The following is a 115,197-nucleotide window of genomic DNA, read 5'->3' on the forward strand; positions in this document are numbered from 1 at the left end:
AAAAGATCGGTCTCCAGTCGGACCGAGAGAGAGTGTTATTAGCAAATGAGAGTTGGCTCTAAGTAAAGAGAGTGGGATGTGTTAATTTGTGCTCCAGTGCTGGAAAATTCAGAAAATTTGCTTGGGCATTATTGCTAATTGGATCAATATAATCTGTATGCGTTCCACTAAAGCAGTAGTGGATTGAAATCGGGTTAATTAATTGTAAGAGGGCAACAAGTTTGTGTTAGTGAGTCAGGCGGGAGTTCTGATTGTGAGGCAGAGACAGAAATGAGTTCCTTCGGCAGGATGACGGGCAGATCATGCATGGAGATGTTGAGACTGTTGATGCGGAGGCTTTGAGTGACTGGAAAGTTTGTGCCTCACGTCTTGAACAAGGCGGTCGTTGTCTATCATGAACCATAAGAAGCAGAGATGAGATGCTGGTGGAAAGTTCTAGGAAGCCGACATGACACCTGTCATCTGGACCCTCATGCTGTCCTTATACTGAACAAGGTGCCTGAGAACTAGCAAGACACTTCCCTTCCTTTATACTGTCCCAAATCTTCATTTTACAGCTACTGAATTCCTTGCTTTTTATTATTTTTATTTTACTGATTTATTATTATCTTTATTGTTACTATTTGTTTTTACACAATACTGTTCGAAAGTCTTTGCCTGTCAAAGAAAATGTTAAAGGTATTTATCTGTGCAGTAAGTTTGTATTTGCTCAGAAAATAAAAACACAATCTAACGATAGAACAGTGGAGATCGGTGTATAACGAAACGGGTGAGTAGGGATTGTGAGAGAGGGACACGTTTATTGATTGTAAACGCGAGATGAGTGTGGATTATGAGAGGTGAGCCCCGATTGTAAGGGAGATTGATGAACTCAGACTGTGCTTGGACGCCGAGGGAGGACGAGATGCAAGGGGCAATCATGACTGAGCCCGGCTGTGACAATGGATGAAATGAGGTGGCCCAGGGTGCTGCCCAGCCCGGGGAGAGTGGATGATGAGTGTGTGTCTGCAGGGGAAGCGACAGCCCCTCTATACTACTCGGCCTGCCAGCAGGGGGCGCTGCTCGCCCTCACGTCTCTCCCCCGGGGCGGAGTGGGCTCATCGGGGCTCTCCTGCTTTTAGGTCAGGGCTGATTCTAGGGTTTTTCTTTAAGGTGAGGAGCCATAATTCATTCAGACGGGCAAATATTATCATTAGCCAATGATATGTTTTGAGTCAGATCGACAGGGTAGTAGACCAATCAACATTCAGCTGGGGGCGGTGCCCCTGCAGCCCCACCCCTGGATGCCACTGGTTTTCTGTCATTTGCTTTCCCTAGATGATGACCTCAAACCCTGTGTGGCCACGTCTTCAAGGAATCAGCTAACTAACTTGCTGCCTAGGGCCCAACAGCCACAAGGGGCCCATGTCTGGTCATCTAGGTTAATCCAGTTTTGCTTAGGGCCATGAAGAGGGCGGGGGGCCAGCCCTGGTATAGGCTGTTTGTGTGTTTGCCTGTTTCATCACCATTGTCCCTTTCTTCCCGTTAGACCCCCCCTTGTACCGATTCGTGACCCTGTCTATAAGGCCTGAGTCATCACTTCCGTGTGTTTTATTTATTGATTTTGCATGCTGGAATCCCCCCCAGGCGGTGGACTACGAAAGCCGGCGGTCATACTCCTTCTCAATAGAGGTGCTGAACCCCCTTGTGGACCCCCGCTTCCTGCGGCGTGGCCCCTTTAAGGATCGGGCCGCTGTGAGGGTGCAGGTGCTGGATGCCGACGAGCCACCCCGCTTTGCGCGGCCCACGTACCTGCTGGATGTGTATGAGAACTGCCCCCCACCGTGCCCCGTGGGCCGTGTGGATGCCGTGGACCCCGACACCGGCCTCAGCAGTAGCATCAGGTGACTGAGCTGAATTCAGCTAGTACTCACTGAAGCCTTTTTCGCTGCCTTCATCAGTTTTGACCCTATTCTTTGTCATAATAAAAGTGCGATTGACCGCATTTTCCGTCATAATAAGAGTCCTAGCATTCACTGCATTCCGCTGGTGGATATCTAACACTCCTTAATATCCGTCTTCCTCAGATACTCCATAGACCCCCAGACTGACCCGGAGACGCTGTTCCGCATTGCCCCTGACAGCGGCCTCATCACCACGGCGACAGAGTTGGACCGCGAGTTTGATCAGTGGCACAACATCACTGTCATCGCTACACAGAGAGGTCAGGGGTTGTGATGTCATGGTGCTGATGATTGTGCCCGCAACACTAAGCCACACACCTAATTATTAATATTAATGGCTGCCTTTTGGATAAAATGTAGATTGCAGATCAAATGCCCTTTAATGGAAAATGTGTATGGTTCTGGTGAAGGTTGAAATGATGTTCTTGTGTGGCTGCGTTGATGTTGCAGCCACTTCTTGGTGCACTGTGCGGTCAGAATGGGTTTAGGTGTAGTCACGATGACCTTGTGGTGTGTTCCGGACCGTTTCCAGACAATCCCAGTCAGGTGACCAGGGTGGTGGTTGCCATAGAGACCCTGGACGTGAATGATAATGCTCCCGAGTTGGACAGACAGTACAGCACTGTGCTGTGTGACTCCACTGCCGTTGGCGAGGTCAGCACTCTCCCCTGTCTGTCAGCACCTCCTCTGTCTGTCAGCACTCTCCCCTGTCTGTCAGCACCTCCTCTGTCTGTCAGCACTCTCCCCTGTCTGTCAGCACCTCCTCTGTCTGTCAGCACTCTCTCCTGTCTGTCAGCACTCTCTCCAGTCTGTCAGCACTCTCTCCAGTCTGTCAGCACTCTCCCCTGTCTGTCAGCACTCTCCCCTGTCTGTCAGCACTCTCCCCAGTCTGTCAGCACTCTCTCCAGTCTGTCAGCACTCACCCCTGTCTGTCAGCACTCTCTCCAGTCTGTCAGCACTCTCTCCAGTCTGTCAGCACCTCTCCAGTCTGTCAGCACTCTCCCCTGTCTGTCAGCACTCTCCCCTGTCTGTCAGCACTCTCTCCAGTCTGTCAGCACCTCTCCAGTCTGTCAGCACTCTCCCCTGTCTGTCAGCACTCACCCCTGTCTGTCAGCACTCTCTCCAGTCTGTCAGCACACTCTCCAGTCTGTCAGCACTCTCTCCAGTCTGTCAGCACTCTCCCCTGTCTGTCAGCACTCTCCCCTGTCTGTCAGCACCTCCTCTGTCTGTCAGCACTCTCCCCAGTCTGTCAGCACTCTCCCCTGTCTGTCAGCATCTCCCCTGTCTGTCAGCACTCTCCCCTGTCTGTCAGCACTCTCCCCTGTCTGTCAGCACCTCCTCTGTCTGTCAGCACTCTCTCCAGTCTGTCAGTCCATCCCCTGTCTGTCAGCACTCTCCCCAGTCTGTCCGTCTATCGCTTCTTCACTACTGACCGCCAATGTCCACATATTTGTGTCTCTATATTTAAGTTACTCCTCCTGTCTCTCTGTCCGTCTGACTGTCAGTTATTCTCCATTTCTGTCAGTCTCTGTATGACAGTCTCTGTTTCTTACGGTCTCTGTTAGTCTCATTCAGTTTAGGTCTGTGTCTCTTTACCTTTCTTAGATTCTCATCCTATGTGTGTGTTCGGTATGTTATCATAACTGCATAGCTGACTGACACATGGTTATTTAGTAACTTACAGTGGCTTAAATTTCCATGCTAGGGGATCATAATTCCTTCCTCTGAGGATGCGAAATCGCAGTCAGGTTTGGTTTCTACAATCAAGCTTGATTACTATTCAGTGTTGCTTAAGGGCATACTTACACTTGGTCCAGTTGCCTTGTACCGTGTCCGAGCACTATTGCCCCCCCCCCCTCCATTGTCTGCACTCACATTGCACTTAACGAGCCTGGCCTGAGCACGCCTTGGTCATCACTGTACGACTTTTTTTGCATGGAAGAAAACAGGAATGAAAGCACTATCGCACAGCAGAATGGAATTCATGATTAATGTCCTTATTTTGTGCCTTATTTGGAGTCATTTTGGCCATGATGACACACATAGATTTATCAAGTATACAGCGCAGTGATTTTTCTTTATTTCTGCTGCATGTATACGAAGATCCCACATTTTACCAAATATTTCAGTTTACGCAGACTAGTGTTGCATAGGATACCAGTACTGAAATATTTGAAAGCTGTTCCTTATTACATTTCTTTAGTACTAATTACACTACTACAGATAGCAGTAACGCTAATTTCGCTAATGCTAAACATTGAATGAGAACCATGGCAATATGTCTGAACCTCAGTTATACCCTGTTAGAACTGCATGCATGCTGTATAGAATACTGAAATGTCAGCTAGCTAAATACGATCTCCCTTGCTTCGTTTATTTGAGGGGGGCAATCTGTGCAGCCGATCTGTGCAGTCCTTTCCTTTAGGGTTCGGTTCATATATAGTGTACATGTGCACACGCGTGGGCCAGTCGCATCATTGACATCAAATCTGTGTTCTGTGCCTGGGTTAGATCCGTACCGGGCCCTAATCCTACTAACCGTGTTTGAGCCCACCTCATCAATCGGGCCAGGGCATGGTTAAGCATGCCACGTCTGGGCATGGTACGGAGTGATCACATTTATTAAGTCACTCAAATGAGCTTGGGCACGGTACAGTTTGGCTAGTGTGAGTACACCCTAACACTCCCCTGATTGTGCATTCAGCTCCCGCACTCACAATTAAGTTCTCTAGTAAGGGCATTGCTGCCATGATGCCGCCAATGGTGGCTCCCCCCATAGGTGGTCCAGGAGCTGCGCGCCGTCGATATGGACCAAGGAGGGAACGACTCTACGGTGCACTTCAGCATTGCGCCTGAGTCAAGGGCAGCGCAGAACTTCTGCATCACAGAGACAGGAGGTGGGAATCTCTGCCCCCTTACTCCGCCCCTCTCACTCTGCCTCCTTTCACTCCACCCCTCTCACTTTACCTCCCTTCACTCCACCCTCCCTCACTCTGCCTCCCTTCACTCCACCCCTCTCACTTTACCTCCCTTCACTCCACCCTCTCTCACTCTGCCCCTGTCACTCTGCCTCCCTTCACTCCATCCTCTCTCACTCCGCCCCTCTCACTCTGCCTCCCTTCACTCCATCCTCTCTCACTTTGCCCCTGTCACTCTGCCTCCCTTCACTCCATCCTCTCTCACTCCACCCCTCTCACTCTGCCTCCCTTCACTCCATCCTCTCTCACTCTGCCCCTGCCACTCTGCCTCCCTTCACTCCATCCTCTCTCACTCCGCCCCTCTCACTCTGCCTCCCTTCACTCCATCCTCTCTCACTCTGTCCCTGTCACTCTGCCTCCCTTCACTCCATCCTCTCTCACTCTGTCCCTCTCACTCTGCCTCCCTTCACTCCATCCTCTCTCACTCTGTCCCTGTCACTCTGCCTCCCTTCACTCCATCCTCTCTCACTTCGCCCCTCTCACTCTGCCTCCCTTCACTCCACCCTGACTCACACTGCCTCTATTCATTCCACCCTCTCTCACTCTGCCTCCCTTCACTCCACCCTCTCTCACTCTGCCTCCCTTTACTCCATCCTCTCTCACTCCGCCCCTCTCACTCTGCCTCCATTCACCCCGCCCTCTCTCACTCCACCCCTCTCACTCTGCCTCCCTTCACTCCACCCTCTCTCACTCTGCCTCCCTTTACTCCATCCTCTCTCACTCCGCCCCTCTCACTCTGCCTCCATTCACTCCACCCTCTCTCACTCCACCCCTCTCACTCTGCCTCCCTTCACTCCACCCTAACTCACTCTGCCTCTATTCATTCCACCCTCTCTCACTCTGCCTCCCTTCACTCCACCCTCCCTCATTTTGCCTCCTCGCTCCGCCCCCCGCTGCCCGTGCTTTGCCCCGCTTCCTTAGTGTAGTCACAGGCAGACTGCAGTAGGCAGTAATGGATCAGGCTGATTAATGTCATGATAAATTTAATCGCTCGTCACTGCAGCACAGTGATGATAATAAGAGACTAACAGCCGGCTCTGTCTTCTCAGAGTCATCATCATTTCATCATCTGTCCTTCTGTGGCCCCCTCCACCCCCTCACTCTCCTCATTCTCTCTCCTTCCCTCTCCTCCTTTGCTCAGGCCCCACAGCCAAGGTGCTGCTGCTGTCCCCCCTGAAGACGCTGCCGCGCTCCCCCGCCTCCTCCATCACCATGCAGGTGCCCGTGGTCCTGCGGGACAGCGGCTCTGGCCTCAGCAGCACTGGCACGCTCACCGTCTCCGTGTGCCCCTGCCTGCGGGGCGTCTGCCTGCCCATGCCCTCCGCCTCCCCCTCCCCAGGGCTCAGCACCGCCGCCCTGCTGGCCATCCTGGCCTGCGTGGCCACACTGCTGGGTGAGGCCACACACACACAAGCATGCATGACTGGCATGAATGTGTGTAAATATATTCTGAGTGTTTATATTCCAGCCTAGAGCAATTGACAAGTCAAATAATAATAATGATGACTAATGCATTAAACAACAGGCAAAGAGCGTCAACACAAGCAGACAGTCAGAATGATAAGACAGTTGTCTGTATGTCTGATTATAATGTGTATATTTGACCTATGCTTATGTATATAATAGGTATATCACCCCCTTCCCTCTCTCTCTCTCTCTCTCTCTCTCTCTCTCTCTCACCCCTTTCCTTCCCTCCCTTTCCCCCCTGCTTCCCTCTCCATACCTCCCCCCTCCCTCTCTCCCTCACTTGCGCCTCTATACCTCGCCCTCTCTTGCCCCCTTGCTGTCTGGTGCCCCCCCAGCCGTAAGCGTGCTGTCACTCTCGTTGCGGCGTCAGAAGCGTGACTCTCTGTCGCCGCTGGAAGAGGACGACGTGCGGGAGAACATCATCACCTACGACGACGAGGGGGGCGGCGAGGCCGACACTGCCGCCTTCGATATCGCTGCACTGCAGAGCGCCCCCCAGAGCGGCCGGCGGGGGTACCGCACGCTGGACAGCAAGAACATGTGAGAGCCTGTAGGGGGAACTATATGGTAACCATGTGGGACTCTGTTTGTGTCTTTAACCCCCTGGGGTCTGAGGCCTCTTTTCCACTTTCAAGGTAGTCTGACATGCCTTGACATTTTAAAATATTTCACCTATCTAAAAAACATTTATCCCAAAGTGTTACATTTGCTTTTATTCAGCACAAACTCAGCACCAATAATCTGAGACCTCTTAGAATGTTATTATTCTATTTTTTGTTAAAATCAACTTTAAACATATACTTTTCAAAAACCTATTTTCAGACATGCTGAGAAATTGTAAAAAATCACATTATAGACATTTCTAGGTAAGACTTTTGAGCTCTGAAGCTTATAGACACAGGGGTTGGCTACACATAGGTGAAAGTGACATTCAGAAATTTTATGTAGTTTGATTACTAAAGTGTTAGAACTTTAGAGTGACACTCTTTTTCTCAAAGTCAGTGGCCTTCACAATGAATATTGGTGAGATAGGTGTCCTCACACCTGTAGTAGTTTGCATACTGTCAATGGCCCATCAGTCTGGAATGTCACTGCACCCCACACCCATCACTTTGGAAAGGCAGTTTGAAACGCAAGAAAAGTAGCAACAATAAAATCCCTTTCACAGTTTATTGGTAGATGGAATGAAAAATGAAAAACTGTGACTATATAAATATAGAAAGCGATAAATATGATGCAGGGACTATTATTAACTGGTAGCGTGTGATTCTGAAACCCTCCCCCTCTCCACAGACGCTATTCCCAGCAGAATCGGGAACAATCCCAGGCTGGTAACTGGGCCCAAAACGCCGGTCCGAATTCTCAGTACCGGGGCCCGGAAGCCTCGCCCTATGGCCCACTGCGCTACAGTTGCCACACGCTGCCAGTGCTGCGGGCCGGTCGCTGTCTCGGCTTCCCTACTTTGCACAACTCAGTCCCAGACAAGCCCAGCCCAGCAGGGGGCGCCGTGGAGGCCGAGGCGGGGAGCGGGGACTCCGATAGCGGCTCCACGCGGACCGGCGAGCCCAAGGATAGCAGCGACCTCAGCGGTGACAGCCAGAGGAACCAGGACTGGGTAGGAGACTCGGCCTGGTGTGTGTGTGTGTGTGTGTGTGTGTGTGTGTGTCTGCGCGCCTCGCTTAAGGGGCACCTCTGCCAGTGTCATCCTAGCGCTGATGTATTTATTTATTATTTCCATATATTTTTTTCAATTTTCATGTGAAATCCAGTTTAGATTTCATTGTGTTTTATTAGTTTTATTTATTCATTTTTATTTTAAAGAAATATTTCTGTTTAGATTTTACATATTTTGTTTGAAGTTTAAATGTTAATTTTATTTCTAGGGATTGTCTGAAAGTTAGAGTTATTTTATTTGTTTGATCTTTAGAGAATCCTACATGAATACAGAGTGCCTATTATGTACTCAATATGGGAAAAACATGGTCTGGGTATTATTCGTGGTCATTAAAGATAAACACAAAATTACTTTAGCTAAACAGTATTAAAAACAGGACCAGAAAATATCTAATATTTGCATTTTATTTCAGTTTCGGAAGCAATATTAATAGTTAGTTAGTTGTAATTTTTAATTTTCTCATCATATCTTTTTTTTTTTTACTAAAAAATTATGGAAATGCTTTCTTATGCTTTGTTGTTAACGATAACAACCCTGTCCCTGGCTGCCTTGTCCTCCATCCAGCCTATAGATCCAAGACTTCCCTCACCGGCCGGACACTCCGCAAAGCAAACTGGCGTGGCGGCCACAGGGCTAGCCGGCGCCGAGTCCAATCGCAGTGTTTGCGACAGTCAGGCTGCAGGCGGCATCACCCGCAGTTACGGGGAAGACCAGCAGGGGGAGGCCTTGAGCCCAGCAGAAGGCACAATGCACCTGGAGGTGGAAGGAGGAATATCAGTGAACGGGACTGCGTGCAGCCTGTACCAGGAGGGTCTGGGCTTCATCGCAGACTGGCGTAATCGGGCGGGCGTTGGAGCATACACCTTAGAGCGCAGGGATATGATTCCTCAGATTTTGGGCACAGGGCAGCTGGGATACATTGAGGGGCGGGGTCTGAGGGTAGAGGCAGGGGGTGGGGGGCAGGGGTCCTTGGCCCTAAAGGTGGGGGAGTTTTTGAGGGTTCGCCTGGCCCAAGTGACCTTTGACCCCTCTGTGCCACCTTATGACTCGGTACAGGTGTACGGGTTTGAGGGCACGGGGTCCCTTGCTGGGTCACTGAGCTCCCTGGAAAGTGAGGGGGAGGAGAGCTGGGGCGTGCAAGGGGTTTGGGGTGCCCAGTTCCAAAGGTTGGTGGAACTCATCCAAGAGAGACGACTGGAAAGAGAGCGAGAGGAGGGGCGGCAGGGGGCAGAGGGGGCCGAGGAGGAGGCGCAGGTGACAGATGAGGAGGAGGGAGGGGGGAAACTAAGGGAAGAATGAGGGAGGGGAAGAAGGAGAGGCAAGGAGAGAGGGAGCGAGAGAGGGATGCCAAGAGAAGAGACATTGCTACGGTAATTGAAGAAGAAATGCCGCATGGGATACAGAGGACAGGAGGTACGGTACGTGATGAAGAGGGAGAGCGAGGGAGTGAAGCAGTGGAGAGCAGGATGGAGGGAGAGGTGGCCCAGACCAGCAGGGAGGGGGGAGAGCCAGCGCCTCACATGTGGGACCCGGATCCGATCTCACGTGGAGTCCCAGATGGGGTCACAAACAAACACACATGAATATCAAAGTATGTACAGTGACATACACATACACACACGCTAAGATTCACGGCACATGGAGAGACAGACGGGCCTACACCAGCCGCAGATGGTCCCACAGAGTAACAGAGTACGAGCAGGCTGATGTGCCAGAGGGACGGAGCGGAGGCGGACGGATAGAAGAAAAGACCCATCACTTTCAGCTCTGCTCCATAACAGACGAGTGAATTATTCAGCTAGCAGCTTCACTCCAAACCAGGCCCGACGAAACGATTCATTCTTGAAAAATTGATTCATCTCCCTCAAACCTCATGCCGTCGGAAAATAGACCTCGTGAAAAATTGAAACGATTAGTGAGATATTAATGCGTTGCCCCCCCCACCCAGAGGTGTATCTGCCAACCAAAATGCGTTAATAAGCAGAGATCAGATAGCACTTAATGTCCACGATGATCCTGTTGTGGTGGGCTCACCTCGGAAGCTCCCAGCATGCTTTTCACTGACACGCCAAGCATTCTTGGCCCACTTAGTCACGTCTCAGTGGAAAAAGTGGCATTATTATTTTAATCGCTGCTTTCAATGTGTTTTTATCGAGACTGAGCCCCCTTTCTGTGGTGCTGGCTTTGTGCCGCGATGGATGGGAGTTGGCTTTCCAACCCCGCCCCTCTAGCTCAGATCACATGGCCCACCGCAGTTTACTGGTTTTACTGGCTGACAGCTGCAATACAACCTGCGTTGGTTTATCCTACCAAAACCTTAACACTGTGGATAAGGGCTGGCCTGGCATTAAAAATTAGCCCTGGACTTCAGGGTCATGATGGGGGGGGGGGGGGTCCCCATGATGAATTTTTCCAGCTCACAAACATTAATTTCTAAAGCAGTGTTTCTCAACTCAGTCCTTGGGGACCCCCAGTTAATGCACGTTTTACATTCATTTGCATTTAACATATTTCACCAGTGTTTTTGCCCAAACCAACATACAAACAAAGCAAATAGCACATTACGAACATTCATGCTGCCAAGGAGTGAGCAAGTCCTAAATGTAGCAGGGCTAGAAGTGTACACGGTATTGGAACAGGAGCTACAGAACAACTTGTAACTAAGTAAGAACCTAATAAGACTCAAAGGCCAAAAGTGCAACACAAGAACGTTCAGGGAACAAAACGAGGCATGAAGTTCCTGCAGCAGATGGGCCTTGAGGTGTTTCTTGAAGGTGGAGAGGGAGTCTGATCATTTGATGTGGTTTGGCAGCTCATTCCAGCCACACAAGAGAACCGCCTGGGTTAACACTTCTCACACGGTGGAGGGAGCTCCAAGTCCTCTTGATTGTTTGGTTTGTTTTCGATTATTTGGAACAGGTGTCCTGTGAGCTGGGAGGGAGCAGAAATGTGGACTAGGGGTCCCTGAGGGCTGGGTTGAGATACACCTCCCACTCTCCTGGGTCTTTCTCCTGAACCCCCACCCTTATTAGCTCACTATGACATGCCTGGATCTTTCCCAAAACTCCATTCGACCCCCCATGGCTCACCAGCATCCCCTTTTTGGGACACGGATGAGTTGAATCCGTAAGAGTCAAGGGTGGGGCTTTATTTTCACAGCAGCGGTGCAAACCTTGTCGTCGTCCCTCCCCCCCCGGCACTCCCTGAACATGCTGGCTAGTTATCCGCTGTGCTGTACAGAATCTCACGATGATGGTGATGTGCACACATGTCAAATGTAAATATCTCTTATCGCCATGGCGCCCATAATGGTTATTGATGCTGTCATGCTGAGAAAAGTATAGGTTAAACTGAAGAGGTGCAATGGGACCAATTATGAGTGTTTCAGATGAACTGAACTTGATTTGAATGGACTGGACTCATTTACTGGATTTAACCTGACATGTTACCTACATCCCCCATATGGAAAATATTGGATTCAGCTCGACAAGCTGGACTCCAGCTACCAGGACAGGGGTCAGACCAGGACCAGATTCAAACTGGGACCCAGTGGTACTGTTACTGGGCTGGAGCCAGCAAAACCATATGCGAACATTTCCATGGAAACTGCAGAGATGGTGGGCGGGCTCTCTGGTGAGAAACGGAACCTTCCCATGAGCGTGGATCTGTAATACAGTGCCAATGTGAAGGACAACGACCTGGAATGATAGAAGATAGTTCTGAGTGACATCCACACTTACGCTTCAAAGTCCCGACATCAACACAGACTCATATTCAATTTTAATTTTGTAAATTTTAATAAAGACGGTACATTTTGGAGACGAGTCCACGGCGTTATGTGTCTTATTAAATCTGATTGGGCTCCTCCTCCTGTACATCACTGTGTGGGTGGGGCTTAGAAGGCATGAAGCACATGACAGAATAATTTACAGGGTCTGACAGGCACACGCATCCATCCACTGACCATGAAGTCAGCATAAGTGTCAGAATGACCCACAGTTTTCCCGCTTCTGTCACCAACAAGCCTTTGTCTTACCTTGATCGCTTGGAGGACACTGCAGTTGTGCTTATATTCCTTTATTTGCCTGACAGTTTTCAAAGATGCCATTCATTTATCCTAATTAGAACACGTATCGCAGTATTCACAGACAACCAGTAAAGAGCAGTAAAAGGCATTGGGGGAAGTTACGGCGATGCACACCATTGCCACCAGGTGGTGCTAAAAATCAAATTGCCAAAATAAAGGAATTTATTATTGCCCCCAAAACATTATATTATATATATTAATAAATTATATAAATATTAATTATATCGAAGGGATCATTTTCAACTCCCCGGTTATTAGTGATTGAAAAGCCTCTTTCTAGTGACTTTTCTAGTGTGCCTAAATTTTTTATTTTTTTTTGTTCAACATCTTGCGCTTTTCTGAGTGGCCTGTGGAGGCAGCCATATTTCAGCAGGTTGGATGACAAAATGGTGAGGTGAATGCAGAAGCAGTAGATGGCCCTTCTCTGTCCATGAAGCGTCTATCTAGTGGCATCAAGCTATCTGAAGTGATTTAGTTTTATTGAAATATCTTTGACGTTTTTCTCTTTCCCAAATTCACACTGGAGAATCTAAAGTGTGGTGTTCCTTCACCCACCCCCAACCCACAGAGGGCCCCATGATCACTGCTTCGTTTGAAGTGTGGAATTAAATCTTCATTAACAATCTTAATTAGTCTTCGATTTTCTCAGGGAAACTTGACAGAGAATCTTTAGTGCGGTGGAGAGAGAAATTAGGTGTAGGAGAATGGGATTGGCTGGGGAATAGGAGAGGGATAGAGCCTGGGCAGATGGAAGAAGGAAAACAGGAAGGAGGAGGGCCATAAAGAACTGACAGCAAATCACGAGTAAGAAAATTACAGGACGTGCTTGCTTAGCCAATCAGAGGGGGGCACTGCAAACACAGGCCCAACGAAAAGTGTGACAGGCTGTGATTGCTGGGCTTGCCCGTTTGTCCTCAGTAACTGAACAGGAAGTCACAGGAAGAAACGACACTTAGTGAAGCGATGTGTGGGGTGATTTACAGAGATGGATAGACCACTGCACCCATGCAGCAGCAGAGAGTGACTCTGACCTGGAACTGACTGAAACTACTCAGACAGATCCTGTTAATTTCAAGGACATTTCTCAGAATCAGAATCCTTTCATTCACCAAATATGAGGAATCTGCTTTGGTCGATGAGGCATACAAGTAAACATACAATCAAGACAGAAATAAAATAAAACATGAAAAATAGAAACAGAAATGTGCATTATCTTAATACTATTATTATTTTATCCATCCCCGTAATCGCTTAATGCCAGCTGGGGTCACTGGAGCCAATCCCAGGAACAATGGGCACAGGTGGGAACCAACTCTGGGCAGTTGCCAACACACCACAGGGCGCACACACACACAGGGCCAATTTAGACTCGCCAATCAACCTGCCTGCACACTTTTGGACCACTGGAGGAAACCGGAGCCCCCGGCGTTAACCCACAAGAACATGGGAGAGCGTGTGAACTGCACACAGAAAGGATCTATGCTCAACCCCGGGATCAAACTAAGGACCTTCTTGCTGTGAGGCAGCAGCACTAATCATTGCACCACCGTGCTGCCCTATTATTTTATTTAAGACCAAAATATTAAAAATCAGGGATATTATAAGACGTTTAAACTATATAGCGCCTTTCTCACAATCAAGGACATTTTACAATACAATAAATGCAATGCAATACAATAAAGCTGTGCACACACAGTAACAACAGCAAAACCATGCAAATGAGAATGCTGCATGCTGACACATACTGTAGCATTTCTGAAATAAGTGAGTTTTCAGTTGGAGCTTGAAGATATTAACAGACTAAACCTCTTGTAGATTGTGAGGAGGTGCATTCCAGAGTATGGAATGTCACTTATAGGGGATCTGATTTTAGGTACAGTAAGAAGGTTGGAACCCGATGATCTTAGTGTGCCGGCTGGTGTGTAAGGAAGAAGAAGGTCAGACAGATGTTGAGGGACAAGTCCATGGAGAGCTTTGTAAGTCATTAGTAATTTTTTAAATTTGATTTGTGACAAGCAACCAATCATCAAGAACAGGAGTGATGTGGGTGAATTTTCTCATATGTGTAAGTAAACAGGCGGCACAGTTCAGAATATATTGTAGTCTGTTGATAAGTTTGGACAGGAGGTCAGAGGGCAATGAATTACAATAGTCAAGGTAGGTAGTGATAAAGGCACGGATTAGTGTTTCAGAAACAGTAACACTGAGGGATGGACAGAGGTGAGTGATGTTGTGGGACTGAAAAAATGCAGCCTGTACCAAATACCTAACAGGTGACTGAAAGGTGAAGAATTGATCGAAAATTATGCTCAAATTACGGACTGTACTTGATGGTTCTACTAAAACTCCATTAACATTAATTTGTATCTTAGGCAGAGTAGAGAGAAGTGATTTAGTACCAGAACTATTTCAGTTTTATCAGAGTTAAGTTTTAAGCTATCCAGTGTTTGATTTTGCAGAGGCAGTCAGTGAAGATGGTGGCATGGATGTACTTGTGTCAGCACTTACTTATGACTGAGTGTCATTAGCATTGCAGTGGAAGGTGAGACCATGGTGACGTATGATTTGACTTAATGGGAGCATACAGGGAGTGAAGAGGGTTGGACCTAGAACTGATCCCTGGGGGACACCCTGTGTGAGAGGAGCAGTAACAGATCTGTGTGACTTGATGGAAACAAAATACCGTCGGTCATTGAGGTATGGTAGAAGAACGCTGGCCTTACCAGAATCTGCAGCCATGAGGAGATCACTTGTCACCTTAAGTAAATCGGTTTCTATGCTGTGTAGGGTTCCGAAACCGGATTGAAATGGGTCATACAAATTATAAGAGTTTAAGTGATCAGTAAATTGAGCAGCAACAACCTTTTCTAATGCCTTAACCGTGAAGGGAAGATTAGAGATTGGTCTTTAAAACTTTTTTAGTCTAAACCAGACTTGAGAAGAGGTGTAACAGTAGCAATTTTCAGTTCAGGTGGGACAATGCAAGTAGCAAGATTACAGTTTACTAAATGGGAAATGGGTACCGAAAGAGTGTCAGAACACTCCTTTGTAAGTGCAGTGGGGCAGGGTCCAGCTGACATGTAGCTGAACTTGATTTTGAGATAAATTAAGTAACAGAAGCAGGAGAGGAGGGAACAAATTCTGAGAGCAAGTAGACAGGAGGTTGTGGTATGAAAGCGTCTGTGTGAGGTGGGTGAGGGTTAGCAGAAAGGGGTTGATGCAAATTTACAATTTTAGATTTAAAATATTACGTAAATGAGCTGTAGAGCTCATCAGAAGCAGCAATAGTTTTAATAGGAGGCTGACAGCTTACTTATGGTAGAATAGAGTGTTCTAGGTCGGCATGAAGCACTGTTGGTAAGATTGGAATAGTATGATGAGTGGGCAGCCGTAAGAGCAGATCTGTATGCCTTCAGGTGTTCAACATAGGCTCTCCATATTGCTTTCAACCTGCCACATTCATTCGTAGCCTATTAAGGACCATATAAACCTGATTAAGGTAGGGTTTGAATGAAAACATTCTGGCAGAGGGGGCAGCAGAAACAGGATTGAGAACCACTGGGCTAGGGTAGGGACTGTCAGACCCGTTTTCTCACACAGCTTTTCAAGATGGCGGCCCACCTGTTTCATGGTGCGGAGCTCTGGTGTGAACCAGGAGGTGGTGTGAGTGGTAGGGACTAGCATGGATTTAACAGGTACGTGGTTCTCCACAACTTGTGAAGTTATGAGATTAGACGGAGAAAGTATCTGCATGAGGCATGATAGCTCGAGAGCATCATGCAGGCGGGAAGCAGGAAGAGAGTCAGAGAACGATGACCACTAATCACAGTTTATTTAGTATTCCTGGGCAGAGAGTAGTTAAACCAGAATTCAGTTAGTTTGTGACCTGAAACATCAGACAGAGCCAGAAGCAAGAACATTTTGCAAACCACAGCAACAGATAAGATCCAGTCATGACATGACACAAACAAGAACAGGCAGTTGATTGAGGTCAAAGAAAAAATTAGGATGGAGCTTGGGTGATCTATAATTTAGTATAATACGTAGAGACGTATGGCTAGTGATTTAAAAAAATAAATATTAAAACGATGAGATATTTTGTAAATCAGTAACACTTGGTTTAATGCTGTCACGGTGGACCACCCCCAAACCACCAACCCTGTCTTTTAAACGGGGCTTAGCCCGAAAGCCACAGCCGGGAGGTGTAAGCCGACTCAGGTGTCCTGTCATTCGGAGTTTGGCAAGTTTCGACGAGCAGTACCATGTCCAGATTTTTCGCGGGATGCCTTGGTTATTCCACTCCGTAGCGAACAGCGGGTGTCTTAACGAGCTCCTTGATCTAGTCCAGTTTCTTGATGAGCTTTTAGATGAGTCAGGTCTTAGAGACCAAATTTAATTGTATGAATTGTGATGGGGGACGTATACTTCATATTAAAAACAACGACGTGGGGAGCGGTGAATACCGGTATATCCCGGGTGAAGAGCAATACCAAGCTTCGGACACGGTATATGCCGTCTCTCCGAGCTGGGAGCGAGTGCGCCAAGCACGGAGTTACAGTGATGAGGTGGTCATACTCGGGGACAGCACCACCGAGCACCGCGTCACCTCGGTAGAGCGCGCACACAAGTTACACCCAGCTGAACAACCATCATAGTAAAGGAGAAAGTGGCAGCTAACTCCCCGACTATGCTGGCACTGGGGAACCATATAGGGAGAGGGAGCAGGTGATATGGCTAACGGAATGAGAGAGACAGACTGCAAAAAACCCAAATTAAGACAGATATAAACACAAACACTATATAAACACTAGACACAACTAATAAACACCGGTGAAAAGCGGCAGCCAAGACGCGCACAGCGTTTTCTCAACCGGAACGAATTTCATTGATTGAATAAGACAAACCATTCAGAGAGATTGATCCATAGGGATTGATCGGTCTCCTATGCATCAGTAAGCGGGGGTGGGGTGGATCAGCCCTTATGTGTCCTAACAGCTACGACTCCCATGGAGGAAGTAAGAGAGAGATAGTACCCTATGGGGTAACTCAGCAGACGAAGACCAAATTCAGCTTCAAAGACAACTGGACACAGCTTCATATTTTTTATGCGCTTAAAGTCTTATCTCATCTGTTGTAGGGAGAATATTCCTGACAATAAAGCGTTATGAATTAGAATTTAAATGTACTTAGTCATTGTTCATGCGACTAATAACACGGTTCGGTATATATTGTCGTAAAGACAAAAATGCTTTCTGTGACACTCAATGGTGGGAAAGAAGTTTTCTTTTAGCATGCTCCCATCTGGTGGTCAAAATGGAGTATTTCAGTTTAATAAAACGACGATAAAAAAGGATCCGTGTTCTTGAAAGAACAAAAAATGGATGTTGTGAAAAAATCAACACATAATAATCTTTTTTTGAAAAATAAAAATTCGATGACAAAATTAACCAAAACTAATCTGTAATTACATGGTATTGTCTTTTCTAAACCATAGATTCTCTCTCTCTCTCTCTCTCTCTCTCTCTCTCACACACACACACACACACACACACACACACGCACGCACGCACACACGCACACACACACACACACACAGTGATGGAAAAAAAACTTGCAGATTCACTGTCACATCAGTCCCTGGACGTCATGAATTCAGGAAATGGTTCTTTGGGTTTTAACAGCAAGCCAAGTTTAGAGCAGATTTTCATTTTCATTAAAAAATAATTCCCACTCAGGCATGAATAAAGTTAATCCATAGACATCAGGTGTGAAATAAATAAAAGTACATAGTTCTGTATTTCAGAGCAAATTGGCCTCAACTCAACTCATCTGATTCGGCCTCTCCTCCTGTCCATCACTGTGTGGGTGGGGCTTAGAAGGCATGAAGCACATGACAGCATAATTTATCAGTAACAGCAGACAGGGTCTGACAGGCACACGCATCCATCCACTGACCATGAAGTCAGCATAAGTGTGTCTCAATGTCCCACAGTTTTCCCGCCTCTGTCACCAACAAGCCTTTGTTTTACCTTGATCACTTGGAGGACACTGCAGTTGTGCTTATATTCCTTTATCTGCCTGACAGCTTTTTTATATGTCATTTATTTATCTTAATTACAACACACATTGAATATTTACAGACATAGTGAACAGTGGACAGCACTGAGGGAAGCTAAGGCGTTACACATCAATGCCACCAGATGGCGTTAAATATCCAATAATTACGGAATCAAAGGAACCCATGACTGCCCCCAAAACAAATTAATACACATTCATTCAAAGGTGATACACACAGGTGGGTGTTAGAGGTTGGTGGGGGAGTTAAAGACTCAAAAACCATCTCTCCTGTTGGCCTGCTTACTAAGGACACAGCAGATAATACAAATTGCTGATTTACACTCAGGTGCGGGAAAAAGGGATATTTAGTGACAGAAATGAGGATGGAGGCAGCCAAAGATGTGAAACAGTTTGGTGCAACTGAGCAAATGGCAAAGCCGTAATGTGCACAGGAACTGGAGGAACCAGTGTCAGTGTAAAAGTGACTGCTGGCTGCATAATGTGTTATTCTGTAGCCAAGGGATCATTTTCAACTCCCCGGTTATTAGTGATTGAAAAGCCTCTTTCCAGTGACTTGTGCCAGAATTCTTTTCTTTGTTGTTCACTGTCTTGCGCTTTTCTGAATGGATTGTGTAGGCTCAAGAAAACTACATCGTTCTGTATTTCAGGACAAATCTGCCCAAACATGGGAATCATGTCAAATGCACACATGGCATGACAAATCTGTATCAGTATCAGCAGTCTGCATCGAATCAGATCGGAACTGAAAAAATGTGGCTCAACCAGTCCCTGGCTTTCAGATTTCAGAGTTCTTTTATTGTCACATATAAGTAGTACAATGAATTATTATTTATATGAATTCATCAGTATAGTATCAATCAGTTTGAGAGTATTAAGAAGAGTAATAACAGCAAAGAAACACCAGAGTAGTCAGACACTGCACACTGCACACTGCACTGCAGGTGGGTATAAAGTCCCCCTCAGCCTCGTGCCCTGGGTGCTGTACGACAGTCCAGTCGGACTGGAGCCCCGGCTGGGTCTCTTATACACACCCGCAGTGACAGATGTGACCCGCAGCTGTATGTCTCCCACATGTAATTCCGCCTCCACTTTGCTAAGGTTCTCAGTGCCGGCTGTGGGTCTGAAGCCGCTCGATGCCGCACCGGTAAGGAGGTGACGGCCTGTTATGCCCCCCAGCCTCAGGGAAGCTGTGCTGGGCGCCTGCAAAGCCCCCGCATCATATACACATTATACATGATATAAACCCCACAGCAAACAGAAGGGGGTGTGGCTATTTCAGGGGGGGCGGAGCTCATGAGACACACCCCCTATTCACCTGTAATCAGGGGTTAGACAGGGTACAGGAGCCCTGCTACTGGAGGATTATAGATTGATCCTCTAAGTTACCCCCCCTCCTTACAGCATGGGGGTGTGACTAAATTCCCCTGATCCATCCACCAAACATTCCTGCTCCCAGTGGACCTGCTCACTCTCTACCCTGAAGATAAGAAGTTTCACAGCCACATTGGAGCAGCATCGTGCCTATTTACTAAAGGCTGGGAATTCAAAGGGGGGAGTTTTTTAGGACATCTGTACTACTGTTATTTTATTTATCTGTTTTTGTTTTATAGGAATTTCATAAATCATTTTCTTTAGATAAACTGATTTATATGCTCTAGCTGAATGAACTGCATTTCTTTGTAGTCATTTGCTGTGATCTGACCTTAGATGATTAACTTCAGCTTTATTAAATGATGGTCAGTTTAACTGAGTATTCAGCAACTATCATTCTAGTTTGTCTGAAAATGTTATTTAATGCAAAGCCAGGATAGAGGGGCTCAGTGAACATGGTCTGTACCCTGTGCAGGAGGGTCATTGTGTCAGAGACACTGTAGAAGGACAGAATTCCTGCCCTGTGATCCAGGTACACCCCTATCCTGGTGGAGGGGGGGGGCAGATACCGCAGTGTATTGATTATTGTGCCGGAATGAGTAACTATCAGGATCGCAGTTCAAACACCAGGACCTGTCATTGTGTCCAAGTACACTGTCATGACCCTGTCCTTTCTTGCTGATTCCCTTATATGTGACGCCTATGCCGACCCCAGCCCTACTGAACTCAACCTCCCAGTAGCAGCGCCCAGTCAGACCCTCTGTACACAGCACTTGGATCCATGAGTCAAACCTCTCCTGATGATCAGGATATGACTGTGTCTCTCTCTTCCATGTCATCACTCTGTTCCCCTCAGACAGATGGAGGTGTCTGTTTGCTGTGTTTGGGTCCAGAGTGAGTCGACAGGAATCTGATGGAGAAGAACATCAGAAGAAGATGTTTTTATCTTATTTATTCATTATATCTGAGTGTCCAGCTTTTTGTGCAATTTTATGTGATTTATGGTTTCCCACACCTGAATTAATTTTTCTAGATACACTATATTGCCAAAAGTATTAGGACATCTGCCTTTACACGCACATTAACTTTAATGACATCCCATTCTTAATGCATAGGCTTTATTATGGAGTGCGCCCACCCTTTGCAGCTATGACAGCTTCAGCTCTTCTGGGAAGGCTGTCCACAAAGTTTAGGAGTGTGTTTATGGGAATTTTTGACCATTCTTTCAGGAGAGCATTTGTGAGGTCAGGCACTGATGTTGGACAAGAAGGCTTAGCTCACAGTCTCCACTCTAATTCATCCCAAAGGTGTTCCATTGGGTTGAGGTCAAGACTCTGTGCAGGCCAGTCAAGCTCCTCCACACTAGACTTGCTCATATTATTGTACATTTAATTACGCACACACACACACAGTTCTTACACATAACCACTAACCTATGAAAATCCATGAAAAGCCATCGTGGGGCTTAGGTAAAAGTTCGCAGAAATCGCAAACACTTACAAGAGCAAAGACGCTTCCGATGCGTAGCAATTTATCATTTTCACTGTCTCGATAAACTTTTTAATGAATATATTGTGGCAACGGGCGGACCAAGGCATCGAGGGAAAAGAGACATGGAGACTCGCTTGCCGGGGAGAACACGCTCTTTATTAGTAGCCCTTACAAGGACTACATCAGTGGCCTGTACTACGAAGGGGGTTTAATTAAATCAGACTTAACCCGGAGGTAATTTGCAAATGCGGGGTTGACAAAATCAGGTTGTCTCAATCGGGGCTAAGCAGTACTACAACGCCAGTTAAGAAGTTGATTTGTTACATCGGTGTTAAGAGTTTGTGCGTGTTCACATAAATGGAGTGCGTTCGACAGCGCAAGTCACCGTTTGACTCATAGCGCGACCTCCATATTTCACGGAGGAAGACTGCATGCTAATTATGCAGCGTTATGAGGAGTTTAAATCAACGCTGTAAAGAAAGTCCAATACCACTGCAGCCAACAAAAGCAGGCAGGCTTGTTGGCAACGTATTGCAGACGGAGAAAATGTATATTTATTTTTCATGGTCATAAAATGTGGTCTAAGATATCTCATGACCGATTATTAGACTATGAAGTGTTTTCTTAAAAGAATTGAAATACTGTCAATAAATACAGAGGCTCACAGATGCGACACAATTCATAAGTAAGCCTGTTATTTGCTGTTAAGTAATGTAATGCTCCCTAAAGTTCCATTACTGTGATGTTACTCATAATGTAAACCTATAAGGTTAACAATAACTTAACGGATCCGATTATTAATTACACACGAGGATAGACCGTGTACACACAAGACACAGGTAAACACACGCACAACAATAAGGAATTAACCATTAACAATAACAGCAACAACACAAGGGCTATTTACAACTGCACGTGGGGCCGGCATGCTGGGACAAGCACCCCACCAGTGCTACAATACAAAAAAACGCGACAGAGTGAAGCCACGAAAGTCGAAGCGTGAAGTGGCGAGGGACGACTGTATTATATTATATTATATTATTTTATATGGGACTACTACAAAAAACAAACAAAACTATTTTAATAATGTTATTTAAAAAGAAATTGAGAGCTATTACTGTACCATTTTAATATTGTTTCATTCTCAGTTTGAATATCTCAGGGAACTAAATGTTAAGCAGAATAATATTAAACATCAGCACTTGCATTATAAACAGATTCAAAGGGAAATGATGCAGTTTATGTCAATGTGAAAGATCAGGGGGCAGAGCAAGAGAGAAAGGGAAGTTCATCCAGAAGAAAATGAAACACAATAAAACTCAATCCACCTCATACCGGGAGTGAGAAGTGTGTGTGTGTGTGTGTGTGTGTGTAGAGACTCACATTGTAAGAATTCTGCTCTGGTCCTGGGCACTAGTACTGGTAGGATGGTGTCTTTAGTAACTAGAAGGAGACAGAGAGAGACAGGGATGTGAGTAAAAGGCATTTACTTGTGGGTATGGTGACTGGGTTGCCCTGTTTTACTAGGACAGTTCCAGTTTCAAGATATGCGTCCTGGTAAAGTATTACAATATATCCCGGGTTTGACAGGCTGCCTGTCAAAAGGTTTTAATGTGCAGCAAGCAGAGCTCAACAGACACACATCAAAACATTTCTCACATTAAAGAAAAGCAACATCCTCTATTGCTTGGTTTTGTTGTCAATAACAATTGGCCCCTTAAACTCCCAGGTGGTGCAGATGTAACCTTAAGGCGTTTCCATTGGCCAAGAAAAATATATACGAAACAGATGAGGAGGCTAATCTATGCTGTGAATATCACAAATTAGCCGTCTCAAACAGAAAAGGAACATCAGAAATGCTTATGAAGTATTAAATTCAATTTCAAAATATAGCCGCAGGAAGCGATTATCGGGGTCCAAGCACGATGGCCTGAATAGACACTTTGGCCACATTTAATGTCAAATGTTTCATTACAATATATCTAAAAGAATGCATGGAAGCACCCGGGTTTGTATGGCTTTATATCTACATTACTGTATAAAGGTATATGGTCAATAGGCACTATAGCACTACCATAAGCTCAACCTGTGTTTTTTTCCTGGCCTGAGTAATGGAAGGAATATGGCACCATTACACCAAATTTCATGATTCTAAGTCAAGGGTAATTATAACCTGCTGAAATTTGATGGGCTGTTGTCAGCCATATTTGATGAGCAGATGAATTTTTATTAACTGATTTGTTGGGCCATCGGGCTACAAACAAGCATACAAAATGGAATTTTTTTATGTCCATTGGTTTCCAAGTTATAAGCTATTTTGAGTTATAGTGCCAGTACTGGGTGATTTTTTTTTTTATTTCAAATGTCATACCAACTAGACATAGCAAGTTTGATGAGAATTGGATGCTCCTTTGATGAGAAATAGCTCATGAAGTACAAACAGGCCACACCCAAGAATTGGTCTGTAGTATTGAAACAATTACGCTGACCGAAATCAAACAGACGACTTTCTGTCTATATGGTCTCAAGACTTTGTATGAAACATTTGCAATATTTTTAAGCATGAGCCAGGGAATGTCTGGGTGGAAAAAAACAATTCTTTCTTCTATGACTCATGATTCTGGAGATAAAGGCCAAAACACTGAGCTATAGCGTCACCATCAGGCTGTTGGGTATTGTGCCGGAAGCTTGACAGTCCAGGAGAAATAGGCTGGAATGCAAAAAATGTCACCTTCAGTTCAACTGTAAGTGCATTGTTAGGTGACGTAGGAGATTGTATCCGGTTCCTAATTAGGTTGGTGACAAAAAGAATACCCTCATGATGGAGCCTGTACCTTTTTATCGATTCATTATTGTCGTACGTCTGCAGGACGTCCTTTCTTTCACGGAAAGTGCATGGTCTAGTGCAGCGTAGTGCTGCTGCCATCGTGCAACTCCTAACTGGCTTAGGACTCCTCTCCAGCCCTCTTAAATAATTTAGGAGCTGAGACCAAGTCTTAACACTTAAGAATGTTTATGCATGCCACTTATTCTTAAGTCTGGGAGTAGGAGCAAAATCACGTCACTCTTAGAATTGTGACGCATTTAAGAGTGAAATTTTACTCTGAGAAGTTTTATGCATACTGGCCCTGATTAAAGTTCAGTTTGGGCGTGGCTATTGGCTGTGTGACTAAAACAGGCCTGATTAAGTTCAGTTTGGGCGTGGCTATTGACTGTGTGACTAAAACAGGCCTGATTAAGTTCAGTTAGGGCGTGGCTATTGGCTGTGACTAAAACAGGCCTGATTAAGTTCAGTTTGGGTGTGGCTATTGGCTGTGTGACTAAAACAGGCCTGATTAAGTTCAGTTAGGGCGTGGCTATTGGCTGTGTGACTAAAACAGGCCTGATTAAGTTCAGTTTGGGCGTGGCTATTGGCTGTGTGACTAAAACAGGCCTGATTAAGTTCAGTTTGGGCGTGGCTATTGACTGTGTGACTAAAACAGGCCTGATTAAGTTCAGTTAGGGCGTGGCTATTGGCTGTGTGACTAAAACAGGCCTGATTAAGTTCAGTTTGGGTGTGGCTATTGGCTGTGTGACTAAAACAGGCCTGATTAAGTTCAGTTAGGGCGTGGCTATTGGCTGTGTGACTAAAACAGGCCTGATTAAGTTCAGTTTGGGCGTGGCTATTTGCTGTGTGACTAAAACTGACCTGATTAAAGTTCAGTTTGGGCGTGGCTATTGACTGTGTGACTAAAACAGGCCTGATTAAGTTCAGTTTGGGTGTGGCTATTGGCTGTGCGACTAAAACAGGCCTGATTAAGTTCAGTTTGGGCGTGGCTATTGACTGTGTGACTAAAACAGGCCTGATTAAGTTCAGTTTGGGTGTGGCTATTGGCTGTGCGACTAAAACAGGCCTGATTAAGTTCAGTTTGGGTGTGGCTATTGGCTGTGCGACTAAAACAGGCCTGATTAAGTTCAGTTAGGGCGTGGCTATTGGCTGTGTGACTAAAACAGGCCTGATTAAGTTCAGTTTGGGTGTGGCTATTGGCTGTGTGACTAAAACAGACCTGATTAAAGTTCAGTTTGGGCGTGGCTATTGACTGTGTGACTAAAACAGTCCTGATTAAGTTCAGTTTGGGTGTGGCTATTGGCTGTGTGACTAAAACAGGCCTGATTAAGTTCAGTTAGGGCGTGGCTATTGGCTGTGTGGTAGACAAATGTCAAAGCTTTTTTTGACAATCAGCTCAGGGGTAATACTAATAATACTAGACAACTAGACAACAGTAGTAGGGTATAGTAATAATAACAATAAGAACAACAACAATAATAATAATAATAATTCTTATTATTATTATTACTATTATTAGGTACAATAACAGTCATTTTAACAAACCAATTATCATTTAATATAAAGGTAAAATTATAAAATTTAAATTAATTAAATAAAATTATATTGAATATAAGACAGTGTTCACAATGTTCTTGGATTATATTATTTAGAATAAATGGGATTTCTCTGATCTGGATTTGCAGCTCAATATGGAGTTCAAGTAATGTCTTTCAGAATTAGCCGTAGAGACAAACTTAGCTTGTTCACGCAGAAACAAGGCAGACTGTACTACATGCTCTCTCTGCAAATATTAAATGTCAATATTAACAGGAACAAACACTGAAAATTATTTAACCTGTGTGATGGATTTCTGCCGTTTTCCTTTCACAAACATTCTCCAGCTGACTCTTCAGTTCAGAAAGCACCTTCCTCATGTTCTCAAAATGGCAGTGTGGATTGACAGAGAGTTTGGCTCCAAATCCATCTTCAGGTAGACACTGGTACCTCTATAGACACACAATCTGGTTAAACAGCTTTATAAAAACTCATGGGTAATGACAAACAGGTTGAATAAATACAAATGAGAACATACATCCATTTGAATACTCCAGTTTTCTTATTGTCAAAGTAGCTGTTCTGTTACCTGGAGGAAATGGATGGGATCCTCTGTGTGTGAAAGCTGCTCCAGCTCAGAGTGTCTCCTCTTCAGTTCATCAATCTCCTGCTCCAGTCTCTTCATGTCTCCTTCAGCCTGACTCACTGCAGCTTTCACCTGATCTCTGATCAGCTCTGTTACCTCAGAGCGTCTTCTCTCAATGGAGCGGATCATCTCAGTGAAGATCCTCTCGCTGTCCTTCACTGCTGACTGTGCTGATCTCTGTTGGTGACACAGGGAGCAGAGGACAGTAAATTACAATTGGCCCCTTTTGAGACCCCAGAGAGCCACATTGTACAATAGTGATGTGAGCCGACAGGAGGTATAAAAACAGCACAGGGCTGGGGTTTGAAGCGTCACGATGCTGGATGCCTCAGGTACTGAAACCCAGCCAGCACTGATTGGAAATGATCACTCACTGTCAGCTGCATGGATTTAGTTCATCCCTCCTGTCTTGTGTCTTTGTCCCACCCTTTTTGAAGCCTTTCTAATGCTATGTTGTTCATAAGATCTATTTATTAACATAGAACTTATGAACGATGTGGCGTTAAGACGACTTTGGGAAACTCACCCCAATTCTATTCTCTGTATTTTGCTTAGTTCCTTAGTTGTGGTTCGTTTTGTGGTTTTTGTTAATTCTTTATCTTTCCCTGTTTTTTGGCCGCTTGTGGTCTTTTTGTTTTGTAGTTTTACCCAGTGCGTTCAGTTTCTCTAATAAACCCCTTTGTGTCTTGGAGCCACCAGCGGATCGTCACCTTTTTCCAGCCTGTGCTGTGCTGCACCATAACAGTGACATTAGCATAATCATACGTACTCAAGTCACACAGCTATGGAAGGGTCTCGATTCAACACATTTACCAGGCAGCTGTTACCCTCTCTTCAGGTTCATACTCACTGTGATGGATCCCACAGCCTCTCTCAGCTCCTGTAGCTCCTTCTGTCTCATCTGAATTGTTTGCTGATTTTTTTTCTGTGTTTCATCCATTTTATTCTACATATGTGGGAAAAGATGATGAGAAACTGAGTCTGTTTCAGTACCTGAGGTCATATTCTTTAATCATCCTGTTCAGGGTGTGCTATGCTGACTCAGATAAGCTCCACATGTTTGCCTCACCCAGATAAGTGGTTAAATTTCTCCTTAATCACTTATAGAAATTTTTCAGGAACTCTTTTACATTCGCTTTACGTAACTAGACTTGATCCATGTGTCTTCAAAGTAAATATACTCGCGTTCAAAAGCAGATAACTTTCATGTATACTTCATTTAAAAAATGATATTTAGTTTACATAAGAATTTCTCGTCTTACCTGTATTTCCTCCCTTTGTGCAGCAGCTGAGACTGTATCATGGTCTCTGTGTTTGTCCATGGTACAGAGATAACAGATACACTGCTGGTCGGTACGGCAGTAGATTTCCAGAAGTTTGTCATGGTGGGAACAGACCTTGTCCTGCAGATGTCCAGTGGCATCAGTCAGCTTGTGCTTCTTAAAAGCTGGAGACTCATAGTGAGGCTGGAGGTGAGTTTCACAGTAAGAGGCCAGACACACCAGGCAGGACTTGACAGCTTTCTGTTTTCTCCCAGTACAGACATCACACTCCACATCTCCAGGTCCAACATAATGGTCAGCAGGAGTAGCTACTTGTAGTCCAGTCTTCTTCAGTTTCTCCACCACTTCAGCCAGTATGGTGTTTCTGCCCAGAACAGGTCTGGGTGTGAAGGTCTGTCTGCACTGGGGGCAGCTGTAAACTCCACGACGATCCTCCTGATCCCAGCAGGTCTTAATGCAGCTCATACAGTAACTGTGCCCACAGTTAATAGTCACTGGATCCTTCAGTAGATCCAGACAGATAGAACAGCTGAACTCATTCTGACTCAGTGCTGAACTGGCTTCTGCCATTTTACCATAAACACTAATGGGATTCAGTTTAGTTTTCTCTCACAGTTGTCTGTGTGTGAGAGTGGGAGGAACTTGGGAGGAACTGCAGTAGGTGTGGTTTTGGACTGAGGCCAGACTAAGATCAGACAGGGCAAGAAATGGATTTGGAATATATGAATGAAATAGTACATTATACAAAATATAACAAATAACAAATAAACTCAATATTTATGTAGTGTTTATATGTAAAATTTTGTTTTTAAGAAAAAAAAACACTTAAGTCCTGCTTTCAGATGTTGTGTTACACTGAATTATACTTGGTAGAAGAAAGCTTGTATACAGAGAATAAATATCTCTGTTTCCATCTTCAATCTCACTTTTTGTGTGGTTGACAGATAACCCAGATAAATTTCATGTGTCAATTATCTGAATGATGTAAAGAAGTTTGCAAGGTTCCTTATGCAGAGGGATCCATGTTTATTCAAAACAGAGAACCAGAAGACAATCCAGTGTCATGAAGTCAAAAACCGGATCAGGACAAAGGCAGAGACATAATCTGAACCCTTTAAGCAAAGTCAGTAATAAGAGGCAAAAGGTCAGGATTCATGGGAGTTCAGAACACAGATTAAATCAGGTACAGAGTGACTCACACTACCTCACACCAGGGAAACCTGGCAAGGTTTTATAGATACTGGGGAGATTAACTTCAGGTGCTCAAGAGATTAACTTCAGGTGCTCAAAACTATTATACACAGTTTAATAATATCCAGCGTTATTTAGCTGATGATCAGTGACAATTCTTAAAATGTGATGTATAATCCAGCACCTCCATTCAATGTAAATGATCTCCTCTTAATAACAAAGCAAAGCCATTGACATCATTAGTTATGTCTTTAAATTACATTTTGTCAGATCTGGGGCAAACACTCAAAGACCCAAAATGCAGAGAAGTTGAGTTTATTCAATGTATTGGGCAAACAGAACTGAAATCAGTAGGCAAGTGGACAGGTGGCCACAAGTCCAGAGGGTCAAAGCCGGGGAAGGCAAACCTACAAAGGCACGAGAGACAGGGGATGACGACACCGGGCTGGTCTGAGGGCAACAGGAGTTTGAAGGGTCCATCGCAGATGTTCATGAAGCATAAAATTTGATTTTAAAAAATGTGATGCAGAATCATATGACTATTCGTGTGTTTGTTCCCTGCTGATCCCTCAATGATGATCACGAGAAAATTCAGTCATGAAACAAAAATTTTGAGTTTGAACCCCAACTTCTTTTCCCACTGTTGGGTGGCAAAATATACCAAGGTGGACCTATGCCAAACACCCTCTGAAATTTATTTATGGCTATGGGTCTGACACATACACCCATGCTACACAGTGTCTCAAGTTGGGACTTTAAAAATCTGGTCACCATAGTTGTGGAAGATGGATCTCACTCAATGTGGAGTCTACAGGTTTAGGGTATTATTATTATGAGGGACAGTAACATGCATTTCAACAAAACACCTATCATTCCACATTAGCCATAATACAAAGTTCACAAGGTTTGTGGATTGTGCCTGGTTATGGGTGTGCGGCCTATTCTATTACAGCAAGAGGTGGCCTCATCTGGGCTATGAACAGGAGACCCTGGCGAGGTGGCGTTCCCTGGGCCAGGCACTTGGGACTCAGTGGAGGTCTTTCTGGACCTGATACTGGATGCACGCTCCCTTTAAGGCAGGGCTATTCAACTCACGGTCCTCAAGGGCCAAGCCCTGCTGATTTTCCAGCCTTCCTTCACCTGTCAGTCAGGTGTGAAGCCTCTGACCAATCAGAATCAGTGATTATTAAACTAACTACCTGGGAAAACTGAAAACAAGGCTTGGATTTGGAATCAAAGGCCTGGATCTTGGGGCTTGAATGAGGTCTCTCCTAGGCTGGGGAAAAATTTCATATTTTCATGCCGACATCTGAAGGCTAAGTCCTCTTCTTCAGCTTGGTTTCTAGCAGAAACATTTCAGGCATTACATCAGGTTCTCTGAGGGATTTTATGGTCTGGTGGGGACTGCTTCCTGGGGTGGGAGAACTCACTTCCTTATTCACGGGTCTGTGGATACAGGGAGTGACACCCACCAGACGACTTTACAACACATCTGAAACCATGCCAGAGATGCAGAGAACTCATCCCTTTATTGCTGAGTCTGTGAGACTCCATATCTCAGGGTAGAACCAAACCATGACTTCTGACTTCATGACCCATCTCCCTGACCAGTGCGCCACTGAATCAGGTGAGGTGATGTTCCCCTTTGGAGAACCAAGGGGTTCGTTAGGCTCACCCAGGTCGACAAATAGAAACAGATCCTTCCCACGAGCGTGGATCTGTAATACAGTGCCAATGTGAAGGACAAAGACCTGGAATGGACCTCTTTCCCAAATTCACAGTGGAGAATGTTCCTTCACCCACCCCCACACCACAGCGGGCCCCATGATCACTGCTGTGTTTGAAGTGAGGAATTAAATCTTCATTAACAATCTTAATTAGTCTTCGATTTTCTCAGGGAAACTTGACAGAGAATCTTTAGTGCGGTGGAGAGAGAAATTAGGTGTAGGAGAATGGGATTGGCTGGGGAATAGGAGAGGGATAGAGCCTGGGCAGATGGAAGAAGGAAAACAGGAAGGTGGAGGGCCATAAACAACTGATTGCAAATCACAAGTAAGAAAATTACAGGACTTCCTTGCTTAGCCAATCAGAGGGGGGCGCTGCAGACACAGGCCCAATAAGGAGTGACAAGTTATGATTGCTGGAGTTGCTCGTTTGTCCTCAGTAACCGAGCAGGAAGTCACAGGAAGAAATGAAACTTAGCAACTACATGTTATTGGCATTTTAAAAGTATCAATTAACCATGGATTTTCTCTTTCTCTCTCTCTCTCACACACACACACACACACACACACAAACACCAGGGCACCTACACACTCACACAGCGGCAATAAATAGTGCCACAGAATGATTAAAAAACATCATACAGAGCCAACCCCAGCAGGAGTTAGTATGTGCAGCTGTCTGTTAGAGATTCATCTTCATGTCAGTCCCTGGACGTCATGAACTCTGGACTCTCCTGAGTCAGTATTTCTGTGGACCGGAGGTCATTGCTACAGATATTGTTCATTTATGTTTATATTTCCCTCTCAATTAAATTAAAATCACCAGACACTGACGTGTATATCTGTCACGATCGGCACAGGGAACAGGCGAAGGAAACCGTGGATACAAAAAAGGGATATATTTGCGGGGCAACACACGCCAGAACACACACAACGTTAATGACTGGACTGGGGAAACGTACTCGAACGCGGACTGAAATACACAGGATTAATCACAATAACGAGAAACAGCTGGTGAACACGGGGAATCCACACGGGGTAGATGAGGGGGCGTGGCACACGAGAGGGTAGGACGAGCAGGGCATGACAATACCTTTCATAAAACAACACCAGTTGTTGTACTTTGGCCCCACACATGAATTCCCACCCTAGGCTCTCCCATGCAGTATTTGAGAGGATTTCCTCCCCCAAGCCAAAAAGGTGGGGTTATGTGAACTGGAATTTCTAAACTTCTTTCATTAACCAATACTGCTTGGATATGTGGTCATGGACGGCAGGTTGATAAATGTAAAGTGTTAAAATTGCGTAAGATGGTAATGAACGCTAATTCCAACGTCAACCACAAGGGATTTGATTACGGAATGACGTTAACCAGCGAACCATAGTGTGAGGCGCGTTTCGTTCACCATAATCTATTCTTATTGAATGGAAATTATGCCTGCACTGACAGCATTGGGTAAGTTAAAAACAACGCGCTGGGACCAGGGGAGGGGGGACTAGCACTTAACGATTAAGTACAGCATTAGCTAGGCTACCATTACATTCACCAGTTTGCAGGGTGTCCACAGAGCATTAGAAAAGTCTTTTCAGTCGCCCATAGTCCAAAGATATTAAATGGATAATTCCAGAAACAGGGCTAGACATAAGGATTTAGGAGGGCACAGCCACTTTGGCCTTAGCTATTCATATTTTTTCTAGGGCACAAGGCCATTAAGCCTGGGCACAAGGCCAAAATCTGGAGTAAATCCAGGGCACCAAGGCCACATATCCGAGGCTCGCAGACTATGTAGTAATTTGACAATTTCCAAAGCTTACATTAATTAAGTATTTGGACCACCTATCTAATTTCTTGGTACAAAGAAATATGAGTCACTGGGTATCTTTTCCTAGTGCACTGCACCACCAATTCAAATTAGAGCTTTGGTCATAAATCTTTTTCTCGAATTTTGATCATAAATTTTATTAGCTAGTGTGCAGTGGTATTGTTTTTTGTGAAGTCATTGACAAATTAAAAATTTTAATTTGAAAAAATGTTTTTTTCATTTATTTAAATTTCATAGGACACCTCGGGCCTTGTGGAGGAATTTTATTTCCATAAAGGATGCATTTTTTTATTTTCAAAAAAGCAGAAACTTTCCAAAAAGGCATTGGGCCAATACTGAGTCACTAATTACCAATTACTGTAATTACCAAGTTTAGACAACCTACGCAATACGACCTTCGATTTGAGACAGAATATATATTTATAGATATATATAGCTTTATTTCAAAAAACAAAATCCAACAATAAAGGAGCCGTCAATATTTTTGTATTTGTTTGCTCAGAACACCCGTATTCTTTTAGTGTACATGACAATTGACTTGACGTTCGTTTTTTGCACACTGCACGCTACCAGTCCTATATCCTCCCAGCAGAGCTTGGTACTTCTCTGAGTCAAATCTGCTTTGCCTCGGCAAATGTTTTTTTACAACACCATCTGACACTTACCTGAACAAAGTAGATAATTTGCAACATTTTGCGGCAGTAGCCGCGAGTTCAGCTTGCTTTCTTTTACGTTCTCGATCTTTGCGAGGCATGGTGACAGCATAAGCAGCAGACGACAACTACACGATGATTACCGAAGAGGACACCTATCTGTTATTCCGAAACCGTCGGATGGCTTTTCCAATCAAAAACGTAACCCCCGATGATGCACCATTGTCATTGCTGTGGCTCCATAGTAGGCTGGACGATACATACCGTACCAGCCAATCATGCGACGAACACATGATCGTATTAGTCCAGAATTCATTGCGGTTCATTCAGTAGTTGGGAATTACGAGATGTGCGGGTCGACCTCGTTTCTCGTATCGAAGGTTGGGTTCGGGTTCGGGTTCGGGTTCAGTACAGATGCATCGATTGTTGACGAGGTAAAGTGGACCGTGTTGTGCGCAAGTCTTTTGTGTAATGAACGTTACTTTCGGTAAAAAGGGGGCATACGGCCAGACAAACATTAAAGGCAGGCCAATCTTGGCCGTAAGGTACTTCAATTTTGAGGAGGCGTGCGGCCAATTTTGAAAGGCACGACGGCCATTGGCCGCGGTGCCGCGGCTTATGTCTAGCCCTGCAGAAATAATTCCTAAGTTTTAAATTGCACGCCATTCTGAGTACCATGATGAAATCTCGTGCCATCCCGCCTGGGGGTGCGTTTCCCGTACAACGACGGAGGTTAGCATTAATAATGCATCCTATTATGTTAGTTAAAATTATCCATTTCCTCAAACCACCATACCTAGCTGTTAATTAATACCACCGTGGTTTGAACCACGCCAGTTCAAACTACAATGGTTCCAGGTGTATTTGGTCTTTCACTGCGGGTCGCGCGCAAAAACTCACGAGCTTCGTAGTATTATTTATAAATACGATGGTTGTGCCGAAACTACATTATTTATTGTGTCAGTAATAATAATATTAAACTCAAAAATAGCAATGGCGTCAAAATATGATACGCTATTTGCAGTTGAAAAAATAGAACTTTTAGCTATGACCGTACATTTTGTGAAATACGCTCTATCTGTAATTACGCTGATAATTATTATTTCTTTGTGTTTCAGTCACATTACAAACACTTGCAAATTCTAGGTCCGATGTTGCCTGTGTAATAATTGGAATCTGTTTTATTTTAGTTAAGTGGCAGAGCACCACATCAGCAGGGGGCGCTAATGTATATATTAAGTGTTGTAAGCTGCTGCTTTTTCCTGCGCTATCGTTGTTGCTGGGAATTCTTTGCCCGGTTGTCTGTCCTGGGTAATGGTGAATCAATAAAAGGGCTGTTCAGGAGCGCATTTTGGGTCCCTTACCTCCAGTTATTACAGCTTACGGTATGTTAGTGGCTCAGTGGAATAGACGCGTGAGCATAACACCCAACCACGACAGACGTAATTTCTCGAGTACACAGTAATGGGTTGGTATCCGACCGCTGATACGTTTCTTTCTTCTCTTTCATTATGGCAACGACACCTGTCAGTGATTAAGGATTGATTAGTTAAAGTTCTGTAATGTTTGCTTAAGGCATCCGTTGTCTCTATGAAGGTATGGGTGTAATGAAGACATATGGCACAGCACCAAAAGCTAGAAATACACAAATGTACATATTGAGGGGATAGTAAAAGCTGTCCCTCATCATGCTCTGTTTTTCTTTCCTTTACCTCCAGATGAATACTTAAGTAAATTAGGAAATCTGGCACGGGTGGGAAATCATGTGTTTCTCATACATGCTCTACACTAAAGCCTTGTGTTAAGAGCGAAGAGGTCCTATACGCCAAAGTAAAAATGGCACAGGAACATAAGCCTCGATTTACAGCCATAGAGCTTGCTGTGTTGGTGGATGAAGTGAAAAGGAACAGGGCAGCTATTTCTCAAGGCTGAAAAATGCCACAAGAAATGCTGACAAGGAAAAAGCTTGGGAGGAGATCATGGAAAAAATTATGTGGGCCATGGGTGTGAGGGGGAAGTGAAGGGACTATGCCAGTGTCACCGAAAGGAAGGCTGCAGCACTCAGGAGGGAACAGGAGAGGATTGGTGGTGGGATCACCAGTCTGCCTCCTCTCACTCCAGGGGAGGAACGATGGTTGGCCATCCCAGGACCAGAGGCAATTGACAGAGCCCTGGGGGACACAGATGTCTTTGGTCTACACACTTCCCAAAGGTCTGTGTTTTTCACCCCTCGGTCACCACATCTGGGCCCAGCAACATCTCACCCCTCAGGCCTACTCCGCCGGGGGCCCGCTCCACGCCGGCCATGCCTCCTCCGGGGGGCTGCTCCACGCCGGCCATGCCTCCGCCGGGGGGCCGCTCCACATCAGGCCCCCTTGTGCATGGCCATCCTTCCATTAGGGCTGCAGTTTCCCCTGAGTCCCCCGAATCCTCCCAGTCTGGGAGCCCACCTAGCCCCATCCACCCCACTGCCTCGCCACGGCGGCCGCCGCACACCCTCCGGCGCAGAAACATTCACTGCCAGTGCAGTAAAGACCTCCTCAGGTCTGAGGGGGAGAAATTATCTATTTTGAGGGGCATCAGGGAGAAACTGGCAGCCCCGAGGGAACAGAAAGATAGACGCCATGAACCTCTGATAGTAAGGTCATATTACTATTTATTAGCATTACACAGTGTGCTGATTACCTAAAGCGTACTTCTATTTTCCTTTAACAGACCCCGAGTGATCATTCCTACCATGACCCCACCACTTTTTTTTTTCTTTTTTATTGTGGTCAACAGACCTGGATATCAGGCCTACATGCCTCCCAAAGTCCAACCCCTCGTCCCTGTCATGGGAGGTAGAAACAGACAGTCTGGCCAACAGGGCTCTGGAGAAGCAGTGTTGCATAGTGTAAGTAATGAATGCATTTCTACACCTGTATCCATTAAAGTGACGGCATACAATAATTTACCACTGATAGAAGCATTTTTGTTATAGTCAAGTAGTATTACTATCATTCTAAAATTAATTGTGCTGGTATATGGTCATATGGTGGATAGAAACACACCTGTGTTCCAACTAACCACCCAGGCTATGCACCTTGCTGGTCTGTGGTCTGGGTCAGACCACCCTGCAAATGTCATCACCAACTCTCACCAAAACACTGCAGCTAGCATGACAGCTAGCATGCTACCAAGCCTTTCATCAGTGCCATCTGTGCTGTTGAAGTTTGTAATAATGTTTTGTCCATTCCTGATGGTTACTTTGAATGTTGCATAGTGTGACTTTCATACAGCAATGTCAATATTCTTTGAGCAACTTGACATTAAGTATTTGACTCCACCCTTCCACCGTGGTACTGGATTACAATTATGGGCAAATTGTGTAGGCCTAGGTAGGAATCACTTTCAGATAGAGTCAAGCAGAAGAAGCAATAATCTTGGGAGAAGATGAGAATGCTGCTACTTTTCTTTCAAAATGATCAGTCACAGTTCAACAACATGATTAAGTATTTAAACCAGATATACTGTTTCAACAGGTGTTAGAAATGTGTCAAATAAATGTCTACGTTAAGTAGTCCACACCACTTTACTCCTTAACTCAAAAATGACTGCTGCTAATAACAATTCCATCTATATAGATATGGCCACCAATGACAAATGCCTTTCAATCAACTCCAAGTAATGAGTCATTCCCTGGTCATTATAAATGATGTGGGAACATGTGAGAGCCGTAGGCCAATGGCAACATTGCATATTGTATTGAATCACCATTGCAGGTGTATATGCATGCATTTATACATACCACTTTTGACTCCTTTGAGGTCCTTTCAGATGACACAATTGTCTGAAAGCATCGCCTCACTTGGACCAAGATACAGGAGTTGCTGGATTTTGTTCAGCCTCATCTCGAATCCCCGACCAGCAAGGCACCACTGAGGTACCCTGAGCATGGTACCGTCCCCAAGCACTGCTCCCCGGGCGCTGAATTAGCTGCCCCCTGCTATGTCACGAAAGTCACATATGGGTTAAATGCAGAGGACACATTTCGTTGTTGCGCACTGTGTGCTGTGCTGTGGTGTGTTAACAATGACCACTGATCACCAAATTCTAAATTTTAAATTCAAAATTCTCATCAGGCCCTCTAGGTGTAATTTTGCCTTAAGTCCAAGTGTCCAGCATTTGGCTGCACTGTGCTTTTATGCCTCCGGTAGCTTCTTAGAGGTGCTGAGATACTGAGAGATGGCCTTGGTCTCAGCAGAGCTGTGACAGCTGTCACCCAGGTGCTGTTAAAGGTCCCTCAGGGGATGGATGACCCCTTCAGCCACAGTGGAGTAGATCACCTGAGCAAACCAAGGCTTCCACAACATTGCTGGCATTCCCCGAGTCACTGGCGTGATCGATGGTGCCCTCAAACCAATGGCCAGGCCAATCTTCCTGTACCTGTTGCAAAAAGGTTAGTACTTCTACTAACAGTCTTCTTTTTGTGACCATGGGGCCAGTTCAGCAGTGCTCTTTTAACAAGGTGAGCAGTTGTGAGCAGAACACTGTGCGCATGTTCAACACACTTTCAATAATGAGCATACATGGATACTCTTTAGTGAACATCATTTAATACAACTTAAATTTATTGGCTTGTCATTAGGGCAAAATTTAGATATTAAACGTTTGTGTTATGTGGGGAATGGGCACGGAGCGGAGACAGAGGAGCAGGAGTCCAGGAAGTCGGGGAAATTAGGGATTTATTGGGGAAACAAGGGTTTTACTGGGGAAACAGTCAGGCACACGGGACAAAACAGGTAGCAACATCAATGACAGGACTGAGGGAAGACGAACAGGGAGGTACTTAAATACACCAGACTACATTGAACTAATCTAGACACAGCTGGTGACACGGGGATTCCACACGAGGCAGCGAGGGGGGGCGTGGAACACGGGAAGATCAGACGAGCGGGGCATGACAGTTTGAGACCACTGTTTGAATTCATTAAGCAAGTAGGTTTGTGTGCAGTTTCACTGACAAGTGGGATATGCTGCCCATACAGTGTTTTTCAGCCTCGGAGGTTGAAAGCCAGAGCTGGGAATGATGTCACACCCAAGTTAACAACCTTCTAGTACAACAAGTCTGAAAGCCATTTAGCAGTACCAGCTCTAGTCAGGTTCATTATTAGCTGTTGTTCGAAATACCATTTGACCACAACACATTACTTGGTATTTTGCATATACAAATACCATAGCAACATGTCCACAGATAGAGGTTGGACAATACTGTGTGTGTACAACTGATATAATGAGACACAAATCAGACATAAGTGCTAATAAACAGTATATAACTACGGCTTTCACTTCTGTTGATGGGTGCAGCCCATTTTTTTCCTCTAAGGATAAATCTTGGTGTTTCACAAATCTCATTCTCATTGATTTATAGTAAAACCTTTGTTAAAATGCCTGTTATTGTCCTCATAATAATACCCTAGAGTTGTCTCCACAGTGAGTGTAGTCCATCTCCCCTAAGTAAATCCCATTCACTCACATCCCTGTTTCTCTGTCTCCTTATAGTTACCAAAGACACTGATCTACTGGTATTAGTGCCCAGGACCAGAAAAAAATTGTTACAATGTGAGTTTATTCACACCCGCACGTGTGCGCGCGCACGCACGCACACACACACACACACACACACACAAAATAATAATGCAACACAAAAAACATGTGAAGTGTAAAGTGTTTTGTTTTGGAATTATTTAAATTTACTTAGCAAAGGTTCATGCGACTAATAACACTGTTACGTCAATACCGCAGTAAAGACCAAAAATGTTTTCTGTGGCACTGTAGTTTTCTTTTAGCATGCTGCCACCTTGTGGTAAAAATTGAGTGCTTCACTTTAATAAAAATCAATAAAATCGCATTCCAGTGTTTCTCAATGGGCAAAAGAAAAAACAATGATGTAGAGAAATATATTTCACCTGCCAATCGCTACTGAAAATCTCCCTCTTTCTGACGCCAGTGAGCTGTGCTGTTCTCCAACATTTCCAACATTCACAGCCAATGAGCTCTGCCATTGCCTAAAATTACCCATCTTTTACCTGCCAATAACTGCTGAGATTCTCCATCTTTCTGCCAAGAAAAATTCACAACCAATGAGCTTCCAAAATCTCCCATCTCAGCTAATTAATGCTGAGAATCCCCATCTTAAGGTTGCGAGGTACCCAAGTTTTAAGTGTTCTCATGCACTTTTTTATAATATTGATGATTTTCACTTATGTAATGCATTCTTTATTTACAGTAGCCTATAGTAACATGCTATGGGTGTCTCTTGATCAGTGAGTATTCTCCAGGTTCTGTAAAAATATTGTAGTTAAGACCACATTATGGGTTTGGACTCAATTTCGTAAGCATTTTGGAATCCAAACTTTACCAGTGTCAATGCCTCTCTGCAAAAACCCTTCATTTCCTCCCTCGTTGAATGATGATGCATTTGAATTTTGGTCACAAAGAGGTATCGTGACTATTACAGATTTATTTGCTGAGGGTGTTTTTGCGTCTTTTCAACAGTTAGCTGATGGGTTTGGTCTTCCATCCTCTCATTTATTCCGATATTTTCAGGTGAGGGACTTTTACAGGAAAGTATTTAATAGCTTTCCAAATATCCCACCAGACACGCCTATTGACAACATCCTTAAGATATCCTCTACGCTAAAAGGTACTATTTCCACAATCTATAATTTAATATCTTCTCTTTGTTCTACCTCAAGCCAGACGTTAGAGGCACTCTGGGCTCAGGATTGACATGTACATTCCTCCTCGATATGTGCTAGGAATGGTGTTATTCAGTGTAAACTCTTATACAGAGTTTACTGGACTAAGTCTAGATTAGCCCGTGTCTATCCCAATATTGACCCTTTGTGTGATAGATATCGGAAAAATCATGGCACACTGATCCATATGTTTTGGTTATGTGCATCTCTGCACACATATTGGATCTTTGTATTTACTACACTCTCTGATGTTTTGCAAATAATATAGGCTTAATAGTGATCAGATCTGATGACACCCGTGCTAAGACTTATACACTGATTGAGCGACCTGTAGCATGTTATTGTTGGCTACTGTAAATAAAGACAAGTCACCTTAGTACATGAGGACAAATCATCTTAGTGTGAAATCCACAGCAGCATGCATGACGAGCTCCAAACAAGGTTGTCTGTCCCCTTTGTTGTATTGTTCTGCTTCATCATTTAACGTGGGGAAGGCACACATAAAAAGAGAAATCAATCAACTGTCTATTAGGCAAGGAGGCAGATTTACTGATAACACTTTACGTGATGGAGCACAGGTACTTAGTACAAATCATGATAAAAATCATGAACAAAAAATATAGTTCCTACTTGAGATAAAAGATGCATCACGTCATGAACAAGTATGACATCAGAATTCCACTTGTGTTATTCATGACTTGTTCCTTCAGTATTTCACAAAGTATTACAGCATTATCAGATATAGTAACAAATATAGTATCTGCTTGAGATAAAACATGCGCCATGATTCATTAATGATGAATTAACATGAGATTGGAACATAACTAAGATTTTTTTTTTCTTCCATGGTTTATTTAATTTTTCTTACATATATTCAACAAACTGGTTGTAAAGAAAACCAAACAAAGCAAAACAAAAACAAAAAAAAGGTCTCAAGTACATAGAACACAGACATTAATGAACAAGACATGTTCCTCCTTTACAGGTTAAACATAATAGTATTAGTCTACACTTGACCGAAGTATTCTGCTTACAAGGGAGGTTCTGGGGGTTCTAAAGTGAGGGATTCAGTACGATGAGAAAGGGGCCGCCATACTCTATAAAAGTGGGTCAAACACCCATTAACAGAGTAACGTATCTTTTCCAGCTTAGAAAACATCAACTCATCCCTTATCCACTGTGTATGAGAAGGCGGGTGTGATTTCTTCCAAGTAATCAAAATAAGAAGCCGAGCAACTAAACAAAGAAAGGCTACAAAATCTGATTTAGATTTGGACATTTGAATACAGTCTGGTAAAACTCCAAATAGAGCTGTAAGTGGAGATGGCTCAAGGGTTAAGCCTAGTCTTAAGTATTTTAGCCCTGATGCTAATCTTTAAGTCAAGCCGCAGGTAAACTTCACTCAGCCCTTGATCTTTTCAATAGCTAGAAACTCTCCTGAGCATTAGCAAATGAGTGATATAAATCTTGCTTTGTTTATTAATAGTGTTTTTTTTTCCCCATTTCAGCACTTCTGTAGACGGCTACTTCTGTCCTTGCGATGTCCGCCGCAACAGGCAGTGCAGGACCACGAGCCAGTTCAGTGTTCCGTAGGCCAGCAAGTTCAGGCCCCACTGCAGCAGCAATTTGAGTCACCTGTCCCAGTCATGTGCACAGTCCACTGCATCAGCATCACCCTCTGCTCAGAGCCTGCCCAGCCCCAGCTTAACTATGGGAATGGTAAAGATTGACTCTTCTTGTGTGCCACTGCCCCTCTACCATATTCCGGCCCCCAGCATCAGTACCACTTGGCACTGGCTAAAAGGAGGACTGTCGCTCCACACATAGACACTCCTTTAGCACACTCAAGGTTATCAGTACCAAGGCAAATCTGCCCAAGGCTCCATCTTCATGACGGGAAAACCTCAAATCCCTGCTGCTAAACCTATTGCTCCTGTAACCCCTCCCCGACTGAACCAAGGCACATACACAATTGCCATAGCCAGTATTATGGATATATTTATTGTCCTCATCATGCTAGCATGCTGTTTGAGCAGTGAAGGGAGGACATGTGCAGGAAGAGGGCAGAGAAAAAAAATGTATATTCATTCATTAACTTTTCATGTAGTTTTTAATTTATTACATATATAGCGATTCTACCTTGTGTGTTTTTTTTTTGGCCCCAACGAGGATTGCCTCAATTTTATAAAAATCTGTAAATGAAATCAAAAAAGTAAAAAAGCCAAGTGTCTTTTTTGGTTTGGTTTGTTCCAGGTTTGGTTTGTATCCAGGTTCTGTAAAAATATTGTAGTTAAGACCACATTACGGGTTTGGACTCAATATCGTAAGTTTAAGGTTATTCTCATAGTTGGGATTTGGGCTATGTCCACAGAAATGAATGGAGAGTTCCCATAAAGATATGAATATATTTGTGGACTGTGTGATTAAAAACCTGTTACTTTGATGTAGTGGGGACCATTTTTTTGGTCAATTTTATTGCCATAAAAAAAAAAACAAAATGCCAAAAGTCTTGTATTTTGTTTGGTTCCTTATGCTTAAGATTAGGGCTGGGTAGGGTTATTCGGTTGTGATTCTTTGGTTGTGGAGTGTTACGATACATCTCAAGAATACATGAAGTTCGTGCTGGGTCAAAGCAGTTCTCTTGGAGCACTTCAGGGAATGTTTAAACATTTCCACACAACATTCTGCAAGGCCATTTATGGCAGGATTGAATGGTGTAGATCATATGTGCTTAATTCTGTTACTCTTCATTGATGTCTAACTCATGTGATGTGAACTGTGGGCCATTGTTACTCACGAAGACATCAGAGAGGCCAAAGTGACTGAATAACCCTCACAACCACCATGAACATGTGGCCTTGGAAAGGTGTTTGCTTGTACTTTCTTTGGAGACTTGTGAAGACCATGCACATCAATGATATGGCCTAAGTACTCAAGCGAATCTTCAAGGCGTTGAAGGACTGCATCCAAAATCTTAAGGTGCTGGAGAAGATTTTGTCCCATGACCAAAATGTCATCCAGATAACAGTGGACATTTGGAAGACCTGGTCTGTGGCTTGTTGAAACATTGCTGGTGCTGTTGTGATTCCAAAAACAAGTTCATTGTAGCAGAACAGTGTCATGAATCCAGGCGGGTTTGGGGCGGGCACAAATGATGGACGACCCACTTGCAGCTCCAAGGACCAAAACGGGGTTTATTAAATGAAATAAAAGACATGAGAAAACACTAACAAAACAAAGGACCACGAGGGGTCAAAAGTTCATGGGAATAAACAAGACTAATAAAAACAGGGCAGGTTAGCAGAATACACATCCAACAATGAGAATCTCAAACATCTAACAATGAACCACTGGGGAACTGGACAGAAGCAGGGACTACAATACTAAGAGGTAACGAGACTAACACTGGACAGGTGAGGCTAATTAACAGACTGGGAAAACAGGGCACAGATGAAACGAATTAACTCAAGTAAGTAAAACAGGGAAACTAAGAGCTAAGCAAGGAAACAGTGGGGAAAGCTGACAGGTAAAGACAATCAAGAGCAAAAACTGAATACAAATGAAACACAGGGATTAGAAAAGTGATACAATTGAAACACAAGGGAACAAAACCTACAAAACTTCAAAAGCAGAGGAGGCGGGATTCTAACATAAGACAGGGGATCACAGGCAGCCACATGCTCAATGCGTTGAGCCATGTGACTGAACAGGGAATGGGGGAAAACACAAAGACTGACTGACGAGGAGGAGGCCACAGGACAGGAATTGGATGGCAACGAGGAAGGGAGTGCAGGACTGGAGGCTGAAGAGGAGGGGACTGCAGGATGGAAACAGGAACTGGAGGGTGACGAGGAGGAGAGACCTGGGTCTGGGCAGCTGGCCCGACTGGTGTGTCCCCGTCTCCCCTTTCAGGAGACAGAGAACCGACCTGGTCCTCCATTGGGCCTCCACCTGCGCCATGCAAGGTCCGCTTGGCTGGAGGCAGGAGCCTGAAATTTGGGCCTTGGGGCCAGGATGGCCTTGGGTGGAGATGCAGGGGCAAAGTCAAGATGCATGGCCCCCTGTGGGCCAGGCGCGGGCAGAGCAGACTGTCCAGTTCCCCAGTGGTTCATTGTTAGATGTTTGAGATTCTCAGTGTTAGCTGTGTATTCTGCTTACCTGCCCTGTTTTTGTTATTTGCCTTGTTTATTCCCATGTACTTTTGATGCCTCGTGGTCATTTGTTTTGTTAGTGTTTTCTTGTGTCTTTTAGTTCATTTAATAAACCCCGTTTTGGTCCTTGTAGCCGCAAGTGGGTCATCAACCATTTGTGCCTGCACCATGCCTCGTCCCCGCCCCAAACCCGCCCGGATTCATGACAAACATGATCCTTTTGATGTTATGGTGGTCAGGTATTTTTGAGATTGTTCTTCTACTGGCATTTGCAAGTATGCATGGGACAAATGCAACTTGCTGAAATACTGCCCCCTGTAAATGGTGCAAATAGATCCTCAATTTGCAGAATCAGATAATTCTCCACAGGCAGAGTAGGGTTGATGTTCACGTTAAAATTTCCTGATGTCTCTATTCTTTTTAACAACTGCCACTATGGACACAGCCCATTCACTGAACTTGACAGGGGAGATAATGCCCTGTTCACTCATCCGGTCAAGCTCAGCTTCCACTTTTAGTCTTAGTGCATAGGGAACAACTCTTGCATGGCTGATGATGCAGTTTCAGAGTTATGGCAATGTGTGGCACATTTTCTAACTACCCTCGCCTGTTCCCTATTACACGTGATCCCTAGTGTTTGGCTAATTGTTATAGCCCACACCTGTCCCTCATGTAGCCATTGTCATTAGTGTACAGTATATACACTATATGGACAAAAGTATTGGGACACACCTCTTAATCATTGAGTTCAGGTGTTTCGTTCAGACCCATTGCCACGGATGTATAAAATCAAGCCCCTATCCATGCAGTAAGGTTTACAAACATTTGTGAAAGAATGGGTCATTCTGAAGAACTCAGTGGATTCAAGTGTGGTACTGTCATATTAAATGGCCAAATGGGGAAAATACACATGAGGCAGGGCCAGATGCGCACTGACACTGGGCTCTGTCTGCTACTGAATTTCCCGCTAGTAAGTGTAGCTGAATAGTGTTTAATGCACCTGAAAATTGACGAAAAACTTTCTCACTGTGTGTCCTGTGTTGTCTAGATGTGAGTGGCCTCTATACAGCAAATGATAGCATTATCCACTCTGAAATTGGTCTGATATGCGAATTGAAAGGGACCATTTCTAGGGAGAAGCACCATGCTGGTTAAGCCACTGAAAAAGACTGGACTATAAGCAACTATTCCTTCTGACCATTATGTTGGAACTGGAAATATGGAATATGATGTCTGTACTAAGGAGAAAACAAAAAGCTGTCAAGTCCTGACTGGTGTGTCTGGCCTCTTACTGTGAAACTCACCTCCAGCCTCACTATGAGTCTCCAGCTTTTAAGAAGCACAAGCTGACTGATGCCACTGGACATCTGCAGAACAAGGTCTGTTCCCACCATGACAAACTTCTGGAAATCTACTGCCGTACCGACCAGCAGTGTATCTGTTATCTCTGTATGATGGATGAACACAGAGGCTATGATACAGTCTCAGCTGCAGTAGGAAGGGAGGAGATACAGGTCAGGGCAGAAACTCTTATCTTAACTGCATATTATCTGCTCTGACTACGAACAGATTTTTCTTTTGTTTCATTTTACATAACAAGATCAAATCTGATTATGTAAAATGAAAGTAAAAGGAAAAAGCACAGAAGATCCATCCATCCATTAATTTCCTGCTACTTATCCAGGACCAGGTCATGTGGGGAGCAGTCTAACCAGGATGTCAAAGATCTCCCTCTCCCCAGCAATCTCCTCCAGGTCCTCTTAGGGGATACCAAGGTCACCGGAGACATTTAATCTCTCCAGTGTGCCCTGGCTCTGCCTGGGGTCCCCTCCTAGTTGGATATACCTGAAATACCTTTACAGGGAGTTATCCAGGAGAGATCCTAGAAAGTTGGAACCACTTAAACAGGCTCCTTTCAATGCAGAGGAGCAGTGGCTCTACTTTGACCTCCTCCCAAATGACTGAGCTCCTCCCCCTACGAGCTCCTCGTACCTCTAAAGCTGCGTCCAGACTCCCTGTGAAGGAAACTCATTTGTGCTGCTTGTATCCTCAACTGCATTCTTTCTGTCATTATGTAAAGCTTGTGACCACGGATGAGGGTATAAAACAGTGAGGGTAGGTACATACAGTAGGTTGAACAGTAAATCAATAATGTTGCTTTCTGGCTCAGCTCTCTCTTTACCATGACAGAAAGATATAGCGTCCGCATGATGCTGATACTACACCAATACACCTCTCGATCTTCCCCTCCCTTCTTCCATCACTCATAAACAAGACCCCAAGATACTTAAACTCCTCTGCTTGATGCAGTAAGTCATCCCAAACCTGGACAGGACAATCTACCTTTTTCCAGTTGAGAATCATGGCCTCAGACTTTGAGGTGCTGATCCTCTTCCATGCTGCAGGTCACAGCCTGATGAAGCCAACAGACTCACAGCATCAGCAAAAAGCAAAGATTTAATCCTGAGGTCACTGAATTGGACCCCCTCCACCCCTTGGCTAAACGTAGAGATTCTATCCATAAAGGTTATGAGCAGAATCAGTGTCTATGAGTAGCCTTGGGGGAGTCCAACACACACTGGAAATGAGTCTGGCTTACTGCTGGCACTGGGAACCAAACACTTGCTCTCGTTATACAGAGATATAATGACCCATAACAAGGGACCCAAAGTGCACCATCATATGCATTTTCAAAGTCCAGAAAACACATGTAGACTTGTTGGGCAAACTCTTATAAACCCTCCAGTATCCTTGTGATGGTGAAGACTTGGTTCACTGTTCTGTGATCAGGACGGAATCCACATTGTTCCTCTTGGATCCAAGGTTCAACCAACGGATAGTCCCTCCTCTCCAATACCTTGGCATAGACTTTTCTGGCGAGGCTGAGGAGTGTGATCCCCTTGAAGTTGGAACACATCCTCCGGTCCCCTTTCTTAAAGATTGAGATCACCACCGCAGCCTGATAATCCAAAGGCACTGTCGTCAACCTTCATGCAATGTTGAAGAGGCATGTCAAACAAGACATCCCAACAACATCAAGACCTTTAAGGAACTTGGGGCAAATCTCATCCACTCCTGGAGCTTTACTACCGTAGAGTTTCTTGACTACTTCAGTGACCTCAGCCCTAGTATTGGGTAAGTCCTGATTCTTCCAACTGTACTTCCTCCAAGGAAGGCATATCAGTGGGATTCAGGAGGTCCTCAAAGTACTCCTTCCACTGCCTGACTATATTCCCATTTGAGGTCAATCGACAGTTAGCTTCATCTAAGTGTCCAAGACATGAGGTCGCAGATCCAATGATATGATTACAAAATTGAGCATCGACGTGTGGCCCGTGGTGCTCTGGTGCCAGGGGTACTTATGAACACCCTTATGTTTGAACATGGTGTTCATTATGGACAGACTGTGGTTATCACAGAACTCCAAAGCAGAGCATTGCTTGGGTTCAGATGTCATTACCCATGTGAGCATCAAAGTCTCCCAGCAGAACATTGGAGTCCACTGTGGTACAAACACACAGACAACAGTCAGAGCGTCTCCACTCATTTGAAGTTGATGGGAGGCGACCTTCTCATTTACTGGGGTGAACTCCAATGTACTGAAGCCAGACCAGGGGGCTCTAAGAAGACTCAAACTTGCCCAGCCCCTCTCCAGCAGTTTGGTTTCAGAGCCCAAGCTGTGCATTGAGGTGAGCCCGACTATATCTGGGCAGTATCTGTCTACTCCTACACCAGCTCAGGCTCCTTTGCTGCTGGTTACATTCCATGTGAGAGGTTACATTCCATGTTCCTAAAACCAGATTTGATAGCCGATGATCAGTCTGTCTAGGTCCTTGCCTTTGACTGTCCCCCAATTTGCACTGTAGGTGCTGGGCCCACAGAATGGCAGACCCGGGTAATTACCTTCACTGACCATCAGCTTAACAATACTGATATTATTAAACTGTGTATAATAACATATTAAACTTCATGTTGTAATGAATCACAGAACCGGATCGATGAACCAGGTTTGATCTTTCCATGCTCGGATAACCTTCTCCAGTCAGCCTCACCATAGTTAATTTCTTTGTACATTGATACAAACTCGTTTGTCAGGTTTTCCCAGTGCGAGATCAGGTACCAAGCATTTTTTCCTGAGATATAATCTGTTTTGTGATCTCCCATGTATTTTGACCCTTTGCCTACTATTACTGACTTAGATTTCTGGATGCCTTTGTATTTGTCCCAATCATCATCATAATCATAATTCAGAGAATTTGCATGTGAGATTTACCTGGGGTAACATCAACCACATAAAAACTGAGATTCTACACTATATACTGATTTTCTTCTACCAAACATAATTAGCCTTGATGCATCATCTAAACATGGGATTTGAATGTTGTTTTTTCCCCTAAAACAAAATTTTACTAACACTCACTGCATAAATATTCAGTCTGTTATCTACAGACAGGCCCCATGTTACAGTCTGCAGAACTGCAGAAGCCATGCATTGTTTTCACAACCATTACAAAGTAGTGTGTGCATTTCTTATTATGAATGATTGTATTTAACCCAAATTTTTAATATAACAGGCTTTATGGCAGACCGTTTTAAGTTGTCTGCAAGTCAGAGATTCTTAACTTGGGGACTGCCTGTATGTATTTTGTATAATGTCCTATAGTGATAACATGATGATGTTTTGGTCACCAACAGATCGCATATATGACGATGGTCCCATAAGATAACAATGGAGCTGAAAATTCCTAGTGATGTCATAGCCGTGATAACGTTATAGCGCAATGCATTCGTTACTCACGTTTGTGATGATGCAGGTGTAAATAAACCAACAAATCCAATACGTCATAATGATAATAAACAACTATGTTACTGGGTTATTCATGTACTATATTGTACGTTTTATTCATTATACAGTATATAGCCTTGGTGATAGCCTAACGGTGGCAACGGTGGCCTAATGGTTAGGGATGTGCCCTTGGTTTTAATCCCCAACTGGCAAAGTACCATTGACTTATCCTGAGCAAGGTACTGCTCCCTTGGTGCTGAATTAGCTGCCCCCTGAAATGTCACAATGTGACATATGGGTTAAATGCAGAGGACAGATTTTGATGCTGTGCTCTGTGTGCTGTGGTGTATCAACAATGACGATTAATCACTTTCCCTTTCCCTATCCCTTGGTGTGTAGCCAGCGATACCATCTAGGATTGTGTGAGTACATTGTATGACAAAATCGCCTAATGATGCATTCAGAGGAACATATCTCTGTCGTCAAGCAACGCATGACTGTTTTTTACTTACACATTCCAAATTCAGTGTCCGGTTTGCCCAGTCTGCTCTTCTCAGTTTGGCCTCAGTCCAAAACCACACCTACTGCAGCCGGGGATTCAGCACGTTTCTCCCACTTTCACACACAGATGAATATAGAAAAAACAAACTGAATCCTATCAGTCTTCGTGTTATAATGGCAGGAGCCAGTGTTGCAGTGGATCAGAACCTATTCAGCTGTCCAATCTGTTTGGATCTGCTGAAGTATCCAGTGACTATTAACTGTGGGCACAGTTACTGTATGAGCTGCATTAAGAGCTGCTGGGATCAGGAGGATCATGCTGGAGTTTACAGATGCCCCCAGTGCAGACAGACCTTCACACCCAGACCTGTTCTGGGCAGAAACACCATACTGGCTGAAGTGGTGGAGAAACTGAAGACTGGACTACAAGCAGCTACTCCTGCTGACCATTATGCTGGACCTGGAGATGTGCAGTGTGACGTCTGCACTGGGAGAAAACACAAAGCTGTCAAGTCCTGCCTGGTGTGTCTGGAATCTTACTGTGAAACTCACCTCCAGCCTCACTATGAGTCTCCAGCTTTTAAGAAGCACAAGCTGACTGAGGCCACTGGACGTCTGCAGGACAAGGTCTGTTCACACCATGACAAACCCCTGGAGGTCTACTGCCGTACCGACCAGCAGTGTATCTGTTATCTCTGTACCATGGACAAACACAGAGGCCATCATACAGTCTCAGCTGCTGTTGGGATGGCAGAGATACAGGTCAGACCAGAAAGTTTTATAAATTATATGGTATTTTTTTAAAAGAAGTATACATTAATGTCTTCTCACTTGTTGAGTGTTAGTTTATTTGCTTTGAAGACACAGAAATTTAACCTGGTCGGATTAAAGAAAAATGCATAGAAAACAAGTTGCTAAGAATTTGAAACAATAGCATTTTGCGATTTTTTTCTCCACACAGACGAAGTCTGGTTATGGAAAGTCAAAGGAATACGTTTCTGAAAATGTCATACAATTGACTAAGGAGAAATCTGCGATAAAAGCATTTTGTGCCCCCCCCCCCACCCCTCTGTAGAGACAAATGGATGAAACACAGAGAGAATTTCAGCAGATAATCCAGATGAGCGAGAAGGAGCTGCAGGAGCTGAGAGAGGCTGTGGGCTCCATCACAGTGAGTATGAACCTGAGGAGAAGATAACAGCTGCCTAGTAAGAGTCATTGGAGGCTTGAATGGAGGTTCTTCCATAGATGAGTGATTTGAGTACTACAGGGTCCTATATAGCATCTGCTGCAAAGCAACACCAGGCGGGATGCGAGTGTCTCTGCCAGCGTGATTCTCTCCCCGTCCAGCAAGATGCTAAGGTCCTTCTAAAAGTTCAAAAATAGGTTGGCTGTGTAAAAACCAAATTAGGCATAGTGATCTGTTTTTCTTTTATTTGGTGAAATGTTTCATGTAATTTTCTATTCACTAACAAACATAAATAAGATTAGAAAATTGAACAATACTTATTCATTCTTGTTCTGCTCCTGCAAACATATCAGTCACTTCCCGCCCGCTCCCGCTTTCACTTTGGGCACAGGCAGATCCCTGTCCTCCACAGAAATATATTCTTTCCTACTACTGGCAAATCCGCCATTTTAAAAGCAATCCACCAAGGTGCAAGCACACCTGGCTCTTAAACGGAATGTGAGATGACACCCTGATTGGTTAATTGCATGTTCTGACCCAAACACATGACCAATTAACTAATCATGAGACTAAGTACAACCCTTTAGACCTTTTATATAAATATAAAAGCTCAAAAAAGCCTCAAAAGCTGACGAAGATAAATGAGTTTTAAGATGAGATTTAAAATTTTAGACTGTAGGGGCAGATCCGATGGCGAGTGGAACATTATTCCACAGCCTAGGTGCAGCAACTGAGGATGCCATGGAATAAACACCTTTATCTATATCTGTGTAACTTTTTAAAACATTTTAAACTGAGACCCAATGGTAACAACCAACCTGCCCCATACAGCCACCAGTCTCTGCCAAATCCCTGCAGCTGACAGTGTATGAGCTTAATGAGGGATCATTTCCAATCAGTGCTGGCTGGGTTTCAGTACCTGAGGCATCCAGCATCGTGACGCTCCAAACCCCAGCCCTGTGCTGTTTTTATACCTCCTGTCGGCTCACATCACTATTGTACAATGAGGCTCTCTGGGGTCTCAAAAGGGGCCAATTGTAATTTACTGTCCTCTGCTCCCTGTGTCACCAACAGAGATCAGCACAGTCAGCAGTGAAGGACAGTGAGAGGATCTTCACTGAGATGATCCGCTCCATTGAGAGAAGACGCTCTGAGGTGACAGAGCTGATCAGAGATCAGGTGAAGGCTGCAGTGAGTCAGGCTGAAGGAGACATGAAGAGACTGGAGCAGGAGATTGATGAGCTGAAGAGGAGACACTCTGAGCTGGAGCAGCTTTCACACACAGAGGATCACAGACATTTCCTCCAGGTAACAGAACACCTACTTTAACAATATGAGAACCAGAGTATTCAAATGGATGTCTACAGTATGTTCATTTGCATATATTCAAGTTCTTTTTCATTTGCCAGCCAGAAAATGTTCCTTTTAATTGAGTTATAGTGCACATTTGTTTTGATGAAGCCATTTAATGTGTCTGTAGAGGTTCCTGTGTCTTCCTGTCCTCCCTGAAGCTGGTTTTGGACTCAAAATCTCTGTCAATTCATGCTTTTATTTTGGGAATGTGAAGAATGTGGCTTCTGATCTGAAGGATCAACTGGAGAATGTTTGCGAAACAACACCAGCAGAGATCAAAGATGCAGGTTAATAATGAAACACATTTTTAAAGTTCATTCATAATAATATAGGTTTTGCATAGAAAGTATGTAACAAATATCACTCCCACTTTTGCCTGAGCAAGAGAACTTCGTTTTTTCTATATGTAAAAAAAGTTTGTTCGTGTTAAAATATATTATGGGGAGAGAGTATGTATAATAGTCAGTCTTCTATCTGTGCGATCAAGGCAAATTCAGCTCTTCTCTAACAGTAATTCTTGGTGAAGACACTGAATCAGCTCAAAATTGAACTGCAAAATCCAAATCATACAAATCCCATATCTTTTAAATAATACAATCCACATAATGATAATCAGGGGTTGGAAAAGTACTCGATATTCATACATAAGCAAAAGTACAAATACGACACCACAACATTATGCAAAAAATAGTCATCCAGGTACTACTCAAGTAAAAGAAAAAAAATACCTAGTTTTAAAAGTACTTAAGAAAAAAGTACTACATTCAAATCTATTTATCTTGCAAAAAGCAACATGTCCTTTTAAATTCACTCAAGAGGTCCGAATACAGCAAGTTATAGTGAATCACATAAAGGAAAACTGAGTCACATGTTTTCTTTTTGTTCAGAAAAGCGGTGAAACTTGCCGAGCTTGCTGATGCAGATTAGCTAAATGGCGTTTTTATTATACGGAAAACGAAAGAGGAATCTACGGGCCAGATTTATTAATGAGCTGCAAACATTTCACAGGCTGGTACTGAAACCTCGTTAAATGGTGAATGAGCCATATTAAAACCTCATCCTCCACCAAACTAGCTGATCATTCAGTACAATCATCAGCATTTTCTCAACATTAGCTCTAATGCTGCAAATATTATATTGATAAAATTTACATACCAGACAGCAACTCTAGTAGGTTACCTGATAGGCCTATATTGTGCATCTCTGCATATTGTTTTTTCCTTGGTCATAAAGAGAATATGTAATGCAAAATAATAATAATAATAATAATAATAATAATAATAAAGAATTATATTGCAAAAGGATCTTGAGAGAAAATCGCAAAACCAGTGAAAAATATTTTGATTCATATTTTATTCAGAACCATGCAGCCCAGCTCAGGTGCACTGCATGCAATAGTAGTTTTTATAGGGTGAGTAACAATTGTCATGCAGAATGCATCAGAATAAAAGGTTGTTACTGTATCTGGCTCAGAAACATAGCAAAGTGAAAGTAAAGGTTACAAGACCTTGAAATTTTCAAGTGCAAATACCCCAAAAACCTGCTTAAGTACAGTAATAAAGTGTTTGTACTTGATTATTTTACACCTCTGATAATAATAATCTATAATAATAAAAACCAATCTCCAATAATCTGCTGTCTGCCACAAGTGAATCCCATTTACTCACATCCCCATTTCTCTCTGTCTCTTTCTAGCTACTAATGACCCCAGCCTATTGGTATTAGTGCCCAGGACCAGAGCAAAATTCTTACAATGTGAGTCTGTTCACTTACACACACACACACACACGTAGGGTAAACATATCCTTATGGGGACCGCTCATTCATTTCAATGGGAAAAATGCTAACGCTAACTATGACAACCTTAACCCGCATCCTGCCCTAACCATAACCATAAGTAACCAAACAAAATACAAGAGTTTTTTTAGTTTTTTCATAGCAGTCACCGATTTTTATAAAATAGTTTGGACATTGTGTTGCCATAAGGATAGGTATACCTGCTCACACACACACACACACACACACACACACAAAACCACGTTGGCATACCTGTTTAAATTGGGACCTTCCATTCATTTCTATGGGAAAAACCCTAATCCCAATCAGGACATCGTTAATCTCTACCCAGCCCTAACCTTAAGCATAAGTAACCAAACAAAATACAAGACTTTGGTATTTTAATTTTTTTGACAAATGTCCCCAAAATTAAGGAAGTTTCAGGTTTTACCACTCTATGGGGACATTTTGGTCCCCAAATGTGATCTGTGCAAACCCACAAATGCACACACACACAAAGTGCACACTCTTGTTTACTGTAAGGAGTGAATTAGCGTAAACCATCACCTTCTGATGTTCTCCTCCATCAGATTCCTGTCGGGTCACTCTGGACGCCAACACAGCAAACAGAAACCTCCGTCTGTCTGAGGGGAACAGAGTGGTGACATGGAAGAGAGAGACACAGTCATATCCTGATCACTGGGAGAGGTTTGACTCATGGTTCCAAGTGCTGTGTACGGAGGGTCTGACTGGGCGCTCCTACTGGGAGGTTGAGTTCAATGGAGTTGGGGTCGGTATAGGCATCACATATAAGGGGATCAGCAGGAATGGATGGGGTAATGACAGCGCACTTGGACACAATAACAAGTCTTGGTGTTTGTACTGCGATTCTGATAGTTACTCATTCTGGTATGATAATGAGCAAACTGAGGTATCTGCTCCCCCCTCCCCCAGGATAGGGGTGTACCTGGATCACAGGGCAGGAACTCTGTCCTTCTACAGTGTCTCTGACACAATGACCCTCCTGCACAGGGTCCAGACCACGTTCACCGAGCCCCTCTATCCTGGGTTTACATTTTCGTTTTGTAAATGGTATGAATCTTCAGTTCAACTGAGCAATATTTAATAAAACACTGATTCTTGAGATAAGGGACAAAACATATCCTACAAAGGAAAGCCTTATTTGTGTTAAAAATAATAAATAAATGCATAATCTAAATCTAAAGTAAATGTGTATACAGGGTTATGGCCATTCTGGAATGCATTCATTGATTCCAATCCAAATGGAACTGGAGCTGGGATTGGGGGAGAAAACTATGGGGAAATGTACTGGAATTGAATTCTAATTTCAGGGAGATTTAAATTCCAACTCCAGTTCCATTTCCTGATTTGGATTGGAATTGATGAATGCATTCAGGAATGGCGCCAACCCTGACTCATGACAATAAATTCTTATATTTTAAAATGATTTTATTACACAAAATGTACCTTCTGTATCTAAAGTTAACCTCTCCTCAGGTCACAATGTCAAACTGCCAATAAGAGTGTTTAAAATGCTACAGGCATATATTTACAAATTTACTTAAAAATGGGATCAGAAAGATATGAAATAATATATTAAATGAACTTCTTGCCTATTTTCAATGAGAGAATACCTGATATATAACAAAGTTGTGTCCTCACTTTCAGTCAACTTCGTCAGATTTTTTTTAATGTCAGATATAAAAAAAATGTATGATCCTGAATAAATCAGGCAATGTTATAGTCAGCTATAACTCTAAGGACTGTTGATCAGAATGATAGATGACCTAGTAAGTTTTGTATTAATTTATATTTTAAAGAAACAATGTACATATTGTGACAGTCACAACCTCCACATGTCAAAACTGTCTTCTCATTATGAAAATTATAGTTAGGAATTGAGGAATATAATTTTGGCACTTGAGGTAGGTTATGTAGGCAGCTTGCAACTCAGAAATAAGCAAATGGCTTCAGGGTAAAACTTACGATTAAGAAGAAAAAGTATTCCTTTTTATCAACTCCATCAGATATGAACTCCATCAGGTTGTTGTTACAGTGTGGCATGGTGAAGGAGGGATGATCCACGTAGCGGTTCTGAACAAAGGGGCTTTATTAATAGGTGGAACTCAAAAGGAAACCAGAAACAAAAAGCCCAAGAGGATCACACCAGCCTCAAACCATAGACAGTAGCGATGCCTCTGTCAGAGCCACATGCTCAACCCTTTGAGTGACATGGCAGCCCAAGGAACACAAGCACACACACAAGGAACTAAAACAAACCTGGGAAATAAGGGAAGATGGGATGACTAGTGACTGCCGCTGGCCAAATGAGGAAATGACACATGAACCAGGGCAGGACAGGGACTGATCCTGACGGTTTTTTGTCTGATGGAGATGGTGTTGATATTGCTCTCTAAAAGTTTTTATGTAGTATTATAATTCCATTTTTTTATATGGGGAAATATAAGATTATTTCATGGTTTTATTTACATGCACATTTACATACTCTTTTTTATAACATGTTTACATCAACTTGTAGAGCATAGAATGGCTTGTGACATTACATACAATGCTTTGCTTTGTTTTGCAATTTACGTTTTTAATTCTATGTATTAAATTAATATATTTCTAAACAACAGTTGATATTTAGTTACTTTATTACACGATTTCTTGCATGCATGTGCAAGCACACACCTACAGACATAAGATTATACATATAATCTTTTAGATTTTTTTTTTAATAAAAATTCTAATGGATTTAACTGAACTTTATTATAGGCAAGCATGGGGAGGAGGAAACTATCTGTAAAGGAGCAAAGAAGGAGAAATAGGGATATCAAAGGCAAATAAGAGAGAAATAGGGATATCAAAGGCAAAGAAGAGAGAAATAGGGATATCAAAGGCAAAGAAGAGAGAAATAGGGATATCAAAGGCAAAGAAGAGAGAAATAGGGATATCAAAGGCAAAGAAGAGAGAAATAGGGATATCAAAGGCAAAGAAGAGAGAAATAGGGATATCAAAGGCAAAGAAGAGAGAAATAGGGATATCAAAGGCAAAGAAGAGAGAAATAGGGATATCAAAGGCAAAGAAGGAGAAATAGGGATATCAAAGGCAAAGAAGAGAGAAATAGGGATATCAAAGGCAAAGAAGAGAGAAATAGGGATATCAAAGGCAAAGAAGGAGAAATAGGGATATCAAAGGCAAAGAAGAGAGAAATAGGGATATCAAAGGCAAAGAAGAGAGAAATTGAACATGAAAGACTAAGGTGGAAGAAGAGAGTTCAAGATAAAAAAAAGTATATCAAATGGTAGTATTGGGAGTTAGGGATGAGAGATGTCTAAGAAGGTATCAGAAAGAAGGTCAGAAAAAGTCCAGAAATGGCAGAGTAGTGCAGCAAGTCGACTCTTCCCCAGATAGCCCTCTAGAACAGAGTATAGAAGCACTTTAGTAGGTGGGATCTAGCCAGTAGGAATGTGCACAGAGCCCACTATTTCTATGTGTTTTTATATTTGAATATAAGTGTAAACAGGTGTTGTTTTTAATTATACTTTTAAGTTCAGGATATTAAGGTGTTAATATGTTATTATGGGCCTATTCATGTAATGAAAGGCCCATATTGTTCTTCACCTAGTAAACTACATTTTGCCAATTTGCGCTGAGCCCGTGAAAGACACAGAGCTCACTTTGGTGCCAAATCGTAGGGCTTACTTAGCTGCACGGATTGACATATCGTTTGTCTCCGTACTGCTTACGGATTGCGTGCAATTGCCTCTCAAAGTCGAAAAAAAAACTTTATTATTATTATTATGGGCCTATTCATGTAATGAAAGGCCCATATTGTTCTTCACCTAGTAAACTACATTTTGCCAATTTGCGCTGAGCCCGTGAAAGACACAGAGCTCACTTTGGTGCCAAATCGTAGGGCTTACTTAGCTGCACGGATTGACATATCGTTTGTCTCCGTACTGCTTACGGATTGCGTGCAATTGCCTCTCAAAGTCGAAAAAAAAACTTTATTATTATTATTATGGGCCTATTCATGTAATGAAAGGCCCATATTGTTCTTCACCTAGTAAACTACATTTTGCCAATTTGCGCTGAGCCCGTGAAAGACACAGAGCTCACTTTGGTGCCAAATCGTAGGGCTTACTTAGCTGCACGGATTGACATATCGTTTGTCTCCGTACTGCTTACGGATTGCGTGCAATTGCCTCTCAAAGTCGAAAAAAAAACTTTATTATTATTATGGGCCTATTCATGTAATGAAAGGCCCATATTGTTCTTCACCTAGTAAACTACATTTTGCCAATTTGCGCTGAGCCCGTGAAAGGCACGGAGCTCACTTTGGTGCCAAATCGTAGGGCTTACTTAGCTGCACGGATTGACATATCGATTGTCTCCGTACTTCTTACGGATTGCGTGCAATTGCCTCTCAAAGTCGAAAAATAAAAACTTTATTTATTATGGGCCTATTCATGTAATGAAAGGCCCATATTGTTCTTCACCTAGTAAACTACATTTTGCCAATTTGCGCTGAGCCCGTGAAAGGCACGGAGCTCACTTTGGTGCCAAATCGTAGGGCTTACTTAGCTGCACGGATTGACATATCGATTGTCTCCGTACTTCTTACGGATTGCGTGCAATTGCCTCTCAAAGTCGAAAAATAAAAACTTTATTTATTATGGGCCTATTCATGTAATGAAAGGCCCATATTGTTCTTCACCTAGTTATGGGCCTATTCATGTAATGAAAGGCCCATATTGTTCTTCACCTAGTAAATTACATTTTGCCAATTTGCGCTGAGCCCGTGAAAGGCACGGAGCTCACTTTGGTGCCAAATCGTAGGGCTTACTTAGCTGCACGGATTGACATATCGTTTGTCTCCGTACTGCTTACGGATTGCGTGCAATTGCCTCTCAAAGTCGAAAAAAAAACTTTATTATTATTATTTATTATTATTATTCTTCCGTGATTTTCGGCAATTAATGCGGGTCGTACCGTAGCGTGCAGCCAGGCAAGCTATATATCAAAAGTGAGTCCTTCATGGTGTGAGGTGTGCTATTACTTTTCTGCGCAGAATATGTTACCATGGCGACGTTATTAACGTTTAAACACACTTAAAATCTCATAGGAATGCATTGAATGCTAACTTTTACCTAGCATTAGCCATGTGAATAGTAGTAAGGCGCATCTTTTTTCATGGGAGTGAATGGCCCATTGGCTTCAATGCATTTCAGTCAAAGTTGTCCCACTCGGCCAGCGTTCATACCAGAGCAACAAGACTTGGTATTCCACCTTAGGCCTCATCACCCAACACCCCAAGTCCAACATCTTGCCCCGCACTCGTCTTTCATCCCTCGTTCTCTCCCATTGGCTTCAATGCATTCCAGTCAAAGTTTTCCCACTGGGCCAGTGTTCATGCCACAGCAACAAGACTCGATATTCAACCTTAGGCCTCATCACCCAACACCCCAAGTCCACCATCTTGACCCGCACTCCTCTTTCATCCCTCGTTCTCTCCCATTGACTTCAATGCATTTTAGTCAAAGTTTTCCCACTGGGCCAGTGTTAATGCCAGAGCAACAAGACTAGGTATTCCACCTCAGTCCTCATCACCCAACACCCCAGGACCACCATGATGACCCGCACTCGTCTTTCATCCCTCGTTCTCTCCCATTGACTTCAATGCATTTCAGTAAAAGTTTTGCTATTCGGCCAGCGTTCATGCCTCAGCAACAAGACTTAATATTCAATCCCAGGACTCATCACCAAACACCTAGCAACTGCCTAGCAACCATCTAGCAACACCTTAGCAACTACCTACAATTTCATAGCAACACCTTAGCAACCATCTAGCTATGCCTAGCAACCAGCGACTGAGCCCATAGCAACACCTTCTGACAACATAGCAACCACCTAGCAACACCTTAGCAACCACCTAGAATTGCATAGCAACACCATAGCAACCATCCAGCTATGCCTAGCAACCAGCTACTGAGACCATAGCAACGCCTTCTGACATCATAGCAACCAGCTTACAGCACCTAGCAACCACCTAGCAACACCTTAGCAACTACCTACAATTTCATAGCAACACCTTAGCAACCATCTAGCTATGCCTAGCAACCAGCTACTGAGACCTTAGCAACGCCTTCTGACATCATAGCAACCAACTTGCAGCACCTAGCAACCACCTAGCAACACCTTAGCAACCACCTACAATTGCATAGCAACACCATAGCAACCATCTAGCCATGCCTAGCAACCAGCTACTGAGACCATAGCAATGCCTTCTGACATCATAACAACCCACTTGCAACCACCTAGCAACACCTTAGCAACCACCTAGAATTGCATAGCAACACCATAGCAACCATCTAGCTATGCCTAGCAACCAGCTATTGAGACCATAGCAATGCCTTATGACACCATAGCAACCACCTTGCAACAGCTAGCAACCACCTAGGAACACCATAGCAACCACCAAAAAATGCATAGCAACACCATAGCAACCATTTAGTTATGCCTAGCAACCAGCTACTGAGGCCATAGCAACGCCTTCTGATGCCATAGCAAACACCTTGCAGCACCTAGCAACCACCATGCAACACCATAGCAACCACCTATAATTGCATAGCAACAACATAGCAACCACGTAGCAATGCCTAGCAACCAGCTACCAACACACTTGCAATGCCTAATAACAACATTGCAACCACCTAGCAATGCCTAGCGGCACTTCGGTAACCACCTAGCAGCACCGTAGCAACTAACTTGCAAATCTTAGCAACCGCCTAGCAGTACACAGACCACCCATTTTATAAGTAGCACAGGCTCTTCCACGGTCAGCGGATTAGGCCCATCTCAAAATTTCTTCAGGAATTTTCGTTTCTAGTTATGGGCCTATTCATGTAATGAAAGGCCCATATTGTTCTTCACCTAGTAAACTACATTTTGCCAATTTGCGCTGAGCCCGTGAAAGACACAGAGCTCACTTTGGTGCCAAATCGTAGGGCTTACTTAGCTGCACGGATTGACATATCGTTTGTCTCCGTACTGCTTACGGATTGCGTGCAATTGCCTCTCAAAGTCGAAAAAAAAACTTTATTATTATTATTATGGGCCTATTCATGTAATGAAAGGCCCATATTGTTCTTCACCTAGTAAACTACATTTTGCCAATTTGCGCTGAGCCCGTGAAAGGCACGGAGCTCACTTTGGTGCCAAATCGTAGGGCTTACTTAGCTGCACGGATTGACATATCGATTGTCTCCGTACTTCTTACGGATTGCGTGCAATTGCCTCTCAAAGTCGAAAAATAAAAACTTTATTTATTATGGGCCTATTCATGTAATGAAAGGCCCATATTGTTCTTCACCTAGTAAACTACATTTTGCCAATTTGCGCTGAGCCCGTGAAAGGCACGGAGCTCACTTTGGTGCCAAATCGTAGGGCTTACTTAGCTGCACGGATTGACATATCGTTTGTCTCCGTACTGCTTACGGATTGCGTGCAATTGCCTCTCAAAGTCGAAAAAAAAACTTTATTATTATTATTATTCTTCCGTGATTTTCGGCAATTAATGCGGGTCGTACCGTAGCGTGCAGCCAGGCAAGCTATATATCAAAAGTGAGTCCTTCATGGTGTGAGGTGTGCTATTACTTTTCTGCGCAGAATATGTTACCATGGCGACGTTATTCACGTTAAGACACACTTAAAATCCCATAGGAATGCATTGAATGCTAACTTTTACCTAGCATTAGCCTGACTAACCATGTGAATAGTAGTAAGGCGCATCTTTTTTCATGGGAGTGAATGGCCCATTGGCTTCAATGCATTTCAGTCAAAGTTGTCCCACTCGGCCAGCCTTCATACCACAGCAACAAGACTCGGTATTCAACCTCAGGCCTCATCACCCAACACCCCAAGTCCAACATCTTGACCCGCACTCGTCTTTCATCCCTCGTTCTCTCCCATTGACTTCAATGCATTTCAGTCAAAGTTGTCCCACTCGGCCAGCGTTCATACCACAGCAACAAGACTCGGTATTCAACCTCAGGCCTCATCACCCAACACCCCAAGTCCAACATCTTGACCCGCACTCGTCTTTCATCCCTCGTTCTCTCCCATTGACTTCAATGCATTTCAGGCAAAGTTTTCCCATTCGTCCAGCGTTCAAACCACAGCAACAAGACTCGGTATTCAACCTTAGGCCTCATCACCCAACGCCCCAATTCCACCATCTTGACCCGCACTCGTCTTTCATCCCTCGTTCTCTCCCATTGACTTCAATGCATTTCAGTCAAAGTTTTCCCACTGGGCCAGTGTTCATACCACAGCAACAAGACTCGGTATTATACCGTAGGCCTCATCACTCAGCACCGCAAGTCCAACATCTTGACCCGCACTCGTCTTTCATCCCTCGTTCTCTCCCATTGACTTCAATGCATTTCAATCAAAGTTTTCCCACTGGGCCAGCGTTCATACCACAGCAACAAGACTCGGTATTCAACCTTAGGCCTCATCACCCAACACCCCAAGTCCACCATCTTGACCCGCACTCGTCTTTCATCCCTCGTTCTCTCCCATTGACTTCAATGCATTTCAGTCAAAGTTTTCCCACTGGGCCAACGTTTATGCCACAGCAACAAGACTCGGTATTAAACCTTAGGCCTCATCATCCAACACCACAAGTCCAACATCTTGACCCGCACTCGTCTTTCATCCCTCGTTCTCTCCCATTGACTTCAATGCATTTCAGTCAAAGTTTACCCACTCGGCCAGCGTTCATGCCACAGCAACAAGACTCGGTATTCAACCTTAGGCCTCATCACCCAACACCCCAAGTCCACCATCCTGACCCGCACTCGTCTTTCATCCCTCGTTCTCTCCCATTGGCTTCAATGCATTTTAGTCAAAGTTGTCCCACTCGGCCAGCGTTCATACCAGAGCAACAAGACTTGTTATTCAACCTTAGGCCTCATCACCCAACACCCCAAGTCCAACATCTTGACCCGCACTCGTCTTTCATCCCTCGTTCTCTCCCATTGACTTCAATGCATTTCAGTCATAGTTTTACCACTCGGCCAGCATTCATACCATAACAACAAGACTCGGTATTCAAGCTTAGGCCTCATCACCCAACACATTAAGACCACCATCTTGACCCGCACTCGTTTTTCATCCCTCGTTCTCTCCCATTGACTTCAATGCATTTCAGTCAAAGTTTTCCCACTGGGCCAGTGTTCATACCACAGCAACAAGGCTCGGTATTATACCGTACGCCTCATCACTCAACACCGCAAGTCCAACATCTTGACCCGCACTCGTCATTCATCCCTCGTTCTCTCCCATTGACTTCAATGCATTTCAGTCAAAGTTGTCCCACTCGGCCAGCGTTCATGCCACAGCAACAAGACTCGTTATTCAACCTTAGGCCTCATCACCCAACACCCCAAGTCCACCATCTTGACCCGCACTCATCTTTCATCCCTCGTTCTCTCCCATTGACTTCAATGTATTTCAGTCAAAGTTTTGTCACTTGGCCAGTGTTAATGCCACAGCAACAAGACTTGTAATTCAACCTTAGGCCTCATCACCCAACACCCCAAGTCCACCATCTTCACCTGCACTCGTCTTTCATCCCTCGTTCTCTTGCATTGACTTCAATACATTTCAGTCAAAGTTTTCCCACTCGGCCAGCGTTCATACCACAGCAACAAGACTCGGTATTCAACCTCAGGCCTCATCACCAAACACATAGCAACTGCCTAGCAACCACCTAGGAACACCTTAGCAACCATCTAGCTATGCCTAGCAACCAGCTACTGAGACCATAGCAACACCTTCTGACAACATAGCAACCACCTAGCAACACCTTAGCAACCACCTAGAATTGCATAGCAACACCATAGCAACCATCTAGCTATGCCTAGCAACCAGCTACTGAGACCATAGCAACGCCATCTGACATCATAGCAACCCACTTGCAGCACCTAGCAACCACCTAGCAGCACCATAGCAACCACCAAAACATGCATAGCAACACCATAGCAACCATCGAGCTATGCCTAGCAACCAGCTACTGAGAACATAGCAACGCCTTCTGACATCATAGCAACCCACTTGCAGCACCTAGCAACCACCTAGCAACACCTTAGCAAACACCTACAATTGCATAGCAACACCATAGCAACCATCTAGCTATGCCTAGCAACCAGCTACTGAGACCATAGCAACGCCTTCTGACATCATAGCAACCCACTTGCAGCACCTAGCAACCACCTAGCAACTCCTTAGCAACCACCTAGAATTGCATAGCAACACCATAGCAACCATCTAGCTATGCCTAGCAACCAGCTACTGAGACCATAGCAACGCCTTCTGACATCATAGCAACCCACTTGCAGCACCTAGCAACCACCTAGCAACACCTTAGCAACCACCTAGAATTGCATAGCAACACCATAGCAACCATCAAGCTATGCCTAGCAACCAGCTACTGAGAACATAGCAACGCCTTCTGACATCATAGCAACCCACTTGCAGCACCTAGCAACCACCTAGCAACACCTTAGCAAACACCTACAATTGCATAGCAACACCATAGCAACCATCTAGCTATGCCTAGCAACCAGCTACTGAGACCATAGCAACGCCTTCTGACATCATAGCAACCCACTTGCAGCACCTAGCAACCACCTAGCAACTCCTTAGCAACCACCTAGAATTGCATAGCAACACCATAGCAACCATCTAGCTATGCCTAGCAACCAGCTACTGAGACCATAGCAACGCCTTCTGACATCATAGCAACCCACTTGCAGCACCTAGCAACCACCTAGCAACACCTTAGCAACCACCTAGAATTGCATAGCAACACCATTGCAACCATCTAGCTATGCCTAGCAACCAGCTACTGAGAACATAGCAACGCCTTCTGACATCATAGCAACCCGCTTGCAGCACCTAGCAACCACCTAGCAACACCTTAGCAACCACCTAGAATTGCATAGCAACACCATAGCAACCATCTAGCTATGCCTAGCAACGCCTTCTGACATCATAGCAACCCACTTGCAGCACCTAGCAACCACCTAGCAACACCTTAGCAACCACCTAGAATTGCATAGCAACACCATAGCAACCATCTAGCTATGCCTAGCAACCAGCTACTGAGACCATAGCAACGCCATCTGACATCATAGCAACCCACTTGCAGCACCTAGCAACCACCTAGCAACACCTTAGCAACCACCTAGAATTGCATAGCAACACCATAGCAACCAGCTACTGAGACCATAGCAACGCCTTCTGACATCATAGCAACCCACTTGCAGCACCTAGCAACCACCTAGCAACACCTTAGCAAACACCTAGAATTGCATAGCAACACCATAGCAACCATCTAGCTATGCCTAGCAACCAGCTACTGAGACCATAGCAACGCCTTCTGACATCATAGCAACCAACTTGCAGCACCTAGCAACCACCTAGCAACACCTTAGCAACCACCTAGAATTGCATAGCAACACCATAGCAACCATCTAGCTATGCCTAGCAACCAGCTACTGAGACCATAGCAACGCCTTCTGACATCATAGCAACCCACTTGCAGCACCTAGCAACCACCTAGCAACACCTTAGCAACCACCTAGAATTGCATAGCAACACCATAGCAACCATCTAGCTATGCCTAGCAACCAGCTACTGAGACCATAGCAACGCCATCTGACATCATAGCAACCCACTTGCAGCACCTAGCAACCACCTAGCAACACCATAGCAACCATCTAGCTATGCCTAGCAACCAGCTACTGAGACCATAGCAACGCCTTCTGACATCATAGCAACCCGCTTGCAGCACCTAGCAACCACCTAGCAACACCTTAGCAAACACCTACAATTGCATAGCAACACCATAGCAACCATCTAGCTATGCCTAGCAACCAGCTACTGAGACCATAGCAACGCCTTCTGACATCATAGCAACCCACTTGCAGCACCTAGCAACCACCTAGCAACTCCTTAGCAACCACCTACAATTGCATAGCAACACCATAGCAACCATCTAGCTATGCCTAGCAACCAGCTACTGAGACCATAGCAACGCCTTCTGACATCATAGCAACCCACTTGCAGCACCTAGCAACCACCTAGCAACACCTTAGCAAACACCTACAATTGCATAGCAACACCATAGCAACCATCTAGCTATGCCTAGCAACCAGCTACTGAGACCATAGCAACGCCTTCTGACATCATAGCAACCCACTTGCAGCACCTAGCAACCACCTAGCAACAGCTTAGCAAACACCTAGAATTGCATAGCAACACCATAGCAACCATCTAGCTATGACTAGCAACCAGCTACTGAGACCATAGCAACGCCTTCTGACATCATAGCAACCCACTTGCAGCACCTAGCAACACCTTAGCAACCACCTAGAATTGCATAGCAACACCATAGCAACCATCTAGCTATGCCTCGCAACCAGCTACTGAGACCATAGCAACGCCTTCTGACATCATAGCAACCACCTAGCAACACCATAGCAACCATCTAGCTATGCCTAGCAACCAGCTACTGAGACCATAGCAATGCCTTATGACACCATAGCAACCACCTAGCAACAGCTAGCAACCACCTAGCAACACCATAGCAACCACCAAAAAATGCATAGCAACACCATAGCATCCATTTAGATATGCCTAGCGACCAGCTACTGAGACCATTGCAACACCTTCTGATGCCATAGCAAACACCTTGCAGCACCTAGCAACCACCATGCAACACCATAGCAATCACCTATAATTGCATAGCAACAACATAGCAACCACGTAGCAATGCCTAGCAACCAGCTACCAACACACTTGCAATGCCTAATAACAACATTGCAACCACCTATCAATGCCTAGCGGCACTTCGGTAACCACCTAGCAGCACCGTAGCAACTAATTTGCAAATCTTAGCAATCACCTAGCAGTACACAGACGAGCCATTTTAATAGTAGCACAGGCTCTTCCACAGTCAGCGGAATAGGCCCATCTCAAAATTTCTTCAGGAATTTTCGTTTCTAGTTATTATTATTATTCTTCCGTAGATTTTCGGCAATTAATGCGGGTCGTACCGTAACGTGCAGCCAGGCAATCTATATATCAAAAGTGAGTCCTTGGTTGTGTGAGGTGTGCTATTACTTTTCTGCGCAGAATATGTTACCATGGCGACGTTATTCACGTTAAAACACACTAAAAATCCCATAGGAATGCATTAAATGCTAACTTTTACCTAGCATTAGCCATGTGAATAGTAGTAAGGCGCATCTTTTTTCATGGGAGTGAATGGCCCATTGGCTTCAATGCATTTCAGTCAAAGTTGTCCCACTCGGCCAGCGTTCATACCACAGCAACAAGACTCGGCATTCAACCTTAGGCCTCATCACCCAACACCCCAAGTCCACCATCTTGACCCGCACTCGTCTTTCATCCCTCGTTCTCTCCCATTGACTTCAATACATTTTAGTCAAAGATTTCCTACTCGTTTATTATGGGCCTATTCATGTAATGAAAGGCCCATATTGTTCTTCACCTAGTAAACTACATTTTGCCAATTTGCGCTGAGCCCGTGAAAGGCACGGAGCTCACTTTGGTGCCAAATCGTAGGGCTTACTTAGCTGCACGGATTGACATATCGGTTGTCTCCGTACTGCTTACGGATTGCGTGCAATTGCCTCTCAAAGTCGAAAAAAAAACTTTATTATTATTATGGGCCTATTCATGTAATGAAAGGCCCATATTGTTCTTCACCTAGTAAACTACATTTTGCCAATTTGCGCTGAGCCCGTGAAAAGCACGGAGCTCACTTTGGTGCCAAATCGTAGGGCTTACTTAGCTGCACGGATTGACATATCGTTTGTCTCCGTACTGCTTACGGATTGCGTGCAATTGCCTCTCAAAGTCGAAAAAAAAACTTTATTATTATTATTATTCTTCCGTGATTTTCGGCAATTAATGCGGGTCGTACCGTAGCGTGCAGCCAGGCAAGCTATATATCAAAAGTGAGTCCTTCATGGTGTGAGGTGTGCTATTACTTTTCTGCGCAGAATATGTTACCATGGCGACGTTATTCACGTTTAAACACACTAAAAATCCCATAGGAATGCATTGAATGCTAACTTTTACCTAGCATTAGCCTGACTAACCATGTGAATAGTAGTAAGGCGCATCTTTTTTCATGGGAGTGAATGGCCCATTGACTTCAATGCATTCCAGTCAAAGTTGTCCCACTCGGCCAGCGTTCATACCACAGCAACAAGACTTGGTATTCAACCTTAGGCCTCATCACCCAACACCCCAAGTCCAACATCTTGACCCGCACTCGTCTTTCATCCCTCGTTCTCTCCCATTGACTTCAATGCATTTCAGTCAAAGTTTTCCTATTCGGCCAGTGTTCATACCACTGCAACAAGACTAGGTATTCAACCTCAGGCCTCATCACCCAACACCCCAAGACCACCATCTTGACCCGCACTCGTCTTTCATCCCTCGTTCTCTCCCATTGACTTCAATGCATTTTGGTCAAAGTATTCCCACTGGGCCAGCGTTCATACCACGGCAACAAGACTCGGTATTTAACCTTAGGCCTCATCACCCCACACCCCAAGTCCAACATCTTGACCCGCACTCGTCTTTCATCCCTCGTTCTCTCCCATTGACTTCAATGCATTTCAATCAAAGTTTTGCCACTTGGCCAGTGTTAATGCCACAGCAACAAGACTTGGTATTACACCTCAGGCATCATCACCAAACACATAGCAACTGCCTAGCAACCACCTAGCAACACCTTAGCAACTACCTAAAATTGCATAGCAACACCATAGCAACCATCTAGCTATGCCTAGCAACCAGCTACTGAGACCATAGCAACGCCTTCTGACATCATAGCAACCCACTTGCAGCACCTAGCAACCACCTAGCAACTCCTTAGCAACCACCTATAATTGCATAGCAACACCATAGCAACCATCTAGCTATGCCTAGCAACCAGCTACTGAGACCATAGCAACGCCTTCTGACATCATAGCAACCCACTTGCAGCACCTAGCAACCACCTAGCAACACCTTAGCAACCACCTAGAATTGCATAGCAACACCATAGCAACCATCTAGCTATGCCTAGCAACCAGCTACTGAGACCATAGCAACGCCTTCTGACATCATAGCAACCCGCTTGCAGCACCTAGCAACCACCTAGCAACACCTTAGCAACCACCTAGAATTGCATAGCAACACCATAGCAACCATCTAGCTATGCCTAGCAACCAGCTACTGAGACCATAGCAACGCCTTCTGACATCATAGCAACCAGCTTGCAGCACCTAGCAACCACCTAGCAACACCTTAGCAACCACCTAGAATTGCATAGCAACAGCATAGCAACCATCTAGCTATGCCTAGCAACCAGCAACTGAGACCATAGCAACACCATCTGACATCATAGCAACCCACTTGCAGCACCTAGCAACCACCTAGCAACACCTTAGCAACCACCTAGAATTGCATAGCAACACCATAGCAACCATCTAGCTATGCCTAGCAACCAGCTACTGAGACCTTAGCAACGCCTTCTGACATCATAGCAACCCACTTGCAGCACCTAGCAACCACCTAGCAACACCATAGCAACCACCAAAAAATGCATAGCAACACCATAGCAACCATTTAGCTATGCCTAGCAACCAGATACTGAGACCATAGCAACACCTTCTGAGGCCATAGCAACCACCTTTCAGCAGCTAGTAACCACCTAGCAACACCATAGCAACCACCAAAAAATGCATAGCAACACCATAGCAACCACATAGCAATGCCTAGCAACCAGCTACCAACACACTTGCAATGCCTAATAACAACATTGCAACCACCTAGCAATGCCTAGCGGCACTACAGCAACCGCCTAGCAGCACCATAGCACCAAACTAGCAACATCATAGCAATCACCTAGCAGTGCACAGACCAGCCACTTTATTAGTAGCACAGGCTCTTCCTCGGTCAGCATAATAGGCCCATCTCAAAATTTCTTCAGGAATTTTCGTTTCTAGTTATGGGCCTATTCATGTAATGAAAGGCCCATATTGTTCTTCACCTAGTAAACTACATTTTGCCAATTTGCGCTGAGCCCATGAAAGGCACGGAGCTCACTTTGGTGCCAAATCGTAGAGCTTGGTTAGCTGGACGGATTGACATATTGATTGTCTCCGTAATCCTTACGGATTGCGTGCAATTCCCTCTCAAAGTCGAAAAAAAACTTTATTATTTATTATTATTCTTCCGTGATTTTCGGCAATTAATGCGGGTCGTACCGTAGCGTGCAGCCAGGTAATCTATATATCAAAAGTGAGTCCTTCATGGTGTGAGGTGTGCTATTACTTTTCTGCGCAGAATATGTTACCATGGCGACGTTATTCACGTTCAAACACACTTAAAATCCCATAGGAATGCATTAAATGCTAACTTTTACCTAGCATTAGCCATGTGAATAGTAGTAAGGCGCATCTTTTTTCATGGGAGTGAATGGCCCATTGGCTTCAATGCATTTCAGTCAAAGTTGTCCCACTCGGCCAGCGTTCATACCAGAGCAACAAGACTTGGTATTCAACCTCAGGCCTCATCACCCAACACCCCAAGTCCAACATCTTGACCCGCACTCGTCTTTCATCCCTCGTTCTCTCCCATTGACTTCAATGCATTTCAGTCAAAGTTTTCCCACTGGGCCAGCGTACATACTACAGCAAAAAGACTCGGTATTCAACCTCAGGCCTCATCACCCAACGCCCCAAGTCCACCATCTTGACCCGCACTCGTCTTTCATCCCTCGTTCTCTCCCATTGACTTCAATAGATTTTAGTCAAAGTTTTCCTACTCGGCCAGGGTTTATGCCACAACAATAAGACTCGGTATTAAACCTCAGGCACCATCACCCAACACCTTAAGACCCTCATCCTGACCCGCACTCATCTTTCATCCCTCGTTCTCTCCCATTGACTTCAATGCATTTCAGTCAAAGTTGTCCCACTCGGCCAGCGTTCATACCACAGCAACAAGACTCGGTATACAACCTTAGGCCTCATCACCCAACACCGCAAGTCCAACATCTTGACCCGCACTCGTCTTTCATCCCTCGTTCTCTCCCATTGACTTCAATGCATTTCAGTCAAAGTTGTCCCACTCGGCCAGCGTTCATACCACAGCAACAAGACTCGGTATTCAACCTCAGGCCTCATCACCCAACACCCCAAGTCCAACATCTTGACCCGCACTCGTCTTTCATCCCTCGTTCTCTCCCATTGACTTCAATGCATTTCAGTCAAAGTTGTTCCACTCGGCCAGCGTTCATACCACAGCAACAAGACTTGGTATTCAACCTTAGGCCTCATCACCCAACACCCCAAGTCCAACATCTTGACCCGCACTCGTCTTTCATCCCTCGTTCTCTCCCATTGACTTCAATGCATTTCAGTCAAAGTTTTCCCACTGGGCCAGCGTTCATACCACAGCAACAAGACTCGGTATTCAACCTTAGGCCTCATCACCCAACACCTCAAGTCCAACATCTTGCCCCGCACTCGTCTTTCATCCCTCGTTCTCTTACATTGACTTCAATGCATTTCAGTCAAAGTTCTCCTACTCGGCCAGTGTTCACGCCACAGCAATAACACTCGGTATTCAACCTCAGGCCTCATCACCCAACACCCCAAGTCCACCATCTTGACCCGCACTCGTCTTTCATCCCTCTTTCTCTCCCATTGACTTCAATGCATTTCAGTCAAAGTTGTCCCACTCGGCCAGCGTTCATACCACAGCAACAAGACTTGGTATTCAACCTCAGGCCTCATCACCAAACACCTAGCAACTGCCTAGCAACCACCTAGCAACACCTTAGCAACTACCTAGAATTGCATAGCAACACCATAGCAACCATCTAGCTATGCCTAGCAACCAGCTACTGAGACCATAGCAACGCCTTCTGACATCATAGCAACCCACTTGCAGCACCTAGCAACCACCTAGCAACACCTTAGCAACCACCTAGAATTGCATAGCAACACCATAGCAACCATCTAGCTATGCCTAGCAACCAGCTACTGAGACCATAGCAACGCCTTCTGACATCATAGCAACCCGCTTGCAGCACCTAGCAACCACCTAGCAACACCTTAGCAACCACCTAGAATTGCATAGCAACACCATAGCAACCATCTAGCTATGCCTAGCAACCAGCTACTGAGACCATAGCAACGCCTTCTGACATCATAGCAACCAGCTTGCAGCACCTAGCAACCACCTAGCAACACCTTAGCAACCACCTAGAATTGCATAGCAACAGCATAGCAACCATCTAGCTATGCCTAGCAACCAGCAACTGAGACCATAGCAACACCATCTGACATCATAGCAACCCACTTACAGCACCTAGCAACCACCTAGCAACACCTTAGCAACCACCTAGAATTGCATAGCAACACCATAGCAACCATCTAGCTATGCCTAGCAACCAGCTACTGAGACCTTAGCAACGCCTTCTGACATCATAGCAACCCACTTGCAGCACCTAGCAACCACCTAGCAACACCATAGCAACCACCAAAAAATGCATAGCAACACCATAGCAACCATTTAGCTATGCCTAGCAACCAGATACTGAGACCATAGCAACACCTTCTGAGGCCATAGCAACCACCTTTCAGCAGCTAGTAACCACCTAGCAACACCATAGCAACCACCAAAAAATGCATAGCAACACCATAGCAACCACATAGCAATGCCTAGCAACCAGCTACCAACACACTTGCAATGCCTAATAACAACATTGCAACCACCTAGCAATGCCTAGCGGCACTTCAGTAACCACGTAGCAGCACCGTAGCAACTAACTTGCAAATCTTAGCAATCACCTAGCAGTACACAGACCAGCCATTTTATTAGTAGCACAGGCTCTTCCACGGTCAGCGGAATAGGCCCATCTCAAAATTTCTTCAGGAATTTTCGTTTCTAGTTATTATTATTATTCTTCCGTAGATTTTCGGCAATTAATGCGGGTCGTACCGTAGCGTGCAGCCAGGCAATCTATATATCAAAAGTGAGTCCTTGGTTGTGTGAGGTGTGCTATTACTTTTCTGCGCAGAATATGTTACCATGGCGACGTTATTTACGTTAAAACACACTAAAAATCCCATAGGAATGCATTAAATGCTAACTTTTACCTAGCATTAGCCAAGTGAATAGTAGTAAGGCGCATCTTTTTTCATGGGAGTGAATGGCCCATTGGCTTCAATGCATTTCAGTCAAAGTTGTCCCACTCGGCCAGCGTTCATACAAGAGCAACAAGACTTGGTATTCAACCTTAGGCCTCATCAGCCAACACCCCAAGTCCAACATCTTGACCCGCACTCGTCTTTCATCCCTCGTTCTCTCCCATTGACTTCAATGCATTTCAGTCAAAGTTTTCCCACTGGGCCAGCGTACATACTACAGCAACAACACTCAGTATTCAACCTCAGGCCTCATCACCCAACGCCCCAAGTCCACCATCTTGACCCGCACTCGTCTTTCATCCCTCGTTCTCTCCCATTGACTTCAATAGATTTTAGTCAAAGTTTTCCTACTCGGCCAGGGTTTATGCCACAACAATAAGACTCGGTATTAAACCTCAGGCACCATCACCCAACACCTTAAGACCCCCATCCTGACCCGCACTCGTCCTTCATCCCTCGTTCTCTCACATTGACTTCAATGCATTTCTGTCAAAGTTTCATTATTTGGCCAATACTACTGCCACAGCAACAAGACTAAATAATTAAATCAATAAGTAAAAGCACCAGCTCTTCCAAGGTCAGCGGAATAGGCCCATCTCAAAATTTCTTCAGGAATTTTCGTTTCTAGTTATTATTATTCTTCCGTGATTTTCGGCAATTAATGCGGGTCGTACCGTAGCGTGCAGCCAGGCAATCTATATGTCAAAAGTGAGTCCTTGGTTGTGTGAGGTGTGCTATTACTTTTCTGCGCAGAATATGTTACCATGGCGACGTTATTCACGTTAAAACACACTAAAAATCCCATAGGAATGCATTAAATGCTAACTTTTACCTAGCATTAGCCATGTGAATAGTAGTAAGGCGCATCTTTTTTCATGGGAGTGAATGGCCCATTGACTTCAATGCATTTCAGTCAAAGTTGTCCCACTCGGCCAGCGTTCATACCAGAGCAACAAGACTTGGTATTCAACCTTAGGCCTCATCACCCAACACCCCAAGTCCAACATCCTGACCCGCACTCGTCTTTCATCCCTCGTTCTCTCCCATTGGCTTCAATGCATTTCAGTCAAAGTTGTCCCACTCGGCCAGCGTTCATACCACAGCAACAAGACTCGGTAATCAACCTTAGGCCTCATCACCCAACGCCCCAAGTCCTCCATCTTGACCCGCACTCGTCTTTCATCCCTCGTTCTCTCCCATTGACTTCAATGCATTTCAGTCAAAGTTTTCCTATTCGGCCAGTGTTCATACCACAGCAACAAGACTAGGTAATCAACCTTAGGCCTCATCACCCAACGCCCCAAGTCCTCCATCTTGACCCGCACTCATCTTTCATCCCTCGTTCTCTCCCATTGACTTCAATGCATTTCAGTCAAAGTTTTCCTATTCGGCCAGTGTTCATACCACAGCAACAAGACTAGGTATTTAACCTTAGGCCTCATCACCCCACACCCCAAGTCCAACATCTTGACCCGCACTCGTCTTTCATCCCTCGTTCTCTCCCATTGACTTCAATGCATTTCAGTCAAAGTTTTGCTATTCGGCCACCGTTCATGCCTCAGCAACAAGACTTAATATTCAACCTCAAGACTCATCACCCATCAACTAGCAACACCTTAGCAACCACCTAGCGATGCCTAGCAACACCATAGCAACCACCGAAAATTGCATAGCAACACCATAGCAACCACATAGCTATGCCTAGCAACCACCTAGCAACCAGCTACTGAGACCATAGCAACGCCTTCCGACACCATAGCAACCACCTAACAACACCATAGCAACCACAGAAAATTGCATAGCAACACCATAGCAACCACCTAGCTATGCCTAGCAACCATCTAGCAACCAGCTACTGAGACCATAGCAACGCCTTCCGACACCATAGCAACCACCTAGCAACACCTTAGCAACCATCTACAATTACATAGCAACACCATAGCAACCACCTAGCTATGCCTAGCAACCACCTAGCAACCAGCTACTGAGACCATAGCAACGCCTTCTAACACCATAGCAACCACCTAGCAACACCATAGCAACCACCGATAACTGCATAGCAACACCATAGCAACCATCTAGCTATGCCTAGCAACTAGCTACTAAGACCATAGCGACGCCTTCTGACATCATAGCAACCACCTTGCAGCAGCTAGCAACCACCTAGCAACACCATAGCAACCACCAATAAATGCATAGCAACACCATAGCAACCATCTAGCTATGCCTAGCAACCAGCTACTGAGACCATAGCAACGCCTTCTGACATCATCACAACCACCTTGCAGCAGCTAGCAACCACCTAGCAACACCATAGCAACCACCAAAAAATGCATAGCAACACCATAGCAACCATTTTGCTATGCCTAGCAACCAGCTACTCAGACCATAGCAACGCCTTCTGGCACCACAGCAAACACCTTGCAACAGCTAGCAACCACCTAGCAACACCATAGCAACCACCAAAAAATGCATAGCAACACCATAGCAACCATTTAGCTATGCCTAGCTCCCAGCTACTGAGACCATAGCAAGGCCTTCTGATGTCATAGCAAACACATTGCAGCACCTAGCAACCACCATGCAACACCATAGCAACCACGTAGCAACGCCTAGCAACCAGCTACCAACACCGTTGCAATGACTAATAACAACATTGCAACCACCTAGCAATGCCTAGCGGCACTACAGCAACCGCCTAGCAGCACCATAGCACCAAACTAGCAACATCATAGCAATCACCTAGCAGTGCAGAGACCAGCCACTTTATTAGTAGCACAGGCTCTTACACGGTCAGCAGAATAGGCCCATCTCAAAATTTCTTCAGGAATTTTCGTTTCTAGTTATTATTTATTATTCTTCCGTGATTTTCGGCAATTAATGCGGGTCGTACCGTAGCGTGCAGCCAGGCAAGCTATATATCAAAAGTGAGTCCTTCATGGTGTGAGGTGTGCTATTACTTTTCTGCGCAGAATATGTTACCTTGGCGACGTTATTCACGTTAAAACACACTTAAAATCCCATAGGAATGCATTGAATGCTAACTTTTACCTAGCATTAGCCTGACTAACCATGTGAATAGTAGTAAGGCGCATCTTTTTTCATGGGAGTGAATGGCCCATTGACTTCAACGCATTCCAGTCAAAGTTGTCCCACTCGGCCAGCGTTCATACCACAGCAACAAGACTTGGTATTCAACCTTAGGCCTCATCACCCAACACCCCAAGTCCAACATCTTGACCCGCACTCGTCTTTCATCCCTCGTTCTCTCCCATTGACTTCAATGCATTTCAGTCAAAGTTTTCCTATTCGGCCAGTGTTCATACCACTGCAACAAGACTAGGTATTCAACCTCAGGCCTCATCACCCCACACCCCAAGTCCAACATCTTGACCCGCACTCGTCTTTCATCCCTCGTTCTCTCTCATTGACTTCAATACATTTCAGTCAAAGTTTTCCCACTCGGCTAGCGTTCATACCACAGCAATAAGACTCGGTATTGAACCACAGGCATCATCACACAACACCTTAAGACCACCATCCTGACCCACACTCGTCTTTCATCCCTCGTTCTCTCCCATTGACTTCAATGCATTTCAATCAAAGTTTTGCCAATTAGCCAGTGTTAATGCCACAGCAACAAGACTTGGTATTCAACCTCAGTCCTCATCACCAAACACCTAGCAACTGCCTAGCAACCACCTAGCAACACCTTAGCAACTACCTACAATTTCATAGCAACACCTTAGCAACCATCTACCTATGCCTAGCAACCAGCTACTAAGCCCATAGCAACACCTTCTGACAACATAGCAACCACCTAGCAACACCTTAGCAACCACCTATAATTGCATAGCAACACCATAGCAACCATCTAGCTATGCCTAGCAACCAGCTATTGAGACCATAGCAACGCCTTCTGACATCATAGCAACCCGCTTGCAGCACCTAGCAACCACCTAGCAACACCTTAGCAACCACCTATAATTGCATAGCAACACCATAGCAACCATCTAGCTATGCCTAGCAACCAGCTACTGAGACCATAGCAACGCCTTCTGACATCATAGCAACCCGCTTGCAGCACCTAGCAACCACCTAGCAACACCTTAGCAACCACCTAGAATTGCATAGCAACACCATAGCAACCATCTAGCTATGCCTAGCAACCAGCTACTGAGACCATAGCAACGCCTTCTGACATCATAGCAACCCGCTTGCAGCACCTAGCAACCACCTAGCAACACCTTAGCAAACACCTATAATTGCATAGCAACACCATAGCAACCATTTAGCTATGCCTAGCAACCAGCTACTGAGACCATAGCAACACCTTCTGACAACATAGCAACCACCTAGCAACACCTTAGCAACCATCTATAATTGCATAGCAACACCATAGCAACCATCTAGATATGCCTAGCAACCAGCTACTGAGACCATAGCAACGCCTTCTGACATCATAGCAACCCACTTGCAGCACCTAGCAACCACCTAGCAACACCTTAGCAACCACCTAGAATTGCATAGCAACACCATAGCAACCATCTAGCTATGCCTAGCAACCAGCTACTGAGACCATAGCAACGACATCTGACATCATAGCAACCCACTTGCAGCACCTAGCAACCACCTATAATTCCACAGCAACACCATAGCAACCATCTAGCTATGCCTAGCAACCAGCTACTGAGCCCATAGCAACACCTTCTGACAACATAGCAACAACCTAGCAACACCTAGCAACCACCTAGCAACACCATAGCAACCATCTAGCTATGCCTAGCAACCAGCTACTGAGACCATAGCAATGCCTTATGACACCATAGCAACCACCTAGCAACAGCTAGCAACCACCTAGCAACACCATAGCAACCACCAAAAAATGCATAGCAACACCATAGCAACCATTTACATATGCCTAGCGACCAGCTACTGAGACCATTGCAACACCTTCTGATGCCATAGCAAACACCTTGCAGCACCTAGCAACCACCATGCAACACCATAGCAACCACCTATAATTGCATAGCAACAACATAGCAACCACGTAGCAATGCCTAGCAACCAGCTACCAACACACTTGCAATGCCTAATAACAACATTGCAACCACCTAGCAATGCCTAGCGGCACTTCGGTAACCACCTAGCAGCACCGTAGCAACTAATTTGCAAATCTTAGCAATCACCTAGCAGTACACAGACGAGCCATTTTAATAGTAGCACAGGCTCTTCCACAGTCAGCGGAATAGGCCCATCTCAAAATTTCTTCAGGAATTTTCGTTTCTAGTTATGGGCCTATTCATGTAATGAAAGGCCCATATTGTTCTTCACCTAGTAAACTACATTTTGCCAATTTGCGCTGAGCCCGTGAAAGGCACGGAGCTCACTTTGGTGCCAAATCGTAGGGCTTACTTAGCTGCACGGATTGACATATCGTTTGTCTCCGTACTGCTTACGGATTGCGTGCAATTGCCTCTCAAAGTCGAAAAAAAAACTTTATTATTATTATTATTCTTCCGTGATTTTCGGCAATTAATGCGGGTCGTACCGTAGCGTGCAGCCAGGCAAGCTATATATCAAAAGTGAGTCCTTCATGGTGTGAGGTGTGCTATTACTTTTCTGCGCAGAATATGTTACCATGGCGACGTTATTCACGTTAAGACACACTTAAAATCCCATAGGAATGCATTGAATGCTAACTTTTACCTAGCATTAGCCTGACTAACCATGTGAATAGTAGTAAGGCGCATCTTTTTTCATGGGAGTGAATGGCCCATTGGCTTCAATGCATTTCAGTCAAAGTTGTCCCACTCGGCCAGCCTTCATACCACAGCAACAAGACTCGGTATTCAACCTCAGGCCTCATCACCCAACACCCCAAGTCCAACATCTTGACCCGCACTCGTCTTTCATCCCTCGTTCTCTCCCATTGACTTCAATGCATTTCAGTCAAAGTTGTCCCACTCGGCCAGCGTTCATACCACAGCAACAAGACTCGGTATTCAACCTCAGGCCTCATCACCCAACACCCCAAGTCCAACATCTTGACCCGCACTCGTCTTTCATCCCTCGTTCTCTCCCATTGACTTCAATGCATTTCAGGCAAAGTTTTCCCATTCGTCCAGCGTTCAAACCACAGCAACAAGACTCGGTATTCAACCTTAGGCCTCATCACCCAACGCCCCAATTCCACCATCTTGACCCGCACTCGTCTTTCATCCCTCGTTCTCTCCCATTGACTTCAATGCATTTCAGTCAAAGTTTTCCCACTGGGCCAGTGTTCATACCACAGCAACAAGACTCGGTATTATACCGTAGGCCTCATCACTCAGCACCGCAAGTCCAACATCTTGACCCGCACTCGTCTTTCATCCCTCGTTCTCTCCCATTGACTTCAATGCATTTCAATCAAAGTTTTCCCACTGGGCCAGCGTTCATACCACAGCAACAAGACTCGGTATTCAACCTTAGGCCTCATCACCCAACACCCCAAGTCCACCATCTTGACCCGCACTCGTCTTTCATCCCTCGTTCTCTCCCATTGACTTCAATGCATTTCAGTCAAAGTTTTCCCACTGGGCCAACGTTTATGCCACAGCAACAAGACTCGGTATTAAACCTTAGGCCTCATCATCCAACACCACAAGTCCAACATCTTGACCCGCACTCGTCTTTCATCCCTCGTTCTCTCCCATTGACTTCAATGCATTTCAGTCAAAGTTTACCCACTCGGCCAGCGTTCATGCCACAGCAACAAGACTCGGTATTCAACCTTAGGCCTCATCACCCAACACCCCAAGTCCACCATCCTGACCCGCACTCGTCTTTCATCCCTCGTTCTCTCCCATTGGCTTCAATGCATTTTAGTCAAAGTTGTCCCACTCGGCCAGCGTTCATACCAGAGCAACAAGACTTGTTATTCAACCTTAGGCCTCATCACCCAACACCCCAAGTCCAACATCTTGACCCGCACTCGTCTTTCATCCCTCGTTCTCTCCCATTGACTTCAATGCATTTCAGTCATAGTTTTACCACTCGGCCAGCATTCATACCATAACAACAAGACTCGGTATTCAAGCTTAGGCCTCATCACCCAACACATTAAGACCACCATCTTGACCCGCACTCGTTTTTCATCCCTCGTTCTCTCCCATTGACTTCAATGCATTTCAGTCAAAGTTTTCCCACTGGGCCAGTGTTCATACCACAGCAACAAGGCTCGGTATTATACCGTACGCCTCATCACTCAACACCGCAAGTCCAACATCTTGACCCGCACTCGTCATTCATCCCTCGTTCTCTCCCATTGACTTCAATGCATTTCAGTCAAAGTTGTCCCACTCGGCCAGCGTTCATGCCACAGCAACAAGACTCGTTATTCAACCTTAGGCCTCATCACCCAACACCCCAAGTCCACCATCTTGACCCGCACTCATCTTTCATCCCTCGTTCTCTCCCATTGACTTCAATGTATTTCAGTCAAAGTTTTGTCACTTGGCCAGTGTTAATGCCACAGCAACAAGACTTGTAATTCAACCTTAGGCCTCATCACCCAACACCCCAAGTCCACCATCTTCACCTGCACTCGTCTTTCATCCCTCGTTCTCTTGCATTGACTTCAATACATTTCAGTCAAAGTTTTCCCACTCGGCCAGCGTTCATACCACAGCAACAAGACTCGGTATTCAACCTCAGGCCTCATCACCAAACACATAGCAACTGCCTAGCAACCACCTAGGAACACCTTAGCAACCATCTAGCTATGCCTAGCAACCAGCTACTGAGACCATAGCAACACCTTCTGACAACATAGCAACCACCTAGCAACACCTTAGCAACCACCTAGAATTGCATAGCAACACCATAGCAACCATCTAGCTATGCCTAGCAACCAGCTACTGAGACCATAGCAACGCCATCTGACATCATAGCAACCCACTTGCAGCACCTAGCAACCACCTAGCAGCACCATAGCAACCACCAAAACATGCATAGCAACACCATAGCAACCATCGAGCTATGCCTAGCAACCAGCTACTGAGAACATAGCAACGCCTTCTGACATCATAGCAACCCACTTGCAGCACCTAGCAACCACCTAGCAACACCTTAGCAAACACCTACAATTGCATAGCAACACCATAGCAACCATCTAGCTATGCCTAGCAACCAGCTACTGAGACCATAGCAACGCCTTCTGACATCATAGCAACCCACTTGCAGCACCTAGCAACCACCTAGCAACTCCTTAGCAACCACCTAGAATTGCATAGCAACACCATAGCAACCATCTAGCTATGCCTAGCAACCAGCTACTGAGACCATAGCAACGCCTTCTGACATCATAGCAACCCACTTGCAGCACCTAGCAACCACCTAGCAACACCTTAGCAACCACCTAGAATTGCATAGCAACACCATAGCAACCATCAAGCTATGCCTAGCAACCAGCTACTGAGAACATAGCAACGCCTTCTGACATCATAGCAACCCACTTGCAGCACCTAGCAACCACCTAGCAACACCTTAGCAAACACCTACAATTGCATAGCAACACCATAGCAACCATCTAGCTATGCCTAGCAACCAGCTACTGAGACCATAGCAACGCCTTCTGACATCATAGCAACCCACTTGCAGCACCTAGCAACCACCTAGCAACTCCTTAGCAACCACCTAGAATTGCATAGCAACACCATAGCAACCATCTAGCTATGCCTAGCAACCAGCTACTGAGACCATAGCAACGCCTTCTGACATCATAGCAACCCACTTGCAGCACCTAGCAACCACCTAGCAACACCTTAGCAACCACCTAGAATTGCATAGCAACACCATTGCAACCATCTAGCTATGCCTAGCAACCAGCTACTGAGAACATAGCAACGCCTTCTGACATCATAGCAACCCGCTTGCAGCACCTAGCAACCACCTAGCAACACCTTAGCAACCACCTAGAATTGCATAGCAACACCATAGCAACCATCTAGCTATGCCTAGCAACGCCTTCTGACATCATAGCAACCCACTTGCAGCACCTAGCAACCACCTAGCAACACCTTAGCAACCACCTAGAATTGCATAGCAACACCATAGCAACCATCTAGCTATGCCTAGCAACCAGCTACTGAGACCATAGCAACGCCATCTGACATCATAGCAACCCACTTGCAGCACCTAGCAACCACCTAGCAACACCTTAGCAACCACCTAGAATTGCATAGCAACACCATAGCAACCAGCTACTGAGACCATAGCAACGCCTTCTGACATCATAGCAACCCACTTGCAGCACCTAGCAACCACCTAGCAACACCTTAGCAAACACCTAGAATTGCATAGCAACACCATAGCAACCATCTAGCTATGCCTAGCAACCAGCTACTGAGACCATAGCAACGCCTTCTGACATCATAGCAACCAACTTGCAGCACCTAGCAACCACCTAGCAACACCTTAGCAACCACCTAGAATTGCATAGCAACACCATAGCAACCATCTAGCTATGCCTAGCAACCAGCTACTGAGACCATAGCAACGCCTTCTGACATCATAGCAACCCACTTGCAGCACCTAGCAACCACCTAGCAACACCTTAGCAACCACCTAGAATTGCATAGCAACACCATAGCAACCATCTAGCTATGCCTAGCAACCAGCTACTGAGACCATAGCAACGCCATCTGACATCATAGCAACCCACTTGCAGCACCTAGCAACCACCTAGCAACACCATAGCAACCATCTAGCTATGCCTAGCAACCAGCTACTGAGACCATAGCAACGCCTTCTGACATCATAGCAACCCGCTTGCAGCACCTAGCAACCACCTAGCAACACCTTAGCAAACACCTACAATTGCATAGCAACACCATAGCAACCATCTAGCTATGCCTAGCAACCAGCTACTGAGACCATAGCAACGCCTTCTGACATCATAGCAACCCACTTGCAGCACCTAGCAACCACCTAGCAACTCCTTAGCAACCACCTACAATTGCATAGCAACACCATAGCAACCATCTAGCTATGCCTAGCAACCAGCTACTGAGACCATAGCAACGCCTTCTGACATCATAGCAACCCACTTGCAGCACCTAGCAACCACCTAGCAACACCTTAGCAAACACCTACAATTGCATAGCAACACCATAGCAACCATCTAGCTATGCCTAGCAACCAGCTACTGAGACCATAGCAACGCCTTCTGACATCATAGCAACCCACTTGCAGCACCTAGCAACCACCTAGCAACAGCTTAGCAAACACCTAGAATTGCATAGCAACACCATAGCAACCATCTAGCTATGACTAGCAACCAGCTACTGAGACCATAGCAACGCCTTCTGACATCATAGCAACCCACTTGCAGCACCTAGCAACACCTTAGCAACCACCTAGAATTGCATAGCAACACCATAGCAACCATCTAGCTATGCCTCGCAACCAGCTACTGAGACCATAGCAACGCCTTCTGACATCATAGCAACCACCTAGCAACACCATAGCAACCATCTAGCTATGCCTAGCAACCAGCTACTGAGACCATAGCAATGCCTTATGACACCATAGCAACCACCTAGCAACAGCTAGCAACCACCTAGCAACACCATAGCAACCACCAAAAAATGCATAGCAACACCATAGCATCCATTTAGATATGCCTAGCGACCAGCTACTGAGACCATTGCAACACCTTCTGATGCCATAGCAAACACCTTGCAGCACCTAGCAACCACCATGCAACACCATAGCAATCACCTATAATTGCATAGCAACAACATAGCAACCACGTAGCAATGCCTAGCAACCAGCTACCAACACACTTGCAATGCCTAATAACAACATTGCAACCACCTATCAATGCCTAGCGGCACTTCGGTAACCACCTAGCAGCACCGTAGCAACTAATTTGCAAATCTTAGCAATCACCTAGCAGTACACAGACGAGCCATTTTAATAGTAGCACAGGCTCTTCCACAGTCAGCGGAATAGGCCCATCTCAAAATTTCTTCAGGAATTTTCGTTTCTAGTTTATTATTATTATTCTTCCGTGATTTTCGGCAATTAATGCGGGTCGTACCGTAGCGTGCAGCCAGGCAATCTATATGTCAAAAGTGAGTCCTTGGTTGTGTGAGGTGTGCTATTACTTTTCTGCGCAGAATATGTTACCATGGCGACGTTATTCACGTTAAAACACACTAAAAATCCCATAGGAATGCATTAAATGCTAACTTTTACCTAGCATTAGCCATGTGAATAGTAGTAAGGCGCATCTTTTTTCATGGGAGTGAATGGCCCATTGACTTCAATGCATTTCAGTCAAAGTTGTCCCACTCGGCCAGCGTTCATACCAGAGCAACAAGACTTGGTATTCAACCTTAGGCCTCATCACCCAACACCCCAAGTCCAACATCCTGACCCGCACTCGTCTTTCATCCCTCGTTCTCTCCCATTGGCTTCAATGCATTTCAGTCAAAGTTGTCCCACTCGGCCAGCGTTCATACCACAGCAACAAGACTCGGTAATCAACCTTAGGCCTCATCACCCAACGCCCCAAGTCCTCCATCTTGACCCGCACTCGTCTTTCATCCCTCGTTCTCTCCCATTGACTTCAATGCATTTCAGTCAAAGTTTTCCTATTCGGCCAGTGTTCATACCACAGCAACAAGACTAGGTAATCAACCTTAGGCCTCATCACCCAACGCCCCAAGTCCTCCATCTTGACCCGCACTCATCTTTCATCCCTCGTTCTCTCCCATTGACTTCAATGCATTTCAGTCAAAGTTTTCCTATTCGGCCAGTGTTCATACCACAGCAACAAGACTAGGTATTTAACCTTAGGCCTCATCACCCCACACCCCAAGTCCAACATCTTGACCCGCACTCGTCTTTCATCCCTCGTTCTCTCCCATTGACTTCAATGCATTTCAGTCAAAGTTTTGCTATTCGGCCACCGTTCATGCCTCAGCAACAAGACTTAATATTCAACCTCAAGACTCATCACCCATCAACTAGCAACACCTTAGCAACCACCTAGCGATGCCTAGCAACACCATAGCAACCACCGAAAATTGCATAGCAACACCATAGCAACCACATAGCTATGCCTAGCAACCACCTAGCAACCAGCTACTGAGACCATAGCAACGCCTTCCGACACCATAGCAACCACCTAGCAACACCATAGCAACCACAGAAAATTGCATAGCAACACCATAGCAACCACCTAGCTATGCCTAGCAACCATCTAGCAACCAGCTACTGAGACCATAGCAACGCCTTCCGACACCATAGCAACCACCTAGCAACACCTTAGCAACCATCTACAATTACATAGCAACACCATAGCAACCACCTAGCTATGCCTAGCAACCACCTAGCAACCAGCTACTGAGACCATAGCAACGCCTTCTAACACCATAGCAACCACCTAGCAACACCATAGCAACCACCGATAACTGCATAGCAACACCATAGCAACCATCTAGCTATGCCTAGCAACTAGCTACTAAGACCATAGCGACGCCTTCTGACATCATAGCAACCACCTTGCAGCAGCTAGCAACCACCTAGCAACACCATAGCAACCACCAATAAATGCATAGCAACACCATAGCAACCATCTAGCTATGCCTAGCAACCAGCTACTGAGACCATAGCAACGCCTTCTGACATCATCACAACCACCTTGCAGCAGCTAGCAACCACCTAGCAACACCATAGCAACCACCAAAAAATGCATAGCAACACCATAGCAACCATTTTGCTATGCCTAGCAACCAGCTACTCAGACCATAGCAACGCCTTCTGGCACCACAGCAAACACCTTGCAACAGCTAGCAACCACCTAGCAACACCATAGCAACCACCAAAAAATGCATAGCAACACCATAGCAACCATTTAGCTATGCCTAGCTCCCAGCTACTGAGACCATAGCAAGGCCTTCTGATGTCATAGCAAACACATTGCAGCACCTAGCAACCACCATGCAACACCATAGCAACCACGTAGCAACGCCTAGCAACCAGCTACCAACACCGTTGCAATGACTAATAACAACATTGCAACCACCTAGCAATGCCTAGCGGCACTACAGCAACCGCCTAGCAGCACCATAGCACCAAACTAGCAACATCATAGCAATCACCTAGCAGTGCAGAGACCAGCCACTTTATTAGTAGCACAGGCTCTTACACGGTCAGCAGAATAGGCCCATCTCAAAATTTCTTCAGGAATTTTCGTTTCTAGTTCTTCAGTGTTCTTCAATAAACTGTTGCTGGGTTTATGAAAACCATGAACTAATATTACATTTAAATTCAATTCAATTCAATTCAATTTTATTTATATAGCGCATTATCACAACATTACATTGTCTCAATGCGCTTTACATTTCTGCCTCGTAAGGACCCCCCATTGAGTAAGCCAAAGGCAACGGTGGCAAGGAAAAACTCCCTAAGAGGAAGAAACCTTGGGAGGAACCAGACCCAAAGGGGGAGCCCATCCTCCAGGGGCCGGCAGATGAGTCAAACAAACAAGATGAAATGACTAAGCTAATACAGGGGTTGAAATATAAGTCTCAATGCAGCGGCCGACCGGTGCAGGCACGTGGTGCTTGATGCACGATGGCAGGATTAATAGACACACAGCCGCAGGATGGATGGCGAGGCATCGTGTTGAGCCAAGGGCAGGCAGGTTGGAGGGTAGTTGATCATAATTATTATAATGAACAAGTTAAATGTCACGCCAGGGATAGGGAAGGACGACCCAAATAAGCAACAATGATCTGGGCAACTCAGGATTGGGGAGCACTTAAATACTGCATCTACAAAAGAGTAAAGGAGAGGCGATGATTGACAAGAGGGCAGGAATGAGAGGTAAGACTAAAGGAGGACCAGGTGTGGCTTGTTAAGATATGATGGGTAAGACATGACATAACATATAACAATAAAAAATCATTGAAAGGCAAAGAATTTCAAATATAGCTTTCAGTTCCTAACTCGGACACAAACCAATAAACTAAAAGTTATTTAATGTCTGTGCGAATATTTTGGACCCCGCCACCACCCACCCTGATTGGACGAAGCTGAACAGACTGAATATAAACAAACAAATAAACAAACAAAAACTGTTCACTGTTAAGTACCGTATGCCAAAAACGAAAGGCAGAGACAAAACGTTAAATTCTCTTCGGTCCAGGGGTCACATCAGGGTCCAGGGTCAGTTCTACAGGAGCACCATATAAGGTACTTTAAATATGGACAGATGAAAGGTTAGGAAAAAAGCTGTGAAAAAAGTGAACATGTTTTTGGCATGTCTTCTGAGTGAGGATATAGAGGACACTGAGACTGTGATGGAAGGTTATCATGCGATGGGTGATACTAGTGCAGATCAAGCCTATCCTTTCTATCACAGTGATTCAGAGAGTGAGACCTCAGGGGAATTTGAGGATGATTATGCAGGTGGTGATATGGACATTGGTGGGCGCACTGAGTGACTGAGCGGTCCGGTTTGGTGTATCTTTAAGTGCTTTGTCTGCCCTTCTGAGAATTCTCAGAATACAACACCCATATCTATCAGGACCCGAAAACAAAAACCTTGTATAGTGTGCAAAATGTGACTGGCGGTCATTACTGTTATTTTGGCATTTTATATAGCTGGCAAAACAATGGAGAGGATGAGACATGTTTTTTCATTACAGCTCAACTTTGCCAGACTGCCACTCCTTAAAAATTCTTGCCTTCAGTTCTGGCCAATCCTAAGGATGCTTCGAGGTTGCATGAAGAAGCCAGATGTCATTGTACTTTTCTGTGGAGATTCAAAACCAAATTCCCTATGTGACCATTTGAGTGACCTTGTTCATGAACTTCAGGAGCTAAGTAAGGGTTCCTGATCAGTGGAAAACAGTTATTTCTATAGCTCCAGCTAGGGCATATATCAAAGGTATTACGTTTCATAACCAGTGAGCTGAGATGAAGACTGGACTCCTTCGGTACTGTGTCTCTTCGGAGATTCCTTTGGTACGGCAGGTTTGACTTTGTGTTGAATGAGCAATTGCTAGAGGAGTTTGAATGAGGCACATTACCTGCATTGTGAGGAAGCGTCAGTTACGGCACTATGGCCACCAGCTAAATAGTCAATTAGCTTTCAACTTTTTACATACTTTCCTTTGCACATACCCATTTATACACTCACCTAAAGGATTATTAGGAACACCTGTTCAATTTCTCATTAATGCAATTATCTAATCAACCAATCACATGGCAGTTGCTTCAATGCATTTAGGGGTGTGGTCCTGGTCAAGACAATCTCCTGAACTCCAAACTGAATGTCAGAATGGGAAAGAAAGGTGATTTAAGCAATTTTGAGCATGGCATGGTTGTTGGTGCCAGATGGGCCGGTCTGAGTATTTCACAATCTGCTCAGTTACTGGGATTTTCACGCACAACCATTTCTAGGGTTTACAAAGAATGGTGTGCAAAGGGAAAAACATCCAGTATGTGGTAGTCCTGTGGGCGAAAATGCCTTGTTGATGCTAGAGGTCAGAGGAGAATGGGCCGACTCATTCAAGCTGATAGAAGAGCAACTTTGGCTGAAATAACCACTCGTTACAACCGAGGTATGCAGCAAAGCATTTGTGAAGCCACAACACGCCCAACCTTGAGGCGGATGGGCTACAACAGCAGAAGACCCCACCGGGTACCACTCATCACCACTACAAATAGGAAAAAGAGGCTACAATTTGCACAAGCAAAATTGGACAGTTGAAGACTGGACAAATGTTGCCTGGTCTGATGAGTCTCGATTTCTGTTGAGACATTCAAATGGTAGAGTCAGAATTTGGCGTAAACAGAATGAGAACATGGATCCATCATGCCTTGTTACCACTGTGCAGGCTGGTGGTGGTGGTGTAATGGTGTGGGGGATGTTTTCTTGGCACACTTTAGGCCCCTTAGTGCCAATTGGGCATCGTTTAAATGCCACGGCCTACCTGAGCATTGTTTCTGACCATGTCCATCCCTTTATGACCACCATGTACCCATCCACTTCCAGCAGGATAATGCACCATGTCACAAAGCTCGAATCATTTCAAATTGGTTTCTTGAACATGACAATGAGTTCACTGTACTAAAATGGCCCCCACAGTCACCAGATCTCAACCCAATAGAGCATCTTTGGGATGTGGTGGAACGGGAGCTTCGTGCCCTGGATGTGCATCCCAGAAATCTCCATCAACTACAAGATGCTATCCTATCAATATGGGCCAACATTTCTAAAGAATGCTTTCAGCACCTTGTTGAATCAATGCCACGTAGAATTAAGGCAGTTCTGAAGGCGAAAGGGGGTCAAACACCGTATTAGTATGGTGTTCCTAATAATCCTTTAGGTGAGTGTACATGCACAGTATACATAGATTGTTCAATCGTTTCCTGTGTTTTCAATGTGAATTTCGTGTGTAAATATTTCCTTTGTTAGCACCCTGTTGAGTCTTTTACTGGCTGCGGTCTGTATCTTGGCAAAAATACATTAGAATTTAGTGATTAATTGTCATCGCTGACACACCGCAGCACCAATGTGTTCTCTGCATTTAACCCATATGTGACATAGCAAGGAACAGCTAATTCAGCACCTGGGGGTGGTACCTTGCTCAGGGTACTTCAGGAGTGCCTTGCTGGTTGGGGATTCAAACCCATAATCTTTCAATTACGAGTGCAATAATGTCTCTAAGGACAGTAGGAAACAGGGGTCTTTGACCCTCGCTTCAATAATGTCTTTAAGGACAGTAGGAAACAGGGGTCTTTGACCCTCGCTTCAATAATGTCTCTAAGGACAGTAGGAAACAGGGGTCTTTGACCCTCGCTTCACTAGACGCTGCGGGTGGCGAGTTGTGTTGAGCGAGGTAGTTTTGATAATTGATAATTGTCATTATTAGCGTTGTTGATGTTGTCTATTTCATCTATTAAGGCTTCGGATATAGGAGGGGGGTGTTGATCTGTCCATACCTGCTGATTCAGAGCCCCTTTCATTTAACATGCTTATTAATGTCTCTAAGGACAGTAGGAAACAGGGCTCTTCGACCCTGGCTTCACCAGAGGTTGCGGGTGGCGAGTCATGTTGAGCAAAGTAGTTTTGATAAACCGCATCATTTTCATTATTAGCGTTGTTGATGTTGTCTATTTCATCTAATAAGGCTTCGGGTATAGGAGGGGGTGATGGTCCGTCCATACCTGCTGATTCAGGTCTTTCGTAGATTTTCTCTTGACCGGTCCGCACCGTCTCTCGTAGAAAAAAACAGAGAATACCTATTATTAGAATAAGTTATTTTAATGTATAGCGTTTATCATAAAACATGTATAAAAGAAATAATATACTCACTCTATGAAAGTCCCGTGTAGTTTTCTTTTCTTTTTCCAATGGGGTAAGGCCGTAGATGATACTTGGGGTACTTGTGTTTCTTTACCAAAGGAGGAAAACTGGTACGCTCACCGTAATAAAAATATCTGCGGCTGGTTTTTCTTAGGATTCTCTAAGGAGAAATATACAGCCTGTCAAGTTTTAGGATTGTCTTCTTTTTCTTAATTAAGTCCATTTCATGTACGTTTTTCTTTCATCTCATATTTGTAGTTATGCGCAGACGATACGCTCGACCCGGGATGACCTACGGGGGTGTAAATAAGAGAGACAAGAATATTACCCCAAATCCTGTTATATACTGAAAGACAAAATGTCCATTTTGATGTGTGGCTGATACAGTTTGACCCGAGGATGACATACGGAGATGTTGTATGAGAAAAACCAAAACTTCAAACAAGAAAAAATAAGGGGGGGGGGGTCACCCTCACTCCCTACCACTTTCACACACAGGCAAGCTGCTGCAGGGGGGGTCAGACACTACCCTGCTCCCCCTCCCCTCACAGACACACGGCCAAACTGCTGCTAAGCGTTTATTGCAGGATAGCGTCAGACCCACCTCCTCTCATTCTTAGCTCCATTATTATTAGAATCAGACTCGTGCAACATCGCTCTCAGGATCTCCTTTGCAGAATGTACAAGTCCTTTACATTTACACGCTCCGGGCCGACCGCCAGTACCGCACCAGAGGCAGACCCAGCATACGCTCACACTCCATCAGGTAACCGACCCGCTCAGCTCCGCGCTCAGCTCCGTCAGCCTCATAGCACGGGGCAATTCCGCCAAACCCCACTCATAAGCACCCAATTCACTGAAACTTCATTTCACTCTCCAAACTAGTCAAAATAAAACAAATAATGAAAATAAATAAATAAATAATAATGATGGAAGAATAAAAATAAATAAATAATTTTAAAAAACACCCCGCAACAAATTTCACACCCCCTCTCGCAGCAACACCAACAGTCGTGACGTCACCTGGCTCCACCCCAACCCCGCCCCCCCCCACCAGTGAACAATTGACCCGTAACCTTTTGACCCTTATGTCATAAATCTTTTTGAAAGAAGCGGCATGTCTCCTCTCTCTCTCTCTCCCCCTAACCCCGCCCTCATGCTCGTAACCATAAACCCTAGATTTCATAGATCTTTCACTCACACACACACACCCCCCAACAATGCAGCACTAAAAAGCAGCTACTTCCCTAAAGAGGAGCACACCCGGCTCCCCCGCGTTCTCCAGGGAAGGGGGGTTAAAGTTCCTCAGCCGACTGGGCCTGCATCAGTCCTCTGGTCCTCGCTGCCAGCCCTAAAACTTCTGTAGTTCCAAAACTTCTGTACTTCTCTAAACATTCACTCCTCCCGTAACTATCTTCATGCACGGCCGATTTACCACCAGCGACAAACACATTGCTTTTCCCACAAAATGCTGACTGCAGTCCCCCGTCTGAGGTTTCTCCTACAGCCTCCTTTCCTTACTGTTGGCCCGGCCCGGCCCTGCCCTCCCCTCCCCTCCACTCCCTCCCTCTCCTTCCCTCTTTCCTATTCCCGACCTCTATATAACTCCCCCCCCCCATCCCAGTCACAGGTGTTTCTCATTACCATGCAGGGAACGACCACACCCAGAGTCATCCACTACACTACTAACATATTAACACTAACAGATGGCGGTAGATTAAATGTATTTACATATTTATCTACAGTAAAGTTAGCCACACAAAAAGTGAAATTCGGTTTTTTTTTCTGTATACAAACTATCTTCTACCAAACATACATCACAATGTAGTGTTTGGATATTGTTTTTCTATAAACTTTAATTACAAACACTACATAAATATTGAGTTGATTAACAATTTTTTACATTGCTATTGTACTCATGAACTCCATTGCTTGCCCAGTCTGTTCCTCTCAGTCTGGCCTCAGTTCAAAACCACACCTACTGCAGCCTGAGAAGCAGGAAATTCCTCCCACTCTCACACACAGACGACTGTGAGAGAAAACGAAACTGAGTCCTATCAGTATCTGTGGGAAAATGGCAGAAGCCAGTGTCACAGTGGATCAGAATGAGTTCAGCTGTCCGATCTGTTTGGATCTACTGAAGGATCCAGTGACTATTCCCTGTGGACACAATTACTGTATGAGCTGCATTAAGAGCTGCTGGGATCTGGAGAGTCTTGTTAGAGTTTACAGCTGCCCCCAGTGCAGAAAAACCTTCAAGCGTAGACCTGTTCTGGGCAGAAACACCATGCTGGCTGAAGTGGTAGATAAACTGAAGAAGGCTGCGCAACATGCAGCTACTCCTGCTGACCATTATGCTGGACCTGGAGATGTGGAGTGTGACGTCTGCACTGGGAGAAAACGCAAAGCTGTAAATTCCTGCCTGGTGTGTCTGGCCTCTTACTGTGAAACTCACCTCCAGCCTCACCATGAGTCTCCAGCTTTTAAGAAGCACAAGCTGACTGATGCCACTGGACATCTGCAGGACAAGCTCTGTTCCCACCATGACAAACCCCTGGAGGTCTACTGCCGCACCGACCAGCAGTGTATCTGTAATCTCTGTATGACGTATGAACACAGAGGCCATGATACAATCTCAGCTGCTGTACAAAGGGAGGAGATACAGGTGAGACAAGAACCTCTATTATGTATTGTGGGATTCAACAGAATTATAAAGAACATACAATGAATAGAGGAAAAGGAGAATATAGCTTAAAGCAGGGCATGATGAAGGGGGGGGGGGGGGTCAATCTAAAAAATGCAGTTAACTGAAACGAGAACTGACTGGTGCCGGCAGGGCAAGGATACCTAATCGGGTTCCGATAGAGGGAGCGACAGAAAAATGTCAGCGGCCCTTACGTATCTGTAGCCTTCCACTTCCAGAAGGACAAGTACTAACCGACTAACTAGAGTAAATGTCAAACATGTGGTTGTCACGTAGACGGAAGGTACCGAGAGGGGGAGGGATGCCCAAAGGGCTTTAAAAGGGATACAGCTGATACATATGGCAGAGCCTCCTCCTGTACATGCTGAATGTACGTCAGACGGCCGCTCCCGGATTATAATCAGTCAAGAGAATAAACCGGTGATTTGCAACTTCTCCTCGTGTCAGCGGTGAATCTCTTCTCATCCACGGACCGGTGGAGACGGCGTACTCCAACAGTATCTAATATGTATATATCACACACAGTAAGAGGGTCAAACAAGTTTTTCTCAGTTTGGGGGGCTTTTTTTTGTCTTATTTTGGCATGATGCTTCCTTCAAGTAAAGGTGCTGTTATATACCTGATAGCGGCTACCCCACATACAAAGCAGTGTTAGTTATGTTAAACGTAAAGTATTCAAAAATTGATGTACCCTTTTAAAGTGTTAACCTGTACTTGTGCAATAAAGGAAAGGTTAAAAAAATGTTTAAAAGACAGAAATGAATCCTGTTTAGATCAAGTGAAAGAAGAGCAAAAAAAAATAAATACTAATGGTTAGAAAAACATGGAATTTTGCGAGATCTCACGATACTTTTCCTTTACTATTAATAGCTACACTGTGTTCATTTAAAGTACAAATGAAATAGGTCTAATAAATATAATCCTGAATGACGGACATATTCAGTAAACATACTTTAAGCATTAAACTATGGGGGTCAAATTCTTATTTCTTTTTTTTTCCCAACCATTGATTTTCCCCCCTACCACCACCCCTCCATATCCTTTTGGGGGTCTGAAAAAAAGATGCACAAAAATTTTAAAGAAAAGCATTTTTCATCTTTATTTCCATCTGTAGACGCAAGTGGATGAAACACAGAAGGAAATTCAGCAGATAATCCAGATGAGAGAGAAGGAGCTACAGGAGCTGAGAGAGGCTGTGGGATCCATCACAGTGAGTAAGAGGCAGAGGAGAAGATAACAGCTGCCCGCTGGAGGAGACATTTCAGGGCTCAGCCTGAACCATCCCTCACTCAGCCAAAGAGGATCTTAGTGTTTGGTCACCATCCAGTCTGATCGGAGGTGGACATTTCAGGTACAGAAAGTAAAAATCCAAACCAGGATTTTTTTTCAACCAATCAGTTGAATATAAAGAGTCACAGTCACAGGGTACTCAACTGGTTGGTTGAAACAAAATCCTGGTTTGGATTTTTACTTTCTGGACCTGAAATGTCTGCCTCTGAGTCTGATCTTGGCTCCCAGTGAGAGCTGAAGATACATCTGTCCTTTGTATGTGCCTCTGACAGAGCTCTGCACAGACGGCAGTGGAGGACAGCGAGAGGATCTTCACCGAGATGATCCGCTCCATTGAGAGAAGACGCTCTGAGGTGACAAAGCTGATCAGAGATCAGGAGAAGGCTGCAGTGAGTCAGACTGAAGGACACATGGAGAGACTGGAGCAGGAGATTGATGAACTGAAGAGGAGACACTCTGAGCTGGAGCAAATTTCACACACAGAGGATCACATCCATTTCCTCCAGGTAACAGAACAGCTACTTAAACAATATGAGAACCAGAGTATTCAAATGGATGTCTATGTTCATTTGCATATATTCAAGTTCTTTTTCATTTGCCAGCCAGAAAATGTTCCTTTTAATTGAGATATTGTGCACATTTGTTTTGATGAAGCCATTTAATGTGTCTGTAGAGGTTCCTGTGTCTTCCTGTCCTCCCTGAAGTTGGATTTGGACCCAAAATCTCAGTCAATTCATGCTTTATTTTTGGGAATGTGAGGAAGGTGGTTTCTGATCTGAAGGACCAACTGGAGAATGTTTGCAGAACAACAACAGCAGAGATCAAGGATGCAGGTTAATAATGAAACACATTTTAAACATTCATTCATAATAATATGGGCTTTGCATTGAAAGTATGTAACAGAATCACTTCCACTTTTATCTGAACAAGAGAAATTCAGTTTTTCAATATGGCAAAAATGTTTATTAATATTAATATAGACAATTAGGAGAGAGTATGTATTACAGTCAGTCTTGTATTTGTGTGATTAAATTAAATTCTGTTTTAAATCCTGTTCTAAATCTTGGTGAAAGACATTGAATGAGCTCAAAATTAAACTACAAATCTGGTTCATAAAATCCTATTTCTTTTAAATAATACAATCCACAAACCTTGTTTAATGTTAAACTTAGAATAATAAGCAGTTTGTTAAAATGCCTGTTAAATTAATAATATCAACAACAACAACAACAACAATAATAATAATAATACCCTAGTGCTATTGTCTCTCACAAGTGAATCCCATTTACTCACATCCCTGTCTCTCTCTGTCTCTTTTTAGTTACTAAAGACACCATCCTACCAGTATTAGTGCCCAGGACCAGAGCAAAATTCTTACAATGTGAGTCTGTTCACACACACACACACACACACACACACACTTCTCTCTCCCTGTATGAGGTGGAGTGTGTTTTATTGTGTTTCTCTTACTCTCTCCCGCTGCCCCCTGACCTTTCACATTTACATTAGCTGCACAGATAATTTCCATTTCAATCCCTTTGCATACCTACACCTGGGGGGTATTCCAGAAAGCTTGGTTAACTTACCATTTGGTAAATCTTAACCTCTGGGTTGATATACGCCAAACCCGCATACCATGAGTATGTCGGTTCCAAAACACCTGAGAAGAGTAAGTTCAATCAACCTCCTATTGGTTACCCAGAGTTAAGGCGCGTGCACCGTGCATAAATAAAGACGTTTTCAATTGATCGCCGATTTCACGAGTCAGAATGGAAAATCAAAGTGAAAAAAAGAGAGCGGCATACTTCACAGAGGCGGAGTTGGAAGTTTTAATGCACGCATATGACGAATTCAAGCCAATAATAATGAAAAAAAGCAATACGGCTGCATCGGCTAAAGAAAGAGTTGGCTTGGCAAAAAATAACGGACAGAGTAAATGCGTGTGTATTAAATTGCAAATTTGACATCGCCTCCCCTTTTATTATAATGAAAAATAATTAAACACGTAACCCTTCCGTATCCTTTTGACTGTTAAATCACTATGAAAGCATTTACTTTTCCTGCCATTCATTTCTTTAGGTTAAAATAACAATGTGTATCGACTAGGAATATATGGTTTCTTATTTAATAAGGTGTATTCCTTCTGGAGCCAGAAGAACTTTGAGCCAAGTCAAAATGAAACACAAAAACATTCTGCAAAAAGGTAATTGATTACACGATCACTTAACTATTTATTAAACACGATTTAGTATATTCTTTCTGTCATGTAGCTAATAGAAAAAAGGCTGAAGCCCGTCTAACTGGCGGGGGCCCACCACCACCTCCCCTCACCCCATCTGAGGACAACCAGTGGTAACCAGCATTGTACTGTCCTGTAATGATTACCTATAGTTAGTGGAAAAAAGTAATGAGTTTGATGATTTTAACAAGGCAAAAAATTAAGGATACAAAATCAAGTTACCTGCACATTGATACTATGAATAGATTTCCTCCGCTATCTCGCTGTACTTGTATCGTGACAATAAAGACATCTATCTATCTATCTATCTATCAACATAGTCTCCCTCATTTATTGAAGGACCTTTAATAGGAATGTAGGTGCCATCAATGCACCCAATTATGAATGAATGAATGAATGAATGCCTTTTATTGTCACTATACATGTATTACAAATTACATTTGGAAACCCTGAAATAGAAAGTCATATATGGAAGTATCAAGTGTGTGTGTGTGCAGGATGAATACATGTAGGCTATAGATATAAATAGTATGACTACATATTAAATATGCATCATAGATTTTACTACAAAGGACAAACCTACCACTCTGTGGAATTCCTCTTCAATAACACGCAGAGCTTTATGGACAGGGAACTGTACAAACGTGTGTAAGAAGCGTTAAATACCAGACATACTGTGCGAACGGCTCTACACACAGTTGCCTTTCCTACATGCTCTGCGTCGCCCATATTGCACAAAAAATGCCCTGACGCAAAAAACCGAAGCGCTGTGTACAGAATGTTTTCTGTGCTAAGCGCAGACCCGCGGTTTGGGTTTGTGACATTTGCAATGTGCGGTTTCAAGAGATGTTAAGTAAATGAACGATTCTTTTGAAAACTGATAACGCTTTTTCAAATAATCATTAGGAAATGAAAAGATATCAATACGTGGTCTTATAACTCTCTCCCGGCGAAAAAAACCTCGTATAATTTATGCCTCCACGTCCACAGGATCGTCATCAAAAGGGCACGCCATGCTCAGTAACCTTCTGCAACAAACTGACCCTGGAACATAACCTGCTCAGTAGCAGGTTTTCTTCAGAGAGTAAGCTGCTATGGTTACGTACATACCAAGAAAGTTAACCTCCGTTTTTGGAACCGAAAGTTGAGGTTATCCACTAACTTACCCTTAAACTTACCCGGGTATGTCACATAACCTGCTTTCTGGAATACCCCCCTGATGTGTCTCATTATTCTCCTTCACTTGTTCTCTCGGGTATTATTAGGGTGAACAGAACAATATGAAAAGTAATTGAATAAATATAATTTGGGGCAGTGTGTGGCTCAGCAAAGTAAGGCTTGAAATTGATAAGAAAATTTCCAGACAAGGACTGATAAAACACTACCATTCTGTTTTCAGAACGGTATTATATCTACATAACTGTTGCAATAAATAGATTCAGTAATAAAATTAACTTTATTGATCCCCGAGAGAAAGTTTTAAAATAAAAAAGATATGGCCAGCATCAGCTGGAAAAACCAACTTTCTAATGGCCGAGAACTTGGAGATTTATGACACCATCCATCCATCCATCCATCCATTTTCTCCCGCTTATCCGAGGTCGGGTCGCGGGGGCAGCAGTCTCAGCAGGGAATCCCAGACTTCCCTCTCCCCGGCCACTTCATCCAGCTCCTCTGGGGGAATCCCGAGGCGTTCCCAGGCCAGCCGAGAGACATAGTCCCTCCAGCGTGTCCTGGGTCTTCCCCGGGGCCTCCTCCCAGTGGGACATGCCCGGAATACCTCACCAGGGAGGTGTCCAGGAGGCATCCTAATCAGATGCCCGAGTCACCTCATCTGACTCCTCTCAATGCGGAGGAGCAGCGGCTCTACTCTGAGTCCCTCCCGAATGACCGAGCTCCTCACCCTATCTCTAAGGGAGAGCCCAGCCACCCTGCGGAAGAAACTCATTTCGGCCGCTTGCACTCGCGATCTCGTTCTTTCGGTCACTACCCATAGCTCGTGACCATAGGTGAGGGTAGGAGCGTAGATCGACTGGTAAATCGAGAGCTTCGCCTTTTGGCTCAGCTCCTTCTTCACCATGACAGACCGATGCAGCGCCCGCATCACTGCGGAAGCCGCACCGATCCGCCTGTCGACCTCTCGCTCCATCGTCCCCCTACTCGTGAACAAGACCCCGAGATACTTAAACTCCTCCACTTGCGGAAGGATCCCATCCCCGACCCGGAGAGAGCATTCTACCCTTTTCCGGCTGAGGACCATGGTCTCGGATTTGGAGGTGCTGATTCTCATCCCAGCCGCTTCACACTCGGCTGCGAACTGTCCCAGCGAGAGCCGAAGGTCACGGTCTGATGAAGCCAACAGGACCACATCATCTGCAAAAAGCAGAGACCTAATCCTGAGGTCACCAAACCGGACACCCTCAACGCCCTGGCTGCGCCTAGAAATTCTGTCCATAAAAGTTATGAACAGAATCGGTGACAAAGGACAGCCCTGACGGAGTCCAACCCTCACCGGAAACAAGTCCGACTTATTGCCGCCCATGCGGACCAAGCTCTGGCACCGGTCATACAGGGACCGAACAGCCCTTAAAAGGAAGCCCGGTACCCCATACTCCCGGAGCACCCCCCACAGAACTCCCCGAGGGACACGGTCGAATGCCTTTTCCAAGTCCACAAAACACATGTAAACTGGTTGGGCAAACTCCCATGAACCCTCCAGAACTCTGCGGAGAGTATAGAGCTGGTCCACTGTTCCACGGCCGGGGCGAAAACCACACTGCTCCTCCTGAATCCGCGGTTCGACAATCCGGCGGACCCTCCTCTCCAGAACCCCCGAATAGACCTTACCAGGGAGGCTGAGGAGTGTGATCCCCCTATAGTTGGAGCACACCCTCTGGTCCCCTTTCTTGAAGAGGGGGACCACCACCCCGGTCTGCCAGTCCAGAGGCACTGCCCCCGATGTCCACGCGATGCTGCAGATGCGTGTTAACCAAGACAGCCCCACAGCATCCAGAGCCTTCAGGAACTCTGGGCGGATCTCATCCACCCCCAGGGCTCGACCACCGAGGAGCTTTTTAACCACCTCAGCGACCTCCGCCCCCGAGATAGGGGAGTCCACACCCAAGTCCCCATACTCTGCTTCCACGTCGGAAGGCGTGTTGGTGGGATTGAGGAGGTCTTCGAAGTACTCCCTCCACCGACCCAAAACGTCCCGGGTTGAGGTCAGCAGCACCCCATCCCCACCATAAACAGTGTTGATGTTGCACCGCTTTCCCACCCGGAGCCGCCGGATGGTGGACCAGAAACGCCTCGAAGCCGTCCAGAAGTCGTTTTCCATGGCCTCGCCAAACTCCTCCCAAACCCGAGTTTTTGCCTCAGCGACCGCCGAAGCCACATCCCGCTTGGCCTGCCGGTACCCGTCAGCTGCCTCTGGAGTCCCACAGGCTAAATAGGCCCGATAGGACTCCTTCTTCAGCTTGACGGCATCCCTCACCACTGGTGTCCACCAGCGGGTTCGCGGATTGCCGCCACGACAGGCACCGACTACCTTACGGCCACAGCTCCGGTCAGCCGCCTCCACAATGGAGGCGCGGAACATGGCCCATTCGGACTCAATGTCCCCCGCCTCCCGCGGGACATGGGAATAGTTCTGCCGGAGGTAGGAGTTGAAACTCCTCCTGACAGGGGATTCAGCCAGACGTTCCCAGCAGACCCTCACTATACGTTTGGGCCTGCCAGGCCTGGCCGGCTTCCTCCCCCACCAGCGGAGCCAACCCACCACCAGGTAGTGATCAGTTGACAGCTCCGCCCCTCTCTTCACCCGAGTGTCCAAGACATGCGGCCGCAAGTCCGACGACACGACTACAAAGTCGATCATCGAACTGCGACCTAGGGTGTCCTGGTGCCAAGTGCACATATGAACACCCTTATGCCTGAACATGGTGTTCATTATGGACAATCCGTGGCGAGCACAGAAGTCCAACAACAGAACACCACTCGGGTTCAGATCGGGGGGGCCGTTCCTCCCAATCACGCCACTCCAGGTCTCACTGTCATTGCCCAAGTGAGCATTGAAGTCCCCCAGTAGAACAAGAGAGTCCCCAGAAGGAATGCTCTCCAACACCCCTTCCAGAGACTCTAAAAAGGGTGGGTACTCTGAACTGCCGCTCGGTGCATATGCACAAACGACAGTCAGAACCCGTCCCCCCACCCGAAGGCGAAGGGAGGCTACCCTCTTGTCCACCGCGGTAAACCCCAATGTACAGGCACCCAGCCAGGGGGCAATAAGTATGCCCACCCCCGCTCGGCGCCTCTCCCCGCAGGCAACTCCAGAGTGGAATAGGGTCCAACCACCTTCAAGGAGACTGGTTCCAGAGCCCAAGCCGTGCGTCGAGGTGAGCCCGACTATGTCTAGCCGGAATTTCTCAACCTCGCGCACCAGCTCAGGCTCCTTCCCCATCAGAGAGGTGACATTCCATGTCCCAAGAGCTAGCTTCTGCAGCCGAGGATCGGACCGCCAAGGTCCCCGCCTTCGACCACTGCCCAGCTCACAATGCACCCGACCCCTATGGCCCCTCCTACGGGTGGTGAGCCTATTGGAAGGGGGACCCACGGGCCTTGTTCGGGCTGTGCCTGACCAGGCCCCATGGGTATAGGCCTGGCCACCAGGCGCTCGCCATCGAGCCCCACCCCCAGGCCTGGCTCCAGGGGGGGGCCCCGGTGACCCGCGTCCGGGCAAGGGAAAACGTGGTTCCAATATTTTCTTCATCATATGGGGTCTTTTGAGCCGAACTTTGTCTGGTTCCTCACCCCGGACCTGTTTGCCTTGGGTGACCCTACCAGGGGCATAAAGCCCCGGGCAACTTAGCTCCTGGGATCACTGGAACACGCAAACCCCTCCACCACGATAAGGTGTCGGCTCCAGGAGGGGTTTTGTGAATTATGACACCATACAAAAGAGAAACATCATAAAAAGAAAGAGCACATGCAAACTAAGCTGTGTAAAAATCATATCAAATATCACCAAATGGTGCAAAGGAGCAAAGACCAAAACATCACCTTCTGATGTTCTCCTCCATCAGATTCCTGTCGGGTCACTCTGGACCCCAACACAGCAAACAGAAACCTCCATCTGTCTGAGGGGAACAGAGTGGTGACATGGAAGAGAGAGACACAGTCATATCCTGATCACCAAGAGAGGTTTGATTGGCATGACCAAGTGCTGTGTACAGAGGGTCTGACTGGGCGCTGCTACTGGGAGGTTGAGTGGAACGGGGATGGGGTCGGAATAGGCGTCACATATAAGGGGATCACCAGGAAAGGACGGGGTGATGACAGCGCACTCGGGAACAATGACAAGTCCTGGTGTTTGAACTGCGATCCCGATAGTTACTCATTCTGGCACAATAATAAGTACACTGCAGTATCTGGCCCCCGTTCCTCCAGGATAGGGGTGTACCTGGATCACAAGGCAGGAACTCTGTCCTTCTACAGTGTCTCTGATGCAACATCTGGCAAAATGACCCTCCTGTACATGGTCCAGACCACGTTCACTAAGCCCCTCTATCCTGGGTTTGCATTTAAGTATTATAAATGGTGTGAATTTTCAGTAAAGCTGAGTGATATTTAATGAAAATTAGCTAATCGTCTAAGATCAGATTACAGGAAATTGACTACAAAGAAATGCAATTCATTCATTTACAGCAAATAATCAGTTTTTGTTAAGAAAATGTTTCATGAAATTCATATAAAGTAAAAACAGAAAAAACTATAACACCTTACTTGCGGGGGCACAAATACTTAGTAGTAACTCAGTAACTACTGAAGTACAAATCATGAACAAATATAGTAGCTACCTAAGATAAAAGATGCATCTTCATTAGTTAATGATGAACAAACATGATGTCAGTATTTCATTGTGTTATTCATTACTTGTTCCTTCAGTAGTTCCTATGGTAGTTACATCCGTAGTTTATCAACGTTTACAGAATTAACAGATATAGTAAAAATAGTAACTGCTTGGGATGAAAGATGCATCATGATTCGTTAATGATTAACAAACATGAGATCAGTATGTAACTAAGACTTGGTTTGTCTTTAATTAATACATAAGTAATAGCATAATATGTAAAGTGTTACCAAAAACATCTACAGAGATGTCTTAAGAACGACGTATGATTTCCAGTTCAACTTTCCAATTCTAGTCAGTCAAAATGACGTTATACATGCAATGTCTTCAAGATCTTTCAAAGATAACGATCAGTTATGTTCACAGTATCATTCAAACGGCAACATTAGCAGCAAGAAGTTTTTTTATTATTATTTTTGTTGTTATTTTTACATTCAGTTTGCTACCTTGTTGTAAAATGTACACTATATGGACAAAAGTACTGATACACCTCTTAATCATTGAATTCAGGTGTTTCATTTAGACCCATTGCCACAGGTATATAAAATCAAGCCCCCAGCCATGCAGTCAGGTTTATAAACATTTATGAATGAATGAGTCGTTCTGAAGAATTCAAGCGTGTTACTGTCATTGGATGCCACCTTGGGAAGTCAGTTCATGAATTTTTTTCCCTGCTGGATATTCCAGAGTCAACTGCAAGTGGTGTTATTGCAAAGTGGAAGCATTTTGGAACAACAGAGACTCAGGCACAAAGTGCCAGGCCACGTAAAGTAGCAGAGCGGGTCACCGAGTGCTGAGGCACATGACGTGTATGTTTGACCAATGCTCTGTTGACTCAATAGCTGCAGAGTTCCAAACTGTGTCGGGAACTTCATGGAATGGGATTCCATGGCTGAGCAGCTGCATGCAAGCCCCAACATCACCAAGCACAATGCCAGGTGTCAGATAGAGTGGTGTAAAGCATGGACTATAACCACTGGGCTATGGAGCAGTGGAAACGTGTTCTGTGGAGTGAAGAATCACGCTTCTCTGTCTGGAGTCTGATAGATCAGTCTGGATTTGGTGGATGTCAGGAGAACATTACCTGCCTGACTGCACTCTGCCAACTGTAATGCTTGGTGGAGGAGGAATAATGGTTTGGGGTTATTTTTCAGGGGTTGGGTTAGTACCAGTTATGGCAACTCCTTATGCTTCAGCATACCAAGACATTTTGAACAAACTTTGTGGGAATAGTTTTGGGAAAATCCTTTTCTTTTCCAGCATGACTGCGTCTGATTGCATAAAAAAGTCCATAAGAACATGGTTGGGTGAGTTTGGTGTGGAAGAACTTGACTGGCCCCCACAGAGCCCTGACCTCAACCCCATCAAACACCTTTTGATTGAACTAGAATGGATTTTGCAAGTCAGGCCTTCATGTCCATTATCAGTGCCTGATCTCAAATGCTCTTTTGGATGAATGGGCAAAAAATCCCACAGACACACTCAAAATTGTCCTAGAAAGCTGTCCTAGAAGAGTAGCAGCTGTTATAGCTACAAAGAGGGACCAGCTCCATATTGATGCCTATGGATTTAGAATGGGATGTGATAAAAGTTCCTGTAGGTGTAATGGCCAGCTGTCCCAATACTTTTGTCCATATAGTCTATATTATGAGTACCAAGGAGTAAGTGGGATAATTTTCTAATGAATATTCTGTATGCCTTTGTAATACACATCATGCTTCTATGTAAACAAGACATGAATTATTTTGATAAACCCCGTGTCAATACAGTGATTAAGTATTCATTTATTTGTTTTTTTTTAACCTGTGTAAAAGACACTTGACTGGCTACCATCACATACACATTGCCTTTCTTTTAAACTATTGTACAGAAACTCCTCTACTTACGAAATTTCAACTTACGAACTTTCAGACATATGAACGAAGAAGACTGTAAGTCCAAATTGTGTTCCTTGGGCTCCCGTTTCCTGTCCGCAACATCAAATTTTTTGCCAATTCTGCCTAGTACGACTTCTGGCCGCTACTCCCGCCGCACAGCAGCGTAGCGTGCGTACTCCCAGCATCCTAGTTCTTTGTACTTGCGTATACCCTTAGAATGATGTTGAATAACGACTTACGAACATTTACGAACAACATACAAGTTACAAACGGCCATTCGGAACGTAACTCATTCATAAGAAGGGGGGCGTCTACTGTTTCATTGGTGGTATTTTCTCTAAATCTGTACTGATATCATGACAATACTCTGTTTTAGGAAACCTGTAAAATCATGCTTTTTCTACTGAATTTTTGTTTCCTTTTTGTGATATTTATGGGAAATGCAGGGGATGTCAGTCTAGATAACACATTGCAATTGTGATCAAAATTCAACACGGCCTTTTATTTATATTTCTTCACACATACACGCAGACACACACTGGGGTTAAGGGCCTTGCACAAAGGCCAAATGGTAGGATCCCTCCGCTGATCAGAGAATTTGAACCAGCAACATTCTGATTCTCAACCTGCAGAGCTGCTCCATCCCCACAAAATATCATTATTTTTCTGTCAGTGCATAAACCATATCCCCGCTGAAAAAAATAACATTGACCTGCATGATTTCCATGCTAGTCTATGCTGGTTTGGTGCTGGTATAGCTGGTGGACCAGCATAGCTGTTCTGGTCAACATGCACATGGAGCTGGTCCACCAGCAATATTTCATGAATGATACTGGTCCACCAGCACCAAAACACAACATATGTTAGTGTAACCAACATGCATTATGCTGGTGAGTCAAAGACAAGACAGGTAAATTTGTTATCCCAAGGCCATTAATTTAACATAAATTAGGTCTTTATTTCTTCTTTATTTCAACCTGTGGCTGGCAGCTTAAAAGAGCTCAGCAGACTTACCTCTGGTGCACGGTATTGTTGATCCATGCGACATATTGAACGGTTCGTCTGTCTTTCGTCTAGCCCTGACCCACCCTGCCTGTCCTGCTCCTCTGTTTGTCCCCTCAGCCTTCCTCCCCCTCACAAGAGGGAGCCAAACTCCATCATGTAGTCAGGACAGTGGAGCGAATTATCAGCTGTATTCTGCCAACGCTTCTGCATACTTAAAACAGCAGGGTCACAAATCCCTCGGGGAAGATCATAGCTGACCCCTCTCACCCTGGACACGACCTTGTCCATCTGGTAGAAGACTCAAGAAACAAGCATGCTTCATTTGCCATTCGCACCAGTAAATGAGAATGTTTTTCTTTGCTGATCCAATCTTGCTGTCCATAGATTGGGGTCACAGCACGGGGTTAGCTATCATGCAGCACCCCTGGAGCGGAGGGGGGGGGGGGGTAAGAACTTCACTGAAGAGGCCCATGGCCATGTGACTGTTCTGCCAAGGCTGGGGCTCAAACCAGCAAACTTCTGATCACAGGTACAGAGACTTAACCCACTGAGCTACTCACTGCCTCACTCTACTCACTCAAGCTCCCCCCCCCCCAACAAGGCATGAGGGCAGCTTCTCCCCAGAGCTCATTAACAGTGGTGGACACTCTGCACTTTAAACAACCACATTGAACTCTTTCACATCATGCACTGTTGCTCATTTGCACAAAGTACTTGTAACCCTGTAACATACTGTAAATAACATTCCATCTGTGTTCCTCACAAGTGCACACTCACATACATGATTTGTATATAATATTCTTATGTTTATGTCCTCCATTCATATTCTTATTTTTATCCTTTAGTTTTTAGTTTCCTTGAATATATGTAAATAGTTTGTACTTGTCCAGCCTGTGTAATATGTTACATGTCAATCATGTCGCGTACGGAAGGAAGGCGACAATCCACTTATGGCTCCAAGAAACACGGGATTTAAAACTAATACAAAACCAAAGGACCACGAGGGGGTCATAAACGGACAGGGAGACGCAGAGTTAAAGAACTAAATAAGGGTTGAGCATGATGTTGAACTAACAGAGGCTAATAATAAGAAGTGTAAAGAAAAGGTACGGGAACAGAGCAAGACCAGGAACTGAACGGTAACCTGAAACAGCCAAATGCAGCAGCAGCAAACTCATACACAAACTTACTCTCCCCCCCCCCCACCACACACACACACACACACACACACCCCTACCCTGCCCTAACCATAACCATACAGTAATTAACCTAACAAAATACAAGAGTTTTTGCATTTAAAATATTTTCATAGCAGTCACCGATTTTTATGAAATAGAGTTTTCCCTTATGGGGACCAGGAAACCGTTCCCCATAAGGGAAAAAAACAGATATTCATCACGTTATGGGGCCATAAGGATAGGTAAACCCGCTCGCACACGCACACGCACACGCACTCTCTCTCTCACTCACTCACTCACTCACACACAATCACACACACAATGACCAGCAGGCGTGAGACATGAAACAATTAAGCAATCAGAGAGGGTGCAGGACAGCGAGCAATCAGGTAGAATAATCATGAGGAACCGGGAAACAGGTGGGTCAAATAAACTTAATCAAGAAACCATGAGACCAACAGGGAAACTAAGAAAGAGAATCAAACACTAAGATTATAACAAAGACAAGTAATATATAATCACAAACACCAGCACCTAGCAAAACCCAAAACAGAACGCAAACCAAAGACTAGGAACAAGAAAACTAAAATAGAAAATAAATACTGGGGAACACAACCCAATAATTACAAATACACAGATAAAGCTGGTCTTGAATACATGACCAAAGGGGTTACAACCACATGCTCAGCCCACAGAGCAATGCATTTGTCCGGGAAGTATAGTAAACACACTAGGCAATACTAGGAACTAAGAGAAAGGGGAACGGCAGGGACGTCACTAGGATTGAAGGACAAGGGGGGCTCAGCCCCCAGGGTTGTAGGAAGGAATTAGCGCGTATAGAGGGCTGAAAATTTTTCACCAAACCTAAACAGGCTTCTTAAATTTTATTATCTCATTAATCTAAAAGGCTCCACCCTGAAGAAAACGACAACAACAAAACAAATAATCTCTTTACCTGTGAAGCTCCACCAGTCTTAATCATGCACGCTCCCTCAGCCTCAGCTCCCCTGCCGCTCTCCGGCTTCTCCCTCAATCTTTCAAAATACTTTCGTATATCCATCTGCAGGGACGGCTTAAGGTGTACAGAGGCCCCTAGGCTACAGTAGTCTGTGGGCCCCCCAACCCCGCCCCCTTGCAGGCTGGCACACGTGGGGCCCCTAGGCTTAAGCCATATCTAGCCTGTGCGTTAATCCGCCCCTGTCCATCTGGTATATAAACTGAAATTCAGTGTCTCTGTTTTTGCTGTTGTAAAAATATATCCACTTAATGGTAAGTGTCCCTGTTTTGTGACACTTACCATTAAGTTTTTGATCACAATAACTAATTATGACAGCAGCATTATGTTAGTCTAAATTAGTTTTAAAATAGCCAACAACGTCACTTTCCTTTCACTTACGGAAACCTAAGTAAAGTTAAGCAATTAACAGTTATTGACACCTACTCACAATCTCTGACAATGAAATTATCTGGCCGCTTCTTTCTGTTGAACGTTGCTACTCGTTAACAAGCCGCGACATGTAGCTTCCGCCTGGGTCCTAATGCCCGCCTCTACCTATAGCAGCTTAAACAGCCAGTACATAATTTTAATTAAATAATGATAGCTAGACTTACAGCATTATTTTTAATAATAGTCTTGCTTCTATTTGTTAAGTGCGTACCTGCGCTCAGTGATATCTTGTATGAAATGTATGGATATATAATTATAAAATAGTATGATAATTACTATATTTTTAGGGGGGGCTTGGGATCATTTTGGGGGGACTGAAGCCCACCCTAAATAGGCCTAACGACGCCCATGGGGAAAGGTCACAGAGGTCAGGGTCGGATGGTACAGGCAAATTCCTCGTATGTATAACATATTTGGTGAAATAAAGTGATTCTGATTCTTTGTAAATACTAGTAGTTATAACTATATCGCTAGTTGAAAATGATGCATATTTTTGCATGTTTATGTTAAGAATGTCCATTTTTATAGCTATATTGGCTGGATAATATTCTGCTTTTGTGATTTCCAAACTATATAGTAAAATGGTAAATCTCTTGCACCCATTTCATGTAACCTTAACGTAAAAAAAAATCACTGGATTTAGTTGGTCAAGTTATGCCTACTAAATATTGTAAAGAGAAATTATGTGTCGTTTTACAGATTTCATTAATGTGCAAGCAATGTCCATTAAGTAAATGGCAATGGTAATTTGGTAAATCCAATGACATTTTTGACAGTGAATTGCACACCAACCATTGGGTGATACAAAAGTAGAAAACCTACAGGAATACTATTATATTATATGGTATTATATTATATTAGCTAGGTCATAATCCTAAATCAAAAACCCAATACAGAGAAAAAAGAAAGTTCTGTAAGAAATTATGCTCTAGATGAAAATCCTGTTGTAATTTTAGAAGGCCGGACTGTACCACAAAATGTTTAGAATTCTACGGAATTACAATAGGGAATATTTTTGGAATATTGGGAAATCATATAGGATTTACATAGTCCCATTGAGAGCTACTGGAAATAAGAAACTGTAGATTTTTTTATTAGGGAATGGTGTGATTTTAACTGTAATAGACTTTTGAAACATTTTATTCTCAAAGCATGCGTTCTTAGGATATTCTCTCAATGAACAAAATAACAGCTATGACTATGCAAGAATTATAGGATAACACTCTAACGGCTGATGGGTAAACCCTGTCGGTTTAAATTAACCAGACGTAGAAGACTCCAAGCTCATGTGAGAGAAAAAATGACTAGAGGGATGTTTCTGCATTCAGCTTTGGAATGTGTTTTTATAGTAATGCAGAAGTGCTTGTGTGTTAGACAGCTAACACACAAGAATAACCTAAAGAGAGTTAAGAGTTCACCTCAGAGTTACAAACGCTTGGAGCACGCTTATCAGAAAGGCCAGAAAAACCACAAAGAAGCTGCAAAAATGTGTGTGTGGGGGGGGGGGGGTTGGGGGGGCTAAGAGGTAGAGGGTGTGCAAAGTGCAAGCGCCCCATGCCTGCAGGATACAGACTATATGAAGTATATGCGTGCTTGCAAGACGCAAACTGCATAAAGCAGATATTTTGCAAGGTGGGCGCCCCTAATCGGTTTGATCCGGTTCTGAGGAGGGGGCGTGAGCTATCCGTGTGCCACTATAAAAGCTATGTTAACGTACAGATTCTTCGAGCATTACCGCGGTGGTAATTGAGGGTTGATTGTTCCCTGAAACACCAAATGAGTGTCATAAATTTCTACCACACTCAACCACCAAAAGGCTTTTATTGAACCCAAACCAGTCGTATACTCGCACTGCCCACCGTGCCTGTTGCTCCACTTACCCATAACACACACACACACTACAAGCAGCTACTCCTGCTGACCATCATGCCGGACCTGGAGATGTGGAGTGTGACGTCTGTACTGGGAGAAAACACAAAGCTGTCAAGTCCTGCCTGGTGTGTCTGGCCTCTTACTGTGAAACTCACCTCCAGCCTCACTATGAGTCTCCAGCTTTTAAGAAGCACAAGCTTCTTTTTTCATCTTTTGTTCCATCTGTAGAAACAAATGGATGGAACACAGGAGGAAATTCAGCAGAGAATCCAGATGAGCGAGAAGGAGCTGCAGGAGCTGAGAGAGGCTGTGGGCTCCATCACAGTGAGTAGGAACCTGAGGAGAAGATAACAGCTGCCTAGTAAGAGTTACATTTACATTTAATATTGTGTAACACCAAAAAACTAACACAAAATACTGAGACCCAATGGTGACAACCAACCTGCCCCACACAGCCACCAGTCTCTGCCAAATCCCTGCAGCTGACAGTGTATGAGCTTAATGAGTGATCAGAATGTTTACAAGGTAATAAAACTGTTACATACATATATATGTGCAGACTTGTTTCGGATTAAAAATCAAACGTCTGCCAGCTGACCAAAGTTGGCAGCCCTATATTGTATAAGATGATGCGGCTTAAGTCATGGGACTGACCTTCGTTTTAGCAGCGATTATTTTGACATACAGGAATCATAGAAAGTAAATTAAGCAAAATCATTTAAGTCACCGTGATGACTAAGGAAGGCTAGGTACTCCATGAGATTAAATAACACAATGGTTAACCAAGCATTATTTATTTTCCCTAATGTCTTATTTTAAGATATACAGTGGTACCTCAGTTCTCGAACTCATTAGAACTCAAATTTCTTAAAAGTCGAACCAACCAGTTCGAAAAAAAATGATCTAGAGCTCGATCTGAATCTCAGAAGTCAAACCCTGAACACCGACCTAAGATATCTTGTAGGCGCGGAGAAATGAGTCGTGCGGCACATCAAAGGGTAACGCTTCAGTCTCAGCCTCGCATTTGCTGTGATAGAATCGTGCATGTTTACACTAGCTGAATACATATATTTAGACAGTAAAAATACATTTAGACAATGATAGACAGTAACACTAATTATTATTATATAATAAAATACATTTAAAAATATATATTTCTTATTCATAATTTTAATATTGATAATAAACAATTAATACGTTTAATTATAATAATATTGTTGTGCTGAGCGGGGACGGAATGGAGACAAAGGTGCAGATGTCAGGGTATTGGGGAATACGGGGTTTAATTACAGGTAAGGCAGGCAAAACGCAGACGGACAATACAATGACTGGACTGGGGAAACAAACAAAAATTCTGTTTTAATGATGTTGTATTGCAACACACCAGTGTAAGGCACCTTGGGGGTGACACCCTTGTGAAATGCACTATATAAAAATAAACTGAACTGATGGAAATGGTCATCCCAAAAACCCACACCCTCATCCGCCCTGCATCAATCAGGTTCCCCACCCTTGAACTACAGGGATGGCTGACACTACTGTCTGTACCATAAATCTCGGTTCATTAATAATATTTATTATCACCTGGAACTAAAACAACCTTGCTCACTATTGCTCTTTTCCCTGCTTGTCAGTGAACATGTGTTTCTCATTTCCTATGTCATGCCTGTAGAACTGAAAGCGTAAAGCAGCAACTGGACCAGCATGAAAAAAGCTTAAGCCCTCATTTATTTGAATGAAGGCACAAAATGCACAAACACACATCTTGCCTTATTCGCCTCAAGCATATTTAAATCCAGCTGAAGTTTGACCAACGTCATGTGACTGACCTGTGTTCAACCAAAATGAGAGGAATGGCGGCTTGGCTTTGCGGTAGTTGTAGTAGACTGTAGCTGTTTATGTATTACACATGGATATGTAAAATCTAATTCTGGTCCCTCGTTATTTTACCACAAGATACAATTAAATATCTATTTGCAATATCTGGTCGAACTCTACCGTTCCTTTCTAGCTGCCAAAGTGGTGGGATGAGTATTCAGATCCTTTAAGTAAATTCAATGCTGTTACAAAGAAATACTCATACTCGAAGTTTCATGAGTATATGAGTATTTTTCATCTCAATTTCTTCAACTTCGGTCTTAGGCCGGAGCTTTTCTTTGTGCTTCGCGTCACTCGGTCGGTTGACTGTGAGCATGCGCAGAAGCGCTTACGTCGAGCTATCGGCCCCTGTCAGGCATCGGCATCTCCATAACCACAAATCTCCTCTGAATCAATATTGATTCAATGTCAAATTTTCAACATTGCATGTCTGCATGTTACTTTGTTGTTCATTTTCATTAATGTCATTACTTGCTAAATAAAACCATCTGTTTCTTTAAGGACGTTCCTGGGAATAAATCCTGAACGAGGGTCGAAGACTGAAAAGAAGGGAACAAAATAGCTACGCATTCCTCCAAGACTGCTGAAGTTCTTTATGAGTTGAACGACTTTGGGAATCCATAGACAATTTGAGCTGTATTCATTAGTCGCTCACACTGGCACATGGCGAGAGGTACCAAGAACACACACAGAGACATTATTCTTATTGATTGTTTTTGAATGTTTTAAACTTCAAAAGTAGTTATACTTTATTATGATCACTCTTTGGTGAAGCACCATTATTGTACTAGTAGATTGTTCATTATTGAAGATACCTTCATTTTAATGGTTTATTTTGACCTGTTTTATTCTGTTTGTTGCTGTTTAAAGCAAAAAGTATTTTACAAAACAAGCACTTTTCAATAATTCTGTACTCATTGCTGCAATATGCAATGGTATGATGTTTTAGTTCTTTTAAAACTAACAATCTATATGAATTTACATTATTTACATAATATTTATATGAGGAAAAAATGACTTGGGGGGGAAAAAATAAACAGTTTTTACATATTGTGGTGAATTTATTTGTTCATGTTGCTCTAAGCAGTTCAATTATCCCATCAGAATATTTCATTGGTCTAGTGATGGATACCATTTATCATTGTATTTCAGCATTGTTATTAGATTGTTTTTTTACCAGACAGTGTGGGCAACTAGTGACTATACAAAATTTTACATTTGAGCTTTGAAGAAACAGTCCATAGAAATGGTAAGATTTGATTAGAATTGTCAGTAGTGGTGAAATTCCTATTCCGATATTTTGCAGACATTTCCGCTTTAGGTAGTGTTGTAGTCAAGACCGCCTAAACTGAGACTAAGACATTGCCGAGACCGGAGGGTATCAAGACCAAGACACACTAAGGCGACACCAAGACCAAGACTGGTCCAGACCAAGACCAAGACCGAAAACAAACTATGGCTAGAATCGACATCACATTACTCAGATCAACTGTAGAGAAAAAAGGCATTGCTGTAAAGTGTCATTACTCGTTAAATCAAATTCATGTTATCTTTTCAATTATATTGTCCATATGTCTCTCATTTAAAATCTCCCAGATTTGTCATAGTTACGAGGCCTGATGGAAAATAATATTCTCAGCAATCCTCTCCTATAACCATTTTATCAGACCTCGTCAAGGGAAAGAGATGGGATGTACCAGAAAGACGTTCATATTAAGTCTCTTATACCAGGGACAGAGGCCTCGGGTAAGCTATGAATACAGCTATGTAATGATCCTTTGCTTTGAATTGAAGAGAATGAGCCTCCAAATTGACTTGCACCTCCAAGACCGTGCTTTCTAATGAATGTAAAATACCTAATTTATTTGAATTATAACTATGCTATAGACTTCGCGGACATTTCTTTGCCGACTTCGCTATGATGCGATGTGTATAATGTGTGTGGACTGTGAAGCACTGGCAGTGTCCGTTGAGAAAATGTATACAATGTAACATTTTTAAAATAGATGCATCTGACTGGTCGCATTTGAATTGAGGCGCGTAATAAATAATGATACTGTTCTGTGAAGATGTGCTGTTTTGTCTTTTTTCCCCATCCCATCGAGACCGCTATGTCCGAGACCTAGACAAGACCGAGACCAAATAGAGTCGAGACCAAGACAAGACCGAGACCACAAAAAAAAAATTGGTCTCGAGACCAAGACCGGTCTCGGGAACTACAGCACTAGCTTTAGGATTGGCAGAAACGGTTCAATTGTACAGAGGATATACTACAAACCACTAGAGGGAGCTGAAGTATCGCATCATACCAGGTCTATATGTAATTCTCTATTTTGGAATGAAAGGAAATGTCTGCAAATGGTACAGAGGATATACAGTGACTCTACAGTATTTTCTGTTTTGGGATTAACAGATGTGCCCATGAATGATACAGGGGATATTCTGTGAATCTACAGAATTTTCCATTTTTGGGCTAAAGGAAATGTCTGTAAATTTAATGTAAAATGTACTGGTAATTTTCTGCCAAGACTATCCATTTTTTTTCCCTTATAGTGTAGCCCTATGCAGAACATTAGGTATTGTGCAGTGTCTTCATTACAAACATGCCTTCAAATTGACAACAGATGCCTGGGAGATGCAGGCTTCCATGCATACAGACATTTGTGTTAGACCACATGCATCTGGTCTGTCTAGGAGTGGGCAGTGGTGGCTTAATTTGTTAGGGTAGTGCACTCGTGATTGCAGGTTTGAATCCCTGACCAGCATGGCACCACTGAGATACCCTGAGCAAGGTACTGCTCCCTGAGCGCTGAATTAGCTGCCCCCTGCTATGTCACATATGGATTAAATGCAGAGAACACATTTTGTTGTGGTCTGCCAACAATGATTATTAATCACCAAATTCAAATAAATGTTTACTGACCTTCCTGAAACAGGGTTGAGGAGAATATAAACTGTCTCAGAGACAAATTGGTGAAATCTCATCCAAACTTGTCTTTTACTTGTGCATTACACCAGTACATTCAAAATATTGTACCCTGAAGGTGGTGCAGTGTATCAGGATAAGAATGCACCAATACACACAGCAAGACTGGTGACTGAGTGGTCTGATGAACATGAAAGCGAAGATGAACATCTCCCATGGTCATCACGTCTGAATATTATTCAGACACTTTGGGGTGTTTTGGAGGAGCGAGTCAGGAAATGTTTTCCTCCATCAGCATTATGTAGCGAGCTGGCCACTTTTCCACAAGAGGAATGGCAAAAAATCCCTCTGGCCACTGGGCAGGACTTGTATCTGTCATTCCCAAGATGAAGGTCCTTCTTCCTGTATTTACCGCATAGCCCAGAACACAGCACCTTCTTCATGTATTTACCGCATAGCCCAGAACACAGAACCTTCATCCTGTATTTACCGCATAGCCCAGAACACAGCACCTTCTTCATGTATTTACTGCATAGCCCAGAACACAGAACCGTCATCCTGTATTTACCGCATAGCCCAGAACACAGCACCTTCTTCCTGTATTTACTGCATAGCCCAGGTACAGGACCTTCTTTCTATATTTACCGCATAGCCCAGAACACAGCACCTTCTTCCTGTATTTACTGCATAGCCCAGGTACAGGACCTTCTTTCTATATTTACCGCATAGCCCAGAACACAGCACCTTCTTCCTGTATTTACCGCATAGCCCAGAACACAGCACCTTCTTCCTGTATTTACTGCATAGCCCAGGTACAGGACCTTCTTTCTATATTTACCGCATAGCCCAGAACACAGCACCTTCTTCATGTATTTACTGCATAGCCCAGGTACAGGACC

The 115,197-nt window shown here is 44.4% G+C and overlaps 3 protein-coding genes, 2 long non-coding RNA genes and 1 pseudogene across 12 annotated transcripts in view; 4 read left to right on the forward strand and 2 right to left on the reverse strand.

The window, feature by feature from the left end:
* The window catches only part of LOC111857142 (uncharacterized), a 74,877-nt gene extending 62,990 nt beyond the window's left edge, over positions 1-11,887 (forward strand). For all 3 annotated transcript variants that reach the window (XM_023837681.2, XM_072710509.1, XM_072710508.1), the window contains 8 exons: positions 1,627-1,883; positions 2,067-2,203; positions 2,476-2,597; positions 4,723-4,840; positions 6,063-6,314; positions 6,724-6,928; positions 7,682-8,003; positions 8,628-11,887. In XM_023837681.2, coding sequence (XP_023693449.2) covers positions 1,627-1,883; positions 2,067-2,203; positions 2,476-2,597; positions 4,723-4,840; positions 6,063-6,314; positions 6,724-6,928; positions 7,682-8,003; positions 8,628-9,362 — 2,148 coding nt within the window. In that variant the 3' untranslated portion in view covers positions 9,363-11,887. The remainder of the gene's footprint in view (positions 1-1,626; positions 1,884-2,066; positions 2,204-2,475; positions 2,598-4,722; positions 4,841-6,062; positions 6,315-6,723; positions 6,929-7,681; positions 8,004-8,627) is intronic.
* Positions 11,888-18,997: 7,110 nt separating this feature from the next.
* On the reverse strand, positions 18,998-28,013 carry LOC111857156 (tripartite motif-containing protein 16-like; annotated as a pseudogene).
* Positions 28,014-31,599: 3,586 nt separating this feature from the next.
* Positions 31,600-39,458, forward strand: LOC111857149 (uncharacterized). 2 transcript variants are annotated; one of them, XR_011989838.1, is made up of 6 exons: positions 31,600-31,753; positions 34,492-35,411; positions 35,555-35,666; positions 36,590-36,709; positions 37,017-37,211; positions 38,315-39,458. It is a non-coding gene; the product is annotated as an uncharacterized lncRNA (long non-coding RNA). The 2 variants fall into 2 exon arrangements; XR_011989839.1 differs by having other exon boundaries at positions 36,590-36,695.
* Positions 39,459-49,125: 9,667 nt separating this feature from the next.
* LOC111857152 (E3 ubiquitin-protein ligase TRIM16-like) lies at positions 49,126-54,897 on the forward strand. The gene is made up of 6 exons (XM_072710517.1): positions 49,126-49,713; positions 50,027-50,122; positions 51,215-51,448; positions 51,708-51,780; positions 53,189-53,248; positions 53,860-54,897. The coding sequence occupies exons 1-6, from the start codon at positions 49,126-49,128 to the stop codon at positions 54,393-54,395; spliced, it is 1,587 nt and encodes a 528-aa protein (XP_072566618.1). The 3' UTR covers positions 54,396-54,897.
* Positions 54,898-54,993: 96 nt separating this feature from the next.
* LOC111857153 (uncharacterized) lies at positions 54,994-90,519 on the reverse strand. Of its 2 annotated transcripts, none has more exons than XR_011989843.1 (3): positions 89,984-90,519; positions 89,836-89,884; positions 54,994-55,384 (listed from the first exon to the last, which is right to left on the reverse strand). It is a non-coding gene; the product is annotated as an uncharacterized lncRNA (long non-coding RNA). The 2 variants fall into 2 exon arrangements; XR_011989842.1 differs by lacking the exon at positions 54,994-55,384 and adding an exon at positions 85,887-86,432.
* Positions 90,520-91,979: 1,460 nt separating this feature from the next.
* On the forward strand, positions 91,980-113,440 carry LOC111857151 (E3 ubiquitin/ISG15 ligase TRIM25-like). 4 transcript variants are annotated; one of them, XR_011989840.1, is made up of 8 exons: positions 91,980-92,639; positions 93,793-93,888; positions 94,241-94,474; positions 94,642-94,801; positions 95,290-95,349; positions 101,289-101,406; positions 109,723-109,855; positions 111,874-113,440. XR_011989840.1 is itself a non-coding variant. In XM_072710516.1 (8 exons), the coding sequence occupies exons 1-7, from the start codon at positions 92,049-92,051 to the stop codon at positions 109,769-109,771; spliced, it is 1,308 nt and encodes a 435-aa protein (XP_072566617.1). In that variant the 5' UTR covers positions 91,980-92,048; the 3' UTR covers positions 109,772-109,818; positions 111,874-113,440. The 4 variants fall into 4 exon arrangements, 3 of the variants coding, with proteins under 3 accessions (XP_072566617.1, XP_072566616.1, XP_023693463.2); XM_072710516.1 differs by having other exon boundaries at positions 109,723-109,818; XM_072710515.1 differs by having other exon boundaries at positions 109,723-113,440.
* Positions 113,441-115,197: the final 1,757 nt, after the last annotated feature.

Source organism: Paramormyrops kingsleyae, chromosome 4 (genome assembly GCF_048594095.1).
Source record: "Paramormyrops kingsleyae isolate MSU_618 chromosome 4, PKINGS_0.4, whole genome shotgun sequence".
Lineage (NCBI taxonomy): Eukaryota > Metazoa > Chordata > Actinopteri > Osteoglossiformes > Mormyridae > Paramormyrops > Paramormyrops kingsleyae.

Coding starts and splice junctions, on each gene's coding strand:
- LOC111857152 (XM_072710517.1), top strand. CDS start 49,126: ATGGCAGGAGCCAGTGTTGCAGTGGATCAGAACCTATTCAGCTGTCCA. Junction 50,123..51,214: donor AGGCTGTGGGCTCCATCACA/GTGAGTATGAAC, acceptor TGTCACCAACAG/AGATCAGCACAGTCAGCAGT. Junction 51,449..51,707: donor ATCACAGACATTTCCTCCAG/GTAACAGAACAC, acceptor GGGAATGTGAAG/AATGTGGCTTCTGATCTGAA.
- LOC111857151 (XM_023837695.2), top strand. CDS start 92,049: ATGGCAGAAGCCAGTGTCACAGTGGATCAGAATGAGTTCAGCTGTCCG. Junction 94,475..94,641: donor ATCACATCCATTTCCTCCAG/GTAACAGAACAG, acceptor ATGTGTCTGTAG/AGGTTCCTGTGTCTTCCTGT. Junction 94,802..95,289: donor AGCAGAGATCAAGGATGCAG/GTTAATAATGAA, acceptor GTCTCTTTTTAG/TTACTAAAGACACCATCCTA.